At 41.7% G+C, this 144179-nt stretch overlaps 5 protein-coding genes and 1 non-coding gene across 7 annotated transcripts; 3 read left to right on the forward strand and 3 right to left on the reverse strand.

Moving 5' to 3' along the window:
* Nucleotides 1-1757: 1757 nt before the first annotated feature.
* LOC123839978 (U6 spliceosomal RNA) lies at nucleotides 1758-1864 on the reverse strand. The gene has a single exon (XR_006789814.1). It is a non-coding gene; the product is annotated as a U6 spliceosomal RNA (small nuclear RNA).
* A 25677-nt stretch (nucleotides 1865-27541) lies between these two features.
* On the reverse strand, nucleotides 27542-28486 carry LOC123842672 (elongin-C-like). Its single transcript, XM_045871920.2, has one exon. It carries the CDS (start codon nucleotides 28418-28420, stop codon nucleotides 28082-28084), a length of 339 nt encoding a protein of 112 aa, XP_045727876.1. The 5' UTR covers nucleotides 28421-28486; the 3' UTR covers nucleotides 27542-28081.
* Nucleotides 28487-32839: 4353 nt separating this feature from the next.
* Nucleotides 32840-33380, reverse strand: LOC123838576 (high mobility group protein B2-like). The gene has a single exon (XM_045867514.2). The coding sequence runs from the start codon at nucleotides 33378-33380 to the stop codon at nucleotides 32988-32990; it is 393 nt and encodes a 130-aa protein (XP_045723470.2). The 3' UTR covers nucleotides 32840-32987.
* A 14838-nt stretch (nucleotides 33381-48218) lies between these two features.
* Nucleotides 48219-59241, forward strand: GJB6 (gap junction protein beta 6). 2 transcript variants are annotated; one of them, XM_045869142.3, is made up of 3 exons: nucleotides 48219-48388; nucleotides 51100-51250; nucleotides 57710-59241. In XM_045869142.3, exon 3 carries the CDS (start codon nucleotides 57725-57727, stop codon nucleotides 58508-58510), a length of 786 nt encoding a protein of 261 aa, XP_045725098.1. In that variant the 5' UTR covers nucleotides 48219-48388; nucleotides 51100-51250; nucleotides 57710-57724; the 3' UTR covers nucleotides 58511-59241. The 2 variants fall into 2 exon arrangements, with proteins under 2 accessions (XP_045725098.1, XP_045725097.1); XM_045869141.3 differs by having other exon boundaries at nucleotides 48221-48388; nucleotides 51100-51264.
* Nucleotides 59242-84483: 25242 nt separating this feature from the next.
* On the forward strand, nucleotides 84484-90626 carry GJB2 (gap junction protein beta 2). Its single transcript, XM_045869140.1, has 2 exons — nucleotides 84484-84683; nucleotides 88571-90626. The coding sequence occupies exon 2, from the start codon at nucleotides 88588-88590 to the stop codon at nucleotides 89266-89268; it is 681 nt and encodes a 226-aa protein (XP_045725096.1). The 5' UTR covers nucleotides 84484-84683; nucleotides 88571-88587; the 3' UTR covers nucleotides 89269-90626.
* Nucleotides 90627-121413: 30787 nt separating this feature from the next.
* Nucleotides 121414-140336, forward strand: GJA3 (gap junction protein alpha 3). Its single transcript, XM_045867513.3, has 2 exons — nucleotides 121414-121569; nucleotides 137781-140336. The coding sequence occupies exon 2, from the start codon at nucleotides 137798-137800 to the stop codon at nucleotides 139145-139147; it is 1350 nt and encodes a 449-aa protein (XP_045723469.1). The 5' UTR covers nucleotides 121414-121569; nucleotides 137781-137797; the 3' UTR covers nucleotides 139148-140336.
* Nucleotides 140337-144179: the final 3843 nt, after the last annotated feature.

The following is a 144179-nucleotide window of genomic DNA, read 5'->3' on the forward strand; positions in this document are numbered from 1 at the left end:
ACTAGGGACTGGATTTTTAATTTTATTTAATTTTAATTAATTAAAATTTAAATTTAAATAGTCACATGTGCAAGTGGCTAACGAATTAGAACAGATCTAGTAGATCAAAAGAATTTTTTGTTCAGCTAGGAAATATGACTGTTTCCCGCAGCAGCTCATGAAACTTGGTTTCCTCATCAATACTGATGGAGACCCACAAACTCAGATGTGCAACAGAAGCCTGTGACTTCCTGGTTTCCACCTAAACGAGAGATTTGTTTTGCAGTTCATTAGAAATGTTGCTGATTCAAAGCTCTTCCAAGTGAAACAGTCTCTCAAAAAGTTCAGAAAAGGGTAAAAGAGAAAAAAAGATCCATTTTAAATACTAAGACAGGACTATATTTATTAACAACTAAAGGGAACCACACACCCTCCTAAAGAATTGGGTGGCTTGGGTGGCTCAGTTGGTTAAGCGTCTGCCTTTGGTTCAGGTCATAATCCCAGGGTCCTGGGATCCAGTCCCATATGCGGCTCCTTGCTCAGCAGGGAATCTGCTTCTTGCTCTGCCTGCCGCTCCCCCTGCTTGTGCTCTCTCTCTCTCTGACAAATAAGTAAATAAAATCTTTAAAAAAAGAAAAGAATCATTTTGAAGTTTTTATGTGTAAGCAATGAGAATGATACCTTTCTTCATCAAGTTATACATGACATGAATACTATGCATAACAGGAACCCACAGATGTGTGTCTTACCAGGAAGACTGTATAATAGTTTAAAATGTAGACTTTGTTAGAATTTTACTTAAATAATGCCTCACAAACTTATTTAGTCGTCTGACCTTGGGCAAGTTAATTAACTTCTCTAATCCTCAGTTTGTTTATTGTAAAATGGATAATGATAGTACCTACTTCACAGGACTGTTGTGAGGACTAGATAAGATAATGATTAACAAGGCTTTAGCCCTCACATGGTAAGCATTCATGAGTAAGTAAATAAATGGTAACTATTGTTATTTTGTTTTACTCCTCCATAAAGTGAAGACTAGTAATCATGTAGAGAGGTCCAGAGGTTTTTTCCATGTGTGAATCATACACTGATATTCTTCATTTTGATACTCAGGGAGGGCTAAACAAACCTTGCTAATACTTCCAGTTGTCCATTCATGATGTTTTAGCCACACTCTTCGTGCTTTGGAAGAGTCTCTGCATATTTAAGACATAGGCCATTGTTCAGGAGACAAGGTATCTCACTTGGGGGCGAAGAATCACATAGTTTAAGGAGTAAATTTATGGATAAAGCATTAACATTGTCCTAAATGCCAAGGCTTTTGAAGATTTGTCGGTCTTTACCTTCCAGAAATAGAGTAAATTCTATGTATGTACTCTCTTTTAAGACTAATACCAAAAACTGAACTTTTACCTACTAAAATACTAAACCCCAAACTTGTTATTTATTTATTTGTTTGTTTGTTTGTTTATTTATTTATTTATTTTTCCAAACCTGTTTTCTAGTGACTAAGTCAGTGTTTATGCTTAGGTTTTCCGTGTTGGAACTACTGTGTGATGATTATGGTGGGAAGAGATAGATTGGTCATCAAAGTGAATTAACATATCTTAGGATACATTGTCGTACATCTGTATTTCTTTTTTTTTTAAAGATTTTATTTACTTATTTGACAGATAGAGACACAGCGAGATAGGGAACACAAGCAGGGGGAGTGGGAGAGGGAGAAGCAGGCTTCCCACGGAGCAGAGAGCCCAATGCTGGGCTCCATCTCAGGAAAAAATATGGAATGCTTCACGAATTTGCGTGTCATCCTCGCGCAAGGGCCATGCTAATCTTCTCTGTATCGTTCCAATTTTAGTATATGTGCTGCCGAAGCGAGCACTGTACATCTGTATTTCATAAGAAAAACTCTCATCTGGACTTGGCAATTTAAAAATATATGTGCATATATAGATACACACACGTTCACATGGCCTTACCTGTTTTGAATGCTGTAGGCAGGGAATATAGAGGGGAGATCATAAGTAAAATTACATCCAACTATGCAACTTTAATGAAAATTTTAAATCTAATTTTTATTAGTGCCATCCGGTTTTAGCAATTTCTTGCTTCCTAAATAAAGCCTTTTGAAAGGGCCCTCCCAATGCGCTCCATGAGTGATTCACATGAGTGGTAGTGTCTTCAGTTATCTTGCACCCTTTATGATCCACTTTTTGTGAACAATGGAGAACATTGAGATCGGTTTTTAAAAGTTGTTTCATACCATTTCTTAGCCTTGGGATGTAAAAGTCAAAAAAAGGAACAACTTGCTTCTCAACAAAGTGAAATGAAACGTTTTGCCATCTTCCACCACTGTGATGAGCTGGGTTTTCAGTGCCCTGGGTGATCCGAGCGCAGTTTCCCTCTGTGACTCCTTTCCAAGAACCGTTCACTAGGACCCTGTGCTGCTGACTGTGGCTGGGAACCTGGAAAGAACCACTGAGGGCCAGTGAGAGCTTGAATCCTACCCCTGAGGACTGAAAACCCAGAAACCCCCAGAACAAGTCCCTGAAGCAAAGCAGAGACTCTCAAGCTCTCCAACCCTTTTCCTGTCCCTGCCTTTTTCCTTCCCTCCTCTCTTCATCTGAGTCACCATTGAGTGCTCACAGAGTTCTGGATGCTAGATGTAGAGATAAAAAGTTGATAGGACATAGACCCTGCCCTTCAGGAAATCACAATCTGATTAGGGAAAGAGATAAGTAGAATTCATACACACATAACCAGAATAAAAATCAGCTTCTGATCTCCGTGTTGTGCAACAAATGAGCTCCTGGTGTTGGAGTGGGACCCAAAGCTCCCTGGGGCTCCCAGTACGAGTAACTTCTCCATTATTATCTTCTCTTCCCAAAATGTTGATTGCAGCACATTATTCCTGGACTACCAGAAGGATGGCCTTTGTACCGCTGATGCTGGCCTCATTTTAAATTGACTCCAGCCTCCCGCTGGGCGTCAATCCTTGCTTGGCACTTGGCTAGGAAGCTGAAGAACACGACCCTGCCCCCAAGTAGCCCACTGGTTAATGGAAAACAGACGATCTAAATCACCAATAAGCACAATAATATGTCAAGAGCAAGATATTCTGAAAGCAAAAGAGAAGGTGAGTGGACAAATCACACACTACGCACGGGGAAACAGCACATCTGACATACCCCTCCAATCCCTAAAAAGTGGACAGATAAGGGGACCCCAAAAATGTTCATTTTAATTTGAATCCCTCTTTCAGAAAGAAAACATATATCAATAGCAGAAATAATCAGACACATGCTATATTTACTATACTGTTGAAACTTGAAATTTTAAATAGAATTTAGTGGTAACCAAAAGCATCTTCTTCTCGGAAGCAACCATAAAAAATTGTGGGTTTGTTTGTGTGTTTTGTTTTGGTTTTGGAGTTTGTTTTGGAGGGGTAGTTTTTTGCTTGTTTGATTTTCTTGGAATAGTAAATAACGGTTGGCAACAAAAAATGTCTGTGCGAGTCTGCCACAGAAGTCAAGTTCTCCAGCAGTCTTCAGGAGCCCTCAAAAACAGAACAGAAAAAGTACCTTCACTGGGGAAAAGAAGAGAGGGAAAGAAAGAACAACAGCCCCCACTGCGCCTCTACATTTTTGCAAAAGTCCAGCATTCAGAAGAAGCTTCCTTGCTTGGCCTACATCTGCCGATTGGTAATTTGTAATTCAGGTTAAAAACAAAACAGAAGTGGGCATTGTTCTGATACTTGCCCTGATAAGATCCCAAGAAAACTCTGAGAGCTGGCAAGAGAGAAAAGCAGATAATGGTCAATGCTGTCATTTGAGTTTAAAAAGCACTGTGATTTTTCTTTTAAAGGAACATCTTCAGTTTCCAAGACCATACACAGGGTTCCTAACTGCAGCTCAAAATTTTCCACTGGGCTCCCTCCGGAGAACAAACACCGCTCAGTGGAGAGTGTGCCGTACCAGTGCATTTCCCGGCTTCCCCGCGGGCCACTCTGCAGAACCCAGTGCCAGCTACACCCCACACTGGAAGCTTAGACCTTAGCGAGCAGAGGTTTGCTTTTATCCATTAGTCTGCCACTCCCCCATAAGAATTATTTTGTTTCACCTTTGCCTTGAAAATAAGAGGAATTCCTCAGACTGGCATTTCAGGTCTTTTATAATCATAACTGATCCTTCTAAGCTGGTCAGAATAATTTTTAATATTTACCAAGTGCTTTAAAATTAACAAACTGAACTTTTGCATATATTATTTAATCCTCCAAACAGCGCTTCGAAGAAACTGTTATCATCCCCACTTCCAAATGAAGGATATTCTTAGAGAAGTAACTTGCCTAAAGTCAGTGTGGGGAACAGGGGTGGAGCTTGCCTACACCCAGGCTGCAGACTCTCACCCTGTCTCCCTTCATCTTATAGTTGGATCTGCCACAGAAGTGTTACCTGCTGTTCCCCAGTGCTGCCGGCACCATCCTCCTGCCTCCATGACTCTGCCTGGAACTACACTTCCCATTTCTCTTTGCCATCCCACCATTCTTCCCCTCTTCCTCAATGCCCATCCCAGTCACCCTGGCAGCCATGTCATTTTACAATGCGAATCCGTATGGGGCTATGTGTTGCCCTTGTCTCTGGGGCTTTGGTTATCAGTGCAGATGGGCTGAAAGGGAAAAGTCTTTGATTCAGATTTGGTTTCAAATCTAAGTTCTTGCCTTTAATCCTTCTAGGCTGATCAGAATAATATTTTATACTTATTAAGTGCTTTAAAGTTAACAAAATGAACATTTGCATATAATATATTATTTAATCCTCCAAATAACACTGTGTGGCCTTGGGAAAGTTTCTTAACTTACATGAATTTCCATTTCATTGGCTCTCAGAGGTTCACTGTAGTGCCAATCTAAAAGGGCCAACCTGGCACAGAGATGGGATCACTTGGCAGACTTGGCAGGACCCTGCACAAATACTCAATAAGAACCAGTAGGAACTGGCATCAAAATAATGAGTTGATTAAACACACACACGTTAGGAGACATCTGCTTAATATGAGCCTAAACATGTATTTGCATCTCTACTCCCATCTTAAATGCCAATTAAATGATGGAAGAACAAAAGATATACACTTATAAGAACAAAGAAATGGGAAGGGAAAGGAGAGGGCGGGGAGGATGGCAGATCAAATTTATGAAGACATCATGACCAGACAAATATGAAGACATTTTTTAATACAGAAGGACACAAAATTGTATTCTCCATGTTCCCTTTCTTAGGAACCTACTAGAGCTATGACTCTGTTATGAGGTTGTATGTTTGGTAGGAATGGTGGGGATGATGTACGAGCTAACCCATCAAATGCCATAATAAAAAGTCAACAGGTCAGGGGCGCCTGGGTGCCTCAGTCGTTAAGCGTCTGCCTTCGGCTCAGGTCATGATCCCAGGGTCCTGGGATCGGAGCCCCGCATCGGGCTGTCTGCTCAGCAGGAAACCTGCTTCTTCCTCTCCCACTCCCCCTGCTTGTGTTCCCTCTCTCGCTGTGTCTCTCTCTGTCAAACAAATAAATAAAATCTTTAAAAAAAAAAGTCAACAGGTCTAATATCCATCAATCAGTAAATAGCATAATAAGCACACTGTTTAGAAATTTAGAGATAAATATCAGAAGCGCTTACAAGAAATAAAGGCACTGGTTGCCCCTGTGGCAAAGTACTGGCCTAAGTACAGAGGCTGGGCAGTGTAGTGAAATATTTCTTTGAAAGCCTTTTGGTTCTATTTGAATTATTAAGCTGTGTACATTTATTAGAATACAATTAAGACCACCTATTCTTCGGAAGCTATTTCAAAAAATAGAAATGGAAAGAAAACTTCCAAACGCATTCTACGAGGCCAGCATTACCTTGATCCCAAAACAAGACAAAGACCCCACCAAAAAGGAGAATTACAGACCAATATCCCTGATGAACATGGATGCCAAAATTCTCACCAAGATACTAGGCAGTAGGATCCAACAGTACATTAAAAGAATTATTCACCACGACCAAGTGGGATTTATTCCTGGGATGCAAGGGTGGTTCAACATTCGTGAATCAATCAGCGTGATACATCACATCAATAAAAGAAGGGACAAGAACCATATGATCATCTCAATTGATGCAGAAAAAGCTTCTGACAAAGTACAGCATCCTTTCCTGATTAAAACTCTTCAAAATATAGGGATAGAGGGAACAGACCTCAATATCATAAAAGCCATCTATGAAAAGCCCATAGCGAATATCATTCTCGATGGGGAAAAACTGAGAGCTTTCCCCCTAAGGTCCGGAACAGGACAGGGATGTCCACTCTCACCATTGTTGTTCAACATAGTACTAGAAGTCCTAGCCTCAGCAATCGGACAACAAAAAGAAATAAAAGGCATTCAAATTGCCAAAGAAGAAGTCGAACCCTCACTCTTTGCAGATGATGTGATACTTTATGTGGAAAACCCAAAAGACTCCACCCCCAAATTGCTAGATCTCATACAGGAATTCAGCAACGTGACAGGATAGAAAAATCAATGCACAGAAATTAGTTGCATTTCTATATACTAGCAATGAGACAGAAGAAAGAGAAATTAAAGAATCGATCCCAGTCACAATTGTACCCAAAACCATAAGATACCTAGGAATAAACTTAACCAAAGAGGTAAAGGACCTGTACTCTAAAAACTACAGAAATTGAGGAAGACACAAAGAAATGGAAAAACATTCCATGCTCATGGATGGGAAGAACAAATATTATTAAAATAGCTATGCTATGCAGAGCAATCTACACATTCAATGCAATCCCTAACAAAATACCATCGACAGTTTTCACAGAGCTGAAACAAACATTCCTAAAATTTGTATGGAACCAGAAAAGACCCCGAATCAGCAGGGCAATGTTGAACAAGAAAACTAAAGCTGGTGGCATCACAATGCCGGACTTCAATCTCTATTACAAAGCTGTAATCGTCAGGACAGTATGTATGGTACTGGCACAAAAACAGACACATAGATCAATGGAACAGAAGAGAGAACCCGTAAATGAACCCTCAACTCTGTGGTCAAGTAATCTTCAACAAAGCAGGAAAGAATATCCAACAGAATAAAGGACGGTCTCTTCAACAGATGGTGTTGGGAAAATTGGACAGCCACATGCATAAGAATGAACCTGGACCATTTTCTTACAGCACACACAAAAATAAACTCAAAATGGATGAAAGACCTAAATGTGAGACAGGAATCCATCAAAATCCTAGAAGAGAACACAGGCAGCAACCTCTTCAACCTCAGCCTCAGCAACTTCTTGCTAGACACGTCCCCGAAGGCAAGGGAAACAAAAAGCAAAAATGAACTCCTGGGACTTCATCAAGATAAAAGCTTTTGCACAGCAAAGGAAAGAGTTGACAAAACCAAAAGACAACCTACAGATTGGGAGAAGATATTTGAAAATGTCTCTTCAGAAAAAGGGCTAGTATCCACGAACTATAAAGAACTTATCAAACTTAAAAAAACACAAAAAACAAAAACAAAAAACAAAAAACAAAAGAACTTATCAAACTCAACACCCAAAAAACAAAAACTCCAGTCAAGAAATTGACAGAAGACATGAACAGACATTTCTCCAAAGAAGACATACAAATGGCTAACAGACACATGAAAAATGCTCCACATCACTTGACATCAGGGAAATACAAATCAAAACCACAATCACACCAGTCAGAATGCCTAAAATTAACAAGTCAGGAAACAACAAATGCTGGTGAGGATGCGAAGAAAGGGGAACCCTCTTACACTGTTGGTGGGAATGCAAGTTGGTATAGCCACTCTGGAAAACAGTATGGAGGTTCCTCAAGAAGTTCAAAATAGAGCTACCCTATGACCCAGCAATTGTACTACTAGGTATTTATCCAAAGGATACAAATTTGTGATCCAAAGGGGCACCTGTACCCCAATGTTTATAGCAGCAATGTGCATAATAGCCAAACTATGGAAAGAGTCCAGATGTCCATTGATAGATGAATGGATAAAGAAGATGTGGTGTATAGATAGATAGATAGATAGATGATAGATAGATAGATGATAGATAGAGGTATATTTATGTATATATATAATGGAATATATATATGTATATATAATGGAATATATACATGCATATATATAATGCAATATATATGTATGTATATATATGTAATTTTTATGTGTTTACATGTGTGTGTGTATACACAATGGAATATTACTCAACCATCAAAAAGGGTGAAATCTTATCATTTACATAGATGTGGATGGAACTGGAGGGTATTATGCTGCTGAGCAAAATAAGTCAATCAGAGAAAGACAATTATCATATGGTTTCACTCATATGTGGAATTTAAGAAACAAAACAGAGGATCATAGGGGAAGGGAGGGAAAAATAAAATAAGACAAAATCAGAGAGGGAGACAAACCATAAGAGACTCTTAACTATAGGGAACAAACTAAGCGTTGCTGGAGGGGAAGTGGGTGGGGGGGTGGGGTAACTGGGTGATGGGCATTAAGGAGGGCATGTGATGTGATGAACACTAGGTGTTATATGCAACTGATGAATTACTGAACTCTACATCTGAAACTAATGATACACTATATGTTAACTAATTGAATTTAATTAAAATAAGTTGCAAGAAAGAATACAATTAAAACCTGTATTTTACAAATTTAAATAGTGGAATGTGATTTTACCAGTATGATCAGCAAGTATTTGATCCTCAGTGAGACAGAACTGGTAAACAGAACCTGCAAGCTGAAAAGACCCATGGATATCACCTACAACGATCCTAGAAAAGTGTTATTCCTGCTGATAGCATCTTATGGCACCTGTTGACCTGGAATACTTAATAATGGGTTTAAAATGCAAGACCTCTGAAGACTAAAAACTTAGCTGTTAAGTTTTCATGATACAGAAGAATTTAACAAAACTTAAGAGGAAGGAAAGCTTTATGACCTGAAATACATAGGTAAGCTGTCTAAAGTGATCCAAGGCATTTGCTCACTTTTCCCTTTTACGTGCACTTATAAAACATGTGGCTTTGGGAAAGTCAGAAAGGTTTCTGTACTAAGTTCTCTTTGTTTATAAAAATTGAGATAATCAACTTCTCTAGGATTATTAACATCTTAGAATCCTGATCCATACTCATATAGAAATGAATAAGATTTAAGACTTTGAACCCCACCCAAGAGCATGTGCCTATTATGAAGATCCCAAAAGGACCTTCCTTATGGGTGATTTTGTTGTCTAAGACAATTCCATAATACATTTCCTAAGGACTGATGAAATCCTGGGTCAAGTGGAACCCACATATTAGGCATGGTTACAGGCACTGAGTGGAGAAATATGTAGAAGAAAGAATTCTTGTCTCTAAAGAACTTATAATCAAACTAAGGATATGTGAAAGTACAAAGCCACCACAGAATGGACACTTTGAGATAAATGCCTATGAGAAATTCAAGCCCCTACCAGCAGCTCATCCCAATATGGGGTAAAGACTTCAACACCCTGTTGGTGCTGATTGTCCCCTCGCTGTTCCATCACCTGCTGTCACCATGTCATCGATCTGTTGTACAGTTAGAGAGGGTGCCTGGGTAGCTCTGTTGGTCAAATGTTGGACTTTTGATTTCAGCTCTGGTCATGATCTCCGGGTTGTGAGATTGAGCCCCACGTTGGGCTCCCCACTGGACATGGGGCCTACTTAAGAGTCTTTCTCTCCCTCTCCTTCTGCCTCTCCCCTCAGTTCTCTCCCTTTCTAAAAATTAAAAAAAAAAAAAAAAGAGGAGAGAATGTCTTAAGTTGAAGTGGAGGTCATGATAAGGAATTCTTTGCATGCCCACTTAAAACACCATTATTTAACTAAGCTGCTGAATCTTAAGCCCACTGGCCCTTCATTAACTTCCTTATTCCTGACATTCCCAACAATTTGTTGCATTTAGTTGTCTAAAATTGTGTCATTCCTGGTTGTGGCTCCCAACCCCACCTTAGAGTTGATAACACTGACATGTAAATCGGAACCCACAAAATGGAGACCACCCCAGTGGCCAGCCCGAAGTCACAAATCTAAACCTAAGACAGCCTGAGCTTGGGAAACACCTGTCACCAATCACATCAACACAATCTTCCAACTCAGTTTAACTACCTACCTTACACTAGAAAATAGGACCTGCTCGCCTTCTAAGGAAACCCCCAACCTCCTAGCCAACTATGCCATCATCCACATTGCCTCTTCTAAACTCATTCTTGCTCAAAACCTCACAGGAAGATTGTAGAGTTCTCCACTGTTTGTGAGGCACTGTTTTCCTTTGAATAAAGAACATCAAAGTCATTACTAAATTGTTTTGGTTTCATCATTTGACAAAGCAACTTTTGACCATGTCTTCACTATTGTCAGAAAACTCTGAGAAACCACAAGATTTCAGGCAGTGGCTACTTGCCATTTCAGAATACAAACCACTAAGTTACATGGGACTCATCTATCTTGTCAACACTATAACCCCAGTGCTTAGGACACAGGAGAAACTTGATAAATCTTTGCTGAGTAAATGAATAATTGGTCATCACACTTAGTAAAAAATTCGCTGGTGATCATCTTGCAGTTTATACAAATATCAAATCATGTTGTACAACTGAAACTAGTGTTATATGTCAGTTATACCTCAATTTAAAAAATATATTCACAGTAACAAATGACAAAGTCCTTAATCATATAACTTCTATGCTGTGAAAAATGCAGAGAATATTTTGAGACTCCTAGGAAATGTTTTAAAATAACTGATCCGATAAAAGTGAGGGGCTGAAATTGGCCTCATGAAAGAATTGTTATCACAAAAATGACTGTACAACTCTGTGCATGAAATAAAAGGAAGGAAAATAATGAGTACACTGGGAGAAAACAGTGCTGCAACCCTGTGAAAGCCATGGAAATGGAAATTATTAATAAATGGATCACATATAAGGAAATGCTTTGCTTCTGTTGTGGAGATGACAGAGGGTAATTTAGGAGAGCCAGGCACCAAGGGGCAAGACAGAAATGAAAGAAAAACTGGTAAGACTTGTTTAGGGAGAAAAATTTAAAAGATAAAAGGCTTTAATTTCAAAGCTTCCCTCTTTCCCCCCGCATTCTTCTGAAGTTGAGTTTGAAAAGGAAGCAAATCAATACAGTGGCCACAGAGTCTACCAACGCAGAGCTGGAAATTACGTTCAGAGACACACTAGCCAAGCTGGTTGGCCAGCCCAACAACCCCAGAAACCCACCAGTGCAAACCTCCAGACACATTGTACTCATGATGGGTGACATACATCAGACGGAGGGACCTGAACATCCCCATTGGACATCCCCTAAGGCCACACTCACACTCGTACCTCATATATACTCTGGAGCCACTTATGAATCATGCAAGAAAATAAGTAACATGGTCTCCTTTCACACTCGACCAAAACAGTAAACCTACCCTGATACAGAATGACTTTCAAATGTTTCCAAAAATCAAGTCCACTTCAGCTGGATGAAGCTTTGTTGAAGAGATGCATCCATAGCACATGGAGCCTGGGGGTCAGGAGACATGTTCTGGCTCCACCTCTCACTACTAATGGGACATAGGGCAAGTCCCTTTCTTACTTTGAGATGTGGTTTTCTTAGGTGTGAAGGCTGTAAGGGCTCTGCAGATCATGTCAGATAATTGTGTGAACATGCTTTATAAACTGTAAGCAAGCATTAGCACATCTTCTGAAAATAGACAATGGGCATGGACTAGCGATGAGGCCATGTCCCCTCTGCTTGAATGCGGGCCATCCTCGGGACTTTCTTGGATCAATAGAATGCAGGAGAACTGACCCTATGGCTGCTCCGGGCATACACCTTGGAATCCTTCATTAGCAAAACTCTTTACCTTCTACATGGGTGGCTCTGCAGAGGACAGTCATCATTGAGTGTCTCAGTGTGCCTTTGGGTTTATGCTAACAAATCAGGTTTTTTTAGAGGTGGAAAGACGGAAGGGAAGGGAACTAACAGCTGATAACCTACAGGGCATCAGGGATTAATTAGATCTACTAGCTGAATTCACTTTTCCCAATCCTTTCCCCAAGTTCCACAAACACTTGACTTCTTATAAATGCAAACTCAGATTTTTACTCTTTTCTATTTCTCCCTTTAAATATTCATATTATCCATTGAAACAGTCTGTAGTATATTTACTACAGAAAAGGAGAGAGAATAGCTCTGGAGATTTGAACTAGACTCTCTCAACCCCAAAGCAGCTGGTGACCTATTGTGCCTAGATGCCATTTGCCCTTTGTTCTGTCCTGGGCTGCCACTCATCCTGCCTGGATTACAACCTGGCTTAGGAAAGGTAAACACCTTGGTTCTGTCATTCCTCTGCCTTAAGTCATCCTCAGACTTTCTATGAAACGGTCACTCTTCCACAGTTGGTCACCCACCTTGTGTTTTCCACACATCTCAAGCAATCAGCCTCCAGACATCATCAGCTGATGAAACCCTAGAGCAATTATACTTGTGCCATGGAATTTCAGGATAGTTTTCAAGCACTCATTGCCCAGACAGGGGCAAGACAAAGCTGGTTTCCTATGAACAACACAAGAAGGGCAGCTGTGAGTGAGGGATGCTGCAGAGAGAAAGGGTGTTTTCTTATTGCACATAGTACATTTGAAGTATAATAAAGTGTCAACTTTCCCAGTAGAGGAACTACTATTTCCAAATACAAAAATACCCCAAGTGGTGCAACCTTTATGATTACAGTCCTTATTCTCAAACTCTATGCTCTCTTCATCTGTGTCTGAGTCCACACTATATCACAGATGACAGAGAAAAAAAAAGGATCATAATTAGAAACATTTTATAATCAGTGTCATGGAAGTCAGTTGTCTAGGCAGAATTAGTGACATAATAAATGGAACCTGACACAACGTTTCAGATTAAACTGGAAAGGGTTGCCCATCCTTGCTGGTAGACTGTGGATTCCATGATGGATTCCATGATGATGGGGGTCCTGGCCCTCAGACCAGGATATGGGAATTCAGATCCTAACTAACTGCCATTTACTAGCTGTGTGTCTTGGACACACCACCTAACCCATGTGCTTCGGTCACCCTCAGTATAGGGATCACAACTCTTATATATATATTTTTAAAGATTTTATTTATTTATTTGTGAGAGAATGAGAGAGAGCACATGAGAGGGGGGAGGGTCAGAGGGAGAAGCAGATTCCCTGCCGAGCAGGGAGCCCGATGCGGGACTCGATCCCGGGACTCCAGGATCATGACCTGAGCCGAAGGCAGTCGCTTAACCAACTGAGCCACCCAGGCGCCCCCACAACTCTTATATTTCAAGGATTGTTGTGAAGCTTAAAATCAAATTGAGAAGAAACACTTGGTAGCACATTATTTTTGCACAAAAAGTGCAAAAAGAATGCTAAGAAAGCATTGTCCTGAGTCCTAAGAAAGCATTGAGTGCAGCTAAAGGAGTATAGACAGTATTTCTATCAGTCACTTTTTTTTTAAAGATTTTATTTATTTATTTGAGAGAGAGAGAATGAGAGACAGAGAGCACGAGAGGGAAGAGGGCAGAGGGAGAAGCAGACCCCCTGCTGAGCAGGGAGCCTGATGTGGGACTCGATCCCGGGACTCCAGGATCATGACCTGAGCCGAAGGCAGTCACTTAACCAACTGAGCCACCCAGGTGCCCTCTATCAGTCACTTTTAATCACAGTCCATCACATCTATAAGTAAATCAAACAGAGATGGTAATACCTGGGAGAGTCAGGCTCCAGGGACCACTCCAGCAGCGACTCCCCCCAGTTCTGCTGGGATGGTTGTAAAGGACAGAAAGAAAAAGTAAGTAGGTGGCCCTGCTGTCCTTCAGGTGACTCTTGACTGCAAGAGTGAAATGAAACAGTTATTCATAAGCTGTACCCACAGAAGAGGTGCCAAAGATAACCTGATTTTGCGAACAAAGCAAAACAAAACAAAAAACTGGAAAAAATGGATAAGCCCATAGCTGGGATATTTCATAAGGACTTTTGCACAATGGCAAAGAGACATATATTTGATATCCCTGTGTTCTTTCCTCCATCCCCTATAAATACCCTCTCTCACCTCCAATTCACTGCATCACATTTTTGCTTTTTGTATATTTCATCTGCTTCAGGAAGCCATAACTGACTATTTAGCCCATATCCTCCCACTGCAAAGTGTCATTACATTCCAGCTAATGACTTTTGCTGACGCATACGTTGATTGTTTTGATATCCCTGGCTTCCCAAATTAAAATGTAATACTCCTGAGGGTGGAAACCATGTCCAATCTTTAATACATACCCCTAAGCATTGTGTCCAGTGGCAGTGGCAGGCTGTCTCCATAGACAACTCCAGGTACTTGTGGGATCTTTATCTCCAAGTGTTATAATTTTAAGTTATGTCAGAAGCTACCCCAGTACAGTTGGCTAGTCCCATCTTAAAAAGCCTAAAGACCTGAATCACACTGAGGTCATAAGGTATCAGCACCAGAATAAACCACCTAAATTGCCATGAAGAGGTCAAAGTCGCAATACAATAAATTACACGTTCCTAAAGCTACTAAACTGGTAAAACTAATGTGACATGAGAAAGGAGCCTGGCCAGCCTCTTACCCATGGGGACGCATTCAGACTAGTTTCCGTGTCCACAAAATCACCTATGGTTGGATAATCTCAAAGCGGTCCTCATTTCTTGCTTCCTTCTGTTTCACTCTGCTAGTAGGCCTGCTTGAAAATAGCATGTCCTTCCTATACTCTGCCCTAGTGTTTTGTCTGTATCTCCCTTTTGGCATTTTTCATTCTGTGCATCATATTATGATCATGGGCCTTCTCTTCTCTCCTACTCTTTTCTCCCCAACATGATTCTTCCCTCGACAACACCCATTCAGAGCACAATGCTTCCCCAGAGGTGTGAGGAAACAGAAAGATGGAGTGCGGGCCCTCCATCTGCTTAAAAGAATGAGTCCTGGAATGCACTGCCTCTCGGTCCAAGCTGCAACTATGCACCCAGCAGCCATCAGATTTTACTGGGCCCAGAGCTGGGTTCATCCTGAACATCACTGGCCCTAGCAGTGAGGCCACAGTGCCTGGAACTTTAGGCCCATTTCAAGCCATCTTTCAGAGAACAGAATAAATGGGGATAGTTAAAAGATCACACAAATGAGTTGAAGCATAGGCAGAAGAAATTTACAGTTTAAATAGGTCTATGAAATCAAGGTTCTATCACATTGGTGCCAAAAATGTAGATCAACAGACTACAACCCAAATTTAATCTAATTTGTTTTAAGAGGAAAGAAGATTAATAAGTGTAACACTGTCTACACTCCCTGTTTATACCTTCTCATTTGCTCCTCAAACCACTTCATCCCCACTACTCCATCCCAAAGCCACAAGTTATCTCCTCATTATATAGGTAATATTAATGAAGTGTTTATTATAGTTTTCCTAAACTATGACCAACACCATTCTACATAATAATAATGACCTGGGTGTTGTGAAAAATGAAGATTTCTGAGTCCCAAACCCAGAAAAAAGAAAAACTCATCAGCCCAGAAGAAGTATCTTTTAAATATTTTCTAAAAATGAAAGCAGAGTAAAAATATTTTCAGGTAAACAAAAACTGAGAGAATTCATTATAAATAAACATGGTTTTCAAGAAACACTAAGGCAAATTCTTCAGGCTGAAAGGAAATGACTCCAGATGATAAATAGGGCCTCCAGGAAGGACAAACATCACTGGAAATGGTAAATATGTGGTAAATATAAGAGACTCTGTATTTTCTTTTCTTCTCTTAATTTCATTAAAAAGCAAATGACTTTATTAAAAAGCATAAGACTATTTAGTGCAAAAAGAAAAGGAACGTATTGTAGGTTTTCTAAAATATGTAGATAGAAGATCTATGACAACAGCACAAAGGATTAGGGTGATAGGTAGCTGAAACTATACTGCTGCAGGTTTCCTATCTTTTATATTTCACATGATGTAGTACAATATTAATTCTACTAAGAAGTAGAATGTAAAATGTTAAAGGTGCAGATTTTAATTCCTAGAACAGTATTCTGGAAGGGTGGTCCCCTGACCAGAAGCACTGGCATTACTTAGGAACTTATTAGAAATGCACTTTCAAGGACCCCCACCCCCACCCACTGAACCAGAAATTCTGGGGTGGGGCCCAGCGATCTTGTTTTAACAAGCCCTCCAAATGATTCAGGTGGATGTGGAGTTTGAGAATCACTTTTCTAGAGCTACCATTAAAAAATAATGCAAAAAGACATAGTGACATAGGATAATTAATAGAATAGAGTAAGTAGAATAGAATAAATAGAATAATGAAAATAGAATACTAAAAAATAATTTACTCTACAGAAAACAAAAGAGGAGGAATAGAGGAGGAAAAACAGAGAGCAAGGAGGAGAAATAGGAGACAAATAGCAAAACGACAAAATTAATCCAACAATATCAATAATTTCATTAAGTGTAGGTGAACTAGAAGCTTCAATTAAAGGCAAAGATTAGCAGACTGGGGGGGAAAAGCAAGATCCAACTATATTCTGTTTACAGAAAATTTACCTTAAATACAAAGGCACAAATAGGCTGAAAGTAAATGGACAGAAAAAAATATACCATGCAAAGAACTCTTAAAACTCAACAATAAGAAAATATATAACCCAATTTAAAAATGAGCCAAAGACCGTGACACCTCACCAAAGAAGATATACAGGTGCAAATAAATATATGAAAAGGTCTCCACATTGTATGTCATCGGGGAGATAAAAATTAAAACAAAAATGAGATACCACTACACATCTATTAGAACTGTCAAAATCTGGACCACTGACAACACCGTATGCTGGCAAGGATGTAGGACAAACAGGAAATCTCATTTATTGCCATTGGGAATGCAAAATGGTACAGTCACTTTGGAAGACATTTGGTGGTTTCTTTTTTTTTTTTTTTTTTTGAGATTTTATTTATTGATTTGACAGAGAGAGACACAGTGAGAGAGGGAACACAAGCAGGGGAATGGGAGAGGGAGAAGCAGGCTTCCCACGGGGCAGGGAGCCTGATGTGGGGCTTGATCCCAGGACCCTGGGACCCTCGACCAGGACTCAAAGGCAGAAGCTTAACGACTGAGCCACCCAGGCGCCCCCATTTGGTGGTTTCTTACAAAACTAAATATGCTTGTTACCAAGCATTAGAAGTGGATAAGAGTGATCAGGGGTCCCAAACAGGACATTAGATGAAATAGATCATAGCCAAATGCACTGATCCACTCTCCCAGCCACTTCTAATGAAGACCCCCACCACTACCCTACTGAGAAGAAGGGGCAATGACAGAATCACAATTGTGCCTGTTCATTAGTTATAACTTAGACAGTGTTTGTTTATGCTGCACGTAGTTGTCTGATAACCACACGGTTCCATTCTTCTCACTGATCCTTATACAGACTTGAGTTATAATAAGGCAGTGCTGAAGAGTAAAGACCAGGGCAAACCCAACCAGAGTTTGCAATTTGTACCTGAGTGCTAAACTTGAGTAAGGGCAGGCAAGCAGCATCTTTTACAGGATGGGTCAGGCCCAGTGGCTGTGTTTCTGGGTGTGCCCCTCTGACACAGGCATGCCATCATCAAACCGATCAGCAACGCACTGTCAACTCTGCAGAACTCCCTGTGTGCTCTTGCAAGACAGGTGTGCAGGCCTATAGCAGCAGCTGTAGCTCAGGACTGATGGACAGCTCTGTCCATAAAAACACGGCAGACAGTCCGGGCAGGACATGGCACCTCTGTGTCATCAAGCACTTTTACTTACATCAGTCTGAAGAAAACAGATTTTACCTTGGCGACATGGGCAGTACACCCTAACTCTAACTTAAACAATAACTGGATGGTAAAAATCATAGCAATGTCCTGAACTTTCCTTTGAAATGTTTCAAGTGCCTTTATATGTCTTTGTGATATTGGAGACATATGAAGAAAAGGTAAATGATAATATAGGGTTGGATGGGAATGTGAGCAAAGGATTAACAAAATCTTTCTCTTCTGTATAAGAATTTGACCTGTGGTTACCTTTTGGGCTCTGTTGTCTTGGAAATAGATAAAGATAAAATATGTGGAGTGACTGGGTGGCTCAGTCAGTTAAGCATCTACCTCTTGATCTCGGCCATGGTCTTGATCTCAGGGTCATGAGTTCAAGCCCTATGTTGGGCTCCATGCTGGATGTAGAGTCTACTTAAAAAAAAAAAAAAGATAGAATATGTAGCTATCACTAAGCAGCATTACTGATGGTAGAAAAAACCTGATTGATAACTGCATCAGAACCAGGAATATGTGAACACCTGACAGGAAGCCACGTCCTTAGGCTTCTGTCAGTGTAGTGATCTTGCTGGTGCATGCCTTTGTGGGAGCCCACAAAGCTACATGAATGGCTCCTATGAGGAATGAGGCTCCAGAGTCAGGGCACCCCCACACCTGCCAATGAGGTTTGTCTCTTTGCACCTGAGTCATTACCTGGGGCAGGGAGAGACTAGCTCCTTATGGCCACTGGGCAGACCTCTGGACACCCACCGAGAGAGGTCTGACACTGCCAGCCAGCAACCTCTGTTTTCTGAACAATGCACTTCTGAGTAGGCTAATGCTTTGAGAATCTGAGTGTTTATTTGGCTCCACGAAGACACCCTGGTGGTGTTGTATTGAGGCATTAAACTATCCAGTTTATACCAAACAGGAATTCACATAGACACCATTGGTGGTTTCCAAGTTGTCTACCCATTTTAAAAGCAACTGTCCAGTGAACACAGATCAAAAACATCTAAGCAACTAAGCTCTCAAGTAGCTCAAATAGGTGTCTAGGCGTGAATGTACAAAAAATATTCCGCTCAAATATTCCATGGGATCATGCTGAAGATTCAACGTGTTCCAGGAGCTTCAGAGAATACAGAAGAGGCAGCCTCTTTATTTAAGGCTCAACATTCAATCCAAGTGGAGAAGCCAGGTGTGAAACATATCCCAAGATATGTCATCTCCAACACCTAAAAATTGCAGAATTGAGTCATTCTGGCCCTCTCCCTACATTTCATTTCTGCTGATGTTTCATTTTAGTCACATGAGGTGGTGGAAAGAGCCTGGGTGAGAAATCAGAAGATCCGCCTGGGCAAGCACCTTACATTATGTGTCTGGCAGAACCACATCCAATAAATACTTGTTAAACGAAGAAATGAATGAGCCTTTCTGAGCCCTCAGCTCCTTCCTCCGTAAAATGAAAATATCTACCTCATCTACTTTGGAAAATTGTTTTCAAATGAGATAATGCATGTGAAAGCTTTTCATAAACTGTAGAGCACTGAACAATTAATAGTATAAAGGCATTCTGAACTGCCTCCTTTCATTATTGAGTAATATGAGAAAGGTGCATCTTGAGACAGGTCTTGAGACTAACAACCCACATAGTTCTCTGGTGGGAAGGAGCTAATCAATCACAAGCACAGTGGAGATTTGGTCTTAATAGAAATGGATTCTTTGCCTTATTGCTATTTTTGCCTACTGAGTACATGAAACTTGAGTAGGTTTATGTTTCAACTCCATCTTCCAAATTACATCTGTGATACCTCTGCAAGGCTTAACCTTGTTCACTCAGCACAAGTTTAGAAAATATCTCCGTGTCACTCCTTACACCACACTAAATTACAGGGACTTAGGTATTACCTATTATAGGATATCAATTTTCAATTACATGCAAAAAAATTTTACAGCAACATCACGCCCATAAAGTTGTAATTTTGCAGAGATGATTTCTTACTAAAGAAAAGCCTTCTTTCAAATCATTAATTGGGTTAGGGAAATGAGTGCCCACCCAAGTTAACAAAAATTCACTGAAAACTGGCTATGTACATGGCACTTTCCTGAGTTTGGGGTGCTGGCGCTGGGTGCTGCTGCTAGGTAGTGGGTGCTGGTGCTGTACTAAGTGCCAGGTGCTGGTGCTGGGTGCTAGGTACTGGTACTGGTGCTGGTACTGGAAAAGGCAACAGTGATGTTTCTATATTCAAGAGTCTTTTACCCTAAAAACATGCAAATAATCTATCATTATGACATATGACAGAATGATCTTGATAAAAAGTAATTGTATGAATAACACAGAACAGTGAGGGAAAATCGCTATTATTAATGAGAATCAAGAAAAGCTACCTCTTAGCTGAGCCCTGAGAACAAGAATGAATTTTCTAGATGAAGAAAACAAAACCCAAATCAAAGGAACAGCATCCACAAACACTTGGGGATATAAAAGGGCACCTTGTGCTAGTGGAACAGTGTGTGATAATAACATAAACTCTGTATCAGAATGTGTGGGAAGTAAAGGTAGAAAGTGAGTTTACAGTTTGAGTAACATGCTAAGAGGTGTGGAGTGTTCTATTGACAGCAGAAGCACTGTGGAATGTCAGGAGTGGAGGAACATGGACGAGCTAAGTTGGAACTCCAGTCTGCTTCCTGACCGAGTATCTTCACCCTTCAAAGCCCTCCCTTGCAGGTTTCACTTAAACATCACAGCCTCAATGTGGTCCTTGAACCCTGCGGCCTGGTTTACTTGCTGTTCACCGGCTTTCAGAGCACCCGGATCTTCCTTGTGATTGTGTGTTCGATGTCCCTCTTCTCTGCCAGGGTCCCATGCAGGTCCTATGGCAGCCATGTCTGGCATGTCTCCAGAGCCTCGCACACCTATGGATACTCAACAAAAGCTTGTTGAGTGAATGCAATGAATGAGTCATCCAATGAAAACGTGACAAGGGCCTGAATAAAGGCATTGAAAAGACAGAGAACAGAGATAGGAGAGAGATCAGAAGAAAGAATCAAGGTAATGGCTGATGGGGGTTGGGAGGTCTGCCTAAAGATAATGAGGTTTCAAGCCAGAGACTGGAAGATTGTCTGGGCCATTACTTGAGACAGAGAACTCAAAAGGAAGGGTGGGTTGGGGGGAATTCTCAAACAACATTTCTTACAATATTTACTCATCACCATGCTTTTTCCTTTCTCCCCTCCCCCTTTCTTTGCTACGTAATGAAATTTAGCATCATAAATAATACTTCCTTATTCCCTACTTTACTGGAAAACTAGCACACGAGGGACAGACAGTCAAACCGTTTGTTATCCATTTGTCACAGGATATTATTTCCCCTGTTCAAATAGGCAAATGATGGCTTCCAAATTTGTAATGACCTGTTAGAAAGGATATTATAGTTTGATGCCAGCCAAAGACAAGTGTGTTAGTTATGGGTGATTGATGCTAAGCTGATTTTCTGACACCAGCTGGGACAGACACAGGTCAAAGACATAATCCATGTCACCTCCCTTAAGACTAAGATGGATGTTGATCCTTCCAGTTGTGTAAGTAAGATTAGGTGATTGATTCTGGTAACTGCGCAAAGTTTCTTGTTAAATATTAAATAGTGGGACACTATCTTGTTTCATCAATTAAGATAGAGGATTCCATCTACCTGGATAATCAGCTATGGAGATTCGACAGAGGTGCCTAGGAAGATAAAATAGCTTAGACTTTGGGTCAAAGTTTGACCACTGGACACAGATAGGGCCAGTCTATTGAACCAAAGGCTGAAGGTAGGTCGATTCTACAAATAACATGGCTTGGCTCTCAGCTCTTTTCTTGAATAAGGGTATAACTGTTTAGTAGATGAATAACTGTGTCCAAGTCCTCTTTGGTCCTTATAAAAATAATGCTTTGAGAAACCTAGGCATGCAGATGTGGAGAATAAGAGCTGAGAGAGAAGTTCTAAAATGAACTCTCTCAGGGTCCACTTGCTTCCTATTCTTTGTCGATTTGCCATAAAAATATGAAACCCCAGGATGCCTGGGTGGCTCAGTTGCTTAAGCGTCTGCCTTCAGCTGCGGTCATGATCCCAGGGTCCTGGGATGGAGCCCTGCATCAGGCTTACTGCTCAGCGGGGAGCCTGCTTCTCCTCCTGCCTGCAGCTCCCCCTGCTTGTTCTCTCTCTCCCTGTCAAATAAATAAATAAATACATACATACATACATACATACATACATATAAATAAATAAATAAAATCTTCAAAAAAATGTGAAACCCCTCTAAACCTTCTACCTGACCACAACATAGAAATTATAAGTGAGTAACCCTGTTTGTGGAAGCCAGAGCAGCTTTTGACATAAAGTTAGGGTGAGAAGAGGTAGATCAAAGAAAGATGAGGGAGGTTGAAAGTCAAAGAGCTATAGTTTAATGTGTTCCAGGAAGGCTGGTCTCATTCATTCACTCACTCACTCACTTATTCATGCACTATGGCCCAGGTACCATGTCAGGTCTGGAACACCGTGAGTGTTCATGTATTTGTTGAATGAATGAAAAACAAAATTACTACAAGAAGCAATGTAATAAAGAACACACTTATGAAGATAATATTTAAATATTTTAATGTTTTGTTTGTAAGTAAATGCTATTAATTATAGGATATGATTCTGTGAATTAATGTTAGATCTTAAGCTAAAGAACCAAAGGGCTTTTTAAAAAAATTAACAGACCATTTTTTAGGGCAGTTTTAGGTTTGCAGAAAAATTGAACAGAAAGTAGAATTCCCATATGCTCCCCCCAGCGCCCTATATATAGTTTCTCCTATTATTAACACTTTGCTTTAGTATGGTATGTTGATTAAAATCAGAGAACCTAAACTAACATGTCATTATCACCCGAAGTCCATAGTTCACATTAGGGCTCACTCTTGGTATTATTGTACATTGGGTGGGTTTTGACAAATGTTTAATGACATGTGTCCACCATTATAGTATCATATAGAATAGTTTCACTGCCCTAAAAATCCCCTATGCTTTACCTATTTGCCCTTTCCCCTCCCCAAACGCTTGGCAACCACTGACATTTTAACTGTCTCCATAGTTTTGCCTTTTCCAAAATGTCATATAGTTTAGAATCATACAGTATATAGCCTTTTCAAATTGGCTTCTTTCACTTTGTAATATGCATTTAAGTTTCCTCCATGTCTTTTCATGACTTTTCATCTATTTTAGCACTAAATAATATTCCCTTGTCTGGAGACACCATGTTTGTTTATTCATTCACCTACTGAAGGACATCTTGGTTGCTTCCGAATTTTGACAGTTATGAATAAAAATGCTATTAACATCTGTGCATAGGTTTTTTTGTGGGCATAAGTTTTTAGCTCTTTTTGGTAAATACCAAGAGTGCAATTGCTAGACTGTATGGTAAGACAATGTTTAGTTCTGTGAGGACCTGCCAAACTGTCTTCCAAAGTGGCTACACCATTTTGCATTCCCATCAGCGAGGAGTGAGAGTTCCTGTTGCCCCATATCCTTGCCAGTGTTTGGTCCTTTCATTATTGTGTATTTTAGCCGTTCTAATAAGTGTGTAGTGGTATCTCATTGTTGTTTTAATTTGCATTTCCTGATGACATATGATGTGGAGCATTGCTTTGTATGCTTATTTGCCATGTATATATCTTCTTTGGTGAGGTGTCTTGTTCAGATCTTTTGCCCATTTAAAAAATTGAGTTGTTTGTTTTCTTATTGTTGAGTTTTAAGAGACTGTGCATATTTTAAGAGACTGTGCATACAGTCCTTTATCAAATATGTGCTTTGCAAATATTTTCTCCCAATCTGTGGTTTGTCTTTCATTCAGTTTTTTATTTTAATGAAGTTCAACTTACCAATTTTTTCTTTCATGGATTGTGCTTTTGGTGTTGTATCTAAAAAGTCATCATCAAACCTAAGGTTTCCTCTAGATAATCTCCTACACTATCTTATTATTTTAATTAATCTCTACACCCAATGTGGGTCCCAAACTCACAATCCCAAGATCAAGAGTCACATGCTGCACCAACTGAGCCAGCCAGGCACCCTCAAAAGTAGGTTTTGTATTTTTTTATCCACTCTGATAATCTCTGCCTTTTAATTGGTCTATTTAGACCATTCACATTTAAGTTGATATTGGTATAGTGGATTTAATATCTAATATTTGTAACTATTTTCTATTTGTTGCTTTTTGTTTTTATTTTTGATCTTCCACTCTTTTCCTGTCTTCTCTGGTTTTATTTTATTTTTTAAAATATACATAATTTTATTACAAAAATTTTTTTAATTCTATTTTATTATGTTATGTTAATCACCATACATTACATCATTAGTTTTTGCTGTAGTGTTCCATGATTCATTGTTTGCATATAACACCCAGTGCTCCATTCAATATGTGCCCTTTTTAATATCCATCACCAGGCTAACCCATCCCCCCACCCCCTCCCCTCTAGAACCCTCAATTTGTTTCTCAGAGTCCATAGTCTCTCATGGTTCATCTCCCCCTCTGACTTCCCCCCCCTTCACTTTTCCCTTCCTACTATCTTTTTTTTTTTTAACGTATAATGTATTATCTGTTTCAGAGGTATAGGTCTGTGATTCATCAGTCTTACACAATTCACAGCACTCACCATAGCATATACCCTCCCCAGTGCCTATCACCCAGCCACCCATCCATCCCACCACTCCAGCAACCCTCAGTTTGTTTCCTGAGATTAAGAATTCCTCATATCAGTGAGATCATATGATACATGTCTTTCTCTGATTGACTTGTTTCGCTTAGCATAATACCCTCTAGTTCCATCCACGTCGTTGCAAATGGCAAGACTTCATGTTTTTTTGATGGCTGCATAATATTCCATTGTATATATAGACCACATCTTCTTTATCCATTCATCTGTTGATGGACATCTTGGCTCTTTCCATAGTTTGGCTATTGTGGACGTTGCTGCTATAAACATCGGAGTGCACGTACCCCTTCGGATCACTACATTTGTATCTTTGGGGTAAATGCCCAGTAGTGCAATTGCTGGGTCGTAGGGTAGCTCTATTTTTAACTTTTTGAGGAATCTCCATACTGTTTTCCAGAGTGGCTGCACCTGCTTGCATTCCCACCAACAGTGTAGGAGGGTTCCCTTTCCTCTGCATCCTCACCAACATCTGTCATTTCCTGACTTGTTAATTTTAGCCATTCTGACTGGTGTGAGGTGGTATCTCACTGAGGTTTTGATTTGGATTTCCCTGATGCCGAGCGATGTTGAGCACTTTTTCATGTGTCTGTTGGCCATTTGGATGTTTTCTTTGGAAAAATGTCTGTTCATGTCTTCTGCCCATTTCTTGATTGGATCATTTGTTCTTTGGATGTTGAGTTTGATAAGTTCTTTATAGATTTTGGATACTAGCCCTTTATCTGATATTTCATTTGCAAATATCTTCTCCATTTCTGTCGGTTGTCTTTTGGTTTTGTTGACTGTTTCTATTGCTGTGCAAAAGCTTTTATCTTGATGAAGTCCCAATAGTTCATTTTTGCCCTTGCTTCCCTTGCCTTTGGCAATGTTTCTAGGAAGAAGTTGCTGTGGCTGAGGTCGAAGAGGTTGCTGCCTGTGTTCTCCTCTAGGATTTTGATGGACTCCTGTCTCACATTTAGGTATTTCACCCATTTTGAGTTTATTTTTGTGTGTGGTGTAAGGAAATGGTCCAGTTTCATTCTTCTGCATGTGGCTGTCCAATTTTCCCAACACCATTTGTTGAAGAGACTGTCTTTTTTCCATTGGACATTCTTTCCTGCTTTGTTGAAGATTAGTTGACCATAGAGTTGAGGGTTCATTTCTGGGCTCTCTATTCTGTTCCATTGATCTATGTGTCTGTTTTTGTGCCAGTACCATACTGTCTTGATGATGACAGCTTTGTAATAGAGATTGAAGTCCAGAATTGTGATGCCACCAGCTTTGCTTTTCTTTTTCAACATTCCTCTGGCTATTCAGGGTCTTTTCTGGTTCCATTTAAATTTTAGGATTATTTGTTCCATTTCTTTGAAAAAAGTGGATGGTCTTTTGATAGGGATTGCATTAAATGTGTAGATTGTTCTAGGTAACATTAACCTCTTCACAATATTCGTTCTTCCAATCCATGAGCATGGAACGTTTTTCCATTTCTTTGTGTCTTCCTCAATTTCTTTCATGAGTATTTTGTAGTTTTCTTTTTTTTTTTTAAGATTTTATTTATTTACTTGAGACAGAGAGAATGAGAGAGAGCACATGAGAGGGGGGAGGGTCAGAGGGAGAAGCAGACTCCCTGCCGAGAAGGGAGCCCGATGCAGGACTCGATCCAGGGACTCCAGGATCATGACCTGAGCTGAAGGCAGTCGCTCAACCAACTGAGCCACCCAGGCGCCCTGAGTATTTTATAGTTTTCTGAGGACAGATTCTTTGCCTCTTTGGTTGGATTTAGTCCTAGGTATCTTATGGTTTTGGGTGCAATTGTAAATGGGATTGACTCCTTAATTTCTCTTTCTTCTGTCTTGTTGTATAGAAACGCAACTGATTTCTGTGCATTGATTTTATATCCTGTCACTTGACTGAACTCCTATATGAGTTCTAGCAGTTTGGGGGTGGTCTTTTGGGTTTTCCACATAAAGTATCATATCATCTGCAAAGAGTGAGAGTTTGACTTCTTCTTTGCCAATTCTGATTCCTTTTATTTCTTTTTGTTGTCTGATTGCTGTGGCTAGGACTTCTAGTACTATGTTGAATAGCAGTGGTGATAGTGGACATCCCTGCTGTGTTCCTGACCTTAGGGGGAAAGCTTTCAATTTTTCCCCATTGAGAATGATACTCACTGTGGGTTTTTCATAGATGGCTTTTATGATATTGAGATATGTACCCTCTATCCCTACACTCTGAAGAGTTTTGATCAAGAAAGGATGCTGTACTTTGTCAAATGCTTTTTCTGCATCTATTAAGATGCATTTCTTTTATTAATGTATTGTATCACATTGATTGATTTGCAGATGTTGAACCAAATTTGCAGCCCAGGAATAAATCCCACTTGGTCGTGGTGAATAATCCTTTTAATGTACTGTTGGATCCTATTGGCTAGTATTTTGGTGAGAATTTTTAAGTCCATGTTCATCAGGGATATTGGTCTGTAATTCTCTTTTTTGATGGGGTCTTTGTCTGATTTTGGGATCAAGGTAATGCTGGCCTCATAAAACGAGTTTGGAAGTTTTCCTTCCATTTCTATTTTTTGGAACAGTTTCAGAATAGGTATTAATTCTTCTTTAAATTTTTGGTAGAATTCCCCTGGGAAGCCATCTGGCCTGGGCTTTTGTTTGTTGTGAGATTTTTGATTACTGCTTCAATTTCCTTAGTGGTTATAGGTCTGCTCAGGTTTTCTATTTCTTCCTGGTTCAGTTTTGGTAGTTTATACATCTCTAGGAATGCATCCATTTCTTCCAGACTATCTAATTTGCTGGCATATAGTTACTAATAATATGTTCTATAATTGTTTGTATTTCTTTGGTGTTGGTTGTGATCTCTCCTCTTTCATTCATGATTTTATTTATTTGGGTCATTTCTCTTTTCTTTTTGATAAGTCTGGCCAGGGGATTATCAATCTTATTAATTCTTTTTTTTTTACACTTAAACAATACTGCAGTTTATCAAAAGACACATAAGAAATGTCACCTCTTATGTCTTTGACAGTTATAAAAATCAATGTTTTGGCTAAGTTATAAACATGTTTATAATGCAATTATTTGCATAACTCTAGTAATGCTAACAACGGCTATAAGATCAGAATAGGTTTAAAAAAAAACACTGAAAACACAAAAATACATAGCCCCATTATTTACTTGTAGAATGTGTTCATTTATGCTTAAATTTCAGTATTTACTATATCACCACTGCTCTAATTTTAAAAATCCCATCCAAAGGATAAGGCAAAACCACCTACAAATTGGCATATTTGTTTATTTCTCAATTTGTGAAAATGTCCTTAATTTGTTGATGTAGCAAATAAATTTCAACTCTGATTGCTATGCAAAAGAACAAAAGATAATCTGCTTTGCAGTGAACTTTAAAGTTCAACTGCACACAGGCAACATGCTATATATGAAAAAATTACTAACTCAACTACAGGTATTAAATACTGAAAAAAGTTAACAGTTTATTATAATTTATTTTATTTAACAATCTAGGAAGTTCACAGCCATCAGCAGTTCCAGTGCAATTTCAGGTGCAATTGGGAATTCAGGAATCTCTGTGGAGCTGTTAGTGTAGCAAACCTCGTAGGTAAAATACATGCACACTTTTGATAGCACATGTGAAGGAATCTCTCTAAAATTGACTTCATTAGTTTCGTTCTTTGCAAACTGACCTGGGCCACTCAACATGGCTTTTATTGTTCCAGATGTTAGTGCATGTTCTCTTTTTACAATAAATTCATGACCATCCGAAGATATCAATTTGATATACATGGCATCCGGGCCTTCACAGCCACCATAGGTTTTCTCTTCTCCATCCATTATGTTCTTATGAAATTCTACTTTACTTCCACAGGAACTTTAGTAGTTTCCTGGTGAGGCGGGGACGCAGTCCAATCTTATTAATTCTTTCAAAAAACAAGCTCCTAGTTTCGTTGATCTCTTCTGTTCTTTTGGTTTCTATTTCATTGATTTCTGCTCTGATCTTTATTATTTCTCTTCTCCTGCTGGGTTTAGGCTTTATTTGCTGTTCTTTCTCCAGCTCCTTTAGGTGTAGGGTTAGGTTGTGTATTTGAGACCTTTCTTGTTTCTTGAGAAAGGCTTGTATTGCTATATACTTTCCTCTTAGGACTGCCTTTGCTGCATCCCAAAGACTTTGAACAGTTGTGTTTTCATTTTCATTTGTTTCCATGAATTTTTTTAATTCTTCTTTAAATTCCTGGTTGACCCATTCATTCTTTAGTAGGATGCTCTTTAACCTCCATGTATTTGAGTTCTTTCTGACTTTCCTCTTGTGATTGAGTTCTAGTTTCAAAGCACTATGGTCCAAAAATATGCAGGGAATGATCCCAATCTTTTGGTACTGGTTGAGATCTGATTTGTGACCTAGGATTTGATCTATTCTGGAGAATGTTCCATGGGCACTAGGGAAGAATGTGTATTCTGTTGCTTTGCAATGGAATGTTCTGAATATACCTGTGAAGTCCATTTGGTCCAGTGTGTCATTTAAAGTCTTTATTTCCTTGTTGATTTTTTGCTTAGATGATCTGTTCATTTCGTGAGGGGGGTGTTAAAGTCCCCCACTATTATTGTATTGTTGTCAATGTGTTTCTTTGATTTTGTTATTAATTGGCTTATATAATTGGCTGCTCCCATGTTAGGGGCATAGATATTTACAACTGTTAGATCTTGTTGGATAGACCCTTTAAGTAGGATATAGTGTCCTTCTTCATCTCTTATTATAGTTTTTGTTTAAAATCTAATTTGTCTGATATAAGGATTGCCACCCCAGCTTTCTTTTGGTGTCCGTGAGCATGGTAAATGGTTTTCCACCCCCTCTCTTTCAATCTCGAGGTGTCTTTGGGTCTAAAATGAGTCTCTTGCAGACAGCATATCTATGAGTCTTTTTTTTATCCAATCTGATAGCCTGTGTCTTTTGATTGGGGCATTTAACCCACTTACATTCAGGATAACTATTGTAAGATAGGAATTTAGTGCCATTGTATAGCCTGTAAGGTGACTGTTACTGTATATTGTCTGTATTCCTTTCTGGTCTGTGTTACTTTTAGGCTCTCTCTTTGCTTAGAGGACCCCTTTCAATATTTCCTGTAGGGTTGGTTTCGTGTTTGCAGATTCTTTTAGTTTTTGTTTGTCCTGGAAGCTTTTTATCTGTCCTTCTATTTTCAATGACAGCCTGGCTGGATATAGTATTCTTGGCTGCATATTTTTCTCATTTAGTGCTCTAAATATATCATGCCAGTCCTCTCTGGCCTGCCAGGTCTCTTTGGATAAGTCTTTTGCCAATCTAATGTTTCTACCATTGTAGGTTACAGACCTCTTGTCCCAAGCTGCTTTCAGGATTTTATCTGTCTCTGAGACTTGTAAGTTTTACTATTAGATATTAGATACTATTAGATCTATTTTTATTGATTTTGAGGGGGGTTCTCTGTGCCTCCTGGATTTTGATGCCTGTCTCCTTCCCCAAATTAGGGAAGTTCTCTGCTATAATGTGCCCCAATATACCTTCTACCTCTCTCTCTTTCTTCTTCTTCTTCTGGGATCCCAATTATTTCATATTGTTTCATCTTATGGTATCACTTATCTCTCAAATTCTGCCCTCGTGATCCAGTAGTTGTTTATTTCTTTTTTCTCAGCTTCTTTATTCTCCATCGTTTGGTCTTCTATATCACTGATTCTCTCTTCTGCCTCATTTATCCTAGCAGTTAGAGCCTCCATTTTTTATTGCACCTCATTAATAGCCTTTTTGATTTCGACTTGGTTAGATTTTAGTTCTTTTATTTCTCCAGAAAGGGTTTCTCTAATATCTTCCATGCTTTTTTCAAGCCCAGCTAGTATCTTTATAATTGTCATTCTGAACTCTAATTCCAACATCTTACTAATGTCTGTATTGATTAGGTCCCTGGCAGTCAGTACTGCCTCTTGTTCTTTTTTCTGAGGTGAGTTTTTCCATCTTGTCATTTTGTCCAGAGGAGAACAGATGAATGAGAGAACAAAATGCTAACAGGGTAACAACAACCCAGAAAAATATACACTAAACAAATCAGAAGAGACCGGAAACCAGGGAAAAAGAAAGGGAAAGAAAGAAAGAACAAAAAAACAAAAACAAAAACAAAAGAAAGAAAAGACAAAGAAAAAGAAAAAAAAAAGAATATGGTCAAATATGATCAGGCTGGTGAATAGATGAGTGCCACACACTAGATTTTGGGCGTATTTTGGTCTGTTAGAAGAAAGTGCCTCCCAAATTTTTAAAGAAAGAAAAACTTATATATGTACTAAAATAAGGGTAAATACAATGAAGGGATAGAATACGATTGTAAAGATGACAATTATAAAATTTTATAAAAGGAATTGATAAGAAGTTGGTTGAAAAAAGAAAGAGGAGAAATTAAAAAAAGGGGGATGAGAGAATGTGATCAGGCAGGAGACTAGAACAAAGCCATACACTAGAGATTTAGAGTATATTTTGGTCTGTTAGAAGAAACTATATCCCAAAATTTTAAAGAGAACAACTTATATATATACCAAAAATAGGGTTAACTACAATGAAGGGATAGAATATGATTCTAAAAATGAAAGATAAAAAAGATTTTTAAAAAAAGGGATTGATAAGATATTGGTTGAAAAAGGGAAAAAGAAAAATTTAAAAAAATAGAAAAAGAAAAAAAAGAAAATTAAAAAAATTAACTTTGAAAGACTTAAGAATCATGGGAAAAAAGCCATGAATTCTATGTGCAGTATTCCCCTAGCTCTGGAGTTCTGCCATTCTCATTGATGGGTAAACTTGGTCTTGGCTGGCTGTTCTTGCTGATTTTCTGGGGGAGGGGCCTGTTGCCATGGTTCCCAAATGTCTTTGCTGGAGGTGGAATTGCCCCGTCCTTGCCAGTCCGGGCTAAGTAATCTGCTCAGGTTTGCTCTCGGGAGCTTTTGTTCCCTGCAAGCTTTCCGTTCAGCTTTGGAGGCCAAGAGTGAAAATGGCAGCCTCCCAATCTCCACCCCGGAGGAGCCGAGAACTTGGGCCCCGCTCCTCAGTGAGCCCCCAGAGAAAAGCAATCACTTCCATCTCCCCCGTCTCCGGCCACTCTCCGTGCTCACCTGGCCTGTGACCCAGCATTTCTGTCTCTGGCACCCAACTCAGTGTGGAGTCTCCAAACCCAGCAGATCCCTGTGGTGTGCTCCCGCGCCACTCCTCCCCAGGGGAGGAAGGAGAGTCTCCCCGGATCTGCCACTTGTTGGGTCCCTGCTGGAGGAGCAATGGCCTGACTGTGCTGCGGACCACGGTTTATGGCAACCCCGACCTGAGAGCCCACACCTCGACTCCATCTCTGCAGCCGGCTTCCCTGCTCTGACACCTGGGAGCTCTGCCGCACTCAGGCACACCCAGTCTTTCTGTGACCCTGAGGGTCCTGAGACCACACTGTCCCAGCAAGGGTTCCACCCCCTGCTTAGCCACTGGAGTGACGTCTCTCAGCGGAGCCAACTTCTAAAAGTTCCGATTTTGTCCTCCGCGGCTCTATCACTTGCGGGTAGCGGCTGACAGAGGCCCCCTCCCCCACTGTCTATCCTCCGGAATATCACCTTGGATTCACTTCTCCGCATGTCCTACCTTCCAGAAAGTGGTCGCTTTTCTGTTCAGAGAGTTGCTGCTATTCTTTTCTTTGATCTCCTGTTGAGTTAGTAGGTGTTCAGAATGGTTTGATCCCTATCCAGCTGAATTCCTGGGACCAGATGAAATTTAGGTCTCCTACTCCTCTGCCATCCTGCTCCTCCCCCAATTTTTTCTAAAAAACAAAATGCAACATTCTAAAAAACCCAAAATTTACTATTGATACTAATTCCTACAAGTTTGCTGTGCTACAATACACAAGTCAAGAAATTAAGAGAACCATTAAATATTTAGAAACATTCAACATCAGAAGCTTTAAAATCTAACTGTATGTAGTAGCCCCTCAAAAAGCTACAACCTGCATTTTTAAAAAAGTATTTTCTCTACAAAGGATCTTATCAGCTACACAAAAATCTATACAGTTTTTTATTGAACCTAATATTGAGCTGCACTTGAATTCACATTCTTAGCAAAACAATTGCCTGAGCACACATGCACACTCCACACATATCATTACAGGATAGCCATTTATTCTTCTCCTCCTCTTCTTCATCATCTTCATCTTCGTCCTCCTCTTCCTCTTCCTGCTCATCCTCTGGTTCATTCTTTTCTTTGAACCTGTTGGCCTGCCAGGACCCTTCTTTCCCGCTTCACTTTTGCCCTTGGCGTGATAATGCAGCAATATCCTTTTCATATTTCTCCTTTAGCTTAGCTGCTTTCTGTTCATATGGTTGTTTATCTTCCACTAACTGTTCAGACCATATCTCACCCAATTTTCTTTGCAGCATCCCCAATGGATAAACCAGGGTGTTCACTTTTGATCTTTGGGCGATGTTCAGAGCAAAACAGGAAGAAAGCAGATGGACGCCTTTTAGGAGCATTGGGATCTTTTTTCTTTTCCTTCTTGTCACCTTTGGGAGGAACATAATTTTTCATCTCCCTGTCATAGCAAGCTTTGTCACTTTTTGCCATATCTTCAAATTTCGACTTTTCCTTTGCAAACATCGTCTTCCATCTCTCTGAACATTTCTTAGAGAATTCAGCGAAATTGATGGAAGAGTCTGGGTGTTTCTTTTTGTGCTCTTCTTGGCAGGTCTGCACGAAGAAGGAGTATGAGGACATCTTGCCCCACGGCTCGTTGGGGTCTCCTTTACCCATGGTGACAGACGGTGCCTACCTGGTGGTAGCTTTTCCTCAGAGTCCTGCAGAGAGGCCTGATCCAACAGGGACGCTTCCTTCCCCAGGCTCCAGCATGAACTGGATTATCTGTCTTCTCTGGCTTTAATTGAGCATTTTATATGATTACACCTTTTCTCTTCAGCATATCAACTATACTACTTTTTTTTTTTTTTTTTGCTTTTTTTTTAGTGATTGCTCTTAGGTGTGCAAATACAATTTCAACTAATCTTTCAAATGACCATTTCAAATATCCACTTCATGGATAGTTTACATACCTCATATCAGAGTATTACACATTATCATCAGATCATCATATCAGAGTATTACAAGAGTTGTCACACATTTCACTTATACATAACTGAAAAATTGTTGCAATTATTGTTTTTGATCAAACTCTTTTCTGTTAGATCAATTAAGAATAATAAAAATAAAAGATCATATTTTACCCTCATTTTTGCCTTTTACCCTCATTTATGTCTTCTGTAATGCTCTTCCATTCTTTATGTAGATCCAGGGTTCTGGTCTATATCATCTTCCTTCTCTGTGAAGAATTTCTTTTAACATTTCTTGCAAAGAAGATCTGTTGACAAATTCTCTCAATTTTTGTTTGAGGAAGTCTTTATTTCTTTTACTTTGTTTTGTTCTTTTCCCCTCCACTTTAAAATATTTTTATTTTTCATTGTGATAAAATACATGATATAAAATTTATAATTTAAACATTTTAAAGTGTACATTTCAGTGGCATTCAGTATATTCATCTGGTAGCTCAGTCATTCTCTTCTCCCCCATCCATATTCATAAATTGTTTCATCTTCCCAAACTGAAACTCCATACCCATTAAACAATAACTCCCCAGTCTTCCTCCACCCACCTCCTGGCAACCACCATTCCACTTTCTATCTCTATTAATCTGACTACTCTAGGTGCCTCATAAAATGGAATCAGGAAGTATTTGTATTTTTCCTTTGCTTTTGAAGAATTTAGCTGATAGAGAATCCCAGGTTGGTAAGGTGTTTTGTTTTGTTTTTTTAACACTTTATTTCACTCTACCCTCTTATTACCTGCATTGTTTCACAAGAGATATCTGATGTAATTCTTATCTTCATTCCTCTATAAATGAGGTGGGTATATTTCCTCTGGCTTCAATAAAGATTTTCCCTTTTCATTGATTTTCTGCAATTTGAATACAATATGCCTAGATGTAGATTTTAAAATACGTATCCTGCTTTGTATTCTCTAAGCTTCCTGCATCTGTGATTTAATCTCTATCATTAATTTTGAGAAATTCTCAGTCATTATTACTTCAAATATTTCTTCTTTTCCTTTCTCTTTCTTCTCCTTCTAGTATTCCTGTTACACATATGGTACAATTTTTATAATTATTCTATAGTTCTTGGGTATTCTGCTCTTTCCTTTAATTTTCTTTTCTTTTTTTTTTTTGTTTGGGAAGTTTCTACTGACATATCTTTAAGCTTCCTGATTCCTTCATGAGCCATGACCAATCTAATTATGCACCCATCAAAGGCATTCTCTGTTTCTCTTGCAGTGCTTTTGATCTCTAGAATTGTATTTTATTTCTTTCTTAGAGTTTCCATTTCTCTGCTCACATTGCCCATCTGTTTTTGCATGTTGTCCACTTTCCAGCAGAACCCTTAGCATATTAATCAGTTATTTTAAATTCTTAGTCTGATAATTCCAAATCTCTGCCATATCTGAGTCTGGTTCTGATAGTTGCTTTGAATCTCATACTGTCTTTTGTGCCTTTTAGCATATCTTACAATTTTTTGTTGAAAACCAGCCATGATGTATTGGATAAAAGGAACAGTATTGGCTCTAACAGCAAACTTCTGCTCTTGGAAAGCTATGATTCTCTGTGTCTGCTTCCCTCTCCAGTTTGGGAACAGCAGTTTCTCTGTGACCTCAACTCTCTGATGGATCTAAGAGGAATTGTTGATTTTTAGTTTGTTTAACTTTTCTCTTGTTGTCAGAATAAGAGTGATGACTTCCAAGATCTCTACATGTTGGACCAGAAACCAGAAGTCTCCAAAGGACTTTCATTGAACCTTTTATATATTTCATAGATTCAGTGAACATTTATGAAGCACTACTGGGTGAGATAGTATAGCCAACCTGCACCCCATACCCAAATGTCCAGCCTCTTCTGGACACCCAGGAGATTTGCCCATGTGAGACCTCCAATTTCTAGAGACCATGCACATGGGATTAGTAGGAAAGGAGAAAACAGACAAAGGAAGAGCTTTTAGTGAGGAAAAGAATCAACCCTACTTAGAGTTTTAGCCTAATCCTTTCTTAAAATTATAGCCAACCTCATGGCTGCCTAGCTCATCCTGTTTTGTTCCTAGTTATGGAACATAGAATATGGTAAACTGGCTATGCAACAATAAACCTTTTCCAGTTTCCTTGTATCTTCCCAAAGTTTGTTCTCCCCAACTTTCCCACAGAGAAAAAGAGAGCTGAAACATCGTGTGAGTCTGTACTTGTTTTAATATTCTAGTATCAAGTCAATTAGAAGATTTTCTTTCCTGGTAGTTGCATCCAAGAAGAAAGGGATGAGCTACTGACCAGATCCAAGAAGAGGTGTAATCCCATGGCCTGGGTTGCAAAAGCAGTTCAATGCTGCCCAATATCAGGCACAAAAGTATTGTCACCTTTCAGTAATTAGCATGAATAGAAGAGCATACATATTAGAATAGAATACTAAACCATGGGTCATCCAGTACAGAGAGGGAACACAATGCTGTGGGGGTGAAACTTTGCACTAATTCAAAATAATTTAACTCATAGAACTTCAAAATAGATTAAAATTTTACTTTTTCACTACTTTAGAGAAAAAATTTGCTAACAAATTAACAGTATAAAACTTCTCTTTGGAGAAGTACTAAACTGGAGAACAAACCTAAAATCTTTTAAAAGCATCTATGTGCATAAAAACGATGGTGATAGAAATGTTTACATCAATTTCCTAAGAACTTCTATTAGGCAATACATTTTTGTTTAGTCCTATTTTTCAATATATTCTTAAAAGCAATGGCTGTATCTCTTTCTAAGTACTTTAGAAACTTCTGACTAATTCAGAATGGGAAGAAAGAAGAAGGATTAGGCCAAACTGATAAGGCTTTTCTGTATATTTACATTAGGAAATAGGGTCATTTATAATAATTTATAATACCGCTAAATAAATAAAGTGATACAATAAAGACCCAACCAAGTAAGAATGGGCCAACTTTCTACCTTACTTCCACATAGGAGCTGCCCCTTTATTCTTTATTTCCCTAAAAGCTGCTTTATTCTTTCCACATTTCATTTCTCAAATTGAATTATTTCATCCTAAGTAGTAGAAGTAACTAGGAACAAAACGGGATGAGCTAGGCAGGATTAACTGTGACAGGAGAAGTTCTCCAGACTATTAAACCACCTAAATCTTTAAGGTGACAGATACGCTGTTTTAAATCAGCCAAATCTAAATGAAATAGAAGGAATAAAGAGATTCTGAGAAATATGTTTCAATAAACAAGGGCAAAATAAACCCATGCAGCAGCTTTGAGCCAAAAGTTTTTTCCCCAGCTTCTCCTCAAATGTTCCTCAGGACATTCTAAAGTCTCCCTGCAATGTCTTCAAGCTCAAACAGAAAACCTGGACACTTCTGAGAACAGGAGGTGGGAGCACCCCAGAAAGCCAGTTCCAAAGAGCCCAGGTACTGACTGACACAACAGGGAGCCCAGAAACAAATGGGGCCGCCAAACCTCAAATAAGCACCATCCCAGCTGAGATTAGCTGCTGTTGCCCCAAATTCACATTGCAACAACACCATCAGATTACAACCTGGCAAGACGAGAGAACCAGGCAAGGGCAGGGGAATGTGACACCAAAGTAGATTGTCAACTGTTGACATTTTTTTGTTGAGGGAGAAATGTCGTATCAAAATGGCATGGGGCGGGTGTTATACGCAAATAATGAATCATGGAACACTACATCAAAAACTAATGATGTAATGTATGGTGATTAACATAACATAATAAAAAAATTAAAATAAAAAAAAGGCATGGGGCAAAGATTGAGAAGTTACTACATTCCAGGCACTGTGCTTGTCCTTTCATACACCTGGTCTCATTTAAGATCCCAAAAATACTGAGATGCTAAAACATCCCCACTTTACTGAAGAGGAAAGAGTAAGAGAATAAAATGGAGAAGGACAAAGAGAGGGAAGGGGAGAAATCAGCTTTCACTGAGCACCTGCCCAGGTGCCAGGTCCTGTCAGGAACTTTCACCTGTTACCACATTTCATCTTCACATTTTTAAGATGGCAAGTTCACTTGTCCAGGATTCATTAACAAGTAAAAGCTGGGGCTGTGGCTGTAGTTAGGTCTTCCAAAGCCAGGATAGCATAGAGAGCAACTCAGAAGCCTGACTAGCCAGCTGACAGCTCACGCCACAGCCATGCACAGAAAAGCTGAAGGGAAGTAAAAATCACCATTGGAGAAGCAGTAAAATACAGCGTTGAGGGAGAGGTTCAATTAGAGGCAAGAGAGAGCAGATGAGTGGAGGCTAATGGGAGCTTCCAGGAGGGCGCATTCAAAGGTAGCAGCCTGTAGGGAACAATTATGAAGTTGGAGACTGAATGATACTCAGTCTGAATCTTAGCTCTGGCACCTAGCTGGGAGACCTCTTAAGTCACAAGTGTCTCCCTAGGGACAGTATTACCTGCTTTGTGGGACTGTTGGAAGGTAGGGATGATGCCTGTTCCATGATATTTATTAACAAGTGATAAAAACATTATTATTATATTATAATCCGTGGAGTATGGCTGGATTTGGCTGGGAAGCAGAGAGGGACCGCATTTCTATTGCTGGAACTTTTAGGAAGCAGGAAAGCTGAGAGATCCGGAGGCTCCTCTTCACTCTTCATGGGGCCTTCTTTTCCATCCTCTTGCATTTCCTCTCATGCCACCCAGCACTCAGAGTGTTTTCTCTGAAGCAATACCCAAGCTCAGCTGAAAATGTGTTCCAATTTGCTGCAAGCTGAGTTAGGAACCCCAGAGCCAGGTACCCCTGTCCCCAAGTGATGGAACCTGTGTGGACAAACCACACTACAAAAAGCTTGAGATTATTGAAAAAGCCCACTTAGAAACTACTAGGGAGAGTTGGGAGTAGACTTAAAATAAATTGTCTGCTTTTATTTCACTGTCACGGTTAATGTGAATTTACTCGTGCTGCTTTCTAATATCCCATGGCAAATTCCTTAACTCCTATCTCCATGCCCTCAACTCAAAAAACTGGCATTACACTACATTCACCTCAGGCCCTGGCCCAGAAACCTTCACCTGGTATCACACCTGGACTGCAACGGTTATGTCATGTCAGGAGACTTACATTTTGCAGAATGGTCATGGAAAAGAAGTAAACAAACAAAACTCCATATAAGAAGTTCATTGCTCCAGAAGGATGCATTTGTAGTTAATTCAACACCTTATCAGCAGGCGATTTCTTCTTTCCCAAAGAGCACGCTCCTAGAAAAATGTCTCCAACATAGTCTTCATTACTTTTACAGAAAGAAGGAAGAAAGGCATACCTTCCAATATCCCTAGTCTCTTCTAGTTTATTTTTTAATCTTTATTTTTCTTGCAATCAATATATCACATATTCATGGGGGGGGGTGGGTAAGATTACTTGTAAAATCACTCAGACAGGATAACAAATAATTGTTAACTTTTTGTGGTGGCTTCTTTTGACTTTATAGCACACATTAAATTAGGGTCTTAACAAGTCTCCTCTGTATTCAGAAGCCTCTGCTTTGCTCCCATGTTCTTGGCCTGTTTATGGTGCTTGTTGCCTTTGACCACTCTTATCACAGCCTGCAGTGCTGTACTGTACTTGCCTGTCCACTGGCGGGCTCCTCAGCTCCACTGTTAGCCCTTGAATGAGAAGTGACTTTGTCTACTGTGGTGGCCCTAAAGCTTTGCTCCCTTTGGTAGGATTCATCTGCTGGGAAGAAGACTGAACCACCTGTGATAGTTAATTTTACCCATCAGCTGGGCTAGACTACAGGGCCTAGGTGTTTGGGCAAACATGAATCTAAATGGTTTTTTGTTTTTGCTTTTTAAGATTTTATTTATTTATTTGAGAGAGAGAGAGAGCACAAGCAGGGGGAGGAGCAGAGGGACAAGCAGATTCCCTGCTGAATGGGGATTCCTGACACAGGGCTCGATCCCAGGACCCTGAGATCATGACCTGAGCCGAAGTCAGATGCTTAACTGACTGAGCCACCCAGATGCCCCAAACATGAATATAAATGTTCTGTTAACATATTATTTAGATGTGTTTAACAGTTAAACCATAGACTGAGTAAAGCAGATTACCCTCCATAATGTCGGTGGGTCTCCTAATCCAATCAGTTGAAGGTCTTCTCGAAAAGACTGGTGTCCCCCAAAGAAGACAGAAATCTGTCTCCAGATTGCCTTCAGACTCAAGCTGCAATATCAACTCTCTCCTGGGTCTCCAGCCTGCTGGACTGCCTTGAAGATTTTGGACTTGCCACAATCATGTGAACCAATTCCTAAAATAAACTTATGTATATATACACACACACACACACACACACACACACACACACACACTATTGGTTCTGTTTCCTTGGAGAATACTGATTAATACAACACCTCCTGAATACTCTGTCCCCACCCAGTCAGCCACACTACTACACTCTTCCCCTTCTTGGGCTAGCCTTCTGTCTCTCCATTTCCATATTTTCTCTCCTGTTACTGGCTCCCATTCCACTTTCCTGCACTCTCAGTGTTTACACCTCCACCTTTTCTCCCATCCAACTCCTTCTTTTAAAGAATTCCCTCTTTCAAGCTGCGACCATATACTGACTCAATTCCACTTTAACTTGATTGATTTACTCCAACAATTATACAGAAGAAGCAGGCATGGTTTGTGCATTAGGTGAGTGGTACTAAGGGTGGAGAAGGGGCAATGATACAAAGATAAGTTAAGGCCTGGGTTCTGTCCTGAAATGTGTTAACAATTAAGGAAATAATTGCAAGAGAGGTCAAAGAGGTGCATATGCAACTGTAACAGAGGGAGGGCTGCACATGGAGCATAGGAGCAGGGCTGAGGGACTGGGGAGAGTACATGAGGGAAGATCCCTCTCCAGGAGTAAATGGGGGGAAACAAGGTTCAAAGAACAATTGTGGAAAAGCAAGTCCATGAAAGATGGATAGGATTTTGATCTCAGCTGGAAAAAGTGCAGGACGGTTTGGAAAATACTGAATAGACAGAGTGAACAGTAAACAGGGAGTCCAAAACAAGACTGAATTCCCAGATCTAGGGTTTCACTCCTGACATTCAGCCACACTTCACCTATAACGTTTCACCAACACCCCACAGTCAGCATCACCAGACATCACTCACTCCCAAGGCAGCTTCCTTTGCCAACATCTCTTTTTGTCAATGGAAGAGAAATATGATTCTCTAGATCACTCAAGTTCAAAACTGACCCTCTGGACTCAGCTTTTTCCCTCCCCAATGGTGATTATGTTACCAGTGCTTCTCCACTTAGCAGACCTTCAGTCTGTCCCCCATCCAGACAGTACCTGGCTAAGAGTCATTTGGCCTCTGGTTGACTTCTCCCCTGATAAAAACCCACTGCCTGCTCATTCTGTTTACAGTTTGTAAATGTCTCCTGTAAAGAAATGTGTCAGCTCCCACTGGGTGAGATCAGCAGCTTAGAAAAGAGGGAAGAAGCATCCCCCTCACTGAAACACCAAACTCATATTGATGGTGCCCAAAATTACAATCACACCATATGCACCTCTTTGACCTCTCTTGCAATTATGTTACATCACACCAACTCATAAACGTGCACTTCATTAAAATTGCCAGATTCAGTTCACATCAAGTGGCATTGTGCTCCTTCTTCCTCATTTCAGAGCTAGTTTAAATTCTTCTTCCTGACTGATAACCCCTGGTGTGCACTTTGGCCCTGCCTGACCACTATGTCCACATATTCCCAACACAAGCACTCCACTCCAGCCAGGCCAGCCAGGCCCTGCCCCCACCTGCCATCACATGAACACACCACATTCATCCCTGCTGCCACACACACATGCTTGCCCGCAGACTGTCCCAAGTGCTCTGTGCCCCCCTGCCCAGGCCATGAAGCTCTGCCCAAAGCTTTTCACCCTCACTGAGCTCTCCCCATTCTGATCCCCTGAAGAACAGAATTTGGCTTCTGTATATGTTGTATGTCTTACATTGTGAAATAATATTCTGTGTGACATTACATTATATGTGATAGTTATTATACATAGTTCCAATATATATTTTTTTGTGGCCAGAACTAAGAGGGTTATAATAAGTCACCCAGGATGTGCATTTAAGGTCATGAACATGTCAACCCAAAATTAGTACTGATCTGTCACAGAAATATCTCAATCTAAGAAATTACTAATAAGTTGCTAAAGGAAACCTGGAAATACTAAAGTTTGTTAAAAGCAAATAACAACAACAAAAAAGAAGATAAAAGAAGGAAAACAGTCTGGGTGTGTATTCGAAGAAAATTATATCCCCACTAGGTATATTTTTATACGACATGAGAAGTAAAGAGGTGCTTAAATAAGAAGTATATTCTGCAGAAGTTTAGAAAGCAAAAAGTCAAAGACCAAGAATCCAGCACTTCTTTGGGAAATGATCCTGTCTCTAGATGGCAGGCCAGATACTTTACGGAGGTCGATTTATCAGGCTTCCACTACTTGATGGAAATAATCCTTAAAGGATCCACCTGTTCTGGTCCTAATTGCAGGGTACCAGAAGGTGGTGTGTGGGAATGGATGGGTCTCCCAGGGGAACCTTCCCACCGAGTACCCCTTGGCACTCCACCAGAAAATAGTTACATTGGACTGTGGCCTTTGAATCCATCTCTTCCAAGTCTGATAACCTCACAACATTGTTTCTGGTTCTGTAGAGCGAAGACCCCGATGCTGCACTCTGGAGATGTACTGCACTGAGGATGCCTATCACCCCTGGCTGGGGGAACAATAGGCCCCTTTCCCTCTTAACAGCAAGTGTCACAGCTCCCTGTTAGATTCTAACTGTTTTGAGGGTCAGCACAATGTCCCATTCTTCCTGCAGAGCTTCCACTCTATCAAGTACACAGGTACCTCACTGATTATATGTTGGGACTACTTTTTTCCTCAAAGTTTCACCCACCAGACTCTTCTCCTACTATTTTCAATTAATCTACCCAACAAATACTCCTTGAACTTATTCATTTATTTAACAAATGCTTGCTGAGCCTCCAGAATATATCAGGCACAGCACTAGAGCTTTACAGGTACACAAACTGATGAACAACACAGCCAAGCTCCTGCCCTCAGGGAGCCCACAACTGAGGAGAAGAGACAGAACAAACAAGCAAGCATGATCACAGACACTGAGCTCTCCAGTTAACAGAAGCAGGGCTCCTTGGAGAAATGGTTGATCCTAGGGATGGGCCAGAGAATATACAATAAGAGCATCTTGCAGTGCCAGAAAGAAAGCATTTTAAAAAAAACCCCACAATGATGAGTATGATGAGAGAAACAGGAACCAAATGAAAGAGATCCTAATGAACAAAGCTGAAATGATTTGAACAACAAAATAAACAAGGTAGTATTTATGGATTATAATCCAAAGTATAAAATAAATATCCATGAATCCATGGTAATATAAACAAACGTTGACCAAATGAGTAAATTGGGAAGAAGGGACAAATTTTCCATACAGAAGAATAAGAGATAATTATATAGCTACTCCAGCCTCAAAGAGGTAGAGCATGAGTCCCCACCCATTAAGTGTGAGCTGTGCAGTGATTCCTTCCAAGGAGTACAGTATGGAAGAGGGCAGTAATTTTGCAGTGGCAAAACCTGACAAACACTACCCCACCCAGATGATCAAGCTTAACATCCCAAGTGATAAATCATGTTGATTAGAACATGTGCCTTTGATATGACGTAATGAAAATGGCAATCCCCTCTGTGGTCTTCCTCCCCAAAACTAATAACCCCCATCTAATCATGAGAAAATATCAGACAAACTTCAGTTGAGGGACATTCTGCTAAATACCTGACCAGTATTCTTCCAAATCAGCAAGGTGACCAAAAACAAGGAAAGTCAGAGAAACTGTCACAGCCAAGAGAAGCCTAAGGAGACATGATGACTAAAGTAATATGCTTTCCTACATCCTGGAGTAGAAAAATGACATTAGGTAAAAACTAAGGAAACCCGAATAAAGTATGGACTTTCATGAGTAATAATGTATTGATATTTGTTCACTAATTGTAACAAATGTATCATAAGACTGTCAGACTTTAATATTAGGGGAAACTCAGTGCCGGGTATGTGGTAACTCTGTACTCTCTTTGCAGTTTTTCTGTAAATCCAAAACTGTGTTAAAATAAAAGGTTTATTATAAAAATAATAAAAGGACCAAAACCACAAGGAGCCCTTTCAATTCATCTATCTGAAGGGCAACATGGAATATTAGAGAACAATTGCAGAGTAGGAACCAGTATCTCAGGCAAGCCACAGTGCTCCTGATGCCGACAGCCAGAAAGAGTAAGGACAGGTAGGCATGGTTTTTGATGATTGCTTCATGGTGAGACCACTGCTGCACCCCTTCCCAATTTCACTAGCCATCACAGGCATACATTTCATCCTCCAAAAAGAAGTCCTTGCCTCATCACAGCAAGATCCACAGGGAACACAGAACTGCCAGAGTTGGGCTGCAACCTACATTTTGCACATTGTCGGAACTCTGTATTTGTTGAGATAGTATTTGTAAATCCCTTTGCCACATTAAAATATTCATAATCGAACAGACATTTCTCCAATGATATACAAATGGCCAACAAGCATATGAAAGGATGCTCGGTGTCATTAGACATCAGGGAAAAGGAAGGCAAAACCACAATGAGATAATCCCGTAACATCCATATGCTGGCTGTAACTTAAAAAAAGAAAAAGGAAAATAAAAAGTGTTGGTGAGGATGTGGAGAAAGTGACACCCTCAGACACTGGTGGTGGGATTGTAAGATGGTGCTCCTACAATGGGAAATGGGCGGTTCCTCAATAAGTTAAACATAGAATGACCACATGACCCGGAGGTCCCTCTCCTTTTTTGGTTTATAGTCAAAAGAATTGAAAGCAAGTGTTCACGCAAAAACTTGCACATGAATGTTCATAGCAGGTTTATTCGCAATAACCAAAAGGTATAAACAACTGAAGTGTCTGCCAACAGATGAATGGATAAATAAAAAGTGGTATCTACACCCATTAAAAGGAATGAAGTACTGACACACGGATGGACTTTGAAAACATTAACGTAAATGAAAGAAGCCAGACACAAAAAGCCATATATTGTACGACCCCCTTTATATGAAATATCCAGAACAGGCAAATCCATAGAGACAGAAGAAAGTAGATTACTAGTTAACCAGGGGCTGGGAAATGGGGAGTGACTGTTTAATGGGTACTGGGTTTCCTTTTGGGTGATGTAAATGTTATAGAACTAAACAGTGGCGATGGTTGCACAACACTGTGAATGAACTAAATGTCCCCATGCATTGTACAATTTAAATGGTTAAAATGGTGAGTTTATATGTATTTTACCATAATTAAAAATCACAAGTGCATTCCTTAATCCCATCCCCGATTTCACCCATCCCCCTATCCTCCTCCCCTCTGGTAACCATCAGTTTATTCTCTGTAGTTAAGAGTCTGTTTCTAGGGGTGCCTGGGCGGCTCAGTCCATTAAGGGTCCATTAAGGGCCATGATCTCAGGGTCATGGGATTGAGCCCCGTGTCTAGACCCATAGCAGGCTCCAAGCTCAGCAAGGAGACTGCTTGTTCCTCTCCTTCACCCCTGCTTGCATTCTCTCTCTCTCAAATAAATAAATAACTTTTTTAAAAAAAGAGTCTGTTTCTAGGTTTGATGTATGGAAGTGCTGAATCACTACATTGCACACCTGAAACTAATTTAACACTGTATATTAACTATACTGGAATTGAAATGAAATAAAAAGAAATACATGGGAAAAAATAAAAACACTTATCTTTTAAAATATCAAAAGGCAAAGAATATCCATAACTAGCATGATTCCGAGTATGGCTCTCAGACCACCTATAACAGCAATACTCAAGATAATTGATAAAAATGAAAGTTCCTGGGCTCACCCAAGACCCACAAAAGTTGATTCCCAGAAACCTGTATAGTATTGTATTATCCTTTCAACAGCATCTCACATGATCTTTGCACACAGGGTTGAAAAAAATCAAACTAGAAAACTCTTGAGATGGGAAGTGTCTCCTCTATGTCCTCAGCCTTATATAGGCCTACTCGATACAGGCTTTTTTGTTGAATGAATAGACAAATGTTGGTTTTCATTTAAAGGGAGCACACTGTTCTCTCCCTTCCAGGTGTCTGGGACTATGTCAGTTATAAGGAAGAGTCCCCGTGCTGTATTTCCACCTTAGACTGTTAGTCTGCACCAGCGGCCAACAGGGAGGAGTATGGGAGGGGGGCCATAATGGGGGAGTGGGGGCTGGAGTCGCCCTTGTTCTCTAAGCAGAGGCAGGAGAACTCACCCAGAGATTTTATAGATTTTCAAAAGAGTGCTTCACCATCATCTTTTCAAACCTCCTGGTATTGCAAAGGAAGATCCACACTCTACACATTCTGTGCGGATTAAATTTATGGCCTCTAGAAATCATCATTAAGATGCAGAGGGAAGATATTAATCAAATGAGTTTCATGTCACTGATTACAACCAGAACTGCAAAACCTTGCTTTCAGAATTGTGTGCTACTATTAAGTGGACAGTAGGGTTGTAATCAGCTCAGAAAGTTTTTCCATGTTTGTTACACAGGTCAACAACCCAGTCAACACTCTAGGTGCCTTTGGTTCTCAGCATAAAATCTTTAACTTTCAGTTTTCAATGAACATCTCAACAAGTCTATACATTTATATAATCCATATTAAATTTCTTCTGCAACAGGATAAGTGAAAATTGGGTGGGATTAAATATTAAGAGGCAAAGTGAAAAGCCATAGATAACCCGAATAGGAAAAGAGGTATTTTTCCACAGAATTGAGATAGTTCTCTTTTTGGGCACCTGAGCAAATGTAACACATTCTTTGTAACTACTTTGAGTTCAAAAGTTCTTTCCTGGAAGGGTCCTGGTACAACGTCCGTTGGTCCAGAATATAAGTGTTCAAACACAATGTTGCACAGAGCAGCTGTAAGGAGTGGGAATGTGGGTAGTCATTCTTTAGGAACAAAAGCCATTTCCAGGATTATCTGCTATGTTGCTCAGGCTTTGCCAATCAATATGCATATACTCACCGAGCAGCATCTACTATGTGCAAAGTACTTTACCTAGTGTGGTGGGAATGCAAAAAAAGGCTTAAACTGTTTATAATTCCCAAAGAGGTTTACAACTTGCTTTTATAATTGAGTTATGTTACTATGCAAACAGATGTGCCTGGCTGGTGCATTTGTTTGGGGGGAAAGATGGAGAGACTAGAAAGGAGGGCAGGATAGCCAAACCCTTAAGGCTGAGGGAACATTCAAGGCACAGGATACATTAAGACAGCCAGTCTGTCTAACGAAAAAGCCTAAAACAGGTTTTTGTGTGTCTCCAACCTTACGTTCAAGGACATTCCAGGGCCCACCCCAAAGTGTTTTAAACTTATCTGAGGCAGGGCAATTCTCTGAGAATCTTGTTCTCCTCAAAATATTTCGGGAGGTAGAGCTTTATAGTCCAGGTTCATTTTTCAGGACCTTAAAGAGGCACCTTAAGAACCACCACTAGTCCTGTTGCATGAGAGAAGATGGCCCAACAGCTAGTGCGTGGTTTAGGTGCAGCCATTTAATCACCAACCAATTTCGTGAAACAAGCAAGTCATACATCTCTTGTCTGATGTAGAACAGGTTTGAACCTGTGACGCCGGGTCCCTAAACAGCTCCCACCATTTCCACCCACCAGCCCCTGCACCAGGCCCTCTCCTACCCCGGGCATTCTGAGACCTGCCTGAAAGAAGGGCACCAGCTTGGTCCTTACGTGGCGCGCTAGGCTAGCAGAGGGAGGCCGGCTCTGCTTCCCCTGCAGGAGGTGTCAAAGGATGGAGGTAACTAATAAAAATAACCTCTTCGACTCCTCTAAACGGTCATTAATTAATAAAAAACAACAGTCACTGTGCCTCCAGGCTGCTCTCTAGGAGAAGGCCGTGCACGGGTACCCGGAGGGCTGTAAGAGGGTGGCAGTGTCCGAACAAAAAGGAGGATGTGTCCTGGCAAAAACACAACCTGTCCTTAACACTGATTCCAACGAGTCCCCCCGCTTCGAAAGCCTCGCTAAGGGCTGCGGACCCACTCGCCCAGTCCCTTTCCCTAGGGCGCCTGGCCAGTACACCCCGGTTCTCGGGCCGAGGGGCCTCCCACCCCGAGCGCGGGCTCTGCCAGCGAACCCCTCCCCACCCGGAGCGGCCAGGAGACGCGGGCCGCCCCACCCTTTCAGGACCAGGTCGGGCCAGCCCCCGGCGCCCGGCGCCCCCGAGGGAGGGCCAGTCCTGCAACCGTGGCCCCAGCTCGCCGCACCCTCGAAGGAGGGCCACTCCTGCACCCCCCGCTCCCCGCGGCCAACCGTCGCTCTCCTCGCCCCCGAGGGAGGGCCTGCCTTACACCCCGCGGCCCCGGGCGGGCGCGCGTCGGAACTCGGCGCTCTTGCGTCTCGCAGCCCGCCGGGAAGCGTCAGGGCAGAGGCGGGGTGGGGCGCGGTTAAAAGGCGCTGCAGGGGGGAGCGGGCCTGTACCCGAAGCCGAGAGGGAGCGCCGACTGCACACTCCCGACACCGGCCCAGGAGTCCGCGGCGCCCCAGCCCGACCTGCTGGCCGGTTGCAGCGGAGGGCCCCGGCCGCAGTCCCGCCGAGCAGGTAAGCGGGCGCCAGGCGCGGCGCCCCCGAATGCTGGCAGCGGGCTGGGGGGCGCGGTGAGGGAGGCGGCGGGCGCGCTGCGCCATCTCGGCCCTTGGCCCGCAGCTGTTGCCTCCGAGAACCCCGAGCAGGTGAGGCAGGCAGCCTGTCGCCTCTCTCGCCCTTGTCGCCCCTGCTGGCGACCGCTCCAAGGTGGACCCTGTGGCCGCAGGGCATGGTCACCCTCCGATCGCTGGGCGGCTGGCAGCGGTGGGTGTCCACGTGTTGGGGTTGCCCAGGGCAACCTTATCTGCTGCGGATCCGCATCCTCCCGTGTCCGCTGGGGCCCGGGCCGATTCTGCCCGGCACTGCCCGGAGTCCTCTGCGCACCCGGAGGAACGAGGATGGACGGGTTTGACTTTTAACCCTAGATGGTCCCCCTTCGACCTGCACAACAGGTTTTATAAATATACCACATCGTGTGTGTCAGTGGCCAGAGTGTGGACCCGTGCCCCTTTCCCCCACTTCCTTTGCTGCATTTTGGATTTTCTTTGCTTTTATGCAACCTTGACGAAGTCTTGCTTGGGTCTGGGGAAAAGGAAAGCCGGTTTAACCGGGCTATTGGACAAGTCCCAGGTAGAACTGACCCGTTTGGCTGCATGATGTTTGCCCAAGGAACTTGGGAAACTCAGATGACAATAATGCAATTACTGGACAATTACTGGACAACAATAATTAAGTGTCATTGGTGACACACGTCAGTTAAAAGGTGGAGGCACCAGAAGGTACTTCCCGTCTAGAGAAGGAGAGCAGTCCCAGGTGTTACCTGGCATCGGGTGTTTTGACTGGGCTGGCCTCCCTTTCTGGAGAGCAGGACTGAACCTCAGGTGAGTGTGGCCTGCATGCAGTTATGGACGCTTGTAGGGGGTAGAAACGTGCAGCCATTGCAGGGATACCTGGTCCAGCAGCGACCGCAGGGTCCCCTAGGTGGAATCTCACTGTCAGCGAAGTGGCTGACTGAATGTTACCATGTATTTTTGTTCTTTCCCTTCAGTAGACTGTATGCCATAGAAGTATTTTCTTGCCCCAGTTCTAGTAAAATCTAACCAATGTTCTAGAAGAAAATGTCCTGCCCCAATGCAGTTTCCTCAGAATTGCAGGATGCTGCTCCAGACTGCTCCTGTGGAGAGCTTTGTCTGTTGTTTGGATCAGGTGGAGTCTTTGGGGGTATTGTTCGAACCCTGCCAAGGAGGGGAGAAGGAAGTTATGAAGAGAGAACATCAACACTCTCTAGGCTGTGACGTAACTGGGGTGGGGGCCGGGGGTGCAGCGTCCCCCATCACCATCCCCACAGTGACCCAAACTGGCAGGACACTAATCAGTCCAGCTGCTTCACTTGTGTTTTTATTTTAAAACCAAATCTGGTATTGGTGAGAGTGACTTCATTTTCTTTTTCTTACTTTTTATCTTCTGAATTATAACAGCTTTAAGAAAGAAAAGAACTGCAGAAGATCTGACTAAACAACTGAGTAGGGTGAAAGGAAAATTCTTACTTGCAAACCCTCACCGTGCATCTTTGAGTCAATCTGAATATTCCAGGAATTATGAGTGGTTTGTAGACGTTAGTTAAAATGTTAAATAGAATAAAATTGTGGGAAAATAACTTTTTTTTTTTTTTTTTTTTTTTTTTTTTTTTTTTTTTAAAGATTTTATTTATTTATTTGAGAGAGAGAGAATGAGAGGGGGGAGGGTCAGAGGGAGAAGCAGACCCCCTGCCGAGCAGGGAGCCCGATGTGGGACTCGATCCCGGGACTCCAGGATCATGACCTGAGCCGAAGGCAGTCGCTTAACCAACTGAGCCACCCAGGCGCCCGGAAAATAACTTTTAACACAAGTTTCTTGGCCATGAGGACATAATCCTTCCAGTGGCTGCATTATGATTTATTAAGATTTCTGTTTTACTTGCTTGAGCCATGAGAATAGAACTGGGTCCGTGGAGCGGCTTTTCCTTTTTTATTTTCATGGTCATTCAACTCAAGTTAGACTTAAATCTTTGGGAAGGACACAGGTTTGCTTGAATGAACAGAGACTGCTTAATGGAAAATGTTTTAACTCTTTGACTTCCCAAATGGGTTAAGAAACACATGTAGTTTTATGAATTGTCCATGTTTATATTTAGACTCCATACACAGAAAAAGTTCTCTCAATTTTATTGAGTTAATTTTGAAGAAGTACATAGATCCTAAATCCATTTTATCACTAGCTGTTACTCATAAAGGACAGTTGATGAAATTTTGAGTCATTAAATTTAAAAATCAGAGATAAGGTTGTCCCTTGGATGACCTGAGCTTTCTAGAGACAACAGATATAGATTCTTCTTGATTAAAGAGAGAATTTGAGATTTTTTTTTTTTTAAACTCCTGATTTGGGGGATAAAGGAGCATATCCAGTTTCTCAAACTCCCTTACTCTTTTTCTCAATTGCTCAAGGAATGGGGTTGAGGTTTGGGATTGGGTATTATTATTATTTTGATAAGGAAAAGAATCTACACTAAAGATTTTATTTTTATTTTATTAGTATTCAAAGTATGAAGCATCAGGAAATTGGCAGTCTCTAGACTTCCCTCATAACAGTTCTGGGGATAAAGAAAAACTACCCACAAAGGTCATGCAATAGACACGTGGGAAGTAGTTAAAGAAATATGGCCACATCTGTGTTTTTTCCCTCAACAGGTGACATCATCACTGAACTGAAACTGCACAAAGATTTATATTCATGTCATTACTGTGCAACATCAGCTTTTAGGCAATCAAATGGTGTAGAAGAAAGCCTGAAGCCCTTGAGGAGGGAAACTTGCCTAATTCTTCTCCAGGCCAATTAGCTGTGAGTCCTTGGAAGTAAGGCCCATATGTGTTTGTTTTGCTTTGACGTTGTTTTTTATCAATATAAAACTCCTCGACTCCCCAGAGCTAATGTGGAAATCATGAAGAATGTGTTCTGTTCTCGGGTATATCAAATATTCAATGAATAACTTTGAAAGGGTCATCCAAAGGGAAATAGAACTTTCTAGAAAGACACTTTCCACCTCTTGGTGTCTGCTAAGGGGTAAGACTATAATTTTAAAGCTTTAGTTTGATTCTGTCATCAGTGAAACTAAAATGTCATTGTTAAGCAAACTAGTTATGATTAAATTCTTAAGTTTTAAAACAATCAAGAAATTTTATTACTTAAATTATTTTAACTGTAAAAGGGAAGAACAATCTATCTTCATAATACTGTGTGTATCATCAGAAGTAAGATCAATGGTTTACTTATTCTTAGAGGTAAGTATTCCAGACTGGAGCTTTAGTATCAAGAATGCAATATGGAGTTATTCACCATAATTAGATATACCACAAAACCAAAGACAGTTTACCCTTGTAACTTGAAGTGTAACCAATTTTTTTTTTTTTTTTTTTTTTTTTTTTTTTTTTTTTGAGAGAGAGCACACAAGCAGGGGAGGGGCAGAAGGAGAGGGAGAGAGAACATCTTAAGCAGGCTCCGGGCTCAGCAGCGCGGAGCCAGACTCGGGGACGGAAGGCGGGGCTCCACCTCACACTCTTGAGATCATGAGCCTGAGATCATGACCTGAGCCAAAATCCAGTTGGGCACTTAACCCACTGAGCCACCCAGGCGCCACGAAGTGTAACCACATTCTTGGACGGAGACAAGACTACAGAAGCTAGACAGATGTATTCTTTCCTTAAAAGAGAGCCAGAGATGGGGCACCTGGGTGGCTCAGTCGTTAAGCGTCTGCCTTCGGCTCAGGTCATGATCCCAGGGTCCTGGGATGGAGCCCCGCATCGGGCTCCCTGCTCTGCGGGAAGCCTGCTTCTCCCTCTCCCACTCCCCCTGCTTACGTTCCTGCTCTCGCTGTGTCTGTCTGTCAAATAAATAAAATCTTAAAAAAAAAAGAGAGAGCCAGAGAGGCGCCAGTTAAGATAAACCTCTCTGTTCACAAAGAGTTAATATTTTACTTTTTATTGAAAAGGCTCCTCCCATTGGCTGCAGTCTGTCTAAAGCATGAAAGGAAGGAGGTATTTTGTTTACTAATACTAATTGCAAAGGGTGCCAATGGATGCAGTTGTTTCGGAAAGTAATTTTCAAAGAGCATTCAGCCTTCAAATCTCCTACAACCAAGATGTTGGTGGAAAGCTCCCCCAGGAGTTATGTTTTTACAGGAAGAGGCAGGAGAGGGTTGGGCGCAGTGGGCAGTCTCTTCCCCCCCAAGGCAGAAGTGCCTTCAATCCAGGGAAAGGTCGGGTCAGGAGGAAAAGTGGAGGTGAATCTTCTGCTCTCTGTCAGCTCCCTCCTTTCCGGGCTCCTCCCGCGGGAAGGGTGTCCTGGGGGCAGCCAGGCATGAGGGTGCCTGCAGCAAAGTGTCAGGAAGCTGGGGGCAGTCCCTTTCCCTGACTGGCTCTGACAGTTGTGAGGCAAGCTGTCCTTCTGCTCTTAGCACACGGACAATGATACCCAGGTCCCATATACGTAAGACCCTCAGGAATGATGTGGACTATACAGAAGAATCAAAAGAGAAGCTCTCACTGTAGGAAACATGGCGTCACATTCACTGAATGGTTTTCCTGGGCGCACTTAGGGCAAGGGAGGGACGGAGAATATGGAGGGCAGCGCTTCCTGTCATTCCTACTGTGAGAAGTAATAGGGCTTTTGTTGCTCCTGCAGGAAGATACTGCAGATCAGGTGGTTTGTCTTTAGCCTGATTGTCTTGAGTGACCAGTAGGCTGGACACACTTGTATTTGGGTTTAATCACTCATTTTTCTTAGTGACCTACGCATCTCTTTTTCTCCCTTTAAAGGCACGGGGGGAAATTACTGATATTTAGTGGAAGTCAAAAGTACTGTAAAATAGATTATTTTCTGTTCAGCTTTGCTACTTGGATAGAACTTCAGAATGTGTGATTTGGGCACCCAGAAAAGCCAAAAGAAATAAAACCACTGCCATAATAATTGTTCCTTTTTTTTTTTTTTTTTTTTAAGAAGGAGAAGCCCTAAGGCACGGGTGCCAAGGATCCTGCTTCTAGAAAGCCAGAACCATATTCTTGTGTGGAAATTCTGACCTCATGACCTCTCCCACAGCTTCAGCCTCTCCAAATTCATTCAGACTGAGTTGTCCTTTAGCACCTTGATCGGTTTGCTTGCTAGAAGGGCAGGTAATAGGTGACCGCAGGTGTGCCAATGTTCAGGAAGCCTGTTGATAAAGAACTCAGGGGAAAACAGCCTTCTTTCTAAATTCTCTGCACTTTGGAGGGTTTAAGAAAATGTGAACTTTTATTTGATAAATCGAAAATTTGTTGATTGGGCACTTAATTAAACCAAATTGCAGTGGGGGATGTTTATTGGTTAATTAGAGAACATCTTCATTTATTAACAAATAGGACTGTCCCCTAGGTGAACAGCTGTGTAAAATATGTTTAAACATCAAGATGTATGTGTTTCTACCTCCTGAAATGCTTCCAGGATAGAAAACAATTAGCAACAATTAGGAAAATTTATTATAACGACTTTCATTATAAACTAAAAATTAATTTTATAATTCATGTTATCCAAGATGAGTTTTTATTTTTTTAATTTTTTAAAGATTTATTTATTTATTTGAGAGACAGAGAGTCGGGGGGTGAGGGGACAGAGGAAGAGGAAGAGAGAAACTCAAGAAGACTGCGCTGAGCTCGATCTCACGACCCTGAGTTTAGACCTGAGCCAAAACTGAGAGTCGGTCACTTAATCTACTGTGCCACCCAGGTGCCCTCCAAGATGAGTCTTTAAAATCAAAGATACATGTACTGTGGACATTGAAAATCTCTTTCTCAGAAGGTGGGCACTAGCTCCACACCTCTCTTGTATCATGCTTTTAGAAATAATTTTTTTTTAAGATTTTATTTATTTATTTGAGACAGAGAGAATGAGAGAGAGAGAGAGCACATGAGAGGGGGGAGGGTCAGAGGGAGAAGCAGGCTCCCGCTGAGCAGGGAGCCCGATGCGGGACTCAATCCTAGGACTCCAGGATCATGACCTGAGCCGAAAGCAGTTGCTTAACCAACTGAGCCACCCAGGCGCCCTTAGAAATAATTTTTTAAATAATTTCTCCTTGATAAAATAGGAGAAGAGTTTCTGCCTTTTCTCTGTTAACAGGTAAAATTATGCCTTGTGCTCTATTGTGCCCACCCCTTTCTTTTCTTTTGGCTCAAGTATCTTATTTTTCTTTCTTTTTCATGATTTTTATTTTCCTTTTTTTTTTGCTCAATTAGTGATTAAATTTTTTGACATTGTTGTTACAAGTCTGGACTCCTCCACTTGTGTATCGTGATCTGGGTTGTCTTCCATCTTATTGTTGCCTGAAAATCTGAGCCCCTCAATGCTGCTGGAAGTTTCTCCCTCCCTTAGCCGACTCCCTCAGAACTGTGGGACACACTCAAGAGCTCTTGTCTTCCCCCCCGACCCCCACTGCCAACACCCCTTTTCAAGTCTTCAGCTGTGGAATTCCACCTGTCTTTTCGTTTTCATTGAAAAAATTAGTAAAGTCTAGGCTAAGTTAAAATGATAATTTGCATTTTCCCATTTCTGCCACAATGTAAGCTTTTGGCTCAATTTTAGTTTGGACTTAAGAATTCAAATGTTCTTATCATATTCTGTGTTAAAACTTTTCATACTCCATGGCATTTGAACAAGTTTTAAGATCTATGAACATTTCAAAGTCCTTTACTTCTTTCTGGCCAGTGGAGTTGGAACAGGCCGGTATGCACTAAGCCCTTCAAAACGATTTCTCCGGTTCCTTATTCCTGGCTCCACCTCCTTGGCTTTGGTGCCGGCTTGCAGCATCTGGGAACCCTGAATACTCTGAGGGTGCTGGTTTGTTAAGTGCTGTTTTTTTATTCCTTCTTATGGGTTGTTCAAGGAAAGAATAAGCATCTGTGAAAGTCCATGATCACTTCAATTATCCTGTCTTCTGGTGACTTCATTAATCAAGTGAAAATATACGTGCTGAAGTGCAGTCCCGTTACCGCCTCCCCATTTTTTTCTTAAGATATTATGTGCTCCCTCCTTGCAGAGTTGTGATCTAACACCTTCAGTTTCCTAGGATAGGAATGCATCATTGGATAGGAAGCTCTCCCCAGTGCTTCTAGCCATGACCCTCCTGCATCCCCTATTTGCTCTAAGCTTTGTTCAGAACCTACTCAGTGCTGGGAACTGGACTGTGCCTTGGGATGCAAAGATGAAATAGTTAACATCTCGGGGCGCCTGGGTGGCTCAGTCAGTTAAGCAGCTGCCTTCAGCTCAGGTCATGATCCCAGAGTCCTGGGATCGAGCCCCGCATTGGGCTCCCTGCTCAGCAGGAAGCCTGCTTCTCCTTCTCCCACTCCCACTGCTTGTGTTCCCTCTCTCACTGTGTCTCTCTCTGTCAAATAAATAAATAAAATCTTTAAAAAAAAATAGTTAACATCTCTATACAGTAGACATTCAATAAATACTTATGGAAGTCTTGGTGATTATTATTTACTTGGCTTGGCAATGTGGTGACAGGGAGACGTTTGTCTATAATTGAGCTCTATATGCTTTGGCAAGAGGAGAAAGCAGGGGGAGAAACTCATGATATAGAAATTTCTAGCTATGCCCTGCTTGCGCTCCCCTCCCCACCCCTTCCACAGCATGTGCCCCCTACTTCCACTGAGCAGTTCAGACAGAGGAGGAATCCACAAAGACCTATAATGTGGATGGTGGCATTTTTCCTTGGACCTATGTCTTTCTAAGAAAAAGGTGGTGCCTAAAAACCAAACCAAGGGCAAAGATGAATTTCTCAGAAAGCCAACTAAAGTGGAGGTCTGCTTTTCATAATATAGGACTGGCTGACTTTATTAGCATCAACAAAGGGTCTTGCTTCTGGGGCACACATTAACACCTCATCTAGGGACTTAGTGCTGAGCATTCCTGAAGGAGCTGAGGCTGCCTCCATTTACCCAGTTGTCTCAAAGAGCAACAGATGTGATGCAGAGGGGGCGGAGCTGTGGGCAGGAGATGGAGCCAAGAAGGTGGTGGGAGTGGGGGTTGTCAGCCTGAGGAGAAGCCTGACCCCGGGGTGCAGTCAAATACAGGAAAGTCGCCCTCAGACAGATCGACGAAAGGACTTTGGCAGCTCCCTCATCCCCTGAAAGGTTTGACAATTTGTGTAAGCCTGTTTTCTGAAGAGAATGTTTTCTCTTTCAAAAGATTCTCAGAGTTCTTTTTTTTTGATCCGAATACTGAATAATTCTCTAGGCTTCTGTAGCAATGTAGGGTAAGAAAGTGTCTGTCTGAATTGTAGCAAAAGTTCCTGTGGAAGTCAAGAATGTTTTCTCTCAGGATGCTAAATCCGTGCATTAAGAGGGAGGGGCTCTGCATTGCTGGTTCCCTTCATCCATGGCTCCTGATGTGTTCCTGGTAACTGGGGAGGGAAAGCTAGTGCCAGCCCCGGTTATCTGGAGAGCGAGTGAGTGCTTTTTGTAAAAGCTAGTAATTCTCTTGCAGAAGAGGACCTTTCAGTAGTGTGTGACATCAGGTCTCCTAAGAACACATGATTCCAGCAAATGATGTTATTCAAACTAGAAATAAACATAAATACATTGTATAAACTAGCAAGTATCGGGGTCTCTTCCCCCTTCCCAGTCTGCTGGGTACACTACATATGTCATTCCAAGGATTATTTTTTTCTCTCTGATAAGCCGTTTGATGGAATAGGATCTACTGTGGAACGTCTGTGATCCCTTGGGCAAAACAAAACTGATACAGTACTTACACGCATGGTGGTTAAAAGAAAATTGGGAAATGTATTTGTTTATCTAAGTTCCTGCACTAATGTCGAACAGCAACCTAATATATAATCTGAGTTCAGTTGCATCGAGATGATCTGAAACCCCCAACGGTTATTTCTGGTTTAAAACTGTTCGAATGTTCTTAGAGTGGGCATTCCCTACCAGAAAACCTACTAGCAACCTAGGAGGTTGAAGTTATAAAATATCACAGCATACTTTATTGTTTTTTAAGATTTTATTTATTTAGTTGAAAGAGAGAGAGAAAGAGAGCAGGAACGGGTGGGGGGACAGAGGGAGAGGGAGAAGCAGACACCCTGCCGAGAAGGACCTGACCTGAGTTGAAGGCAGACGCTTAACCACTTAACCCACTAAGCCACCCAGGAGCCCCTCGCAGCATACTTTAAGAGAAATTTGCTTCGGTCTATAATATAACTATACTATTTTATAAAATCAAAGGAACTTTCCATTAACTAACCTTTGCTAATTTTTGTCTGTTTAGGAATAGGCCAACACAATGGACTGGGGTACCCTACACACTTTCATCGGGGGAGTAAACAAACACTCCACCAGCATCGGGAAGGTATGGATCACCGTCATCTTCATTTTCCGTGTCATGATCCTTGTAGTGGCTGCTCAAGAAGTGTGGGGTGACGAACAGGCAGATTTTGTCTGCAACACTCTGCAACCGGGATGCAAAAATGTGTGCTATGACCACTTTTTTCCTGTGTCCCACATCCGGCTGTGGGCGCTGCAACTCATCTTTGTCTCCACCCCGGCCCTGCTGGTAGCGATGCATGTCGCCTACTACAGACACGAGGCCGCCCGCAAATTTAGGCGAGGAGAGAAAAGAAATGAATTCAAAGACTTAGAAGACATTAAAAGGCAGAAGGTTCGGATAGAGGGATCCCTGTGGTGGACGTACACCAGCAGTATCTTTTTCCGAATCATCTTTGAAGCATCCTTTATGTATGTGTTTTACTTCCTTTACAATGGGTACCACCTGCCCTGGGTGTTGAAATGTGGGATTGACCCTTGCCCCAACCTTGTCGACTGCTTTATCTCTAGACCTACTGAGAAAACCGTGTTTACCATTTTTATGATTTCTGCATCTGTGATTTGCATGCTGCTTAATGTGGCCGAGTTGTGTTACCTGCTGCTGAAAGTATGTTTTAGGAGATCAAAAAGAACACAAACACAAAGAAATCATCCCAATCACGCCCTAAAAGAGAGTAAGCAAAATGAAATGAATGAGCTGATTTCAGATAGTGGTCAAAATGCCATCACAGGCTTTCCAAGTTAAACATTTCAAAGCACTACATAGCTGACTCATAACAAAAGTGGTGCCTTCTGAAGGCAGTGCCCACCTAAAAATCCCTTCCATAGGCTGAAGACTTTGTCTTTATAAATGCTTTCATAATACATAAATACTTGGGTTAACTTTTTGTAGAACACTTGTTCCCTTAATATGCAACATAATCAAATATGTGGTCCATCTCTGAAACTAAGACAGGATTACAACTGTGCCTTGAAGTAACTTTAACATGTTTAAGTGGACTGTCTGACATACTAGGTATTTCCTGAAAATTTAAGTGTGTAACTGTGTTGATAAAGAACATTTATGTAGAAAATTGATACTTGGATTAGTAAAAGATATTTTTATAGGATTGAATGTTTTAGTTCTGACTTTGAATTTATATAAAGTATTTTTACAATGACTGGTCTTTCTTACCTGGGAAAACATATGAGGTTAGTTTTAGAATTATGCCATAAGTATGTAAATTTTGAACTTACAAAGAGTCTATCTTGTTGTAAATAGTGTTTTGCAATTTCTATTGACAAATTTATGAACTATCATGATACTCTTAAGGTGGAAATTGTTCATTGTACAATATATTTTTATTGCTTCCTAAATGTAGACAGAGCTGTATGGAAGTAGGAAGCTTTTTAAAACTGGACAATTTGCAATCATTGTGAACAGCTGACTTGAATGTTTCACCTCAATAAAGATCAGCCCCATTGCTTATGCCTTCATCTGCATTATGGGTTTCTGTTCAGTCTAGGCCTCCATGTGGTCATCCCTCATGTGGTAAGATGAGTTGGTTGGGTTACTTTTGGTGGGCAGGCTGCTGGTTGCGTGGGGTGGGGGGTGCCTGGGAGTTCAAGCCTGACTCTTGCATCCTCACATCAACTGAGCAGAAGCTGAGCTTAGCAACCCACCCAGTCCATAGCTTGGAGAGGATCTGGCTGCTTTAGGACACAGAAAATGTCCTCTGGGTCAGTTCAGCCCTGATAGAGAGGAGGTTGAGGAAGTCAGGGGCAACTCTCAGACGAAGCTTGCCTCAAAGGATTCATTCGTTACCTGAATCCTTCAGACCATGGTGACTGAGATAAGCACCCACAGCTTCACACCCACAGATGAGGAAACCTTTCTCTCCAGGGATTTCCAGATTGAACACAGATGCCTTGAGAATGGGTGCTGGTGAGTCAGTCACAGACTGGTCACTCTGGAGTGGTAAGACACACACACACACACACACACACACAAAACAACTGTGTAAAGGGACAACATTACCATGGCATATTCTGCATGAGGAAACCTAATAAATAATAAGTGTCCACAAGAGCTTGTTGACACATGTCAACATGGCACCATGATTCCAAAATATCTCTCCAGAAAAACAAAATATTCTCATTTTCTTCAGAGTCCAAAGCAAATTCCAGACACATCATTTCACCCATAAATGTCTCAGTATCAATCTATAAAAACCAAAGACTAATCTTTTAAAACAAAACTACAATCCTACCATCGCATTAAAAAATCTAGTTAGCACTCATAATTCCCAATGTCCTATAATGTTCTTTCTTTTTAAATAGCTATTCGAATGAGCATCAAATGAAGGATGAGGTGAAATACCAGGGGCAGATAAAACAGCCTTAGGAGCAATACCAATCTGTATCAGAAAGGAACTGCCTTCCCACCATGATCTTGGGATTTCTGGTCCCCCTCATGACAACACCACCTAACCAGTCCCTCCTTTCTTATTTTCCATCTCTTTCTCTTCTCCAGTTGTTTTCTGCTCTTTAACCCCCTTTATGCTCCTCTCTGGAGCTGTCTCTCCATACCACTGCACCAAGGTCAGGAGTGGTGGGCCACATTTTCTTTCCCCATCCACTTCTCAGCACCTTCATCTGGGCCCACCCTCACCACAGAATCCAAGCCACTGTCAGCACCATGACTTGCTGAACACCAAATCTGATGGCTCTTTATCAGTTTTCATCTTCTTAAAACTCTTTTTGAGACCTTTTTTTAGATTCCGAGTCACAAGAAACTGACCAACCTAACCTTGGGTCTCCACCTCCAACAGCTCCTCTGTCTCCTGCATTGACTTCCCTCCCTCTCTTACCCCTTGAGAGAATACCTTTCTTTTTCTCACCCTATCTTTGGCAATCTTATTTACCTGTACAATTACCCTGAGATAGTATCCCATTTTACACAGAGGTTAAATAACTTGCCCAAAGTCACAGAGGTAATACGTAGCAGATACTAGGTCCAAAACAAGTCCAACTGTTTCTAAAGGCAGAGGCTTAACCACCATGTTGCACTGGTTCCCAGAGTTCCATGTTGGATGACAATGTATAATGTATGATGTTAAAAAAAAAAACCCACGCACTTCTCACCTAGCTCCAACAATGATCTATTCATGCTTTTTCACTTTCCCAGGAGACTCTCGCCTGCTTATCCCCCACTCTGGATTGCTCTGAAGCAAATTCCAGACACGTCATTTCATCAGTAGGTATTTCAATATGGGTCTTGTAAGAGTAGACTAATCTTTTACAACTGAAACATAATGCCACCATCACATTACAAAATCCAGTCATGGTTCATAATTCCCCAATTGTCCAGTAAATGTTCCTCTCTTTTTTTCTTGTTATTTTGAGATAATTGTAGAATCACATGTAGGCATAAGAAATAACACAGAGGTCAGAGGTCCATGTGCACCTTGCACAGTTTCTCTCAATAGTAATACCTTGCTATACTATAGTATAGGATCTCAACCACTGCATTGACATTGATACAGTAAAGACACAGAACATTTCCATCACCACAAGGATCCCCATGTGGCCCTTTTATACCTACATCCAACTCTTTCCTATCCCATCTCCACCTACCACATCCCTTTCTGATTCCTGGAAACCACTGATCTGCTCATTATTTCTATAGTTTTTCTCACTTCAAGAATGTGATTATAAAAGAAATCATATAGTATGCAATCTTTTGAGATTGGGTTTTTTTCCCCTCAGCATAATTCTCTGAAAGTTCATCCGGGTCATTGTGTGCACCAGTAGTCTATTCCTTTTTACTGCTGAGGAATGTTCCATGGTATGGATGTGCACAATTTGTTTAAACATTCACTCACTGAAGGACATCTGGGCTGTTTCCAGTCTGGGGCTTATATGAAAACTATGAACTTTCATATACAGGTTTTTCTGTGAACACATTTTCATTTCTTGTGACAAATATTCGAGAGTCTAATTGCTGGGTATATGGTAGTTGCACATCTCATTTTTTTAAAGAAACTGCCACACTGTTTTCAGAGTAGCTGCACCATTATACATTCTCACCAGCAATGTATGGGTGATCCAGTTCTTCCTCATCCTTGCCAGCATTTGGTGTTGTCACTATTTTTTATTTTAGTCATTCTGATAGATGTGTTTAATTTGCATTTCTGTAATGGCTAATGAAGTTGAACATCTTTTCATGTGATTTTTAGCTAAATCATTTTCATTTTCTAATTAGATTGGTTTTTTCCTACTGTTGAACTTAGAAAGTTCTTTATATATTCTAGAGACTAGTCCTTGGACAGATAGTAGTTCATAAATTTTTTTCCACTCTAGCTTTTCTTTTCATCTTCTTAACAAGGTGTTTTGCAGAGCAATAGTTTTTCATTTTAATGACGTCAATTTATCAATTTTTTTCTTTTATGGATTGTGGTTTTGGTGTCAAGTCTAAGAAGTCTTTGCCTAATCCAAGATCCCAAAGATTTTCTATTTTTTTTCTAAAAGCTGTATAGTTTTTACACTTTACATTTAAATTTGTGGTCCATTATGTGTTTAGTTTTATATAAGGTCTGAGACTTAAGTTGAGGTTCATTTTTTTGCCTGTAGACAGATGTCCAGTTGCTCCAGCACCATTTGATGAAAATGTCATCTTTCCTCTATTGAGTTGTTTTTGTATTTTTGTCAAAAATCAGTTAAGTATATTGGTGTGGAGCTATTTCTGCATTCTCCATTCTGTTCCATTGATCTGCATGTCTATCCTTCCACCAATACCAGATCTGCATGTCTATCCTTCCACCAATACCAGATACTATATAAATAACTCTTGAAACCTGCTAGAATGACTCCTCTCACTTTATTCTTCCTTTTCAAATTGTTTATGTAAATGTTATGTTCATGTAAATTTTAGAATCATCATGTCTATGTTTACAAAAAATCTTGCTGGGTTTTTGGTAGAAATGGCATTGAACCTGTATATCAATTTGGGGTGAATTGATATCTTCACTATGTCAAATCTTCCTATCCATATACACATTATGTCTCTCTATGCATATCTTCTTTGATTTCTTTCATCAACATGTGTAGTTTTCAGCACATGAATCATGTAAATGTTTTGTTAGATTTACTTCTAAGTATTTCATTTTCTTTGATTGTAAATAAATAATTTTTTATTTTAATTTCAGAGTCTGCCTGTTCATTGCTAGTATAAAGAAATAAATGGTTTGGGTTTGGGGGTTTGATTTTGTTTTTTGTATTTTGTGATCTTGATGAACTCATTAGTTCTAGGAGATTTCTTGGGATTTTCTGCATAAGACAACCATATCATTTGCAAATAGGGATAATTTTATATCTTCCTTTCTATTCTATGTGTCTTTTATTTCCTTTTCTTGCCATACTGCACTGGCTAGAACTTCCAATACTATTTTGAATATGAATGATAAAAACAGAAATCCTTATCTTGTTCCCAATCTTAAGGGGGAAAAATTCAATATTTTACCACTAAGTATAATGTTAACTATAGGTTTTTATAGATATTCTTTATGAAATTGAGGAAGTTTCCCTCTATTTTTATTTTTCTGAGAGTTTTTATCATGAGTGGGTGTTACATTTTGTGGAAAAAAAGTTTGCAATAAATGATATGATTATGTGATTTCTCTTCCTAAGCCAATTAATGTGGTGGATTACCTTAACTGATTTTCAAATATGGAACCAGTCTTGCATCCCTGGAATGAACCTCACTTCATTGCAATGTGTAATTCCTTTCATATATTACTAATTCCATTTGCTAATATTTTATTAAAAATGTGTACATCTACAAGGGAAACAGAAGCAAAAATGAACTATTGGGATTTCATCAAGATAAAAAGCTTTTGCACAGTGAAGGAAACAATCAACAAAACTAAAAAGCAACATGCAAAATGGGAAAAGATATTTGCAAATGACGTATCTGATAAAGAGTTATTGTCCAGAATTTATAAAGAACTTATCAAATTCAAAATCCAAAAGACAAGTAATCCACTTATGAAATAGGCAGAAGATATGGATAGACACTTTTCCAAAGAAGATATCTAGATGGCTAACAGACATGGAAAGATACTCAACATCACTCATCATCAGGGAAATACAAATCAAAACTATGATGAGATTTCACCTCACACCTGTCAGAATGGCTAAAATTAACAAGACAGGAAACAACTAATAATGGCAAGGATGCAGAGAAAGGCCAACCCTCTTACACTGTTGGTGGGAATGCAAACTGGTGCAGCCACTCCAAAAAACAGTGTGGAGTTTCCTCAAAAAATTAAAAATAGAACTACCTTATGATCCAGCAATTGCACTATTAGGTATTTACCCAAAGGATACAAAAATACAAATTTGACGGGGCACAAGCACCCCAGTATTTATAGCAGAATTAGCTGCTACAATAGCCAAACTATGGAAAGAGCCTAACTATCCATTGGGCTTCAACAATAGCCAAATTATGGATAGAGCCTAAATGTCCATTGACTGATGAATAGATAAAGAAGATGTCATGTGTATATATACAATGAAATATTACTCAGCCATCAAAAAGAATGAAATTTTACCATTTGCAATGGTGTAGATGGTAATGAAGTATATTATTCTAAGCTAAATAAGTCAGTCAGAGAAAGACAAATACCATATGATTTCACTCATATGTGGAATTTAAGAAACAAAACGGATGAACATAGGAGACGGGGAAAAAAAAAGAGAGGGAGGCAAACCGTAAGAGACTATTAACTATAGAGAACAAAGTGAGGGTTTTTGAGAGGAGGTGGGTGGAGGATGGGCTAAATGGGTGATGGGTATTAAGGAGGGCATTTATTGTGATTAGCCCTGGGTGTTATATGTAAGTGATGAATCACTAAATTCTACTCCTGAAACCAATATTACACTATATGTTAACTAACTAGAATTTAAATAAAAACTTGAAACCAAAAAAAATGAAAAAAAAAAGAATTTTTACATCTATATTCTCGGGGATGTTAGTTCTTTGTTGTTTTGTTGGGTTTTGGTGGGGGGGGCTTCTTTTGTTTTGTTTTGTTGGTATTGTCTTTGTCTGGTTTTGGTATCAGGCTAATACTAGCATCACAAAATTAATTGGGAAGTGTTTTTCCCTCTTTTATTTTCTAGAAGAGGTCATGTAGAAGAGGAGGCAATCCTTCTTTAAATGTTTGGTAGACTTCCGGGCGCCTGGGTGGCTCAGTTGGTTAGGTGACTGCCTTTGGCTCAGGTCATGATCCTGGAGTTCCGGGATCGAGTCCCCCATCGGGCTCCCTGCTCAGCAGGGAGTCTGCTTCTCCCTCTGACCCTCCCCCCCCCCATGTGCTCTCTCTCTCTCAAATAAATAAATAAATAAAATCTTTAAAAAAAAATGTTTGGTAGACTTCCTCACTGAAATTATCTGGACCTGGACATTTCTTGAGTTTTTTTTTTTTTTTTCTTTTTACAAATTCAATTTCCTTAACAGTTGTAAGGCTTTTCAAAGTATCTGTTTCATATTGGATGAGTTGCAGTAGTTTGTGTTTTTTGAGGAAGTGATTCATTTTGTCTAAATTGTAAAATTTATAAGTACAGAATTGTTCATAGTATTTTCTTATCCTTTTGATGTCTATAGGTGATATACCCTGTTTGATTCTAATATTGGTAATTTGTGTCCTCTCTCTTTTTCCCTCTTTGTTAATCTTGCTAGAATTTTTGTCAATTTTATTGATCTTTTCAAAGAACCAGATCTTTGTTTAATTAATTTCTTCTATTCTTTTCCTGTTTTCAATTTAATTGATTTCTGATCTTATCTTTATTATTTCTTTCCTTCTGTTTGCTTTGGGTTTATTTTGCACTTCCTTTTCTAGATTCCTGAAGGGGGAGCTTAGATTATTGATTTGAGTCTCTTCTTCTTTTCATATATGCATTCAGTGCTGTACTATTCCCTATCATCACTCCTTTAGCTATGTTCCACAAATTTTGATATGTTGTATTTTTTAATGACATTGTCTTTTATTGAGTTTTGAGTATACTTTTGTTTTGAAGTTGTGATGTTTTCTTCTCTTTTTTAATTTTTAATTTCAGTATAATTAACATACAGTGTTATATTAGTTTCAGGTGTACTGCATACTGGTGCAACCACTGTAGAAAACAGTATAGAGGTTCCTCAAAAAATTAAAAATAGAATTATCATATGATCCAGTAATTCCACTACTGGGTATTTACCCAAAGAATCTGAAAACACAAACTTGAAAAAAATATATGCACCCCTGTATTTATTGTAGCATTATTTACAGTAGTCAAGATATGGAAGCAACCCAAGTGTCCATCAATCGATGAATGGGTAAAGAAGATGTGGTATATATACACAATAGAATATTACTAGACCTTAAAAAAATAATGAAATCTTGCCATTTGCAACAACATGGATGGATCTAGAGATTATAATAAGTAAATCAGAGATAAACAAGTACCATATAATTTCACTCATATGTGGAATTTAAGATATGCTGTATTTTTTTATTTTCATTCAATACAATGTATTAACCCATCATTTATTTAGAAGTGTGTTTTAGTTTCCAAGTGTTTGGTGATTTTCCTGTTATCTTTCTGTCATTGATTTCTACTTTGATTCCAATATTATCAGAGAATATTCTCTTTCTTATTTCAACTATTTTAAATGCATTGAGGTTTGTTTTATGGCCCATTTATTAAGAATGTCTTTTTATTCTGAGGTTTTGCCATCTGTGGCCTTACTAACTCTGGGAAGACTGCCGCTCCCATGGCTAGCTAATTCCTAAAGATAGCAAACAACTCCCCATGAGTTCATGTTTCATAATCAAACAAACCAATCTAAAACCCATAACCCCAGCCACGTCTTTTTACCAGGATTTCAAAGGGCTCTCACATTCTGGGCCTCTATCCACCTGCCTTAATCACCCCAGGGCCAGATACCAGACAACTGGCTAAAATTTTCAAACTAGCCAATCCTAAGACTGTTTACTCTGCCTTGCCTTTCCCACAGAAACAACAATGAAGAGTTTTGCCCATGTTTTCCTTGCACCCCCACTGTCTCCTGAATGACCCTGTGGCCCTGCATGTCATGCTGTGCCTCCTGCTTCTAGAGAGCTGTGAGTTAACACTTCTTCCTTCATGTCAGTCATTTCTGAGTCTGCATGTCTTACTTTACCTGATTAAAACAAATCCTGGATACATTTAAAAATATCTTGGCATATGTTCCATGAGCACTTGAAAAAAATGTATTTTCTCTTACCCAGTGAAATGTCAATTATATCTTATTGGCTGATGGTGGTGTTGAGTTTTTCTATATCCTTGCTAGTTTTCTGTCTAGTTGTATCTGTTGTTGAGAGGTGTTGAAGTCTCCAACTTTAATTGTGGATGTGTCTATTTCTCCTTTCAGCTCTATCAGTTTTAGCTTCATATATTATTCATTCTGTGTTTAGTGTATACATATTTAGGATTGCTATGTCTTCCTAGTCAATTGACATTTTTATCATGATATGCTGCTCCTTTTTGTGTCTGGTGACTTTTTTTGCTCCAAAGCCTACTGTACCTGATATTAATAAAGCCATTACTGCTTTCCTTCGGTTGTTTGTATATGTCTTTTTCCATCCTTTTATTTTCAACCTACCTATGTCATTATATTTCAAGTGAATTTCTTGTAGACAGTATCTGGTTGGATCATGTATTAAATCCATTCTGTCAATCTGTGTCTAATTTGGTGTATTTAGTCCATTTACATCTAATTTAATTGTCGGTAGTTTAAAGCTTAAGTCCACCACTTAAGCCATTTATTTTTTGTTTTCTGTTTCTTATGTCTATTTTTTATTTTGGTTTTCTTTTTCCTGCCTTCCTGTGGTTTGCTAAAATGTTTCTTAGAATTCCATATTTATTTACCTAGTGGTTTTGCATGCATCTTCGTATAGCTTTTTTAATAGCTGCTCTAGGTATTACCTTACATACACATAACATCACAGTCTGCTTGCATCATCATTTTACCAGTTTAAGTGAAATATAGAAACCTTACCTCCCTTTCCATTTCTTTACCCTTCTCCATCTATAATTGTTTTAAATATTTCCTCTACATACATCAAGAATCACATACATCTAGAATAGTTTTTGTTTCAACTGTCAAATTTAGAAAACTCAAGAGGGGGGCACCTGGGCGGTTCAGTCTGTTGTGTCTGACTCTAGGTTTCGGCTCAGGTCTTGATCTCATGGGTCATGGGATCAAGCTCCATATAGGGCTCCGTGCTCAGTGGGGAGTCTGCTTGAGGATTCTCTTCCTCTGCCCCTCCCCCACTCACATGCACTCTCTCTCTCTCTCTCAAATAAATAAATAAATCTTTAAAAAAAAGAAAAAGAAAACTCAAGAGAAGGAAACCCTATTGTATTTACCCATATTTTTGCTTACTGTAGTCTTTCTTTCTTCCTGATGTTCTCAAGTTCCTTCTTTGATTTCTTTTCTATATAAAGAACTTTCTTTAGCCATTCTCTTAGGATACACCTGTTGGTGACAAATTTTATGAATGTTCTTTCATCTGTGAATGCCTGGATTTCCTCTCAATTCATGAAGAATATTTTTGCTGGGATTAGAATTTTTGGTTGACTGGAAAAATATTGTGCCACTTTATTCTGGCACCCATGATTTCTGATGATAAATCCTCTATAGGGATGCCAGGGTGGTTCAGTTGGTTAAGTGGCTGCCTTCAGTTCAAGTCATGATCCCAGGGTCCTGGGATTGAGTCCTGCTTTGGGCTTCTTGCTTAGCAGGGAGCCTGCTTCTTCCTCTGCCTTCCACTCTCCCTGCTTGTGCTTATGTACACTCTCTCTCTGAGAAATAAATTAATTAAATCATTTTTAAAAATCCTCTATAATTGGGCGCCTGGGTGGCTCAGTTGGTTAAGCGACTGCCTTCGGCTCAGGTCATGATCCTGGAGTCCCAGGATCGAGTCCCGCATCGGGCTCCCTGCTCGGCGGGGAATCTACTTCTCCCTCTGACCCTCCTCCCTCTCATGCTCTCTGTCTCTCATTCTCTCTGTCTCAAATAAATAAATAAAATCTTTAAAAAAAAAAAAAAAGAATGATCACTTAAAAAAAAAAAATCCTCTATAACTTGGATTGTTTTTCCCTATAGTAATAGGTATTGTTTTTCTCCAACTGCTTTCAAGATTTTTTCTTTGTCTTTAGTTTTCAGAAGTTTAATTATGATGTGTTCTGCCATGACTTCTTTGGATTTATCCTGTTTAGGGCTAACTTCTTGAATCTGTGGGTTTATGTCTCTTGCTAAATTTGGAAAGTTTTCAGCCATTATTTCTTTGAGCACTTTTTTTTAGTCCTGCCCTCATTCTCCTCTCCTATGAACTCCAGTGACACAAATGTCAGGGCTTTTCTTATAGTGATACAGGTCCCTGAGACTCCATTCTTTTTTTTTTTTTTTTCATTCTCTGTTCTCTCTCTTGTTCTAATCAAATGGTTTTTATTATTTTGGCCCACTGATTCTTTTCTCTTTTCCATCCCTCTGCTGTTGAGCTCACCCACTAAGCTTTTTATTTTGGTTATTGTGTTTTTTAGTTCTAAATTTTCCATTTGGTTCTTCTTTAATGTCTTTTTTTTTTTTTTTGCTGAGACTTTCTATTTCTTGCTGAGGCTTTCTATTTTTTCATTTGTTTCAAACATATTTGTTATTGCCTGTTGAAGTATTTTTATTATGAATGCTTTAAAATTTTTTATCAGCTATTTTAGCATTTCTGTTATCTTGGCTTCTGCATCTATTGATTTTTTTCAGTCAGTCTGAGATCTTCTTGGTATGATAAGGGACTTTGATGATTGCATAGTTGAGGTATTTAGTACGTTCTTTTATCTTTTGTATTTTCTATAAACTGATAGTTAGATTTAAAGGCTTTAGCAGACTTTTTTTATTTTGCAAGAGTGTTTGATAGTTGATGTTGTATATTCCCACCAGGAGGCACATAATGTCTGGCTGTCTCTTTATGGTGCTGTCAGCAACCATTGATGGGCACTGCCCAACTCCTTTAATTTATTACAGGTTGCAAAATGGATTATTCTGACTAATATTTTCAAACTATCACTTGTACTAACCAAGAGGCTCCTAGGAGTCAGGTCCTGTGTTGAGTGTCAGGGGACAGACTGATGACTGAGATATCATGACTCTCTACAGTCTAGTGGAGGAGTTACAAACAAATAATGGGGCAGTGCAACAATAGTGATGGTGATAAACCAGGAGTCATTGGGATTTGTTGGTGGAGGGGCAGCCAAACCATCTGGGCAATGTCCTGAAGAAGGTGAATCTTAAAGGATAATTAGAAGTTAGGCAAGAGAAAGGGGAGAAATGGATATTTCTGAAAGGCAGGTAGGAAGCAACATAGCTTATGCAGGGAGTAGCAATTTAGTGTTTTTAACCCCTGAACTGCCAGGGAGAAAACAGTGACACCTGAACCTGAAAGTGGGCAAGGTTACCACTGAACACAAAGTGAAATCCCAAATCCACTGACATCAGCATATTCTTCCAAGTTTCTCTTGCTGATGTCTCAGTGCTCCCCGTCCTCAGACTGCCCAAGTGCCCACTCTGTTTCCTGAGGCTTGTTTATTATCCTCACCTTTGGGTGTTGCATCAACATTCTCCTGCCTAGAATGTCCTCCCTGCCTGTCCCTTCCTCCAGCCTTTCTTTCTAAGCTAGTTCAAAGTCTTCATTCCCAAGATTCTCCCTGCCTCATCCCGGGCAGAACCACTCCCTCCTCACCTTCCTCCCCCAGGGTCAGCCTGTGGGTGTTGCACTCCTGTGTTCTCATTGCTTCCCCTCTTGGTTGGGGGCTCCTGGATGGAGGAGAACCAATTCACTTTATCCCCAAAACATGTACCTTCAAATAGTGAGTGCCACTGAATGTATTGAATTAATTGGGGTCTTGAATACTAATACCTCTTCTCTGGGCTTTGTGGCATAGTTGTTTAGAAGGAAAGAAGGCTCATTAGCTTGCCGTCCTGAGGGAGACCCGACAGCAGCTTTCTGAAGCCCAGCAAACAACTTCCCCAACTGCCAGAACTGCCGTTGCTATGGTTTCTCCCACCCACTAAGAGTACTTAGGTGAATGCAGATTGAAGAGGAGAGTGAGGCTGGCCAAGGCCTTTTCAGGTCATTTTAAGAGGGAAAAAATTTGATGAAGTAACAGAATGCCTTGAAATCATTCAGATGTCAGAGTGCAGTGAGAAAAATTCACCAAGATGAAAAGTTAAATTAATTGTGAAAACACAGCCAAATAATGAGATAATGCTATAAGACCTCAGAGACTCCAACATTAACCAACCTTAGAAATGTGAAGATACTTGTTAATCTAAATTATTTCTAGGTATGATTCATTAGACAGACACTAAAATGATTTATTTTTAGCTTTTCTGCTAACATAATTTTTCAATTTATGGATTCAGGGTTAATGTGGTATTTTAGATTATAAGATTTTTATTTATGCATTTGAGAGTGAAAGAGATTGAGGCCACAAGTAGGGGCAGGGGCAGAGGCAGAGGGAGAAGCAGACACTCCACTGAGCGGGGAGCCCAATGTGGGGCTGGATCCCAGGACACCAGGATAATGACCTGAGCCGAAGGCAGACGCTTAACTGACTGAGCCACCCAGGCACTCCAGTATTTTAGATTATAATTAGTACTCAGCTATAAGTAATTGTTTCTTTGTATATCATGTTACTCTTATTCATTTCTTATTAACTGAGAGATTAGCTTCCTATTCAAAACATATTGATACAAGACAGTGTATACAAGACTGAGACAGTCCCTTTTGACTGGTAATCAGTATCTAAATCTTCAGTGTTCAGAAAATGAAAGGCATAAGTTGAGAGAAGAATTAATCATTTCAGGTTAAACTTCAGCCCTAAAAGAGACCTATGAGTGGTCTTCTAGATTGTGCTCATGAAGGGGGATGCCCAACACTCATCAGGAACTAATATTTAGCTATAGTGCTAATATCAAAGAGATGCTCATCATTCAAAATGTGCCACAATCTCTAATTTACAATTTTATATTGTGCCTCCTCCCCAAACATGACTGTTCTAACACAAACAGAAGATGGATAAACCCTCATCAGTTGGAGCTAGCATTCATAGGGTCAAGATCTTAAGTTTCCCCTGAAGCACATCTGTCAAAATAGTGCTAAGTACAGTTACAAAACCATAAGGACCAAATTAACATAGACTACAAACCATGGGTCCTCAGACCACAGCCCAGGAATCTGTATTTCTAACAAATTTCTGAGTTGCTTTTTATTTTTTTTATTTTTTATTTTTTTTTCGAAAAGGGTTTTTTTTTTTTTTTAAGATTTTATTTATTTATTTGAGAGAGAGAGAATGAGAGACAGAGAGCACGAGAGGGAAGAGGGAAGAGGGCAGAGGGGGAAGCAGACCCCCCGCTGAGCAGGGAGCCCGATGCGGGACTCGATCCCGGGACTCCAGGATCATGACCTGAGCCGAAGGCAGTCACCCAACCAACTGAGCCACCCAGGCGCCCCTGAGTTGCTTTTTATACAGCCAGCCTCAGTCCAGGTTCCCATGGAGCAGACAAACTTTTCAAATGTCAGTGGGCCTAAGAATTTCCTGAAGTTGTTTAGAATGTTTTTCCGCAGAGTCTAATTTGGTCAGCCTGGGGAAGTAGGGGGATCGACATTCTAAGATTTCTTTGGCTATCCTCATACTGGTCTTCAGAAACACAGACACATGGCATTTCAAGCAGGCTCTTTGAAAATAGCTGTGTCTCCTTGAAATATTTCCACTCTGGAAATGCATCTGTAAAAGGTATGCTGTGTTCAGCCACAGGATGATTACAACTATTGTGTAAACACTATAGATTGATTCGCCCCTTTGTGGCCCCTATGGACTCAAAACATGAGTTTCTCTGTTCAGCAACTTGTTCCACACAGGAAAGGGGGGAAGCTCAGACAGTCACACCTGTGTCAGTGGTTGCCTTGCTCTGCCCAGCCCCGAGCCTCAGCTTTCAGTGGACTGTGTCCCCCATGGTCAGTCAGTCTGTTCTCCAGGCTACTAGGCAGCTCTCTCAAACACCCTGTGGTCACCCGTCACTCTCCTCACAAATAAAACCACATTAAAGACTTCTGATAAATTCTTTTCAGGATCTACTTTCTGTCTTTATCCTACTTAGCTTTCTGCTTCCTTTGGTGCCACAGGCCTCACTTCTTTTTCTGCCAGCTCCTTTGCTTTGTTTTCCTGTGGCTATCTTATTTCTCCTCTCTTTCAAAATGCTCTCCCTTATCTTCTCTGATACAGACAAAAGGTCAGAAGCCAAGCCCATCACAAGGTGAGAGCCCAGTGTCCCAATTTGCTCTGTGTCAGAGTGGCTGTACCTCCTGGATTTGCAGACAGCCTTGGCTATAGATACCAGGCAAACCTGAGGCAGAGTGCAATTATTTCAATAAAGGTAGTCGCTCAGATCACATATTCCCTCTAATGATGGAGGTAGGTAGACTTCTGGCTCCAGTTGTTTCTTCTTCCAATTCTTACTTCCTCCTTGATGCAAAGTGAATCTCTTTAAATTGGAGATCCTAATTTCTCAAGTGTCTACTGCAAGCCAGGCACTGTGCTGGGCATTGTACAAGATAGGATGTAAACTTCCATCTTACAGAAGAGGAAACAGGCTCAGAGGACTGAGGCATTTCACCTCAGGCCATGAAGTTGATACAGGAAAAAGCAGACTCAAAATTGATGTCTATGACCCATTCCCCCATCACACTGCTGGGAGTGATGGAGAAATGAAGACAGAGTGGACACCAAACCTCAGTTCTTCTTGAAGACATTTTCCAAGACCCTGTCTCCTTATCTGCCCTCACACACTATACACCCTGGTGCAAAGACCTGGTGGGAAGAAGGTGCACAATAGCAAGACTGAAAGTGACATGCATGGCTTGACATAAACAACAGCAATGGCTTTTTATTGTTAGTAATATAACCACTGGACAAAAATAATGCTCAAAAGACATTATCATTAAAAATAGAATATACAAACATATATTTTAACAAAATAGCAATTATTTCTATTAAAGCTCACGATTCAATAAAAGAAAACCTACACTCTTCAATGAGGAAAAACTTAGAAGACTATCACAAATAGGTTTCACATAACAGATCATTTGAAGTAATAAAAATTTCTAAAATTTTATCAAATGATATTTGTGAAAAAACATTTTAAAAGTGTGATCCAAAATTTTTAACATTATCTACTGTATAGTTTCAAATAATCAAGCAAGATATTTCTGGCTCAAGTAATGGTGGGTTAGTTTATCCAAGACAAACCTTACTGCTGAGAACACGTAGAGGAGTTGAACAATGTGAACAAACATGTTTGAAAACCTCAGAGTGCTACCAGAGTAGCAAAGACTTGAAGGGCCAAGATCCTGACCAGAAAAGATGAGCAGGGAAGTGAACCATTTTATCCACAAGGCATTTGCCAATTTGCAAAAAACAAAACAAAATCAAAGTTGAGAGGCTGAACAGAATTTCTGGCAATCTCATGGGGCTGGGAGAATGAAAATTGAATTTGGGGGCCCACCAGAGGACAGGCTCTTGTAAATATCCCACCCTTTCAGTCTGGACCTCCAAAGGGCTTAATAAGAGTAAGAGCAACCTGAAATCAGACAACTCACCAAGACTAAAGCCAAGTTTGAATCAGTTCAGTCTTTGATTGGATTGATGGTTGCACCTACCATAACTGCTTTCCAGAAGCAAAAATAAATGCTCTCCAGATGAATTAACATCAGGCTGAGGTTCTAAATTCTGCATTCAGATTTATCTTCCTATCAGCCACCACAGGTTCACTTACTACTCACAGTGCTGATCTTGAACCTTCTCTCCATTTCTGGCACCTTGGAACCTCTATGTCTTCATTTCTTTCACTTAGTTACTTATCACAGTTTTTTTAAATAACATTTTGTTAGAATTATTACATCTGAAGGGGGAAGAGGAAACTTCTAGAATAGGTCCTACTGACATGTTGCCAGAAGTCCAAATCACCTGGAAAAATCTTTTGCCTCAGTTACCAAATCTCTTTAATTCAAAATACATAATTTCTTAAAAAGTCTTCCCTAAATACTGAAGAGATGACTATCAAATACATCCTTATCTCTTCCCTTTTTTCTATATTATTATTTCTTAATATTTCTATGATAAGTGAAATAAAACTCAAAACTACCAATTTTTCTACTTGTTACGAGGTTTTAGAAAACATCTGGAGGAAGGGATTGGTACTGAACTCTAACCTAGGTTTCAAGAAGCTTCCCTCCGCCATGTACTTCTTTCCCCTGACTTCATACACCCACCCCTCTGTGACACCTTAATTTAAATTTTGAACAAGTAATTCACAAGAAAAAAATAAAGGACAAAGAATTAAAGAGGATACAACACATTTTCTAAAAATAAAAGTCTTAGGAATTGGTCAATGAGAAAAATCCTCCATCAGGCACTTCACATAACATGTTTAATGTAATTTTTATGAACCCAAAACCCAACCATGCTGGCACCCTGATCTTGGACTTTCAGCCTCTATAGTTTCAAAACAGTGAGGAAAAAAATTTTGTTTTTTAAGCCACTCAATCTATGGTATTATGTTATGGCAGCCCAAACTAATGAAGATAAGGAGTTTATCTATTTTATTAATATTTTCAAAAAACTAAACTTTAGCTTTGACTTTACTCTATTATTTGTTTTCTTTTTTTAAGATTTTATTTATTTACTTAAGACAGAGTGAGAGAGAGAGAGAGAACACAGAAGGAAAGAAAGAAGCAGACTCCCCACCGAGCAGAGAGTTTGACTCTGGGCTCCATCCCAGGACCCCAAGACCACAACCTGAGCTGAAGGCAGACGCCCAACCAGCTGAGCCACCAGGGTGCCCCTCTATTATTTGTTTTCTAATCCATTCTTGTTATTTTTTCCTTCCTCTACTTGCATTGTTTCATTTTTTCTTTTTTTCAAACTTCTTAAAGTAAAAATGTAGATAATCAATTTTAAACTTTTCTTCTTTTTCTAATATATACACTTAAAGTAAAAATTAATCTCTTAGCACTGCTTTAGGTGCATCCTGCAAATTTTGATGTTTTTCATTTTCTTTTTTTTTTATTTATTTGAAAGGTCTCTTATGATTTCTTCTTTTACCCATTTATGTGTTGTTTAATTTCCAAATATTTGGTATAGAAAATACCAAATATGGATAGGTAGGTAGGTAGATAGATATAGAGATATAGAGATGATAGATAGAGAGATACATAACTAATTTAATTCTGCCAAGTTCATTAAATATACTCTGTGATTTCTGTTCTTCAAAATTTATTGAGACATGTTTCATAGTTCAGCAAACATTCTCTCAGTGAACATTCTCTCAGCAAACATTCATGTGCACTTTTAGAAAATGTAGATTATACAATTGCTAGACATAGTGTTCTATAAAGGTAAATGAAGTCAAGTCGGTTGATTGTATTGTTTTGATCTTCCATATCCTTGCTGATTTTTGTACAATGTTCTATCAATTGCTCAGTTATTCTATTAATATGGATTTGATCATTTCTCTCTTTGGTGCTTTCAATTTTGCCTTATGTATTTTAGAGCTCTGTTTTTTAGTACATACACATTTAGGATTGATTTCTTCTTGATGAAATGACCCCTTTGCCATTTAATTTTTCTTTTTAATTTGTCTCTTTAATTCTGGTAATCTCCTTGTTTTGAGGTATACATTGCATGGTATAGTCACTCTAGCTTCCCTACAATTTGGATTTGCACTTTATATATTTTTCCCAAACCTTCAACCTACTTGTGAGTCTGCTTCCATTGACTGTTGCTTTTTCTCCTGATTACGGGTCTCATTTCCCTGTTTCTTCACATGCCTTGTAATTTTTTACTCAATGCTGATTTTTCATATAAAAGAATTCCCAGGGGTGTTTTGTTTTTGTTTTTCCAGTGAGTGCAAGTCTTTTTCTCTGACAGGTGGCTAGAATGAGGATTTGATCATTCAGATTTCATCAAGAGTCAAATTGATCTGGAACTGAGCTTTAGTGTTAATTAAATTGAGTGTACCTCTGATATTTGACAGAAACAAAGACATTTCACTTTGCCATTCAGCCCAGCCTCAGTTTCCTGTGGAAAAGTTAGCCACTGTGGAGTGTTAGTCTCTTCTATCTTGTCATTGTTTGAGCTAGGAGGAGGTTGAGACACAGGCATCGTATAGTCTTGGCTTATTTTGAAATTCAGACACTGAAATTGTTTAATTCTCTGTTTTCCAGCCTTGCCTACACTGACACTTTTGCACTAACACTGGGGGCAGGGGTGGGGCCTGGGGATGGGGGACGTTGATTGTTAAGCCAAGCCATTTATTTTTGCATTTGATGCACTTCTAAATTCCAATCTATCTGACAACCCATACTGTTATTAGTGTCTTGACTGTTTTTCCTCAAGTCTATAAAGTCTCTTCATCTATAAGAGTCTTGCTTCTCCACAAACCAGAAGGTTTTCTCCAGATATGAAAGCAGTTGCAGCTCTCTGCTCACCATCACTTCCTATAAATCAGTTCAACAAAGTTTCATCTGCCCACTGTTGTTTGACAATTGCCATAGACTTTCATTTCAGCAGGTTTTTTGCTATTGTTACCATAGGATTAATGGTATTGTACATTCTATATTTTAATTGGAAGCTGAAGTCATAATGCTGTTTACAATAGCAAAAGATTGGAAACAATTCAAATGGCTATTATTAAATGATTTTTAATTAAATTATTATGTAATCATATAAGGAATACTATGAAGCTATGTGAAAAAATGAGGAAACTCTTTATCTGTATAATAATAATCCCATGGTATATTAAGTGAAAAAAGCAAAGTATAAAATAGGGTGTACAATGCTCTACCTTTTGTATAAAAGAGGGAAGAAAAGTCATCTAAATTCATATAGACTTAAGTCACAGATTCATATCACCTTCATATATATAAATTCTGAAAAGACACAAAAGAAATGAGTAAAAATGGTTACATCATTGTTTTTTAAATGTCTTGATTCTTAAGACTCAGTTTTCACATCTGTAGAACAAGATTAAAAATACTTTCCTCAAAGAGTTATGCAATAAAATAAACATAAAACATTTGGCTTACTTCAGGATATCAAGTTCTAGATAAATGATTAACACAATGACCTTTGCATTGGATTATTTCCAGAGATTCTTTCATTTATGTTTATACGTTTTTGTGTGTCAATTACACACTCTAAATTAGTCATTCAGATATGTTACATTTGCAACAGTCTATTTTTTTCCTTTGGTGAATTATACATGACTGTCTTTCCAAGGCCTATCCACCTAATAACCTAGCATGCAATATCCTATGGCCTATAAAAAAAAAAAAAAGAAAGTTTCCCATCACATGGTGATTGAGAGGATGATACCAAGATCCTCCAGACTGACCAATACCATCTCCTCTGATGGTACACAGTACACACAGGAGCCCTCATGTCACTAAAGAGAAGAGCCTAGTACTCTAAATTCCTCACCATCACTGATTTATTTCAAAGATAGTAAAGGAATCATAAAAGACATAATATTTATTGCCTCCTCTTTCCCAGAGCACAATAGTTCAATCCGTACTTTGGACATTAAAAGTCTCCATCTGGTTCTTTAAACACATAATCCATTAAAAAGACTAATCCATGGGGCACCTGGTGGCTCAGTTGGTTAAGCATCTGACTCTTGGTTTCGGCTCAGGTCATGATCTTAGGGTGGTGAGATGAGGCTCCCCACTAAGCAGGGAGTCTGGTTCCCCTCTCTCTCTCCCTCTACTCCTTCCCATGCCCTCCACGCACGCCCCTCAGTTAATGCACTCTCTTTCTCTCTAAAATAAATAAATCTTTTTTCAAAGGCCGATCCATGACTTTTGAGCATACTAGACATTAAAGCATTATATATACTTTTTTTTTAGACAAATAATTTTGTTATGTTAGTAAAAGACCTAAGCAAATGTTGCTCTTGCTTCTCAACCATCCAATGAACCCAACATACTCAGATTGGAGAGGGGCATTCACACAGCATACTCAGATAGGAAAGAGAGCACTGGAGAAACAAGTCTAATGGAAGGAGGTCATTTACCAGCCTGAACTAAAGTTCTTAAGCAACCCAACCGCCAGTAAGTCTCGTCAGCTTGGAGTTTCTGGGATCACTGGGCTGTGAGCTCAAATAAGACACAGCCGAGCTAGGAGGCTGCTCTTAGGGCCTAGATAATGCTTCTCTTAGTACCAGCACCACTTCACCTAGGCCACAGTGATTTGTTTGTTGTCCTGGAAATGGAATAGAATGGCGACTTTCCAACTTGTTGTGACAGGGATCTACAGCAAGAAGTACATTTTACATTGAGTCCAGTACACACATGACTATGTGAGTATGAAAACAGAGGAAATATTTCATGAAACATTTCATAGAATGTTACCTAACCCTTCCTAAGAGCAATTCATTCTGATGTTTTCTATTCTGTTCTATTTCATTTAATTTGGGGGGGTGGGGAGGAGGAAAGAAATTTCTTTCCCAGGAAAAGCAACACTAGACTAGAGAAAAGATTATCCATTTTTCTCCCACTATCTTCCAAGTATGTGCATTTTACAAAAACTTCCCGGCAAGTCTTCCCAGTGCCATCTACTGTACCCTCTGGGTATTGCAAGTGCCTTTTTTTTTTTCCTGGCACAGAAATTTTTTTAAGCATGAGATTAAATCAGAGAACTCTACATACCAATATGTGCTTCTTCCCCCAAAGTAGAAACAGTTTAAGAAGTTTAGTTTAATAGCTAACATGCAAACCCAGCTCTGAATTCTAGGACCAAAGACTTCATATCCAATTCCAGAAGAGGGGCTTTCCAAGTCAGAGAACATCCACCTGATTGGGACCTCAGGAGGAAACCGACCATGTAATCAGTGGTTTCCAGAGAGTGACAAATTTAAATTCAGGACATCCTAGACTAACATTTCACAGAAAACTTCTGTGGCCTATCAAATACAATATAAGCAGGGAATCTCTCTATATTCCCTTTGTCAAACCTATGCCTGTAATTTTTTTTTTCCTAAGCAACTCATGATGTTTACTGTACCTGAACTTATTCCAAAAGCTCTTTAAGATGATATAGAACACAATGTTCTTGTAACACAAACTAAAATGTAGAAATCTCTTTTGTTCCTTTGGAATGAGGCAGAATTTTCATTTTGACAAGTCACCACAGCTTTCAGAATATAATTTTTATATTCACTAGACATAACTTTTCTCTACCAGTTTGCCTAGGGAGTTTTAGCTTTCAATTCATTTCTGACCAACATGTACTTTTGATACAAATACATTTGGAAGTATCTTTGTAATTGCTCCACTGTCTGCTTAAATAATCGTAAAAGAGCTACACTGATGTTTTTGCAAATAAGAGCATGCTCGTCCAGTAAAACCACTGCCTTGCCACTAAGACACATCCAACAACATGAATTTCCCCCAAAACATTTTATGTGTGAATATAAGAATAGAATGAGGAAAATGAAAAGACTTATAACAGTTTTAGTCACAACTCAAAAGCTAGAACTTTTATGAGATGCCTTTAATTTGAAAGTGAAGAGAAGAACAATTAAATTATTGAAGTCTGAGATCTTTTCTCTTTTTTTAACTCTTTGGATGTAACCACTGATTTTTTTCCCTAAGAGATTTGACATTAACAATTTTTAGGATACATGAATGAGGATGTGGGTCAATGACGCAGAGAGAAACCATAGTGAAATCGTGTTCTATAATAACTATTCACAAAAATTTAAAAAGCTCACACTGGGACCACTCCTGCTTTTAAATTATATTATTATATGTAAGTTGTTATTAATTACCCAGATATGCCAAGGGTTCGCTATATCTTCAGTTTCCAACTGAAATTTTGAGGAAGGCTGAACTTTCTGGATTTTTTGCCAATTATTAATATGATTAATATTTCAACAGCAAAGTCAAGAATATAGGTGTAGACCAGTAGCTAATGGCTCTAATAACAAATAGCAAAAAGACATTCAATGATTCTAACTTGCTCTAAAACTGCCAAGGATTAGGACAGGGACTTCATTCTCTCACAAGACTCTTCTTGTCCTGAAATATTTTCTGCTATCTCCTACATATGATTTGTGAGTCAGAAATTTAACTGAGACATTTTTATGTAGATTCAGATCATCCTTCCCAGAGGGCATCCAAGGGGCTGCCCCATTAGGCAGCTGGTGAGCAATCATCCATTAAAATATGTTAAGAAATATCATTTTTCTTACACAGGAGCAACTTCTTTCTTTCTGGTTTGTTTATAAAACAGCTGTCAAATTAAAATACCAAATAGCTTTAAATATTAACAATTCACCTTATAACCTGACAACTGCACCATTTTAAATACCTGCAAAAAAGTTCAACTCAATTATAAACACCTGGGATTTGCCTGCTTGCTCCGAAGCACGTACATAAAAATATTAGTCATACGTCTCTTGGACACTCCGAAGTGACAAGGTGTGCCTATAACAGGTCCTCCTCAGTTAATCATCAATAGCTACTCACTAAGTGCCTGATTTTTCCTGGGAATTGCTTCATTCGAGATGAATTACTCCCGGGAATTACTTCATTCAAGACCAATTACTCCTGGGAATTGCTTCCTTCAAGACTAATTTTTCCTGGGAATTGCTTCATTCAAGGCTGATTTTTTCCTGGGAATTGCCTCATTCAAGACCATTTTTTCCCGGGAATTGCTTCATTCAAGACCAATTCAGGAGACGCCAGAGTTTTTTCCACAAAGCCAAGTCAAAAAATATTCCCTGTATTGCTCAGTGCCTACAAATTAATAAGACAAATGCAGGCCCATCAAGCAGCAGGTTCAACCTGAGCACCTAGCATGTTCTGTGGTCCTGGGAAGAGGGCAGAACTTTCTCTAGGAGCTGGTATGTTCAAAGATGAAGACATGTGAAAACAGGGCGACAAAATTAAGGCTTATTTTCAATGTTTACCTTTAACAAAATGATGCTTTTAGCCAAGAAGAAAAAAGTCAGCAATATGATTATGCTATTCACAAAATGATTACGGGATTTACAAAAGTATTAATTTGTGCTATGATCTGCTGATTGTATATATGTCTAAGCTCATGTGGAAATAACTTCAAATATCCAAATTTAAGACCCTTTTCTATCTTAACCTCTTCTTCTCTTCCTTCTCTACTCTGGAGGGCACAAAAACATATATTTAAGATTTTCTTCCTTACCAAGCCTGGTAAGGAAGAATACACCAACACACAGAAAACAACACAAACCACACAAAACAGAACAAGGTTAAGACTTAAGAGCTGAAGGAAGTCTCGCTAGTCCCCAAACAGGAGGAGCTGTCATATACAATTAGCCACACACTAATTATGAAAATCAGGAGAGTAAGTCTGGGAAAACATGGATAAGGAAGTTGAACAGCAACCTATTAATCAGGAGACAGACACTAAAACCTAAGATGAAATTTTTCAATGGGGGAAAGTGAGTCAACTTTCAATCTCCAAACCATCTTTACCAGCAAGCTTCCTACAATGGTTCTAGAGCCTTCCTTCATTCCACCTCAGACAAGAGTTCTAAACAGCGCTGCCCCTGCTGCCCCGAGCGGGAGGAGGGGGGGGGGACTGAAAGGAGGGGGCTACCGGCCAGCACCCCACCATCCATCCTGAGACACCTCCCACCTCAACTCTGATGTGTGCTCAGACCCAGGAGGTTCCTCTACTCCACCCGGCTTTGCTTTGTAATTTCTAAAAAGCCGATTCAGCACGTCTCTCAGATGGGCCATGTAAAGGCTTTTGGCAGCTCTTGGGGCTTTGTCTCTTCATGAACGACACTCCCTCATATACTAAGACTTAGAGCGGGAAGGTGGAGTAGTAACCGCAGGAAAAAATTCACGTTCGCCCATACAAGAATGGCCTAAATTGGCCCATGGCAATGGCGCGCCAGTTTTACGAGGAAAAGTCAATGCTTTCACGCTAATGCTGGCAATCACGGGAATCCATTTCTGAGGCTAGATCTGCTCTGCCAGGGTGAATCATCATCTTTGCTTCACATAAAACTGACCTAAGGAAAGGTGAGCATGAGAGCGAGTGAGCATGCCTGCACTTCCACACTGGCTGGTCTTTGCAGGAATCATGAACCAAGTTACCTGAGCAGGTAACAGCCACTGAGACTTGATGCTCCTTCCCCAACGTGACCTGGCCTGCTCTAGCAGTTTTAATTCTCCATCCACTGCATCTCGAGACATCAAAATACCCAAACAAATGTGGACAATGAGATCTCATAATCCGAGATCAAGCTTCCAGAAGAACTGAGCAGCCCAGGATCTTCTCCAAAAAGCCTATCCATGCTCCCCTTTCATGGTGTGTTTGTGTGTGCAGGGGAAGGGGGGCCCATAGACTTCATTCATACTCTTTCTTTCTTTCTGAATAATCAGAGTCTCCCCCACCCCACATTTGAGTAACTGCCTTGTGAAGGGAGGAGGAAGTGGGCAGAGCCCAGGTAGAGTACCCTCTGCCGAGGTGCAGATGGCTGGGCATCCACATCCAGGGCCCTCGGAGAAGCCCTGTGCCATCCTTGGCAAGAACAAAACTTGTCTCCCCCACCACCTCCAACCCTAACCCTTGGCATTTTGTTGAAAGTGGTCCATCAGAAAGGGAAGTCAAGGGGCGCCAGGGTGGCTCAGTTGGTTAAGCGACTGCCTTCGGCTCAGGTCATGATCCTGGAGTCCCTGGATCGAGTCCCTGGATCGAGTCCCTGGATCGAGTCCCGCATCGAGTCCCGCATCGAGTCCCGCATCGGGCTCCCTGCTCGGCAGGGAGTCTGCTCCGTCCTCTGACCCTATCCCGTCTCATGTGTTCTCTCTCTCTCATTCTCTCTCTCTCAAATAAATAGATAAAATCTTAAAACAAAAAAAGAAAAAAAAAGAAAAGAAAAAAAAGAAAGGGTAGTCAAGTTGGCGTTGGCCTTTGGGGGAAGAAAGAAGCAGGAACTTGGCCAACCCTAGTGGCCCCACCTGCTCGCCCACTCTGAACCCAAATTCCAAGGAGGGAACAGACCCTGTGCCACCGCGCTGCAGCGGAGAGCCTCGCAAGGAACTGGAACCTCCACGGCCTGAACTTAAATCTTCAAATCGTTGGGAACGTCTGTTTTTCTAATAATTAAAAAAAATATATATATATATTGAAGCAGAGCTTCAAATACAATAGTACTGTTGAACTAGTCCAAGTAGAAATAATAATAACAGCAACAACTATCCTTTAACCCCACCCATCCCCAAAACGCGGGGAGACACAAGGCCTGGGGCTTTGCATCCCCCTCAGTCACAAGGCTCAACCTCCCCTGGCTCTGACCCGGAGCGGAGGGGCTGGGGTGGCGAGGGGGGCCCGGGGCGCTTGGGGACCCAGGGGAATCCAGGGCTTGGGGGCACCACGGGGCCCAGGATCTCCGGTACCTCGGGGGGCGATCGAGGGATCCGGGTCCCGGGGAAGCTCTGGCTACCGGGGAGGCCCTGCCCGCCCCGCCCGCAGCATTGGGGGCGGCCGGGCAGCGAGGAGCCGCCCCCTCGGTAACCTTCCAAATAGCTTCAGGGAAGAGGCGGAGTGTGGGGTGCGGTTAAAAGGCGTCGCAGGGGCAGGCAGGTGTTGAGGATCCGACGCGCCCGGCGCGCTCCGCTCTCCCGGACTCGCAGCCAGTCGGCGGCGCCGCAGCCCACAGCGAGCGCCGAGGCGGCCCCGGCCGGCACCCGCCCAGACCCCGGGGAGCGCACAGCCGCCACCCGCGACCTCGCCGAGCGCTCCCTCCCGCCCAGGTGAGGCCGCGCCGCCGGCGCCCGACCCTCAGCGCCCCGGGACCGCCTGGGCTGGGGGACCCCGCGCCGGGAGGGACCCCGGGACGGCTAGGCCTCGGGGACCTGACCGCGGCCGGGGGACCCGGGTCCCCCCAGCTGGACCCGGCGTGCACTGAGTCCACTGCGCCGTCCTTGTCCCGGGCAGAGGCGACAGCGGACCTGGGGCGGAGGGCAAGGAGCGAGAGCGAACTTCTGGAAAAGGGAGTGAGTTCCTTCGGCCAAGTCCTGAAATCCGAATCGGGCTGTTCCGGCCGGATTTGCAGCGGCGCGCCGGGGAAGGGGACGTGGTAACCGAAGCCCAGAGGCAGTGATCGGGCTCGGCGCGCAGGGCGGGGGAGGGGAAGCCAGCCCGCCGGAGACGGTTCGACCTCGGCGTGATTGATTGTCGATAATATTCCTCCCGGGAAATCCTCGCACAGCCGCCGGCTTGCTTTAACTGCAGCCCCTAGAAGTTTTTAATGGGCTGAAGGCTTAGTTCCTGAAGAAAAATCCATTTCGTTTGGTAGCAGGAAGCCTTCACAGGAGGAAACTGACCTTTACCTCCTCGCACTGCCTTTGCAAAGAAAATCACTCAGGTCGAGGTCCGGCAGAGATTAACTAGAACTCCCTGCCGCCTGGGAGCCCAGAGCCCAAACCGCAGCCTAAATCTGAGCTGAGACTTTGGTTGCTTCTCTTTTTCCTTAACAGTCAAGAACGTTTATCTTCAGGTGGGCTTTTCCAGCCGGATGGAAAGCTTTAGGACATTTGTTTACAAATGAGGTAGTGTGCAGCTGAGAAGCGGGTTCTTTAGGACGGTTGCTTTAGCCCTTCAAGGTTCCCTCAGTGGAGGGGGGAAATAAGCCTAAATGGTGTGTGTCTTTCAGTTTTCTGACAGCCTGACCCGTCTGACCGTGACCATTTACTTGGTATGACCCTGTCTTGAGATGTTTGGTGACAGCCATGTCCCCATTAGCCCTTTGAGTCTCTTTCAAAACTAGTGCGCTCAGTGAGGCGCAATTACAGACGCCTCTGAGGGGGTGGGGGCGCTCTGTGGAGAGGTCAGCCGTCCAAAAAGTAAGGATTGAGAAGAAGTTAAGGGGTAAAGAATTCCTTTTGCCTTTTCGGCAACCTGGTGATTCACCCAGTGCCTTCCCTAAAGAACAGAAGCAGCTCCTCAACTCACTGCTGGCGGAGCTCCAAACAATTACAGGGTGGTGTGGGCCAGATAGGAGCTTGCCCATGACCCATCTGCCAGGTCAAGAAAGGCAGGAGAGTAGCTCCCTGGATGATTTGAATATTGAGAACAATGCCAGCTTGCTTGGTTAGTCCATCTTGAGCTATTACCCCTGTCTCATCTGGGGAGCAAATTTTAATTTGCTCCTCTTCCTAGAAGGATGTTTTAAAGATCCTTTAAAACATTTTGGTGGCAACTCAACCAAAAGCTTTAAAAAACAACAACAATATAGGGTGTACTTTGAACTGAATTTGTCTCAACTGTTGATGATTGGACTGGTTGATGGTAGAGCGTGAGATCCTTGGTACCCTGGAAGAGGCAAAGGCATAAGCCCCACCCCTCGATTTGTAGCCAGATGTATTGAATTAAACCATGGACAGTTTATTTCAGTGAGTGTTCTGCTTTCCAGTTGGTAAGTGCCGACGAGGAACTGGACTGTCTAATTTCATAAAATTGTTTGGTTAAAAGATGACTTTTGCCTCACCTAGGAACCTCCTAGACAGTCTGTGTCTGAAAGAGTCAGGGCTAAACCGGGACTAAACCCTGGTTTCTTCCAGATGATGTGTCTCTTTGTCAAGCTGAGTAGGGCTAACTGTTTCCCAAGCACATTTCAATCTTACCTAGTTTTTCTGTCTGGGACTCTTCTCCACGTCTCTCCTGGCTCCTCTGGCCAAGGTGGCATTGGATGGCTTCAGCCAGACCTTGGTGCCCCACAATAGTGCCCAAGATGAGGCGCAGTGATGAAAGGTGTTTGTTCCAAGCCTGCTTAAGAAGTCTATCAGGAAACAGGACCCAACTTGCTCAAAATGAGGAGAGAATTTAACATAAGAAGGAGGATTCACTATCAGCTTAGAAGGGGTGGAAAACAGATCACTCACCAGAATCCTAGAGAGGTGAAATCCTGTTTACAAAAGAGGTTGATTGAGACAGACGGGGTATAACTATGAATAAATGAAGACACCTCATATCCTGGGATGAAGAGAAGGCCACTGTCTCATGAAAGATTGATCCACAGGCTTCTCCAAATCCCTTTTCAGTGAGTAGTACAATACCCCAGCACGCTTTGGTTCTAAACTTCAATGCAGTGACTCACCCTGTAGGACCAGTGATGGGGGGGAATCACTGAGTTAAATTTTCTGTCATTTTTCTTAGTGTGCCTCTTTAAAAGGCTTCTAAATTAAAACCAGAGCCCTAAATAAAAATGTACCAGTACAATTACCAAACAGATATCCCTCAGTACTAACCGAGCAATCAGTCCCAGCATGGCAGTGAGGACCACTAATCCATATACAAAAAGTATGCCAAAATCCATGCAGAGTGGCTTTGCTGCATGGAAAGACTGATTCTAACCTGCACCTTTTTATGTAGAAAAAGGAAATGAAGGCTTTTGTGAAATTTTAACTTGGGAGTGCCTTAAATATAAACTTTACCATTGGTACCAGTCATTTTACTCCTACATTCCAAGTCCATGAATGTGAACTGAAATATTTTTAAGGAAAGTGGCTCAAGGGCACCTGGGTGGCTCAGTGGGTTAAGTATCTGCCTTCGGCTCAGGTCATGATCCAAGGTCCTGGGATCGAGCCCCGCATCGGGCTCCCTGCTCAGCGGGGAGCCTCCTTCTCCCTCTGCCTGCCGCTCCCCCGTTTGTGTGCACTCTCTCTCTGTCAGATAAGTAAATAAAATCTTAAAAAAAAAGAAAGAAAGAAAGAAAAAGAAAAAGAAAGAAAGGAAGGAAGGAAGGAAGAAGGAAGAAGGAAGGAAGGAAGGAAGAAAGAAAGGAAGGAAGGAAGGAAGGAAGGAAGGAAGGAAGGAAGAAAGAAAGAAAGAAAGAAAGAAAGAAAGAAAGAAAGAAAGAAAGAAAGAGAGAGAAAGAAAGAAAAGAGGGCGCATGGGTGGCTCAGTTGGTTAAGCGACTGCCTTCGGCTCAGGTCATGATCCTGGAGTCCCGGGATCGAGTCCCGCATCGGGCTCCCTGCTCAGCAGGGAGTCTGCTTCTCCCTCTGACCCTCCTCCCTCTCATGCTCTCTGTCTCTCATTCTCTCTCTCTCAAATAAATAAATAAAATCTTTAAAAAAAAAAAAAAGAAAGAAAGAAAAAGAAAGAAAGAAAGAAAGGGGCTCTGCAGGGAGATGTCCCATTGGCCTTTAAGGCAAGGCTGGCCTCAGCTAGTATCAGTCCCACTGGCATCATCCAAAACTTGAGGCTAACAGGCAGATGCAACAGCTGAGTGCTGATCCAGTGCTGAGTAACTCAAGCAGAGTCTGCAGAGAGTGCAGAGAGTTGGGTCAGCACTAATGAATGCCTTTAAGTTAGTGACTGCTTTTGCTTGTGGTGCTCCTCCCCCACCCCCAAACCTTTATTATGTGCTAAACACTGGGTGAATTATTCCAGTGAATAAGCTGCTCTTTATTAGAGAACGCATACAGACATGTTCCAGGTGGTTTGGGAACTATACATCTAATCCTACGGCAAACTAGGCTGGTTTTGTTTTCACCTTTTTTGGTGAGGTTGTGTAAGAGCTGGTGTTTGCTCCAGAAGAGATTTAAGAATGCTGACTTACCTGGGACCCAGAGAAACTTCCCCAGTTCTGTGCTGACTAGTCACTCCTGTATTGTGTTCGCTTTGTCTTTTCCAGACCGCCAAGAGGAAAAGATGGATTGGAGCACGCTACAGACTATTCTGGGGGGTGTCAATAAACACTCCACCAGTATTGGGAAAATCTGGCTCACGGTCCTCTTCATTTTTCGCATTATGATCCTTGTGGTAGCTGCAAAGGAAGTGTGGGGAGATGAGCAAGCCGATTTTGTCTGCAACACCCTGCAGCCCGGGTGCAAAAATGTGTGCTACGATCACTATTTCCCTATCTCTCACATCCGACTCTGGGCTCTTCAGCTGATCTTTGTGTCCACACCAGCTCTCTTGGTGGCCATGCATGTTGCCTACCAGAGACACGAGAAGAAAAGGAAGTTCATTAAGGGAGAGATAAAGAGTGAATTTAAAGACATCGAAGAGATCAAAAGCCAGAAGATCCGCATCGAAGGGTCACTGTGGTGGACCTACACCAGCAGCATCTTCTTCCGGGTGATCTTTGAAGCGGTCTTCATGTACGTCTTCTATATCATGTATGACGGGTTCTCCATGCAGCGTTTGGTGAAATGCAATGCGTGGCCTTGTCCCAATACAGTGGACTGCTTTGTTTCCAGGCCCACGGAAAAGACTGTCTTCACGGTTTTCATGATTGTAGTGTCTGGAATTTGCATACTGCTAAATGTCACTGAATTGTGTTATTTGCTAATTAGATATTGTTCCGGAAAGTCAAAAAAACCAGTTTAACACATTACCCAGCTAGTGGATAAAAGATAGGGTGCAAAGGATGAGGCACAGGTGCTTTGCTGTCAAGGCATGGTCACCAGCATTTCCCAAGATCAAGGTTCTTATCTTAAACGCAACCATCTGAAACTGCTCTAGATCTCAGTGAAACTCCAGATGCCTCCGACAGAGCGTTACTCTCCTAAAGCTTGAAAACAAAGGCATAATTCTATGCCTATACTGATTTTTACTACAATTAGTTCCAGTAAAACCCCGTGCTGGTAGGGGTTATGGGTGTAGGTACTCTCAATTTTTAAATAAAGGACATCAGCGTTTGTTTCTCTTTCTTTGAGGAAAGGAGAGAAATGCTGAGTTCTAAAGAGGACGCTGAGAAGTTTGGGTTGATCCCCTTAGGGCTCCCTTTGCCATAGTCCCTGAACTAAAGGTGGAAATAGAGATTCTTGATTCTTTTATTCGCTTGGGAAGTTTTAGTCTCTAACAATGGGCAGGGTTATCTAATGCTTCAAACTCTGTCACGCTTTTTTTTAAGTGAAAACTTTAAAATGGGATATGTTCTTTTGATCTGCAAGATGTTCTGAAACCATTAGATGTTCCTCCTATTTCAAAGGCTCAGATTATTATATGTGTGCAATTAGATACTATCACTGAATTTAAAATACGGCCTTCGGTTTTGAATAATTTGCAGTGCCTGAGAAGCTGTTTGCTGTATTAATTGTGGTATGTAGCACATGAAAGCATTCCAGCCTCTCACACATGAAACCACCTAGAAGAACTTAGTGATGGCTTATAATAGCAAAGGGCCTCATTTCCAAAATTTAGGTGTAATTTTGCATGAGAAATATGGACCGGATGGACCACCAACCACTACCAACTACAGGCTGGCTCAAGACAGCCTCTTTCCTTTACAGTGTTTGCCTTTTCCATTACTGTGGTAAATGGTAGGAACACTGATTGAAAGAGATTGCTTGGGAATATTTTATTGCCACAGTACAATTTAATGGTGCAGAACAAAATGAGGGGAGCGGTAGTTACCATTTTTAAAGAACAGATGGAAAGACTAGACTCTAAATTCTGATGATTAAAAAGTTTCATCTACTTCAAAAGTTTGTTTGCTTCCCTCTTCAGCATCCAGTTTTCTTAAGTGAAAATAGAATTGGTAGACCTTTGTTTTTAAATAGAAACTAGAGTTTAGATAAATATTTAGCAGTTCTGTAGGACAAATTGAACCCTGATATCATCATTGTGCTCGACATGTTTTCCAAAAAATGGTACTCAGCATACTTAATGAGGGTAAACATTTTCCTGTTGCCAAGAATAGCATTGTAAAAACATTTTGTAATAATAAATAATAGCTTTAATTACATGCTTGTAACTAAAATAATTTTGTAATGTCTCAAATGTCATTTAAAATATTAAAATATAATTAATTCATAAAATAGCTATTTAAAATCTATTACAGTTTTTAATAGAAGAGCAAATTTTAATTTCATCTATAGCCTGTTTTGTATGTTAATATTTTCTATTTCATAACCCCAAATGGGTAAGTTACCAGAGTATCTGTCCACTATTCTGGGATTCTTCTGCCCACTTACAGAAAAGTCTCTGTTACTAGAAAGCTTGGCAGGGGAGGGAGAAGGAGAGATTATTTTTGCCCAACCACATGCTCACCTCGAACTGGTTTTTGACAAACACACGTGAAGTATGATGTGTGGACTGGATTTGTAACCTGGAGAATGCCAAGTTGGGTTCATGTAACCACTTTGGCTCCTAGAAGAATTATGGAAGCTGACACTTAAAAATGTGATTCATGGTGAAGTTTGGCCGAGCCATTAGAAAAATTCTATAAGGTGTCTTTTCTAGGAGATTTTCTTTCTGTATATTTGTATGTAATCAAAGCTGGTCTTGTGAAACTGCTTTTTCTTCCTTAGTGCCCACTTCTATGGGAAATAAGACCGACAGGTGAGCCTGTCCCTGTGTGTGTGAGTATCTGCCACCGGAAGGCCGGCCTGGCCCTCACGTGGTCTCCCCCGGTCGGCCAACAATGCTTCCGTCCTTTCAGTAGAATGAGCCTTCAGCCCAAGGACCTCAAAGCATTTTACACATATTAATACTTATGAATATTTTTACTGAGAACCATACACCATACACTTATTTTTTTAAAGATTTCATTTGTTAATTTGACAGAGACACAGTGAGAGAGGGAACACAAGCAGGGGGAGTGGGAGAGGGAGAAGCAGGCTTCCCGCAGACCAGGGAGCCCAATGTGGGACTCGATCCCAGGACCCTGGGATCATGACCTGAGCCGAAGGCACTCGCTTAACCGACTGAGCCACCCAAGCGCCTCATACACCATACACTTTTAAAATGGATTTAAGAGGACAAAAAAACCCAGGGGTGCTTAGGTGGCTCAGTCAGTTGGGCACCCGACTCTTGATTTCAGCTCAGGTAATGGTCTCAGGGTCGTGGGATGGAGCCCCGCGTCAGGCTCTGTGCTCGGGGCGGGTCTGCTTGAGATTCTCTCTCTCCCTTTCCCTCTGCCCCTCCCTTCTGCCCCTCCCCTCCACTCTCTCTCTTTCTCTCTCTCAAAAATAAATAACTCTTAAAAAAAAAAAAGCAGACAAAAAACAGCCAACTTTCATCCAAGTAATAGAAAAGGGATAAGAAATAGTCCCTGGCCATTTTCCACTGTGCTCTGCATGCAGCCTGTTAAAACAACACATGACTTTTTAAGTAGATGTGTTCAGTCTTAAAAGCTATGAAGATTATTACTCTCAAGATTTTAAAAGACTGGGTCAAAGTAATTACAGATTATTGCTGATCACTTTTAAGAACTTATAGAGCCGTCTGGCCACATGCCTGAAAATTGGAGCTTGAACTCCGAACGTGAATTTAAACCTCAATATATACCTCAAGTTTATCCTTTGTGCTAGGTAAGAAAAAGCTTTGCTGGTTGGTTGGTTGGTTGGTTGGTTGGTTGGTTGGTTGGTTTTTAACGATTCTGCCAAAGGACCTTGTGTCCGGTTGGCTGCATCAGGGCCACGGCCTCTCTGGCCTCACACAGGCCAGCCTCCAGGAGGGCCTCAGCATTGACAGAGCATCACTGTATGTGACCTCGCGAGCTTATGAAGCAGTGGGTGCAGCCCAGCTGCTAATTCCACCTGGTACTAGGTTTATTAGTAAACGGGCACTCGTGATCTCAACTCTTCCGTGAATATACAACCGTCAAAAGGTGGATTGCAACTGGTATGAATGAATCAGGGCCAACTCAGGAGGACAAAGGTAGTGTTCTCCCGTGTGGTCTGGCCTGAGCTGCCCATCACTGCTATCACTGACCTCAGTGGTCGACTGGAGAGCAATAGGCAACATGCTGCGACGGGTTTAGGGTGGGTAGGCAGAAGCGCACTTATTTCTCTGGACCTCAGTGTTTTCATCCTAAAATGGGCTGACTGAATACTTCCCAAGTTTACTGGCAACCAAATACAGTAATTCACGTAAAAGCTTTCTATGTCGTAAAATGCTAAGTAAAATACTGCCATCCCTTTTCCATTAGATAGATCCCAAGCTGGAAAGATGATCGGTGGTATTTTAGATAGAAATGACTCCAGCAAAGCTTGATAAACTGGAAGCTGGAAAAAACGCACATTTACGCAAAGCCTGAAGTAAGCACAATACAGAGGGAAGAGAGACTAGCCACATAGGATGGGAGAGGAGGGGCTGGGTGCGAATGTCCCAGCACAAGAAGAGTGATAACAGCTATGTTGCTCTAGTGAAAGAAAAGTCCACAGGGCCTTAAAAGTTTCCATTCATCTAGTTAGAGTCTCTGTGACCATGTGTTTTATGCATATGATCTCATTTAATCCTCACAGCTGCCCTGGCAAGAATAGGCCTTCAGATAGTACTCTTCCTATTGAACGGACAGGGAAGGCGCCCCTCAGGGAGATAACATATCATACTCAAAGGCCAATAGCAGACAGTCCTATCACACAAAGGAGTGTGGTGGGTTGGACTTCTAGAATTCCCCCAGTGCCCTTAATTCCGGAAGCTAGTAGCCAACACCATAGGGACTCCCCATCTTCCCAGTGTTGATAGGGTTAAGGAGCAGTCCTGACTTCTTGAGACACTCCATTCCATTCCTGTGCATCTTGACTTATTTATTTACTCAGCCAATATTTACCGAGTAGCAACTGAGTGCCAGGAACTACTGGGCACAGAGACTGCCAGCAAAACAAAATCTCTGACTTCATGTTGAAGGAGGCAGACTACAAACAAATCCCTGTCGATTATATATGCTGCAGATAAGTGCAACGGCGAAAAACAAAAGTGCATAACGGAAATAGGAAGGGCCAGGGGCAATGAGAATTGCTGTTTAGTATAGGGTGGTCAGGGAAGGCTTCTCTGCTAAGAGCCTACAGTAAATGGAGAAGCAAGCCAAACGGATATCTCAGGGAAGAGTCGTCCAGGGAGAGAGAAAGTCCCGGACACCAGAGTCAGGGAGAGAATGGGAAGAGATGAGGCCAAAGAAGGGGCGGGTAGTACAGACCGCGTGGGGCTGGAGGCCATCAGAAGAATTCCCTATTGTTGTGCTGAAATCTGCCTGTTTATAACATCTGTTCTGCCCTCTGGTGGACCCAAAGTAAGTCTATTTTCCACTTAATAACCTTAAATAACTGAGAACAGATCCAACTTCAACCCCAACTTTATTTTCCAGCTCCACAGCTCCACATTTCCCAGCTGTCACTCATTCGTTCATTCAATATTAAGTAACTACTGTGTACCAACCTACTAGGTACCAGTAAATAAAAAAGAATAAAACAGAGGCGCCTGGGTGGCTCAGTCAGTTAAGCGTCTGCCTTCGGCTCAGATCATGATCCCAGTGTCCTGGGATCGAGCCCCGCATCGGGCTCCCTGTTCAGTGGGAGTCTGCTTCTCTCTCTCCCTCTGCCTCTCCCCTCCGCTCATGCTCTGTCTCTCACTTTCTCTCTCTTAAATAAATAAAACACAATTTCTAACCTCAGGCAGTCAGGCGCTAGCACTCCAGAGCCAGGAGTTTGCAGACCCCCCCTCAGGGCAGGGGGCATACTCTTCAGTACGTCAGGGTCCTCCAGAAGGGAGATGCAGCACTCCAGCATGGCGCAGCGCTGGGGTGACTCTTCTAGACACACTGACTCAAGTGAGCTTTTTGAACATTCATCACCTTTCTTCACCTTCAGTTACAAAACCACCAAGGTGATTGATGTAATTACAGAATTAATATATAAACATATTTGCATTGAAAATTAAATACAGAAGTATATAAAGTCAAACGTGAACGTCTCATTTCACAACCCTGCTTAGAAGTATTAACCTCTCCATGTATATCCTTCCAGACTTTTCTCTATGCCATTGCAGATACTTATATACATATACACACCAACATACATAACCACTTTGCATTTCCTACATATTTTTTTTCTGTGATAGCTTCTCATCTAGTACTATGCCTTGGAAATCTTTCCGGGTCAGTATGTGTAGAACTAACTTGTTCTTTTTAACAGAAATACAATATTCCATAGAACGACTGGGCCATAAATTGTTGAACCATTACCTTGTTCATGAACAATCGCGCTGGTTCCAAGTTTTCAGACTACTCCCCTTCCCCTTTCCTTCCCACTGTCCCACCCTCACCTCCTACCAAACTTTGTAGTATATGTGACATTCCAACCTACATGCAAGCCTCTACATTTTCCCTGTCAAAATTTCATCTTGCTGATTTTGGCTCATCCCTCTAGTCCATCCAGATCTTTCTGAGCCCTGTATTCAGTTCATTGGCAATTCCTTCCAACTTTATGTCATCTGTCAGTTTAATTAGCCTGCTTTCTCTATAGTCATTTAAGCCAATAAAAATGTTGAATATGGAACAACCACCCAAGATTTCCTTCCAGCTCAATGTCAGTTCATCTTATCGGCATGACTTGAGTTTGGAGTTTTAAGGATAAATGTACTTAGCTGCATCTAATTCACAAGTTTTCATCCTAATAGTAAGGATATTACGACAAATTTTGTGAAGGATCTTACAAAAATACTTAAGAATATTTACCATTTCATTATCCATTTTAAAAACGCATCTATTAGCTTCTCCTATGTGCAGAGCATTGTTCTAAGCCCCTGGCAAATGCAAAGATGATTTTAAAGGGTCACAGTGTAGAAGGCAGATGTGTATGAGGTGTTTACTTTACAAAACAGTACAGTATGGAACCAGCTGGATGTGACAGGCACACCAAGCACCACAGAAAGAGTTCAGGGTGTGAAAAAGTTTCTTTTGGGGACCCACAGAAACAAAAAGTTAAATCATGAAAGATGGAAGACTTTTGCCAGGAAAAGACCTGAGACTAGTGGTTAGTTTGGCTGTTTCCATTTCTTTGAGAAGCTAAATAACTTATCAAAGACTTTTTCTACCACTCGAAGTTTCTCAGAAGCTCTTAGTCCAGACTAGAACCCCCCCGAGATGTGGAAAGCTTCTCTCTGCTGCCATCTGCTGTCAACCAGGGCAACTACAGGGCGTGGCTTCCCTCAGTGATGGCGGGGTGGGGGCGGCCGGGGGCGCCCGCCCAACTTCAGTTTTCTTAAAAATCCCCTACACCTGAACAGCCACATTTACCCCTTCATAAAAACCTCATTGCTTCCATTGCTCTGAGTTTTTAGTTCCAATTTGTAGATATCCAGCCACTGTTGTTTTGTTAGGGCAACCATAAAAAATTCACACATAAACATATACTATTTCCTCTCCCAAATAGTATAATAAGCAATTTTAGCAGACTTCTATAATCTCATGGTTATAGTCAGTGGCTTTTCACAAGTTTCTTATTTAGGTTTTCCCTCAGGTTTCTCTAAGTATTCTGTCACGTGGATTTTGAAATCTTACCATCTAGGACCATAAATGCCATGGTGAAATTATTTCTTACTCAACACTCATCTATGTGAATAGGTGAATCTCTTATCTAAAAAAATTTTTTTTAATTCATCATCTAATATTAATGCAGCAAATCTTCAAAGATTCAGGGTTATTTGGTTTTACTTCCTTATGTTGTAAGGAAGTATCCACTCTAATTTTTCAGGTTCCTTATTCATCATGATATCTACTTTTCAAAACCTGAAAAAAATGGGTTTAGGGCAATTTTGAGTCACAGTAACTCAAGAAAGCATGACTTTCTCCCACTTGCCCTGCCTTTTCCAAAAGAAAGAGATCTCAATCTGAATAGATATTTGAACACCTATGTTCATAGGAGTATTACTCACAATAGTCAATAGGTGGGAGCAACCCAAGTGTCCATTAGCAGATGGAAGAATAAAAAGAAGATGCCACATACATACAATGAGGTATTATTTGACCTAAAAAGGAAGGAAATTCTGACACATGCTACAACGTGGATGAAACTTGAGGACGTTAAATTCAGTGAAGTAAGCCACAAAAAAGCAAATTCTGTATGATTCCACTTTTATGAGACACCTAGAACAGTCATATCCATAGAGACAAACAGTAGTATGGTGGTTTCCAGGCGCTGGGGGCAGAGGGGAATGGGAAGTAATTATTTAATAGGTTCAGTTTGGGATGATGAAAAGTTCTGGAGATGGATAGTGGTGATGGTTGCATGATAATGTGAATGTGCTTAAAAAGGTACACTTAAAAATGGTTAATATGGTAAATTTTATGCTACCTATATCTTGCCATAACTTTTTAAAGTGAAAAAAGAAAGATCTCTTTTCTCAACACAAGAGACAATGGATGGTATCCATTGAAAGACACCGATTGTGATCACAGTGTATTTAGAAATATTTTGAACTCAGACACACATCAACCACTGTTATTGTCTTTATTCTATTTTATTAGTGCTATAATGCACCAGAATAAATTCCTAAGCCCATATATATTAACCATAAACATTAATAGGACAAGTCTGAACACACAGCTGAGTCTTTCCCTGCCCTATGAAAAAACAGTCTTGTTCAAGTTTGATCAAGCCCTTTAGGAAAGAAGTACCAGAAAATTACTTTGTCTCAAATTCAAGTGGCATGCTAGAAGTGACCTTTCCCAGTCTCAAAAATATGTATAGTACTCTCTGTAGCCCATACCAGGTGAAATATTATGAATAAAAATTATTGTCAGGAATAGTGATAAAAATGGTGGGGGGTGAGGGGAACATCCCATGGCCAGCTCTTAAAGGCTCACATTTCTCTAAGTTCCTCTGTTGTTAATTCCCCTGGCAACTTATTTCCTGAAGCTGGTATGAATTAGAACTCATTATAGTAATCTGGTCTAGTTTTCATTTCTATCCCAAACAGAAGCAGAAGTTTTAATAATAATCATATCCTTTATATCCACGAGCATATGGGGGATTGGAAGAATTTGCTCCCAATAGCCAGCAAACTCCCAGCTGTATAAATGGTACAACAAATTTAAAGTCATAAATAGAAGTTTTTTTCATAGGATTTTCATTCTTAAGAGTCTTTTACCATCTTTAAGGGGCGCCTGGGTGGCAGAGTCGGTTAAGTGTCCAAGCCTTGATTTCAGCTCAGGTCATGATTTCAGGGTCGTGAGATCAAGCCTGGAGTCAGGCTCTGCACTGGGCATGGAGTCTGCTTAAGATTCTCTCTCTACCCCTCCCTCTGCCCCTCCCCCAACTCCCTCTCTCAAAAAAAAAAAAAAAAAAAGAGTCTTTTACTACCTTTGGGTTTCCAAAAACATACTCCAATGGTCTAGGAAGTAGCAAAGTCAACGCCTTTATGAAAAACAGGGAATGAACACCTGTTGTTGTTGTCTGGTTTTTTTTAATGATTTCCTTTTGGCTCCTTCGGCTTTGTAATGAATGTTTTGTTTATTGGTCTGGGAGATTATCAAGGGTTAGCTAAGCTCCTGCAGGGTACTGCTGCCTCAGTGTCTATTTTGCTTGGCCAAGTGGCCTGTGGGGGCCTTCAGCTGACCCTAACCCCTCATGCAAGCGCAAGCCCCCAACGGCAGCCGCAGAGTCACAAGTAAATGTAAGTTCCTGACGTGACCTTCCCAGCCTTGTGATCCACAGTCTCCCCACCTCCCAGGGCCTCCCCATTTTGTGTGCCCTACATAAGACCCCCATGGAGCTTACCAAAACCCGGCTCTTTTTGGTTTGAACTGACCAATCCAACCTTAGCCCAGGATCCCCAAAACACTCTACTCATGGACTCTAATAAAGGCATGTGCCCCAGGTCCTGCCTCTCTCTCTCTGCCTGTACCCGGCCTTGACTTCCTTGTGTGGCCCCTCGAGGTGTGCTGTGTACATGCCTCAGGACCTGTGGGTAATAAGCTTCTCTCTCAATTTTTCTTGTGGTCTGTGGTTGAAATGCAGCTCACCATCTGTCAGGGCGTGCTCCATTTAACAAGTGTTAATTTAAAAAGTCAGAGCAGAGTTAAGATGTGGTTCTGTCAAAAAGGAGGAACACAGACTAGAATTGGCAGATGTCCAGCACATTTGATTTTATGAGTCACTCTGCGTGTGCAGAGAATAGTACAGGAAAGCCCAGAAGGCTCATGAGAAAACTCAGTTGACTCCAAGAATGAACTAACTGAAAGAACACCAAATACTTCTAGATTCATCAACTCAGTCACAGCAAGGCTCTGCAGGAGTTTTGAAGACCTGTAAAACTCAGTCCTGGGCTCTGAGACCTTGCAGAGGAAGATGAGAGCAAAGGAAGAAGGAATGGTCACATTCCCTGCGAGGTGGGATGAGATGGGAATGGGGGAAGCACATTTCACATAGAGGAAAGATGTGAGTAAAGGTGCAAAGGGGAAAGGAGAAGCTTGGGTGTGTAGTAGAGGGTCCTGGAGGAGGGCGGGAAGGGGCCTGGGGCTGGGCTGTGGAGCCCGTAAGCAGAAAGGTAAAGAGAATGGAGTTTGTGCTCCAGGCAGTGGGAAGCCACTGAGTATTGCAGAACTAGAGAAGCAGGCAATCCAAGCAGGGCTCCAGAAAGATAACTGACTCCAAGATGGTTGTAGAAGAAAGCTTGAAGGGAGACAGGCACATTGTTTGGAAAGCTACTAGAATAGTCACATATAGTAATATGTGGCCAAATTAATTTAGTGAAAGAGAGACAGAAATATATATTAAATAGCGGCCCCTGGCTGGCTCAGTCAGTTAAGTGTCTGCCTTCGGCTCAGGTCATGGTCCCGGGGTCCTGGGATCGAGCCCCGCACCGGGCTCCATGCTCAGTGGGGAGTCTGGTTCTCCCTCTCCCTCTATCCCTCCTCTCGCTCGTGCTCTCTCTCTCTCAAATAAATAAAATCTTAAAAATAAAAAAGAAACATATATATTAAATAATCTATTAGTAATAATCATGACTTGCCAACAGATTAATTTGGAGAGTGAGAGAGAGAATAAGACCCAAACATGACTAACTTTCATGCCTGAGCAATAGAAGTCAGAAATAAGCAAGTGGGCAGAGACTCTGGTACACTCTAGGCAGGAATGTAAAATTTCTTGAACTGACTTCATGTGGTACCAACGATTCACTGTAGAACGAATAGTACAAGAACAGCTACCTTAGTTTCTTTCATGACCATTAGGATTCTTAAGTTAAAAGATCTCAAAGCATGTGTCGATCTAAAAACAAAACACAAAAACCATGGAAAACCCTCATGCCTATTTGCAGAGAATGAGAGCTCCACCTCCAAAATTTGGGATGGCAGCCCCAGGGGTTCACCAGCAGTGTTGGTTTGGGCTCTGAGCCCCTTCTAAAATTGATAGTATGATCTAATTAGAGGGTGTATTTAAAGTCTGGGTTGGATAAAAGGATACATAGCTCTTCTGCCACGCTGTCATTGACTACACCACCACCCAGATTGGAAAGATACCCCCCTTCAGGAAGACTGTCCAAGTCATTTGCAAGCAACTTTTTAAAGGTTTACCATCAACATCAGTAATACTAGCTAATACATGTAAGCTGCTTTATAAGGTTCACCTAACACCTTTACTTCTATAAATTTATTCGAGTCTTACACACCCTTTGAGTTTGGTGGTATTATTCTGGATTCACAGGTAAAGAAATTAAATTCAGAGAGATTAGCAGACTCCTCCCGTGGTTATACAACTTCTAATAATCACCAACATTTGCATTGACTTTTTAAGTGTTCAGATTAATTTTAAAAAATATCAATACAGGGGCGCCTGGGTGGCTCAGTTGGTTGAGCGACTGCCTTCGGCTCAGGTCATGATCCTGGAGTCCCGGGATTGAGCCCCGCATCGGGCTCCCTGCTCGGCAGGGAGTCTGCTTCTCCTTCTCCCATTCCCCTGCTTGTCCCCTCTCTCTGTCAAATAAATAAATAAAATCTTTAAAAAAAAAAATTAGCTATGAATTAAACCAAAAGGCTGCCAGAAAAAGAAATGTTAGTAATAGGGCGCCTGGGTGGCTCAGTTGGTTGAGCGACTGCCTTCGGCTCAGGTCATGATCCTGGAGTCCCCGGATCGAGTCCCGCATGGGGCTCCCTGCTCGGCAGGGAGTCTGCTTCTCCCTCTCCCACTCCCCCTGCTTGTGTTCCCTCTCTCGCTGTGTCTCTCTCTGTCAAATTAACAAATGAAATCTTTAAAAAAAAAAAATCAATACAAGAAAGCTCTTGGCAGTAGCCAGTACACAGTAGGTCTCCACAGAGCTAGCTGCTCCTTTCCCTTGCCCGCATTTTCCCTCTACACTGCTATTAACACAGGAGGGACCCCCACATTCCAGATGAGCACACTGTGCCTCAAAGTAAGGCAGCCAGCAGGGGGCCACGTTGGGGTGGGAAAGACCTTAGCCTTTTGTAACCTTCAAAAGTACAATTCAGTTTGAATCTATGCCCAGGAAGCTTTTATGTAACTGTATTTTAAGCTTCCCTAATATTTCAACAACTGACACTCAACATAAGCACATTCCCTGTTTTTAAAGTGGGGTAGCACCAGTGACTGACTAAAGCTTGTTTGGAAGGGAAACAAGGTTTGCAAAAAACCCCGCCATTACAGGGTCAAGAGTACATGTGTTTGAATTCTGAAATATTTATGTCAAGACAAGTAGAAGGAAACTGATCTTATGCCAATCCATATGCTCTCACTTCCTCTTGTCTGGAGGAGGCAGCCACGCTGGCAGAAGGAGGACGGCAGGAAGGGCCCTGTGCTCTGGGGCCCCAATAAAGTGCAGACCGAGTTGTGCTCATTAAATGGTTCCTTGCACCTGGGACGCACCCTAATTCCAGATCTCAGGCTGGAATGATTCAACATGTGGAAGGGAGGCCTTAATTAATGAAAATGCTAGGGTGTTATAGGAAGTGGTGGTGATTCAGCAAGCATTTTTACTTCTGAGTCAATCCCAATCATAGGCAAGCCTGGGTTAGGGAGGGTATTTTAAAAGGGTGGAAGGCTTCATCTTCAACAACCAACGAAGAAGCAGCAAAGTCCTCAGTGAGGAAGGAATAATAACAGGTTGGTGCCTTTAACTACGTGTAGAAGTGACTGGGGAAGCTGCAGTGATGGTGTCCAGGCCCACAAGCGCTATGCCCTGTGCGGACGACAGGCATGCATTCACGAATCCTCGCCAATGCGTGCTGAGGTAGACCAGCTACCAGGCACTGAGCCTAGGGGGCGAACGAGACAACCAGGGTCCAGGCCACATAGAACTTGGTCAGCAATAGACCCGACAAGGAGGCCAGGGCGAATTCTCTGGGATATCAGCAAATCATGTCAACCATGCCACTGCTGTGGCCTCAGGATGCAGCAGGGCACCTTAGGAGCGTCAGCCCAAGCCCAAGCAATTGGAGAATATGAAATCCAGGAGTTCGCAACCCTCGGTCCTGGGAAGAGGTGTTCCTGTCTCCCTCCCATTCCACTCACTCAAACGACACCTACCAAGCATGAACATTGTTGATTCTCCTCTTAAACGCTGGAGTGCAGAGGTGAATAAGGCAGCCTGCACTGCTGGCAAGCCTTCCACTGAAACTGAAAAAAATAAGCCAGAAGGACAATTATCACACAGTGTAAGACATGCTCCAAGTGGGACTCCATCCCAGCACTCCTGTCTCCATGAGGGTGCTCCTGACAGAACAGCATCACACGTCTTCTCTCCCTTTCTCTCTCTCCCTCTCTCTCCTCTCCCACCCCTCATCCATGCCTCTCCATAAGAGGACAGACTTAACTCCCCGGGGAGTCGGGAAGATGGAATGGGCCTGATGGAGCTCAGTGCCCTCTGGCCACTCCAGTTTGGTCTGTCTGCAGGCCGAGGAGTGCGTTCTGCGCCCGCTCTGTGCCGGGGGTCAGCTGACCCGGAGGGCTATGCCCCTGCAGAAGAGTCCAGCAGTCAATGAGCAGGTAGCTAATTCTATCCATTTTGGAAAGAAGAAAGAAGTATCAAAAGCCATCTTATCCTGCCTTAAAAAGCTGGCATTTGGGGCACCTGGGTGGCTCAGTCGTTCAGCGTCTGCCTTCGGCTCAGGTCATGATCCCAGGATCCTGGGATCGAGTCCCACATCGGGCTCCCTGCTCAGCTGGAAGCCTGCTTCTCCCTCCCCCACTCCCCCTGCTTATGTTCCCTCTCTCACTGTGTCTCTCTCTGTCAAATAAATAAATAAAATCTTTAAAAAAAAAAAAGCTGGCATTTTTATTTCCATCTGCCTATCCTGTGTCTTATTTCTCACTTGGTTCTGAACTTGGGAGGGGTGCTCACGGGGTTCCCCTCACCAAACCCTAACATAGACATAGGATTAAGCAAAACTTCAGGAAAGCACAAGGCTACTCTTCCCTTCCATTCAGTGCCAAGTGTCTGTTGAATCTATATCCACAGAACAAAGGAAGGAGTGGTACTCTCTCCCTGGGATGCCTCAGGATGCTTGACAGTGGTATGCTTTGAATGGAGCCTGGAAGGATGCTGGGTGAGGAAGAACTGTGTGCCCAGTAACTGCCAACCACAGGATTTCCCTCAGAGACCCGCTCACTTCCTATACCCTTGCCCAGAATCAGGGTCAGCGTTCCCTAGCTGGAGTCCACAGCCACTCTCTTCTGATGCCCCTTATGGCCACTGAAAAACCCTCTTGATTTTTCCCATTGCCTTTATTTACCCAACTTCACGTTCAAGTGAAGACTCAGAGTCTTCCTGTCCATCTGACCCCTACCAGACTCAGAGTCTTCCTGTCCATCTGACCCCTACCACCACTTTAGGAGATCCTGGTGTAATCGGATGATGTGCCAACACCCTGATGTCACACGGAGTAGATATCTACTCTAATGATCTCCATCCACCTTTCTGGGTCATGGTCACATGACATGGAGCATCCTTCCATACCTCTGAGTGGTTCCCCTCTGCCGAGAACTTGCTTTGTTTGGGGGGAATTCTTGGCCAAAGAGATACAAAGAGACACACTTCTCTCTTTCAACCCTCAAAGTAAAAAATAGGTTAGTCATTGAGAAAAAAAGCTTATATTTCTAAAAGACAAAAAGAAACAGAAAGCTTTTAAGTGAGCTCTTTGTTTTCTAACTCAGAAGTCATAAACACTCACATGAGGAGCACCTGGGTGGCTCAGTCAACCGGTTAAGCGTCGGACTCTTGGTTTCAGTTCAGTTCATGATCTCAGGGTTGTGAGATGAGCCCCACGTCAGGCTCCACACTCAGCACAGATTCTGCTTGAGATTCTCTCCCTCTTCCTCTGCCCTTCTCCCCATCCCCCCTTCAATAAATGAATAAATAAAATCCTTTAAAAAAAAAAAAAGGAACAGTCACATGAGGCACCTAGAATAGCAAATTTACAGAGACAGAAAATGTAATGGTGGTTGTCATGGGTTGGGGAGGGGGAATGAGAAGATGACCCTCCTGGCTTTTCAGCTCTCTGATGGCAAGGTGTCACCTTCTGTCAACAATGTTAAAGGGCCAAGTGGATTGTAGGGCCCCCACTATTTCTTCCTCAACTCACCCAGGAGGCCAAGTGCTACAGAAACCATTCAGTCAGTTGTGTGTCCCCTCCTCCAGCTAATCACTGACAGTGCTGACATTTAGTTACCATGCCCCATGTCTGTGGGGCTTGGAGAGGTGAGCATTCTTCGCCCTCTGACCAAGATATTCCAGGTGTGAGGTCTGCAACCCTTCTCAGCACAGGAGGTAAAGCATTAGCCAAAAGAACACTCCAAACCTTTCTGTTCCCTTGTTATAACTTACACAGAGTATCCTCTGGGAATCGAACGGTCTAATCCATACCATTTCAGCTTCTCCTAATAGCACTCCATCACGTTCAACTTTGTCACATGGCAGATGCCCAAGAAAGTCCAAGAGTTGGTACTCTCAGCTTCCACCGTTGCCATTCACTTAGATCTTCTCTTCAAGATCCTCCCAGTCCTCCCTGCCTACCACCCTTCCTAGCTTCACACCTCACCACCCAGACCCCATCGCCAAGACCACAACCTCTCGACTCACTGACCTTCAGACACACCCAGCATGGTGATCCCCAGCAATGAAGTGACTCACCATGCATTCTCTCTGCACACCTGTTCCAGCTGGGGAAAATTACACAACTTCACTTGTCACCTTCAGACCAACCTGGGACTGCCAGTCTCTGTGTAACCTGGTTTTGTATAGCAGTCCTTTTACTCATTCCTGGCAGGTCTCTCTCTCGTAAATGACCAGTCTCTTGGTCCTGGCTCTTTCTGGGAAGATGAATTAATCCCATCTCTTCACTTCGGGGTCCACATGCATGGGTGGGGAGTGGGGGAGGATCCTCCCAGGATTTCCGGATTTCCTGTTGCCTGAGAGATAAAGTCCTGCCTCGCTGCTTTGTCATCCAAGGGCCTTTTGCATCTGATGCCAGTCTATGCTTCCAAACTCATCTTTTCTTGCTTCCTTAGTGAAGTCCTTCACACCAGCCCAAATGATCTCTTCCTGGACCTGTGGACATGCCCTGTTATCTTTTTTATCAAATGTGCTAAAATACACACAACATGTCATGTACTATTTTTAAGTGTACAGTTCAGTGATATTGAGTACATTCATATTGCTGTGCAGCAATCACCACCATCCATCTCCAGAACTCTTTTCATCTTACAAAACTGAAACAGCCCCATTAAACAGCTCTCCATCTGCTCCCCCTGCCCCCAGCAACCACTATTCTATTTTCTGTCTCTATGAATTTAATTATTCTAGATACCTCATATAAGTGGGATCATATAGTATTTGTCTTTTTGTGGTTGGCTTATTTCTTAATATAACTTAATATAACGCTCTTAAAGTTCGTCCGTGTTGTAGCATATTGCAGAATTTCCTTCCTTTTTAAGGTTAATTCATTGTAGTTCATTGTATGTACATATACCATAGTTTGCCTAACCATTCATCTGTCAACAGACAATTGGGTTGCTTCCATGTGTCAGCTATTGTGACTAATGCTGACATGAACATGGGGTGCAAATATCTCTTTGAGACCCTGCTTTCAATTCTTTTGCGTATGTACCCAGAAGTGGAATTGCTGGATCATATGGCAATTCCATTTTTAATTTTTTTCCACAATGGCTATACCCCTTCACATTCCCACCAATAGTGCACTAGGGTTCCAATTTCTCCACATCCTTGCCAGCACTTGTTATTTCCTGTTTTTGTTGTTGTTGTTGTTGTTGTTGTTAGTCATCCTAAGGGGAGGGAGGTAGTATCTCATTTCTGCTTTTGAATTTCCCTGACAGGTGATATTGAATATCTTTCCATATGTTTATTGGCCATTTGTATGTCTTCATGGAGAAATGTCTGTTCAAGTCCTTCGAATTTGTTTCACTTTTTGTTGTTGAGTTTTAAGAGTTCTCTATATATTCTGGATTTAATCCCTTATCAGATACATGACTTGCAAATCTTTTCTCCCATTCTGTAGGTTTCCTTTTCACTCTGTTGGTCATGTTCTTTGATGCACAATAGTTTTTAATTATCATGAACTCCAATTTGTCTGTTTTTTTCCTGTGTTTCCTGAGCCTTTGTTGTCATAGCCAAGAAACACTGCCAAATCCAATGTCATGAAGCTTTAGCCCTATATTTTCTTCTAAAAGTAACAGTTTTGTGTTATATCTTTGATGCCTTTTGAGTTAATTCTTGTATACGGTGTTAGGCAAGGATATAACTTTATTCTTTTCATGTAGGTATCCAGTTTTCCAAGCACCATTTGTTAAAGAAACTGTCCTTTCCTTACTGAATTGTCTTGACATGCATCAAAAATGATTTGGCCATATTTGCAAGAATTTATTTCTGGGCTCTCTAATCTATTCCATTGGTCTATACATACCTGTCTTTATGCCAATATCACATTGTTTGATTACTGTAGCTTTTCAGTAAGTGTTGAAATCAGGAAGTATGAGTCCTCCAACTTTGTCCTTCCCTTTTAAATTTGGTTGGTTTTTTTTTTTTTTTTTTTTTGGAGCTCCTTGAGATTCCATATGAATTTTAGGATGGATTTTTTTTTTTTTTTTACTTAATGTCTTTTGCTCTTTGCCTTTGCTACTTTTGTGTCCCTTGTCTTAGCCTTCCTTCCCATCTATGATTCAAATCATTCAAAATCCAGCTCAACTCCTACCTGACTATTCCCACTCAAATTGATTTCTCTCTCCTCTGCACTCCTACTTCACTCATTTCCTGTACCGCTCAAGACAGCATCTGACTCTTCTCATAATCCCTTATCCCTTGATTCTCAACTTAACTGTCATCCAATCTAAAGTAGGCCTTTCTGTTAGTCTTTCTTGTAACACCATGTGCTTTTTGCGTTCTAAAGCACTCATCATGATTATCAGTTAATTAATTTCTAAGTTAATTCTCATACATGCAAATCTTAAGACAAACAGTTCTTTCACATTTTAACATCTCTGAAACAGAGGTTTGTGTCTTTTAATTGATGACATCTTACCATCATAATCATAGCTTTTATTTTGGTATAACATAAGTAATGGTATGTTTTATAATCAATGGTACTTTCAATTCGATGAAACACAGGATATGTCTGCTTGTATATTTACCCATTTAATGATTGTCTCATTAGACTGCAAAAGTTCCAAGAAAGGGGCACCTGGGTGGCCCAGTCAGTTAAGCGTTTAACTCTTGATTTCGGCTCAGGTCATGATCCCACATTGGGCTCTGGGCTCAGCGGAGAGTCTGCTTGAGATTCTCTCTCTCCATCTCTCTCTACCCCTAACTCTCTCTTTGTCTCTAAAATAAATAATTAAATCTTAAAAAAAAAAAGTTCCGAGAAAGCAGTGGTCAACTCCACTCACCATGGCACCTCTAGGCATTGCTCAGTCTCTTTGACCCAGCTATTTGGTGAATTGACGAATTATAAGTTCTTCAAGGCACCTAGTAAACACATCGTGCTTCCCCGGAAGTCCCACAACTCCGAGAACAGCACTACCTGCACTCGGGCACTTGCTGAGTGAACAATTTTCAAACAAGAGAGCATCTGGTGCCTGATTGGTCTGTGCTCTCTGACAGAAATAAAAAGATTAACATACCTCATTCTTTTAGAGGAAAAAGCAAGGTAAGACCTGTCAGCAGAACCAAATGTCTTATGCTTTCTTTTCCTTGGCAAACACCTGACCTGGCCTTAGTAAACAGAACGCTCTTTCTGAAATTTCTACACACACATACCCTTTCATTTTGCCTTTATGGCAACACACTTTTCCTTGGGGACGTTACAAGTCAATCTTTTAAAAGTGATGTCATTTTTTTTTCTCAAGAGGGTTAATGATATTATCCGTTAAGAAAATGACACACACTTCTATACTCTTGGTAGCTGCTAACTATTTATAAACACGATGTCCATTCATAGCAAATAAACCAAATCTTGGATAAGCAGAAAATTGCCTTTGTCCTCTTGTGAGGGGTCACTGAATCCTGGTCTGGGTTCAAGTTTGAATACACAGAGGTGGAGTTTGGGCCAGATGAGCACAGACAGATTCTTCAACAACTGCCCTACTAACAAAGTGCGACTTACAGAGGGGCAAAGGAAGAAAGAGGGGGACACAGATCCTCTTAACGGAAGCAAGGCTTTTGCATTTCTACCTGTTTATTCTCTGCCCAGAGTGAAATATGAGGCTATGTTTTGCAGTTGATTCTTTCAACACTTGAAGAATTCACTAATTATGTAAACACCTCTATTCAGAGTAAGCAGCTTTTGCAAAGAAGAGGAAATATGACATCTAGACCAGTGCTTCTCAAACTGTCTGTAGTGAAAGGTTATGTTTTTCCTAATCTCTTGAAGACTGATACTTTTGTAGATTATAATACAAATGTCACAGCAATGACAAATTGCTACAAAAGTTTCCAAGTAATAATAATGAGTGCCATTTTTTGAGCAGCAACTATTTACCAGCACTGTATTCAACTCTTTCATATGGTGGGTCACCTTGAATCATCTTCAAAACAATCCTATGTGGATAATCTCCAATTTGCACCAATTTGGGCACGTGAAGCGTGCCCAGTGCTAGAGAGCTGATGAGGGGCAGACCAGTGATTTGAACTCAGACATTGTCTTAGTTATTCTGAAAAATATACTTGTGTATTGCGGCTGATGGCAGGGAATTTGTCAGCAGGGATTAACTGGAGAGGTTTGCCCAGCACCATCTCTGCTCATTCCCGACACAGTTGGCAAGGGGTGGGGGAGAAGGCCTCACAGTCGGGGTGGGGAGAGACTAATCAGTGATGAGGAAATAGGTGTAATAGGAAATTACACATTAGGCAAAAGTAAAATTAAAATGAGAGGATTGCAAAAGGGCAAGTGAGAAGAAAATGTAGCCAGTAGAGGCCAAGAAGGAAGAGTAGAAAAGGAATCAAAAAGGTCATCTGTGAACAAAACCTGTTTAAGCAACACCGTGAGGAGCAGCGCCTCCAACCTTCAGTTCCAGAAGTTTTATGGTGTTATCACGCTGTCTGTCCTTCCTCTAAGAGCTAAGGTTATTTTAAGGAGATGGATCAGGAAGTTCAGGACACACCCATCCCTCTTCCGTCTCAGTCTCACTCAATACCTGCTGGACAGAGTCAAGTCTCAAGAACCTCAGGCCTCCCAGGGGGTGACTCAAAGACACACCCATTCCCCTCCTCCCACACATTACGCAAGACTGCTCAGATGTTCTTTTGACAAATTTCCAAAATCAACTGGGTCAGCAAGTGGGTTTTATTTAATGCTTTGACACAGTGTGCTAACATCGCCTTAATTAGATCTGAACTCATCCCTTCCTTACAGAAGGCTATCTTCCACCAGCCCTGCACAGATGCATTCCCTGACCAGGTTTTCAAAGGCATAGCCCCTCCTCAAACACTCCAGCTACCTCTACCACCATCACATCCTGAAGTCAGCCACTTCTTGACAACTCTAGCAGGGCATATGCATTGGATTGAAGCAAAAGCCATTCTCCAGTAACTTGTCCTAGGTCACAGTTGTCCCTTTGGAGGGCACACAAAACAAGCCTAAACTTTCTGGGATACACACACACACACATACACACCACTGTTTAAGAGCAAGGGCTTGAGAGCCAGCAGACTCATATTAATATCCTTGCTTTGTCACTTATTAGCTGTGTGACCTTGGGCAAGTTACTTAACCTTTCTGAGCCTCCATTTCTTCACTGGAAAACTGGGGAGCCTATGAACTTCACTGGGTTCCTGTGAGGATTTCTTTTTTTGGAGTATAATTGAAATTACATTATATTAGTTTCAGTTATACAGTGTAATGATTCAATATTTGTATATATTGCAAAATGATCACCACAATAAATCCAGTTAACATCCATCACTATACATAGTTACAAAACTGTTTCTGTTGTGATAAGAACTTTCAGGAGCCATTCTCCTAGCTACTTTCAAATATGCAATACAGTATTATTAACTATAGTGACCATGCTGTACATTATCTCCCCATGGTTTAATTCATTCTATAACTAGAAATTTGTATCTTTGGACACCCCCTTCACCCATTTTGCTCACCCTCCACCCTCCACCTCAGGCATGAACTGTGGTGGGGTTGTGGGAGTGTTTTATGTGTCTTTTCTTCTCTTTTCTTTTTTTAGATTCCACATATAAATGAGATCATGTAGTACTTAACTTTTTCTGTCTGACTTATTTCACTTAGCACAATGCCTCAAGGTCCATCCATATTGTCATAAATGGAAGATAATTCATTCTTTTTATGGCTTAATAATATTCCTCTATGTGTGTATGCACCTGCCACATTTTCTTTATCCATTCATCCATTCCATGGACATGCTATGAGGATTAAATAGGCTTATATAAGGGGCATCTGGATGGCTCAGTCGATTAAGCTTCCAACTCTTAATTTCGGTTCAGGTCATGATCTCAGGGTCATGAGATCAAGCCCCACGTTGGGCTGAGCATGGAGCCTGCTTAAGATTCTCTCTCTCCCTCTCCCTCTGTCCGTGCTTGGGCATGCACTCTCTCTCTCTTAGAAAAAAAAAAATGAACTAATATATGTAAATTTCTTAGCCCAGTGCCTGGCACATAGCAAGTACTCATCAAATGGACTAAGAATCTCCTCTGAGTCTTTTCTCTTAGCAAAATATCCCTTGTCCATTCAACTATTCCTCATACTTTGTGGTTTTCAGTCCCTGCCCCATCTTTTTAAATGGGCCAGCCACCTTTTAAATGGGCAATGTCCCATTTAAACAACCTTTTGATTGGACTGTGTCCAAAACTAACTATACTCCTTGAAATATGGTCCAGGGGCCCCTGGGTGGCTCAGTCGTTAAGTGTCTGCCTTCGACTCAGGTCATGATCCCAGGCTCCTGGGATCAAGCCCAACCTCGGGCTCCCTGCTCAGCGGGAAGCCTGTTTCTCCCTCTCCCACTCCCCCTGCTTGTGTTCCCTCTCTTGCTGTCTCTCTCTCTCTGTCAAATAAATATATAAATAAATAAAGTCTTTAAAAGAAAGAAAGAAATATGGTCCAAACAGCAGAGAGTGGAAAGATCACACCTCCTCCTTCTGGATACTGGCTTTTAGTGAGTCCAAATCTGCCGGCACAAGACGTTTTCCATCAATACCATCCTATTAACACAAATGGTCATGTGCTGCTATTTGCCTTGATTCATTATCTGTGAAATCTTTTAAGAGGAAAAAAGAGGAACTTACACTTATACCTCCTAAAAGCCATCTTTCTTTGTGCTTTGATGATCATCCTAGATTGAAGGAAATCTGAGCCACCTCAGAGGACATCAGGAATTGGGATAGAGTGAAAGATTTCAGACAAGTGACCAGGCAGGAATGCTGATGTAGGCTCCAACCCTTGGGACCCACAAGCGTGGGAAAAGGAGTGGCTGCCCCCTCTTGACTCAGCTGCAAGCTATGCCCCAGGAGAGTGGGTTTCATAGAGGCAAGTAGCTAGGGAGGCCATGTGTACAGTGGGTCACGAAACACTCAGGAAGGGGCTTGATACAGGTGTGGTCAGTGGGGCAAGGGGAAATGTTAGCAGGGAGGAAGTGTAGCCCCACGTGCAGGTGAAGGTGAATGACCCTTGGGCTTTTCCAAAGGGGTCTCAGCTATAAAGCTGCAGCCTCAGCTGGTGGGAATCCCATTTTCCAGGTGGCCAGGGGAGAGGTGACTGGCTAGCTCGAAATGCCTTTTGATGACACCCGAAGTGGTTCCCAGTAGTTTGGAAGGGACAGACCACATTCCAATTACAATCTTGAAAGCCTCTCATGTTAAACTCAGTACTGAGGGAACCTTGACTAGGGCAGCCCGTTTGCCAGAAACCATCCAAGTTCATGTGTAATGAGGCTATGTCGGCAAACACACCAAATGCAACACATGCCTGAGCAAACTGCGTGAAATACCCCTTATGATATAACCGGGAAGGGCAGAGGAACCAAAACAGAATATAACTCCATAAAAACAAATCTCTTCTGAGGCTAATTCCAAGGTTTCCACCTTCATTGTACAGTTTGCTGTCCGGTTTCTTCTGTCTTTAAGACTTCGATCTGAAACATGTAATCCATTTTCCACTGAAGAATTTTGTCCTCTTAAAAAGTGATTTATCCTTTCTCTGTCTTGGTTTCCCTAATCTTCAAACAGGCAAAAATCATCCTAGAACCACAACCTGGCAACTTAACAGTGCTAATGCAGTGCTAGATGTTACCAAGACTCTTCCTAATTTATAAATGACTAAGTTCATTCCTAGTCAACCTCAGAAGTCTCACAAGTGTTAAACAAAAGTACTAGATCTATGATCCAAAAACTTGGGCTCGTAAGCTACTTACCAGCGGTGGAAAATGTTTGCAAACATTTCACCTCCACAACTCCATTTCTTCCTCTGTAAAATGGGAAATGATCTCTACTCTTCTTTTCTCACACTTTTGTTGTGAGGCTCAAGGAAAATCAAGCAACAAGGAGGTGTAAATGGTTATATTTTTATTTTCAGAGATAAGCCCATTCTCAACCACGAGCATCTTTATTTCTGAAGTGCATCAAGCACCAATGCTACCTGATGAACCCAACAGGCAAGACCTCTTACACAGTTGCATGTCTACAGTTTATCAGCCTTTTCCCCACTTGCTTTAGAAATCATGCTAACTCCCTTCAACCTGACAAGATGAAACTCAATCGCTGTCGTCACAGCCCCCCCAGTAACCGCTCCAGTCACAGTTTTTAGGGTCATAGAGAAAGTGTGGGGGTCTTTTTCACTTTTTAAAAATTGTGGTAAAATACACATCACATAAAATGTACTGTTGTAATACCATTTCCAAATATACAGTTCAGGGTCATTAAGCACATTCACATTGTTGCGCAGTCATCACCATTATTCACCCGTAGAATTCTTCTCATCTTGCAAAACTGAAACTCTGTCTCCATTAAACACTAACTCCCCATTCTCCCTTCCCAACCCCTGGCCACCCCATTCCACTTTCTGTCCCTATGAGTTTGACTATTCTAGGTACCTCATATAGGTGGGATCATACAGTATTTGCCCTTCTATGACTGGCTGGTTTCCCTTAGCATTATTCCCTCAAAGTTCATCAATGTTGTAGCATGTTGCAGAATTTCCTTCCTTTTTTAAGGCTGAATCATAGTTCATTATACATACAATATATCACAGTTTGCTTAACCATTCATCTGTCAATGGACTTTGGGTTGCTTCCATGTGTCAGCTATTGTGACTAATGCTGATATGAACATAGGGGTACAAATATCTCTTTGAGACTCTGCTTTCGATTCTTTTGAGTATGTACCCAGAAATGGAGTTGCTGGATCATACGGTAATTCCATTTTTAATTTTTTTCCACAATGGCTATACCCTTTCACATTCCCACCAATTTCTGGGTTCCAATTTCTCCACATGCTTGTCAATACTTTTATTTCCTGTTTTTATGTTAGTAGTCATCCTAATGGGTGTAAGGTGATATCTCATTGTAGTTTTGATTTGCATTTCCCTGATGATGGGTGATGTTGAACATCTTTTCATGTGCTTATTGACCATTTGTATATCTTCATTGGAGAAACGCCTGTTCAAGTCCTTTGCCTATTTTTGAATCAGGTTGTTTTTTAATTATTGATTTTTAGTCTTCTCTACTTATTCTAGACATTAATCCCTTATCAGTTATATAATTTGCAAATATTTTCTCCCATTCTATAGATTGTCTTTTTACTCTGTGGATAGTGTCTTTTGATGCATAAAATTATTAAATTTTCATAAAGTCCAATTTGTCTATTTTTCTTCTGTTCCTTTGCCTTTGGTGTCATATCCAGGAAATCATTGCCAGATCCAGTGTCTTGTACTTTCTGTCCTATGTTTTCTCCTAAGAGTTTTATTGTTTTAACTCTTATATTCAGGTCTTTCATGAATTTTGAGTTTATTTTTTATACAAAAAGGTATCACTTCATTCTTTTGCATGTGGATCTACAGTTTTCTCAGCACCATTTGTTGAAGACTATCCTTTCCCCCATTGAATGGTTGTGGCACCCTTATCAAAAATCATTTGACCATATATGTGAGGGTTTATTTCTTTTTCTTTCTTTTTTTTTTTAAAGATTTTATTTGTTTATTTGACAGAGAGAGACACAGCAAGAGAGGGAACACAAGCAGGGGGAGTGGGAGAGGGAGAAGCAGGCTCCCCGCTGAGCAGGGACCCAATGCCGGGCTCCATCCCAGGACCCTGGAACCATGACCTGAGCCGAAGGCAGACGCTGAACGACTGAGCCACCCAGGTGCGCCTGTGAGGGTTTATTTCTGAGCTCTGTATTCCATTCCATTGCTCTATAAATCTGTCTTTATGCCACTACCACACTGTTTTGATTACTGTGGCTTTGTAGTAAGTGTTGAAATTAGGAAGCGTTTGTCCAGTCTTGTTCGTTTTCAAGGTTTTGTTTTTTTTTTTTCTTTTTGGCTCTTCAGATTGCCTTGAGATTCCATATGAATTTTAGCATGTGGTTTTCTATTTTTGAAAAAAGTCAGTGGGTTTTTCATAGGGATTGCAGTGAACCTGCATATTGCTTTGGGTAGCATGGACATTTTAATAATACTGTCTTCCAATCTCTGAACATGGGATGTGTTCACATATTTCTTATGTATTCTTTAATATCCTTCAGCAATGTTTTCTAGTGTTCATTGTACAAGTCTTTTACCTCCTTGGTTAATTCCTAAGTATTTTATTCTTTTGATGCTACTGTAAATTAAATTGTTTTTGTAATTTTCCTCTCAGATTGTTCATTGTTTGTGTATAGAAAAGCAACTATTTTTTGTGTGTTGAGTTTGTGTCTTGCTATTTTGCTGAATTCATTTATTAGTTCTAATAGTTTGTGTGCATGTGTGAGTGTATGGAATTCTTAGGATTTTTCTCACATAAGACCACACCATCTGCAAACAGAGATAACTTTACTTCTTCCTTTACAATTTGAATACCCTTTGTTTCTTTTTCTTTCCTAATTGCTCTGGCCTGAACTTTCAGTACTATATTGAGCAAAAGTGGTGAAAGTGGGTATCCTTGTCTTGTTCCTGATCTTAGAGGAAATGCTTTCAGTCTTTCAACATTGAGTATGATGTTTGCTGTGGGTTTTTCATAGGTGACTTTTAGTATGTTGAGGTAGTTTGTATTCCTAATTTGTTGAATGTTTTTATCATGAGAGGGTGTTGAATTTGTCAAACGATTTTTCTGCATCAATTGAAATGATCATGTGTTTTTTTTCCCTTCATTCTTTGATGTGGTGCATTGCACTGATTGACTTGCATATGTTGAACCATCCTTGCATTCCTGGAATTAATCCCACTTGGTCAATGCTGTAAAATCCTTTTAATATGCTGCTGAATTCTATTTGCTACTATTTTGTTGAGGATTTTTGCATCAGTGTTCCTAAGAGATATTGATTGGTCTATGGTTTTCCTTTCTTGTAGTGTCTTTGTCTGGCTTTGGTATCAGAGTAATGTTGGCCTTATATAATGAGTTAGGAAGTGTTTTCTCCTCTTCAGTTTTTTGGAAAAGTTTGAGAAGGATTGGTACTAGTTCTTCTTTCAATGTTTGGTAGAATTCACCAGTGAAACCATTGGGCCCAGAGCTTTTCTTTGTTAGATTTTTTATTACTGTTTCAATCTCCTTAATGTATAGGTTTATTCAGATTTTCTTTCTTCATGATTCAGTTTTAGTAGATTTTGTGTTTCCAGGAATTTGTCCATCTCATCTAGGTTATCCAATTTATTGGCATACATTATTCATAGTACTCTCTCAAAATCCTTTTTATTTCTGTTGATTTGGTAGTAATGCCCACCTTCATTTCTTATTTTAGTAATTTTAGTCTTCTCTTTTTTTTCTTAGTCAAAGAGACAAAGGTTTGTCATTTTATTGATTTTTTTCACTCAACTTTTGGTTTCATTGATTTTCTCTATTGTTTTTCTATTTTCTATTTCACTTATCTCTCCTCTAATCTTTATTTCCTTCTTTGTACTAGCTTTGGGTTTAGTTCTGCTTTTTCTAGTTCTTCCTCCATGCACATTTGTGCACAGCTCCCACAAGACCCACTGTTCCTCCACTGCATGTTATTCCTTTTGCCTTTTCTGGGCATTTTTTCCAGCATGGTTTTCCCGCCCTACTGCATCCTGACTAGCCGAGCAAGCGATTATAGATAGTTAGAAAATATGCACCAGAAGAAATGAAAGAACAACTACAAATGAACTTTGCAGCAGATTAATCTAAAATTTCTGCATATACCACACAAACTTCACCAAAGAGGATTCAGTTAAAACACTCTACATGCTTCTATTAGTTGGATATAATCATTTGTGTAAGAATAATGTAATTCTTAAAGTATTCATGAAACTGTATGCTTCAGTAAGAAGATTAGTAGTCAAGTCCAGTTTATTTGCCTTATTGTCACTATGATTAAAAAGCAAACTCCCACAGGAGATGGAATCTCAAATTATTAGATTTAACTCTCTGCCAGAAATAGAAAAAGATTCTTTAAAATGTGTGTTATGCTGGGGCTCCTGGGTGGCTCAGTCGGTTAAGCCTTCGGCTCAGGTCGTGATCCCAGGGTCCTGGGATCAAGCCCTGTGTTGGGCTCCTTGCTCAGCAGGGAACCTGCTTCTCCCTTTCCCTCTGCCCGTCCCCCACTTGTGCTCTCTCTCTCTCTCCCAAATAAATAAATAAAATCTTAAAAAAAAAAAAAGAAATTATCTCATAGATTCTCATACTCTTGCAAGAATTAAAAGAGAAAACAGATGCTTAGGAACCTGAAGAACTATCTCCTAGTGAAACAGGAGCATGAGGTTATTGAATCATTAAGTTGGGCCATCTGGTTTGAAGGGGAATCATGAGGACTGACACTTCATGGCCCAAGACAGGTCTAGTGCTTAATTCAGAAGCAGAAACTCCTTCCTTTTTGCAGTGTAATCTATGCTGGCAGTACTCACCAGGGAAGGGAACTCTAGATTTCTAAACCATTATCAGGAAAGCAAGTTCTAGACTCTCCCCCACCACACCCCCAACTTCAGTCATGCAGCGAGAAGTTACTGAGTCAGCCAGCTGAGCTGGGGTCTGCAGAGCAGAGAGGTGGGGGATGTGGAGGCCAAAGGCAGAAAAAGGTCAACACTATGACTCTTCACACTGGTTTGAAAACCTTAAGATGAGAGTTTATTCGAAACACTCATCCCATATATTGTGAATTGCTAAGATTTTGGCTCGGTCTTAAGAAATCCTCAAGAAATAGTAAAATACCAACAATAATGCTATATAGTAAATACAGACATTGTAACTTCCCAAGTAACTTCACAGTGTTCGGGAAGCAGTGGAGAGAGGGCTCCAAGGTGATTGACAGTATTGTTTCTGCAATCAGTGGACTCCTAAATGCCCTTGGGAAAATACTGGTCTGGGGGAGAATTTAAGTAAGTGACACTGGCTGTAAACTTTTGACTTAATCAAGGCAGGGCCGTTTTCAAAAACAGAAGTGCCCTAAAATCAATGAATTAAACTCTGTTGTTAAGAAATTCAGCAGAGACCCACACAGATGAGTCCTGCTCCTAATTGCCCAAAGGACACTTAACTTGCCTCCACCATGTATGTGTCTGATTACATCTCTTAAGAAATGTGTACAGAACATTTACAATTGTGCCAGAAGCTCTTTAAATTATTATGCTTTTTTATTCACTACTATTGCCTTCATATGAAGAAAATATGTTTCAAGTGTTTATTTGTGAATTAATACTTTGTAATTCAAACAGATTGTAAATTCCTCCAGGGGACAGAGACTGGCACAGAGACAATGAAATCTTTGGGTGAAGAAAGTTCTCATCTCCCTCAACATCCAGCCTATGGTCTCATATGAACAGAAGGTTAATAAATAATTGTTGAATTAATTTATAAAAATACTATAAAAGATATGTATATTTCACAAAGTAAGTAAAGTACTATGCATTGCCAAGTTGTATAAGTAGGTAATGAATTTAGTAATTTTAAACTAAAAGAAAAAAGTCAAATTACAGGGTTTTTTTTAATGCATCTTAAACTTGGGTGCTTAAAGAAAAGCACTATTAAATTCTGCTCTCACATGATCACAGACAAGATAACTGTGTTACTCTGGGCTGCCACCTTTAGGAAGGACATAAATATTCAACAAATATTTGTTGAACTTTCATTAAGATGTGCAAAGCACAAACATTTATGCAGATTCAATTCAGACCCCAAAAGTAATTCCATCCCTGACTACCAGGGGGCACCCTAAGCAAGCATATCTGAGTGGCTGGTAGAAAGGAAAAGAGGACGGGTGGTGCCTCTCCAACACCCCTGTGTGAGGCGATCCTAGCTCAGAGAACAACAATGCAGTCAAGTCTCTCTCCACTGTACACCTTTTTTGCTAGAAATGTTACTAGCATGTGGAAATGGGACCTGTCAAATGAGAATTCAGCTTTAATCTGTTTGGCATACATGCATATGTACATATACATGGACATTTTCCCCTGAAATTATCCTAAATGTAATCTTTCTTGAAACTAAATGAGAAGCAAACAATCTTTACAAATAAAAAGTAAATCATATGATTAAGATCTAAGTTGTCTACCTAGAAAATATACAATGTGACAGATGTAGTAAAGAAATCACTGTTTTCTTAATTCTGCTCATCTTTACACAATATCATTTTTAATGTTTTTATTGTGGTAAAATATACATAACTAAAATTTATAATTTAACCTTTTTTAATTGTAGAGTTCTGTGGTATTAAGTACATTCACAATGTCCTGCAACCACCACCACCATCTGTGGGCCCAACTTTTTCACCTTCTCAAACTGAAACTCTATTCCCACTAAACACAAATTCTCCATTCTCTCTTCCCCCAGCCCCTGGCAACCACCAGTCTACTTTCTGTCTCTATGATTTTGACTACTCTAGGTACCTGACATAAGTAGAATCATACAATATTTGTCTCTTTTGTGATTGGTTTATTTCACTTACAAACTTCCAGTTACAAAATAAACCAGTCACAGGGACAAAAAGTACAGCATAATGTATTATAGTCAGAAATATTGTAATAACTTTGTATGGTGACAGATGGTAACTACATTTATTGCTATGGCCATTTCATAATGTATATAATGGTCACATCACTATGTTATATACCTGAAACTAATATTAATATTGTATATCAACTATAGTTCAATTAAAAATAAAAATAAAGGGATGCCTGGGTGTCTTAGTCCTTAGGCTTCTGACTCAGTTTCGGCTCAGGTCATGGCCTCTGGTGGTAGGATCCAGCCCCGCACAGGGCTCTGCATTCACCCGGGAGTCTGCTTGAGATTCTCTCCCTCTCCCTTTGGCCCTCCCCCCGACTCACACATTCTCTCTCTGTCTCTCTAAAAGTGAATAAATAAATCTTTAATAATAAATAAATAAAATATTCTCAACTATTTGAAGACCTTATAGAACAGTATTTCTCAATTAAAAAAGAATTAAGTCTACATGACCACCACCTACTACATACATACACCTTCAAGTTCTAAAAGGAACTAGATATTTTAGATGTGCCTTCAGAAGCTTAGTTTTCTTTTGTCCCTGGGATAACCCTAAGTTCAGATCACAAATGAATAAGTAAATTCCCTAGGACAAGCATATAGCTAATCAGAACAGATCTAAACTCTAATAAAGATGACCAATGGAAGCTGTTCCTGGAAATTTGAAAACAATCAAAGACTCTAATTTTGCCACATTCTTGCAATAAATCCATCACTCATAAAGGGAATTCTGGGATCATTTTCAGCTTCTAGAATGGTCAACAAAATTCTTCCTACCTTCCTTCCTTCCCTCCCTCCCTCCTTCCCTCCCTCCCTCCTTCCCTCCTCCCTCCCTCCCTCCCTCCCTCCCTCCCTCCCTCCCTTCCTTCCTTCCTTCCTTCCTTCCTTCGATATGTTGCCCAGGCCAGGCCCCATGCTAAACCCTGAGGACGCAAAAGCAAATCCTGAGGCGCGGAGGGAACACAGAGTCGCCTAAACTGAGCTGAGACAATAACAGACAGGGATGGGATTCCTTCCTTGCTCGGTGGCCTTTTGTAGTTGGCTTTGCTTTGAAGTGTGTGCAATACCAACTCTGGGGAGGAAAGAAGATGTTAAAACCTTCACCCCAGTCTGGGCAAGCAGGCTAGGCCTTGCTCTAGCATCTGGTCACTAACACCAATGAGAATGAGTGCCCTGCAGGGACACCTTCCCTGTCACCTCGGGCAGGGCCAAGTCTCAAGTGCATCGGAACAAGTTCTTTAAAAAAAAAACACACACGCACATACACAAAAGAATCCCTGTGACCGCCGGCTAAATTAAGTGTGTTTGACGGGAACCAGGCTCGCGGCCACTATTTATAGCTCCTCGGCTCCCTTCCCGGGACGCGCTCCAGCCTCCGCCCGGGCGCGGCCCTCGACAGCATCCACGCTGCGGCCCCGGCTCTTCTTTGGTAGATTCGGCCAGGTTACGTGGGAACCCCCTGCTCAGTGGCCCGTGCCCCGCGCTGGCTGTCTAGAACCGCGTCCCCCCGCGGCCCAAGACGCCCCAAAGCCCACGCATCCCCCGGCTCAGGAGCGCCCCCAGTGCTGCGGCTCGGCCCTGCGAGGGCGGGCGTGAGCTGGATCGCGGGGCGGGCGCACGTGCGCGCGACGGGCGCCCCTGGAGCCGGCAGGACGGAACCAGTGCGCCCTTTGCTCGCCCTCGCCCCCCGCCCTTCGTCGGTCTTGTGCTTTCAGTGGAGACAGACGCGAGGCCCGCGGGAGCCCGGCGGCGGGAAAGAGCCCCTGCTCCACATCCGGAGCAGGAGGGCGCTCCCGTGGGTGGGGCGCGGGATGCAGGTGCGGGTGGGAAAGCCGGACGGTTGCAGGGTGACGGGGGGTGCAGGGGCGAGTGGGAATGCGGATACGGTTGCGGGGTGATGGGGTGCAGGTGCGGTGCAGGTGCAGGCTGGCGGGACGTGATGGGGACTGCGGGTGCGAGGCGGGAAGCGGCTGCAGGTGGGTGTGCAGCATGGGGAACTAGGGGCAGGGTGCGCGTGCGGGACGAGAATGCGGGGCGCCGACCGGCGGCGGGGCGGGGGCCTTGCGCAGCGCCCTGGCACCGCCCCCGCGCGGCCCCCAGGCTGAGGTGGAGGCGGCGGGGGCGTGGCACGGCGGCCCGGGCTGCGGCTTGGGGGCGCCGAGCGCGGGGCGCACTGGGGCCGCGGGGATGGCCGCCGGGGCGGGGAGGCCGGGCCCTTGCGCGGGGCGCACGCGTTAAGTTGCACCGCACGTGTAAGAGAAATTCTCCTTTTCAGAGCGGCCGGGAGCCCTGCTCGAGAAGGAGCGCACCCGGGTCGCCGCCGCGGCAGAGCGGGGTAAGCGCAGGGCCGGGCGCCCCGGAGGCCCAGGCGCCGGCGGCCGGGGGCAGCCCCGGGGCGGAAGGACGGGCGGGACGCCGGCGCCTCCGACCTCCCCAGACGGGCTCGGGCGGGCCGGGGCGGAGCGAGCCGGAGCCCGAGCCCCGCTGCCCGTTTGCGGCTCCCGGCCTCTTAGAATTCTTTCGGGAATCTTGGGGAAGTGGTGGGAGCGGCAGGGCTAGAGAGCGGGGCTCGGGAAACTTTCTGGAAAACTTTGGGAATAATTGATGTTCCTTTGCTCCTGGAGATCTCTGCAGAGCGCCAGTTCTCAGCTGTGTAATGGCTTTCTTTGGTGGATGGCGGAAGGCTGGGTTGAAAATGTTTCCTTGACGGTGTTTTCCCCCTTGAGTGGGGAAGCTGGAGTGGTTCTAGAACTTCAGATCTGAGGGATCTTAAGGACTGTTTAAATACTTGAATATTCTCAACAGATACCACAGCCGCAAGGAATGGAGTTCAACTGCTGGCGTTTAGCATCGCCACGCTTTCTACAGAGTTGTGTTGGTGTCTTTTAGGAACGATGTTGGCTCGCCTCCTTACTTTAAGAAAGTTTTTGAAATTTCTTTTTTTCTTTCTCTTTCTCTTTCTTTCTTTTTCTTTCTTTCTTTCTTTCTTTCTTTCTTTCTTTCTTTCTTTCTTTCTTTCTTTCTTTCTTTCTTTCTTTTTCTTTCTTTCTTTTTTTTTTTTTAGAAACGTTTTAGTTATAAGTACCACGATCTAATTTCTTGACCCGTATGCTTGTTATGGTGTGTTTGAGTATAAAGAATTTACAGAAGAGTGGAAAAACACTTATCTGCATTCTACAGTAATCCCTTCTTTTAGGGGCTTTTCTCACAGTGAATTGCAGCGACGCGGGTGTATTTGCCTTGCAGTCTACACTCTAGTGAGCAGAATTCATCCCAGTTTGCAGCGCTCTCAGTTCATGAATATTTGTGACTGGGACTTTAGGGACAAGTGGAGTTCTCCAGTTTTTACTTTACCAAGATACCGCCAAATATGTCACTTAAAGATGGTTACATACGAACAGCTGAGGCGTGAATTATGCTTTGGTTTATATTACTCAAGAATTCAAATTGGTGATTTATGATATGTGCATCACTTCACTGACAGTCCATCAGTGTCCTGTGAAACGTATTGCAAAACAAACAGTAAAGGATTAAAGAGGAAAAGGGGGGACTTATTTTCCAAGGGTCAGTGTGTTCAAAGTGAACAACAGCTAATTTGGCACATATTCCACTGGCTCAGCAGTTTGATCCATGTTGAGATAAGCATCTCACAAGGGCAATGCACGTGTTACTGTAGTGTAAAGTAATTCACAAAAACTTTACTACTATAACAAACCAAACAATGCTATTTAGGTTAACCAGTGGATATTTAACAGGCTTAAAGCCATCTGAAGATAGTGAAATGTGGTTAACAAAATGTCACTGTTTGCAAATAAGAAAAAGAATTTTGACACAATTTCCTTGAATGTTATTTACATTTTAAGTTGTGTTCCTTTTCTTAACAAAATAACTTTCACACTACACATTTGAACCTTAAAAGTAATTGTGTGTATGTATCACAGCCATTTTATAAAGCCTCATGTATGTAAAGAATTTAAACTATAATTAGTCTTCAGATGCTACCATCACTTGAACATGCACCTAACACAGAATAAATAAGATATATGTATTTTTAGGATTTTACCTCAGTATCACACATAATTATATGAGTAAACACATAGTTTTTGTACTGTACTAAAATACCAGAACATTCTAGACAGTGGAAAGGCCTTTGAGAAGTATTTCACCCTGTACAGATAGCATGATTTCCGGGATCTCTGTATTCAGAAACAGCCAAACTCATGATTAACATACAGTGTCCTTCTCTCCTCCACTCCACTGTGTTGTGGCCATTACCAATACTATGTAACACTTGTCATACTATATTTTGATTCGTTTTTTTTTTTTACAAGTCTGCTTCACCCATAGATTGTGAATAAAACTCCTGAGAGTAAGAACCATCTCTTTTTTAAAATTTTTTTTATTATTATGTCAGTCACCATACATTACATCATTAGTTTTTGATGTAGTGTTCCACGATCCATTGTTTGCGTGTAACACCCAGTGCTCCATGCAGTACGTGCCCTCCTTAATACCCACCACCGGGCTAACCCATCCCCCCACCCCCCCTCCCCTCTAGGACCCTCAGTTTGTTTCTGAGTCCATAGTCTCTCCTGAAGAACCATCTCTTAATTAGTAGCACAGGGCCACACACATATGATAGGTGTTTGATAAGTGTTTACTAAATTGAAGTGGGAAAAAGAATCCAATACATGTGATCATTAACAGCATACAGGTGTCTCTAAAAAACAATATGTTTTTGCCATTTCAATATAATGCATAAAGGGAATAAAATAGTGATAAATTTTAATCTTACTTTTCATTCTTACAGTGGTGGGAAATTCTTCATCATGATAACTGGGTTAGTACTCTGTTGCTTTTTTAAAATCTCTGGTCTTCAAAAGTATGACTTCGTAATGGTTGACGTGAACAGTTTCTGCACTCTTACATTTTCTTTAATTTGAAGAATTAGTGGCTTCCTTTAAATTTACTGTTGACAAACTAATGATACTAAACATAAAAATCACCTAATTTTTTTCTTTCAGACCACCTGATTATCTCCATGAGTTAATGCTCATTTTATTCGTGAAACTCCATTTTGTATTACCCTTAAAATAAATCTTTTATTCTAGAACATAGAAGGGATTTCTATGTTGTATCCTAATAAAAGTGGGTTTGAATAAGAAAAGTGAAATTATATTGATTTTTAAAATATTTTATTTATTTATTTGACAGAGAGAGATAGCGAGAGCAGAAACACAAGCAGGGGGAGTGGGAGAGGGAGAAGCTGGCCTCCCGACGAGCAGGGAGCCCGACATGGGGCTCGATCCCAGGACCCTGGGATCATGACCTGGGCCGAAGGCAGACGCTCAATGACTGAGCCACCCAGGCGCCCCTGAAATGATATTTATACTATAGAAATTATTATTTCAAAAATAGAAACCATTTTGACAGATGTAATTTGTGTCAGTAATATAAATGGAAAAATAAAATATAAGTAATATAAATGGAAAAATAAAATATATATAAATATAAAAATATATGAGGTTTTGTTCACTAAAACAAGAGTAAAGATAATATGTGAATTTGCTTTAAGATGACAATGTCAATTTATATGATGGAGTAACAGGACTGTTCTTAGCATGTCAGTAATATTTAACAATATTAGCCACTTTGGAATGGAAGAAAAAGAGCAAAAGCTTAAAATGTACTCTAGCCCATGTTTCTAAACCCATGTTTTAAAGTGTGGTAGAGCAATATGACTAAAGAGGCAGCTCTTCTAATCAATAATCGGCCTGGTGCATAATGCACGCGGGAGGGGAAGGTACGTCCGCCCGAGAAGAAAAAGGCAGGAGTTTTCGTGCTGGCTTCAGCACTGTGGGCTGTGTAGCCTTCTGCGAATCACAGTACCCTCTCGGGGCCTCCATATCCCCATGTCCCCATGTCCCCATATCCCCATCTGTAACATGAAGAGGATAAACTAGACCACTTCTGAGGTTCTTTTAGCTCTAAAATGCTATGATTCCATACTTCCTCCATGGATGAGCAAGATTCCTGAAGGATGTAATTTGGATTTATAGAGGGAAATTACCTTTTAACTGACCAGACAGTATGAAATCAGTGCTTGGCATACTATTCCCACTGCCTGGTCTGTGGTTTAGACGTGCTAAAGCACCCCTATAATTTTCTTTATTGTTATTTACTCTTGCTTCAAGCCACCCTTCAGGAAGTATTGGTAAATTGAATTTTACTTCAAGGGTATTGACTTTTTTCTTTATTATTCAATTATTAAAAGTTTGAGAACTAATGTTGAAATACATGAAAATCATTGCTAAATTACACTAAAATGTGTAAGTAAAATGTTTAAATAAGTGAAAACTTCAAGTGGTATTCTTAGGTCTTTTACAGAGGTTATTTTAAAAACTTTTAATGCCATTTAATAATTGGCAGGAGAAACTGGAGGACTCCACAGGGTAATGGAACAGGGAACACAGTTGGAGGGTTTAAAAAGGAAGCCTAGTATGGCATGAATAGTATTGGAAGACAGTCATGTTTCTAATTATGCTCCAGACTATTTACATTTTTCTGTCAATTGAACTGAAGCTCAACCAGCTGTTAATTGTCTAGCTTAATATTAGAACTCTAATTGTGGAAATGGTGACTTAATACTGATTTCTGGTAGGAATATTTATTTTATTCAAGTATTTCAAGAAGAAATACTGTGGATAAAAAGCTAAGGGTATTTTTAATTTTGTCATTCTTAAATATAAAAATTGAAGACATTTGTTTTTAAACTAATACAGTTGTTTAAGTTGCTTCCAACTTCCAATTAGCTCTCACTTAGCTTTTCAGTTACAGAATGTCAAAAACAAAAGAAAAACTGAGTTTTTCCCTTTGACTAAGGATGAAAAGTGTTAACGATAGTTACCTTAGCCAAGTAAAGACTTAAAGAGCACATGACTTTTCAGGTATTTATAAACAATTTAAAATCCAACCCCCCAAAGAACAATTAAAATTCCCACATAAAAGAGAAAATAGAGGGATAATAATAATAACACATGGATGGCAGGTGTTTTCTATCCATTCTTATTTAATAAGTAAAATAAGTAGAATAAAAGTATAATTTAAGGTGCACCTGGCTGGCTCAGTCAGTGGAGTGTGCAACTCTTGATCTTGGGGTTGTAAGTTTGGGCCCCATGTTGGGTGTAGAGATTACTTGAAAAATAAAATCTAAAAAAAAAAAAAAGTATAATTTAAAACAATTTCATGTTTCTGGAGACTTGTTCTCTGACAATAAAAATATATAATTCTAGCAGTGCTTTAAAATTATTGATTAAGAAGTTAGAAAATTAGTGTTTTATAATTTCATTAAAGCAGTTGGTCTGTATGAGAGACATCACTCTGAGTTATGTCTCCTGCCAGAGCATGAGATTACTGAAAAGTTAAGTAACAGAAACCGTGTACTTTTCCATTTAAAATAAGGAATCCCCTGGAACTGTATAATAATAAACAATTTTACACTAAGATAAAGAATACCCTTAAATTATATATGTATATTTTATAATAATACTAGCAAATACTAAAATCACATTGTCTATTTAAAAGATCCATGGGGGGGGCACCTGGGTGGTTCAGTCAGTTAAGTGTCTGCCTTTGGCTCAGGTCATAATCCCAAGGTCCTGGGTTCGAGCCCCACATTGGACTCCTTGCTCAATAAGGGAGCCTGCTACTCCCTTTCCCTCTGCCCCTCCCCCTAGCTTGTATCCTCTCTTGATATCTTTCTCTCTCTCAAATAAATAAAATCCTAAAAAAATAAAATAAAAGATCTATAGGGATTTTTTTGTAGATATATTCTATATACTATGAATGTAGCATATGTGATAAGACATTGGAAAAAGTAACAATAAACTCTCATTCTTTTTCAAGCATATCAAAATTGGTTCTTTAGCTAAAGAAAAACCAACAAGACTAATAATTTAAAAACTTCAAATAAACAATATTTGGAACCAAACAAAGGAATCTAAGTACGAATACCATAGAGTTTCAAAATCATAAGAAAATACCATGAATAATTTTCTGCCAATAAATTTGAAATGGAAAATTTTCTAAAAGATATGAACTATCAAAATTCACTTAAGAAATAGCAACCCAACTTATGCAGATAACAGTTAATGAAATTTAATTTTTTTTTAAGATTTTATTTATTTATTTGAGAGAGAAAGAGAGCACACAAGAAGGGGTAGAGTCAGAGGGAGAAGCAGACTCCCCGCTGAGCAGGGAGCCCGATGTGGGGCTCAATCCCGGGACTCCGGATCATGACCTAAGCAGAAGGCAGTCGCTTAACCAACTGAGCCACCCAGGCACCCAATGAAATTGAATTTGTAATTTAGGCTTCCCCTGGCCCCCTCAAAAAGACATTAATCCCAAACTCTTTTATAGGAAATTCTTATACAAGCTTATTCAGAGAATTTTTAATTTTTCAGGCTAAAATAGCTTTCTTACCAAAATCCAATGGTAGTACAAAAAATTGAGACCAATCTTAGGTATGAACAAACAATCCAAAATAAAGTAGTGGCAAATTGAATGTGATAGCATATTAAAAATAAAATCATGACCAGTAGGGTGCTTCACCATCTAAAAAACACAATAACAGGAAAAAAGTATTTTACTAAATCCAATACTCATTCATGACTTAGAAAACAAAAACCGGGGGCCTGGGTGGCTCAGTTGGTTAAGTGACTGCCTTTGGCTCAGGTCATGATCCTGGAGTCCCGGGATCGAGTCCCACATTGGGCTCCCTGCTCAGCAGGGAGTCTGCTTCTCCCTCTGACCCTCCTCCCTCTCATGCTCTCTGTCTCTCATTCTCTCTCTCGCAAATAAATAAAAATCTTAAAAAAAAAAAAAAAAAAAAAAAACCAACAAACCATTAACAAAGATTGGAAGAAGACTTCCTTAGCCTGATAAAAGTTGAAACATCATGCTCAATGATAAAACTTGAGAAGCATTCATGTTAAAGACAAAAATGAGAAAAGATACCACCATCTCTACATTGTGCTAGGAGTCCTGGCCAGTACAAGAAGACAAGAAAAAGAAATAACAGGAATTAGAACTAGGGGAGGAAGAAACAAATCTGTCCTTAATAGCAGAGGATATGATTATGTGTTACTTGGAAAATCCAAAGGAATCTCCTAACTATTTGAACTAGTAAGGCTTTCTAACAGGTGGCTGGATACAAGATCAATATATAAAAACAATGTTCCTAGAAAATAAACAAACAAACAAACAAAAAACAGTGTTCCTAAGTACCAGTAATAACCAATCAAAAGTTATAATGAAAAAAAGAAAACTATTTGTAACAAAAAATTAGAACAAGTATAAATTAGGACTATATCTAACAAAAGATGTGTAAATCCTTTAGGAACATTATCCTAAAGCACTATTGAAAGGCATGAAGAAGGTCAACATCAATGGATCAGTTATGCTTATTGGTGGGGAAACTAGATTATAAAGAGCTAAATTTGATTCATCTATAAATTTTGTGCAATTCCAATCAAAATCGAGTCTCAGATTGTTGTGGAACTTGACAAGCTCTACCTAAATTTCATATGGAAAAAATAAAAGGCCAAAAATTGCCTAGACAAATATGAAGAACAAAGTTGGGGAACTTGTCCTACCAGATATCAAGTATATTTAGAATTGTTGCCATTAGGTGTCCTTCTGGTTGGTGTGATCAGTCGTCTTCTGGAGATGGAAAACAATGCCACATGTTATTTAATCTGAAACTTCAGAGGTTCCGTTTTTTTCCTCTTTTATGCTTGTCTATGTGGTTGAACTTTTCCCAGTGCTGTGGTATTGCATTTGTAAGTGGCATTGAGCCAGCTTTTAAAAGCCTAGTTCCCATCTTGTTCTTTAGTCTTAGAAGCTCAGACAAAGCTAAATATTGGAGTTGATGCTATAGAGTAAAAGAAGAAAGGGTCTTTTGTTATTTTGGTGAATTTATTCTGAATTCTGGTTCCTTTTTAAAGAGTCAGACCAGAATTATGGAAAAAGTGTGGTAAGTACATAATACCATGGGCTAGGTCCCATGGCATCTGGAAATTACTATCTTAAATGTGAACACTTGAAATAGGCAGGTAAGGTGTAAAAGAAACTAATGGAAAACAGTCTTTCCACCGCTAAAAAGATAACTCGATAAGCCATTTTTTTCACTGTATCATATTTGTGACTAGCTCAGCCTACCATGTTCTTTTAAATGTGTGCCAAGTCAGGGATGGCAAAAATTAGCGTTTGGGCTACCACTGCCTCATACCAAACCCTAGCAGACATTACTAATGGAACATAGAACTCTTTCTGGCTAAGCTTATATGTGACTCTCAAAATCCTACTCAACAATGTTCCAGGCAATCACAGACAGTTAACACAAAATTAATTTGCCTAGCCATACTCCATGTTATATTACCTCTGATTTATAAACCAAGTAATAATGTTTTCAGTGTCAAAATATTGGTACGAAGGAGAATCAAGTAGAATACAAATGATATATTTTGGATGTTATTCCATTCCAGAGTCTTAACTAAAAGTTACATTTCCTAATAAGCAGCTCTTTGGCAAGTTTCTCCTGTAGTCAACCTGCAGATGCTGGAGTACCCCAGGGCTTGGTCTTAAGCCTCCTTGTCCTTCTCCCCTGCCCTTAGATAATCTCAGTCCAGTCTCAGGGTTTGATGATGACTCCCAAATGTTTATCTCTAGCCTTGACAGTTGCGTATCTAATAAGTGTCTCAGACTTAACATTTTCAAAATAGAACTCATGATTCCTATGCCTTTCTGAAACCTGTACCTCCTCTGGTTTCCCCATCTTGGTAAAGGGCAGTTCCCTTCCTCCTGTTCAGGGCAGAAACCTTGGTCTCTCCTCAGTGCTACCCCAACCCTTGACCTGTCAGCACATCATGCTGGACCTACCTTCAGGATCTGTGCAGACCCGGCCATTTGTCACCACTGTCACTTTTCTGGATTATACCACAGCGTTCTCACTGGACCCTCTGCTTTCACCCTTGCCCACTGCCCCCTCTACCCCATGCCTGTTCTCAACACAACAACCAGAGGGGATCTGTGAGGATGTAAGTCAGATTATGTCACTCTTCTGTTCCAACCCTCCAGTACATTCTCATCTCACTTGGAGTATAAGCCAAAGTTCTCCTCTCTGTCGGCTGTGATCTGTCCACCTCCCCACTTCCTCTTTGACCTGCTTGTCCACCTGTCTGCTCCCGGCTGGCTTTGCTTCCCGCATTCTGTCCTCGCCATCCCGAGCACACCAGGTCTGCTCCCCGCCGGAAGCCTTGCTCTGCCTGGAATGCTTGTCCCTCATATCTGAGGCCCAGCTCTTCACTTGGATGTCACCCTCTCAGGGAGGCCCCTGTCCTCAGCAGCCCCTGTACTTCCCTCCGCGCTGCCGCCCCAGCGCTCTGTCTGCCCACAGCACTCAGCACCTGGCATGTCTTAACTTCTCTTCTGTGCACTGTCTTTCCTGCTGGAGGGTGTGTTGCACCAGGCAGCACTTCTCCGCTTTGCTCAGCGCTGAGCGCCTCGCATGTGGTAGCTTTCGCTCAGCCCTCACTGAGTGGCCACAACTTGTACATAGATGTGAGGTCTGGCTGGGCGAGGAACTCGGGGAGCCCAGTCCCTTTCTCATCCTCTCAGTTCCCTGGTTATCAAACCTTTTTTCTTCTCAGGAGCCCAAGTCCTGCCCTCACCTGAGAAGACGACCTCCTGCTTGAGCTCACTGAGAAGAGTCTTGTCATCACTTTGGAGAGCGTTGGCCCTCTCAGCCCCTCTCCTGCCCTCTTTCCCCATCCTGGTGCTGGGCAGGCTGACTGTGCCTCCATCCTCCTGTCCCCATGACTCCACAGCTCTGATGCCAAACAACCACAGCCCTCCCTATCTCGGAAATGCCTCCTTTGGGCCTTATTCCCCCACTTTTTACCCATTTTGTGTCTCTCCTTCCCTTAAGTTCTAGACTTATTGAACAAATGCTCTCCGTACCGTGTCTCCATTTCTCTCCCACATTCTGCCTCTTTAACCACTGGCCTGGACTTCTGTTTCTTTCCCAGTGCTCCCACTAGACTGGGCATTTAAAGACCATCAGTGCCTTCCTTGTGAGATCAGAGGGCCTTTTCTTTATGTCCATCCATCTTGAACATGCCGAAGAATGTTGACACTGTTAGTCACCTCTTTCTTCAAAGTCCTCCTTTGGCTTCCTCACTTCTGTGTCAGCCTAGTTCTCCAGCCTTGTTGACCGCTCTCAGAGAATGTGCCTTCTGGTGTGAACAGTATTCTCAGCAGGTGAGGCCCTGCTGCTTCTCGGGCATCCCCAAGTACAATGTAAAAATTCAATCTTAGTAGCTCAGGCAAAGCTAAATGTTGGGGTCAGTTCTATAAAGAAGAAAGGGTCTTCTCTTTTAATATTATTTGATATTATTTTGATAACAAAATAAATGCAGCCCAAACAATGTGAACCTGTCTGGCAGAGCTCATCGGGGCCCTACCGAGGAAGGTCCCTTCCCTCCATGCCTATCTAGGGGTTGCTGCTGTCTGTCATTGCTTAGTCTTAGGCTCTTACCCACTTGGTCAGTCCGGCCATCACTGAAGCACCGACCGCCCATGGTGCGGGCAGTGAGTCCCTTCCTGCCCTGCTCTTCATCTGTTTCGCTGGATTTTCCATGAAGTCCGTCCTTTGTGCTTTGCTCTGTCGTCTCCACTAGGGAGAGGTGGAGCTACACTGAGGACCCTCTGCCCAACCTTTTCTAATTCCGTGTCTCCAGCTTCCTCCTGGACACTTTCACTCGTATCTTCCACCGGTACTTTTGATCCAGACAGTCACAAAACCAGAGTCTTCATCTTTTTTCCAATCCCAAATTAGCGAGCCTCCCCACTGTTTTTCTCTTCAAATGGCCCCCTGATTGTCCCACTCAGGCTCAGAAATAGGAAGTTTGTCTTTAATTCATGCCTCTCTCTTTCATTCTCTGACTAGGCAGACTCTTCATTCTGCTTTATTTTTGTCTCCAGACTGTGTCTCGTTTCTGTCCGTCCTTTTTCCATTCGCCCCTGCTGTCATCCATCCTGGGCCTTCAGCACTCACTCAGAGATTACCACTCTTCCTGAGCCCCTGTTAGAGGGGCCCCTTCTTTTCTGAACAGCACTTTCAGCATATCTCCCTGCTCTCCAAGTGGTTCAGTGGCCCTCGATGTCCTTTCATTCATTTGTCCCACCGGTGTTTGCTGAGCGCTTATTATGTTCAGAGTGCAGCCCGTCTAGCTCTTCTGGGCAGAAGCAGCCATTTAAACTCGCCGCTCTAACACAAAGCCCCCATTTGAGCCACACCGGCTCACACTGCCGCGGGAATGCCATTCTGGCCTTGAAATGCACCCCCGGCCCTCTTCTCCTATCCAAAGCCACCTCTCCCAAACCCAGCTCTAGTGCCACCCTTCCCTGGCTAGCTTTCCCTGGCTACGTGCTCTGATACTATTATCCTTTTTCTCTGGAATCCCTCTGCACCCACATAGCTCCCCATTTTCCTGAATTTTCCCATCTCCACAAATAGATTTCAAGATAGAGACCATGTTTTTACTTCCACTGTATTCAACAGAAGGTGCGGCCCAGAGTTGAGCACAAGACTGTCACTGACTAAATAGCCATTGATGGATCTGAAGGGACACTCAACATATCCTGAAGGCCAAGGGGAAACTGTGTAACTTTGAAAGGGAAAGTATAACTGTCAGAAGAACATGGAAGCAGCCATGTAAACTATGCAACATAAGATCTTGTGCTGCAGTAATGTCAGAATCAAAGTTTTCATTGAGATCAAAGTAAAAACCAGTTAAATGCCATCTCATGGAGATCATTCACGTCGGCATCCAAGTGATAGAGAATCCCACGGGTGCCGCGGTAGATGAGTTAGCTAAAAAGTGCGCAGTCTTGTAGCTGTGGTGCTCTATAATGAGATCACACGCACCTTACAAAGTGAAGCACTCACAGTGTGAGCTTTCAGGAGCTGCTCTAGTTTTGTCCTGAAATGGCCCCGTACGTTGACGATAGGAATAAACCCATTTTCCTCTTTCAAGCAGAAGGATATTTCACTCAGTCACCATGTTTGTCTCACTTGATGTCAGCCCACAGTGGGTCACGGGGTCCCCTGTGTGGCCCATTGTTTGTACTTAGCCAGCAGAGCTTTGCTGCTCTGGGTGTGCTTCACTCCTCTGCTGTCATTTTCTCACTGAATTGGTCTTAGGGATATGATTAAAAAGTGATCTTGATAAAACACCTTAAGACCGCCTGCATGGTGTCTGGAGCAGACTCTGATGGCTATGAAGAGAGGTGGATGTCGCTTCTACTTTGGAGGCTCCCATTTTGAGCTGACCTTGACCCATACTGCCAGCCCTCCCATAGATATTCGGTCTTCTGGTTAATTGTTTTATTCATTCATGCATGCATTTTCCAAAACAAAACCCAAACTGTGGGGCGCCTGGGTGGCTCAGTCAGTTAAGTGTCTGCCTCTGGCTCAGGTCATGAGCCCAGGGTCCTGGGATCGAGCCCCGCATCGGGCTCCCTGCTCAGCGGGAAGCCTGCTTCTCCCTCTCCCACTGCCTGCCGCTCCCCCTGCTTGTGCTCTCTCTCTCTTTCTCTCTATCAAACAAAAAAATAAAATCTTTAAAAAAAAATAAACCCAAAGTGTGAAGTGTAGTAGTAGTAGGACTCAGCAGTGAGTGACGGGATACAAATAGCCTGGCCCTCGCTTTGGGCGAAACTGGCAGACTGCCATGGCAGGAGAATCCAATTTACACTCTGTGTCATCAATGATAACCATTGTCAGGGTTCGTGTTGCATCTGAGAGATCCCAGGATCAATCTCCTCTAACACTGTGCTAATAACGTCGTATGTATTGTATTTGTCTTTTGTGTGCTTATCAGGGGCATGATTAAAGAGATCTACGGAGTAGAAACCATAATGAAAGAACAATGAGAAAGGAATCAGACTTTTTCAAAAACTAGAACTTTGAAACATGAAAGTCATGACCATTAATCCTTTATGATGATAAATGTGATGTTGTTACAGAAAATGCAAAGAAATATGAAAAGACAATGAAAATCACCCAGTTCAAGAAACACTATGGTTAACATTTCGGTATCATTCTTGCCCTTCCTTTTGCATGTATGAATGTGTGTAAAATATTTGATATCAGACCAGAGTTTTGTATTAGGCTTTTGTCATTTATCATTACAGCATGAATATCTCTTCAATTCATTGATGATCTTAAAAATTATATCTAGTGAATACCTTGTATTTCAGTAGTTAAGAATGAACCATAGCTTTTCATTTATGCCTGGCCTTATTCTATACAGAATTAAAGAGAATGTATCAGTTAGGAATTCTTTTGTCTGTAGGCCATAGTAAACCTAACTTGAACAAATAGAGTTTTTTCCTTCACATTAAGTCAGGAGATTGCTGTTGGGGTTGATCCAGCAGGTAGGTCCACAGTGTCACAACAGGTGCCTTGGACTTTCTCGACCATTCCCTCACACTTATTGACACATGCTTGCAAGGGGACTGCCCAGCTCCAGGCATCACATCTGCATTCACTATGGGAAGGGGAAGGGACAGCAGAGGTAGCATCTGCCCTTTTATTAGGAAACCAAAGCTTTCCCAGAAGTTCCCCAGCCAACTTCTTACACCTCATTGGATACAACAAAAGGAGGTAGGAAAGCAAGAATTTCCCTTCCTGGTCACATTAGAGGCAGGCTAGGGAGAGGAAGACCGGGAATAGGATCTGGGTTAAGGTCCTGATTTAACTGGTCGTCCTTTAGTGGACACTTCTGTTTCCAATTATTCCTTCTTATAAGTAATTCACAGTATATATCCATGTTCATCCATTCATCAGAATCTCTGATTATTTCCCAGGTATGATGTCCCAGGAGTAGAATTACAGGTTAGAGGTAGCATGGCTTTTATATCGCTTCATACATCTGACTAAACTCCTTTCCAGAATGGTCTTGCCAGTGTGTGCCACCACAGAGTGCATGAGCCATGGGTGTCCCCCCTTTAGGACACATTGTTAGTCGTCCCATCTTTAGGACTTCCTGAGCCTTGGCAACTGCCAGAGTACCAGCTAAGTACGTGGACAGTGACACATCATGATTCTGTAGGTTGCAATCAGAGGTCATGATGGGATTATAAGGGTGCCTATCTGAAAGTGTTTTGCAGCACCTGGACCTAAAGAACTCTGGAGAGGCTGAGCCAGCGAAGAAGAGTAACAAGATGCTACAGGCACCTGCCCTACCCTCCTCGTCTGATTTACTAGTTGAATAAATATTTACCTAGCCCCGTGTTTCTCAATAGGTGCAGAATGGGCTTTGGGGGCGGGCCAGTTCTTTACTGTGTGGGACACTCCCATCACTGTGGAGCATTTTGCCTCCCTGGCCCTGCAGGGAAATGCCAGCAACACTTTCTCAGGCTCTGTGACAAGCAGACCCTCCCTCATGGTGTCATGTGCCACCAGCCTTGTGGGGAGAATCTACCAGGCACATTGCATTGACTCCTTTTCAGCACGCTGTGCTGTATTCAACAAGGCTGGGAAGGTAGCAGGAAGAAGTATTAAATTCCCCCACACTGGTCTTTTCTTCGAGACTTCCAGAAATGCACATTGCCCAACTGTTCTGCCTGCAGACATCAAGGAGGAAAGGCTACACATGCAAACCCCAACCTCAAAACTAGAGTAAAGGAGAAAGTCCACAAGCAGCCAAGGTGGTTAAAGGTGGTTTTCTGTAGAAACTCAGAAGACTGTGCTTGTCTGGGGAGAGCAAGGAGAGACGATGCCGTTTGTAGCTTAGCAAGGTAGGAGGGGTGGGAGGGTGGGAAATACCTCCTGGAACGTAAAGGAAGGAATGGCCATTAAGCCAGGGCCGTGATAAGTGGGAAGAGAAAACACAGGGCCCCCATGTTAGCCTGAGTTGGCCACTCTTGAGGGGAGAGTGGAGGTAAGTGACAGGTCAATAGGCCAGTCCCTGGATTGGGGCCAAGTTTGAAGTTGAAGAACTAGCACGTGCAAGGGCGTAACGGCAGGGTCCCATTGGCCACGGGAAGTTTGGCATCAGCAGTGTTGGATCAGGGACTGATGGGAGGTCCACACTATGCGAGGCTTTTGTCCTGTGCCCCAGAGGAAAATCTCCAGCAGACTGAAGGGAGGGGCTGGGGCTATGGGCAGAGATGCCATTCAAAACGCTGTGACGGTCTGGGGTTGAGGAGAAGCAGGATGTAACCTAGAAGGGTCCCCTGACACCTGCCATCCTTCACGGAAGAGTGGGTTGTTTCACCTTCAGTAATTAAGTTTCTGAATTAAAATATTTTACCTTCTAAGAACATGCCAAATAGAATAGCTGCCAGTCACAGTATGGGACAAGGAGGCTGGTAGGATATGTGACTGGTAATATTTTTCTAAAGACCTCAAATGACCACAACCAAGGCTTGAAAGTTTATTCTAGGAGAGGGTTAACGTTTGTCTATTTCTTTAGATCATGGTGAGTAAAGTTTTGTTTTATTTGCCTTTGAACCCATTCATAAAAGTTAATATTTTTAAACATTTTAACATTCAAAATGAGAAGAGTGTTCTTTAAGGCTGCTGGAACTCGTACATACACTTACAGCTTGGGCCGCTCTCCTTAGCGAAGAATGACCAAAGAACAGAGTTCTTTTGGTTCTAGTTGGAAGCATCTGGCCTGTTTGAGCAGTAGCAACAGGGAGGACGCCTTGTAACCTTGGTCCCCTGCGTCTGAGGAACATTGCCACCTTCACAGAGGAGGCCTGCAGGCCCTCCCTCCGTCTAGGAAGCAGCTCACGGCACATGACCCAATGACCATCGTCCCATCTTACAGATGGGGACATGGGCTCCTGCCTGGGGACGTGCAGTGAGTTAACCATGACGGAATATTTGCCAAGTGAAAAAAGAAAGTAAGTACTAGAAGAGGTAGTAGGTTAGTATGTGGCAGAAGTTATGCAGGAAAGTTACCGTAACCTCACAGGAACCGAAAGGTGGAGGTTAGGAGTGGAGCCAAGCTGTGTACCCCGCAGCACCAGAGCTCCTGGGAGACTGGGCCCTGGAAGAGGACAGGATGGGGAGTTAGAAGCCAGGGGAGAGTCACATTCCCCTCAGGCAAGTCATTTCTCTTTGGAGCTCCAGGTTCCTCATCTCTGAAGCGAGGGCTTCAGTCGCCCGTGGGCATCTCCTCGGCGCCAGCGCTCGTTAGTGTAACAGGAGCTCCGTGTCACGCTGGCGCTGCGGGCGTTTAGCTAACCCTGCTCAGCGCCATGGTGGAGACGCGCGCGCTCACGCACACACACCCCTGCACACGCACACTCGTGCTGTGGAGAGCTCCGCAGCGCCTCCCTCGTATGGAAGTGGGGCTACAGCTCCCCCGGGGAAGATTATTCCAGCGCCACCCGCCAAGGCCTGCCCCTCGGGGTGCTTGGACTGGACAGCTCGCCATAAGCTTCCTATTAACCAGCAATGTTCCCTTGCAGGTTAGCAATCTGAAGCAATGGGCGACTGGAGCTTTCTGGGGAGACTATTAGAGAACGCACAGGAGCACTCCACGGTCATTGGCAAGGTTTGGCTGACGGTCCTGTTCATCTTCAGGATCCTGGTGCTGGGCGCCGCAGCCGAGGAGGTGTGGGGGGACGAGCAGTCAGACTTCACGTGTAACACGCAGCAGCCCGGCTGCGAGAACGTCTGCTACGACAAAGCCTTCCCCATCTCCCACATCCGCTTCTGGGTGCTGCAGATCATCTTTGTGTCCACGCCCACCCTCATCTACCTGGGCCATGTGCTGCACATCGTGCGCATGGAAGAGAAGAAGAAAGAGCGGGAGGAAGAGCTGCTGAAGGGCGACAGCCCGCACCACGGGCCGGCTGCACGCTGTGGGCCGGGCGGCCACAGCCAGAAGGACAGGCCGCCGGTGCGGGATGACCGGGGCAAGATCCGAATCGCCGGGGCCCTGCTCCGGACCTACGTGTTCAACATCATCTTTAAGACGCTGTTTGAAGTGGGCTTCATCGCCGGGCAGTACTTTCTGTACGGCTTTGAGCTGAAGCCGCTGTACCGCTGTGACCGGTGGCCCTGCCCCAACACGGTGGACTGCTTCATCTCCAGGCCCACAGAGAAGACCATATTCATCATCTTCATGCTGGCCGTGGCCTGCGTGTCCCTCTTACTCAACATGCTGGAGATCTACCACCTGGGCTGGAAGAAGCTTAAACAAGGAATGACCAACCACTACCGCTCAGACTCCCCTGAATCCAGGGTGGGGGCCACAAACCCAGGGGGTGTGAGCCCACTCCTCCTCCCCTCCCACTCTGCCCCGCCCACGGTTACCATCGGATTCCCGCCTTACTACACTCACTCTGCCTCTTCCCTGGCAAAGGCCACGGCCGCGGGCTACCCCGGAGCCCCTCCACCAGCAACAGACTTCAACCTGGCAGCCCTGAACGAGGCACCGGGGAAGGACCACCCCGCCAAATTCTACAACGGCAACCACCACCTGCTAGTGACAGAACAGAACTGGGCCAACCAGGAGGCCGAGCAGCAGACTTCTGCGAGGAAGGCCTCCCCTCCAGCGTCGGCTTCTGCGACCCTGAGCCCTACAGGCAGCGCCCAGCAGCTCCCTGAGAACGGTGGCGCGGGAAGCAGCGCGCCCGGCCTGTCGCTGAACGGGCACGGCAGCAGCTTGGGAGAGAGCAAACTGGCAGTGACTCCCGACGACGGGGAGCAGGCAGTGACCACCGCGGTGGAGATGCACGCGCCTCCTTTGCTCCCGGCAGAGCCGGGCCGATCAAGCAAGGCCAGTAAGTCCAGCGGCGGCAGGGCCAGACCCAGTGACTTGGCCATCTAGCGGTGGTCTCTCCAGACAGCTTTATAATAACCTCTTTTCTAGCAACCAAAACCAAAGTGCAGTTCCAGTCTGCAGGTAGAGAAAGCCTGGAAGTGAGAGAGCACTGGAGTGGAGGAGGGGACGATCAAGCGGAAGAGAGCAGGTTTCTGTGTGTCCATGCTTGCTGTTCTTAACACTGTGAGGTAGAGTGGGGAGAAGGTCCACGCTTGCTGAGATGGGGAGGTAGGGGCAAAGTGGGTGCAGGGGCTGTTGACCTTTAAAGATATTCACAACAACCCAAGAGTCCAGCAACCTGGGCCACCTTTGCAGGTGTTGCTGCCCAGCCTTGGGCTCCTGCTGTCTCTGTGGGTGACTGTTCTCCTGTGGTAAAAGCAGGTGGTGTCTGCAGTCACTTCAGTTCGGGGCAATTAGGCTTTCCATTCCTATGCTCTCCAGAGCCTCTGGGCAGCCCAGAAAGTCACAGACGCACTTAGCACTATCTCTGTTTGATACTTTTAACTTAGAGTTGAATTTCATTTGGGATATTTGCCAAACTGCACTAAAAAAAGATTTAGAGCAAGTCCATATAGTGTCATTTGAGTTTCTGAAATTGCCTGTGAAGCCCAGGATATCAAACTGTATGCTTCATGACAAGTGACAATGAGCAGCTACCCTCCAGAGGTGGATTCAGCGCAGGCGAGAGCCACAGAGGTTGCTGGTAAGAAAGCAGGTAGAAATGCAGCGACACTCGAGATAATTTTTAAACAGCTGAGGAAATTGAAATAAAAGTGTGGCAGGTATGCCTTAGGTATTTATTTTTTAAATGATATTTTGTGCTTTGATCTGAATTGTACAGGTATGCCTATTTCCCCCCACTTTCTTTCAGGAGAAATGAAAGAAAAATAGTACTATTAAAATGAATACTGACCAAGAGAATGCTAATTTGTCCCATTACATACTGGTAAAGATTTGAACCTTCTTTTAAAGAAACTCTTCGACCTCATGAGTCAGCTAATTGCTATGCGAATGTACTATATAAAATAAAGGCAGGGGAAATTTAAGTGCATTTCCAATACTTGAAGTTGTGAAGTTTTTGAATGGAAGGTTAAAAGTTAACTACTCTTGCCAGAAAAATTATTTATACAGATGAATCGATGACCTACATTTTTTTTTTTAACAGTACAAAATAAAACTCTTTGAGTTTCCTAACCATTCTTTGTGGGCAGCCTGTTTGCTTTCTAAAGTATAAATAAAAGTATCTGGGTTTTACTTCCTGTGTAAGTGCATGTGCTGATTTCGGACGTGTGCCCCATCTGTCACCCACGCAGACTGCTGCACTGACAGGGAAGGCTCTTTCTCTGTGCGGGTGTGGCTGGAAGGTGGCAGAATTTTCTGTACTGCACACCCTGCTGTCGTGTCTGAGTCGCTGTTTGTTTATAAACCGATGAACAGTGGTAATGCTGAGCCCGGTCCTTCTCACACTCCAACTTCCACTGAGTACTGTCAGCCCTTATTCAGCAAAACACCACACACTTGCCAATTTGATTCATTCCTCTGTGCGAATCAACACCAACTTCCTGATGATCTGGGGCAACGCTCCAAAACATACTTTGTGTTTTATATCATAAAGAGTGACCCACTAGCAACCTGATGAGAAGACTGGGATTCCCATTCTCAGATTAGCGCGTGCGACTAGTTCATTAGAGCATTATGCTTTGCGGCAGAATGAACTGGGATAATCTCCTCGGCTTGAAAAATGCTCACTTCCCATAAATACGGTTTCAGCCTTTCTCAAACAGATTTGAGCCTTACAGAAAATTATCTGAGTGACCATTTTCTCAATTCCCCCTAGGCTGGTGCATAACTCGTGCCACTATACGATGCAGAGGAGAGAAGTTCATTCATCACCTACCGTGGATGCCTTAGGCCTCAGGAAGTAGGACCTAGTGCCCCGGGGTGAGAAGGGCCACCAGAAAATCCTAGTTGAAAAGCATTTTGATGGGGCGCCTGGGTGGCTCAGTTGGTTAAGCAACTGCCTTCGGCTCAGGTCATGATCCTGGGGTCCCGGGATCGAGTCCCACATCGGGCTCCCTGCTCGGCAGGGAGTCTGCTTCTCCCTCTGACCCTCCTTCCTCTCATGCTCTCTGTCTCTCATTCTCTCTCTCAAATAAATAAATAAAATCTTAAAAAAAAAAGGCATTTTGATAAAAAAAGAAAAAGCTTTGGTAACAACTCAGTTAACAGACAGCCAAGGTGGATGTGAACACAGGCTCTTTAGGTTCTACCAAGATAAATGTTAATAATAAGCTTCTGATTTACCCACGATTTGATTTTAAGTGGGGTTGGAGATGAGAGTGAGAACTATAATTATATTTAGTTTTCACATTTTAAAATTGGGTTTTATTCACCATATGTTGATGAAGATGCCAATATTGTGAATTGACCATAGTCTAGTTGGCCCATTTAGTGCATGGGTAGGAGTGTGAAATTAGATTCACCTCCTTGGAAACCACTAATTTATAAAGAAGTAAAATTCTATGATACAACAGTGCCTATAGTATTTTTTCAAGGTAGTGTTCTGATTTCAATTCATATAAAAAATGAAAGCAGGCGTTCCATTTTGTTGCTATTTGAGGTATCCATGACCCTGAAGGCTAGGGTCCTTCTCCCTCGTGGGGATATAGGAGTGTGAAAGGGTGCTCTCTATTTAGCCAGTCACTGTAAGCATTAATATGTGCAATAAAAGTAGAAATCACCTCTCCCTATGGTCAAGATTCCAGATATGTTTTTTCTCTAGCCTGTTAATTATTCAGAAATTTCACTGAAATTATTGTTATCTTATTTAATGGAAAATTTTTTAATTCAACTCAGATGCTCTACCTAACATATTTATGCACCTTATCTTTTAATCTGCAGTATGCAAGACAATTACTTTCTTGCATCCGTATTTGCAGAAGCTCAGTCATCCTATTGGCACTACATAATCTGTGATAGTTCTAAAATGTCAGGCATTACTAATCCATCTCCAAATCCATTTATTAAAATTCTAAAACATTTCTTAATCATTCACTTTCTCCTTTTAAAACTTTATTTCACTGAATTATTTTTTCCCATGAAATTAACAAAAAAAGATACGTTAAGTTTCAAAAGAAAATAAAAAGGGGAAAAGAGCAAGCCAGAGTATTTCTGACCCATCCTGGCTTTCCTTGATCACTAAGTAAGTGGCTAGATCATAGATTTCTTATGCAAGAACACCTAGAATTAGAATTATGAATACAAGTCAAACATCCTTTAACAAAATTAAGTTCATGAGATTTAGGTCTCTTTTCAATATAGGCTTTTTTTTTTCCTATTAACACTTTAATTCTTTAGTATTTTTGAAAAAAAGTCCTTTTGCTGAATTTTTTTCTTTTGAACTTTTCCTTCTGGTATTTGTAACATTGATTTGTGGATCTCCACCAAATAAATTCTTATACAAAGTACTGTGTGATTTCAAAAGAAAAATGTTTCTGTAAAGATCAATAGATTCCTGCCACTGCCCCACCCCCACCTCGATGGAGTTCAGGACATTCTCGAGATAACTTTTAAATACAATCAAACACGAAGGCATTGTACATTAAAGTCCGGAAATGTATTTCTCATTCTAATTTTATATTATTACACTGCAAAGCTGAGGTTTATGCATTCTAAGATTTCTCATTGCCCAAAATATTTTTTTCTGTTAGCCTTATAGAATGTCTTAGCAAGACTTTTTATGGTCAGCTAGGAATATAAATAACACTAAGAGCAGTGAACTGTTTCTAGTATTATATTTGAAGATGTTTGGTATGTAAATGTAACTTAGATCATAATATTTACAAAACTCTTACTAAAACTTTATTTTTTGTGTTATAATAGTATCTTTCCTAGACTAAATTGTAACTGAAAATAAGCATGTTATAATCTAAGTAGTAAAAAGTGGCCTTAAATATAAATCACCAGCACTGTAGTTGATTGTTTTTATTGATAGAATCCTTGAGCAGGTTTTCAGAGTAAAAAAATTTCATCTAGATAGAATAAGGAGCAACAACTTTCCTACAAAAGAAGCTTGAGAAATTTCTGCAATGGCTGTTCTGTCTTTTCACAGGTACTTAGGAACTTCAAGTAGCCTCTCCCAAGGGTTCCTGTAGCATTGTTACTACCTCTTGCTATATGTTCTCCGGAAGAAATAATGTGCACGTTAACCTCGTGGGTCTCCTTAACTCCTCCTTCGGGCACGAACCTGCTAAGCTGTAATGGGGTTTCAAGAGCCGAGAGATCACTTTGTCTCGTGAGGCTGGAATTTATCGTTCTCGGCGACCACTTTTCTGTATATAATTACAAGTAATGGTGTAGTTGTCATCTTTGCTTTTATGACGTTTGGCCATACCTGCAATGTGTCCGACTCCAAGTCCTTAATAGATAACGCAATTCGCACTTTCGCTGTTCCCGCTCTACAAATCCACTTTGGGGATGATTTCCAGGGACGCGGTGTAACAAGAGGGCTGCTTTGGAGGCTCTAAGGCAACGCAACTTTCAAAATTCAGCCCCACCAAACACGAATTGGTGAAAATTTCCCCCATTTCCGACCATAAGTGCCAAAGCCTGTTCTGATGGAGGTTTCGGCAAGACGCGCGGCCCTCGGGTGCGGGGCCGCACCGTGGCGGCCCCCGGAGAGGCGGCCCGACCGCCCCCAGCCCGCGACCCGGCGGCAGCGCCCACGAGGAGAAGGCAGGGGAGGCGGCGACGGTACCCCGGGGACTCCCAGGAGGGCGACAGGCGGGGCGGGGCGAGCAGAGACGGGCTGGGCGCGGTCGCCGGCCCCAGGCCGGAGCCGGGCGGCCTTCCGCAGACGCGCAGTGCGGAGCGGCCGCCGCGGCACGACCGGCCCCGCGCCCGGCGGCTGGAGGCCGCGGAGGCAGGAGCGCGACTTTGCAGGCCCAGCGCGGCCAGCCCCGGCGCGCACACCCCGGGCGGGCTCCTGCGCCGCAGCGGAAGCCAGGCCGATCGCCTGTCGGCGCTCCGGGGCCGTGCG

The sequence above is a fragment of the Mirounga angustirostris genome, unplaced genomic scaffold, assembly GCF_029215605.1.
Source record: "Mirounga angustirostris isolate CCGP_5_RB_7025 unplaced genomic scaffold, mMirAng1.0.hap1 SCAF_3, whole genome shotgun sequence".
Taxonomy (NCBI): domain Eukaryota; kingdom Metazoa; phylum Chordata; class Mammalia; order Carnivora; family Phocidae; genus Mirounga; species Mirounga angustirostris.

Coding starts and splice junctions, on each gene's coding strand:
- LOC123842672 (XM_045871920.2), bottom strand. CDS start 28,420: ATGGATGGAGAAGAGAAAACCTATGGTGGCTGTGAAGGCCCGGATGCC.
- LOC123838576 (XM_045867514.2), bottom strand. CDS start 33,380: ATGGGTAAAGGAGACCCCAACGAGCCGTGGGGCAAGATGTCCTCATAC.
- GJB6 (XM_045869142.3), top strand. CDS start 57,725: ATGGACTGGGGTACCCTACACACTTTCATCGGGGGAGTAAACAAACAC.
- GJB2 (XM_045869140.1), top strand. CDS start 88,588: ATGGATTGGAGCACGCTACAGACTATTCTGGGGGGTGTCAATAAACAC.
- GJA3 (XM_045867513.3), top strand. CDS start 137,798: ATGGGCGACTGGAGCTTTCTGGGGAGACTATTAGAGAACGCACAGGAG.